This window comes from Pelophylax lessonae, assembly GCF_965119305.1.
Source record: "Pelophylax lessonae genome assembly, chromosome: 4".
Taxonomy (NCBI): Eukaryota; Metazoa; Chordata; class Amphibia; order Anura; family Ranidae; genus Pelophylax; species Pelophylax lessonae.
Window position 1 is genome coordinate 124083515 of NC_138771.1, and position 144179 is coordinate 124227693.

Below are 144179 nucleotides of genomic sequence, written 5' to 3' on the forward strand. Positions count from 1 at the left end.
AAAAAAAAAAAAAAAAAAAATCGCAGGACGCATTACGCCCAAAAAAGTACAAGAGCTTCTTGTGGAGCGTATTGCGTCCCGCGATTTTTTTTGCGTGATGTTACCACGATTCGGCAGGCGGAAATCGTGGCAACATCGCTCAGCGTTTGGGGGGGCTATTGCAAATCAACGGGCAACGCACAGGCGTACCGCGATTTGCAATAATCTCCGGATCGCGGGCGGAACCTCGGCGGGTTCTGCCTGCGATCCATACGCTGACATGTGAATGGAGCCTTACTATTGGCATCTCTTCTCCGCAAGATGTCCCCAGTTAAAAGACAACAACTACAAAAAAAGGGGACTTTATTTACAAATATACAAGCAACTGAAAAAACATTAAAAACTGTATCCAGTCTTCACTCATTCTTCATCTGAACCATCATCAACCAATGGACGAGATCTGGAAAAAAAAAAAAAAAAAAAAAAAAAAAAAAAAACACGACTTTAGAGTGATACACATCACCATAATATAAAAAAGACAAAGGTCTGCACACTCAACTTATGCAAGCTTGAATTTTCAGAGTTAAAATTAGAAAGTTTATGGAAACACCTATCCAAGTTACAAGCCTGAAATTTGTTGTACGGCTTTGTACACTCACCAATTTTACTGTACCACATGTTGATTTAAAAAAAAAAAAAAAAAATAAAAAAAAATTGCTTTAAACTAAGACCAGGTTCAATAAACCTAAGGGTCCTTTCACACGGGCGGTCCGTATTTCATCCCATTTTTTTGTGGATGAAAAAAAACGGATATAATGCATGTCAATGGGATTGCAGATGTCAGCGGACGGTCATCTGCTGACATCCGATTTGCGTCCTTTCCGATCAGTTAAGTTTTTTGGAACGGAAGAGAAACCCATTTTTCTTCCGTTTAAAAAAACGGAACGGATGCAAAAACGGATGTCAGCGGTGTCATCCGCAATCCCATTGACATGCATTATCTCTGTTTGTTATCCGCAAACGGATGGGATGATAAACGGCCATACGGACCGGATGACAAGTGTCAGTGTCCGTAAAAAATAAATAAAGTGCCGAAGCGGATCAAAAATGGTCCACCCCCTGTGAAAGGACCCTTAGGGTGCTTATACACTGCATATGCAGGGCTTCTGGTGTACTCAAAACGCACAACAGAAATCTATAGCAAAAGTGCATGGATACACTGCACTGTGGAAAAGCAGTGTGAAGGCACCCTTCACATGGGGCAAATGCTATAACGCGCATCTGCCTCATGGTCTGCCTGTCAGTTTCAGGTGGACCTGATCAGACCAGCCCGCATGAAACTAGCCTAAAGTTTTATTGCCATCTGGCTAAAACCAAAACTGAACTAAAGTCCGGAACAGTCTCTAAGTTTTGCATTGGTAGACATAATTCTCTTGGCAAAAAGCTTTACCACCATTACCTTCTGTGTACATGGCACAGTGCCTACAATTTACACTTGGGCCTTTTCTTGCCTTGCAAAAATAGAGCTGTGTGTAGGGGCACAAGTATTTTCAGTGGCTATTTAACCACTTACCGCCCGCCGCAGTTTTACGTCGGTCCTTGGATGCTAAATACCAGGCTTATGGCAGCAGATAGCTGCCATAACCCCAGTATTTTTTAAAACAGCAGGCGAACGGCTTTCAGATAAGGGTGGTCCCAGTGTCAAGATTCGCTGTGGGATCACCCTTATGGTGCGACTGAAGAGGAGCCTCCCGGCCGTTTTCCTCACTTACCGGACCTGATAGCAGCGGTGAAAACAATCCGGTCCCGAATCCTCTGAGAGAAGTAGAGTGAAGGCAAGATGGCCCTCACTCGACTATTGTCTTGGAGGACCGGAGCAACGTCAAACGTCGTTGCCTAGCAACCGGTTTAAAAAGGCCAATTTTTCTTCGTTTAGTGTAGTTGTGAGGTCTGAGGTCTTTTTGACCCCAGATTTCACAAAAAAATAAAAAACCCTGGACATCATTGCTGGAGGAGGGTGCAGTATGAGTATGCTATGCATACTTACAGCTCATAGTTGGAGTCCAGCCCACAGACATTAGCTTTTGCTAGTACTGTATAGCCAGTGAACTAAAGAGCTGCTCAGTTGCCCCCACAGCAAGCCCGATTCTGCTTTCCACAACTGGAAGGTCATATTTAGCAACTCAATTTTCTAAACCAGGGCTTTAAAAATGTCAAGTCCTAAGCTACTAGCCAGGCCTTAAGGCCCCTTTCACACTTGTGCAACTCGTCCTGCGATTTGGGACTGCAAAAAAAAAAAAAAAAAAAAAAAAAAAAATCACATGACAAATCGTTAATTTCCAATGAGTACCATTCATATATGTGCAACTTAAGTCGCACCGACTTCAAAGTAGTCCCGGCACTACTTTGGCACGATTCTGATGCCTTTTGAGGACCAAAGACAAGTCCAGTCAAACTCGCATCAAAATCATGCGACTTTAGGCCCCCTTTCACACTTATGTGACTAGAGTTTGTTGCCACCAGTTGCCCCACCCCTAAACCCATCCTTGTAAATTATCTCATTAAATGACCGTTGAATGTTTTATGTAGAATCAAGTTACAAAAAAATATAAATATTAACATAAAGCATCAGTGGCACCCATCAGTGTATGGGGATCCCAAGGAGGAGAGCCAGCTGGATACACAGAATCTCCGCTGGGACACAGCTTGGGTCTGAAATGTCAACCGCTGTCAAAGTCAAGCCTCATATGATAGACAGCAATTCAAAATCCCAGCGTGCTGTCCATGATAGTCCCGCTTCCTGGACCAGCATCTAACAGTGGTAGACATTTCAGATCAAAGCTGGGTCACAGCAGGAGATAGAACGCCGGCCCAGTTCTGTTACCTGACTGATCATTCCTGGCAGAGACAGTGAGACCTTTTCTTCAGTGGGCATGGTGGCCCACTGAAGACTTATTAACCAGCCCTTTGGGAGTACTATACTGATTTTCAATGTAAGTGACTACTATTGTTTGCTGTTGTGCTTTTTACCAGTTTAATAAAAACATTTTTTCCATTTATATACATTGATGGCTATTTGATTGGAGTTATGAGATCTTGGTCCTTATTCTGAGGTGTGCATTGATATCTTGGCGAGCTCCTGCTATTTATGGCGATTGACAATTTATGCTCTGCCTATTCTCATCAGATGCCTGTGTGATTTTATCCATAGGATCTCATTGGACATATCCTTTTACTTTTTATTATCTAGAACATTGGTGGATATTCATTGAGTTCATACATGGACTTTTGATCATGTATTAATATTTGAATTATTGATGAGCGCTGCATTTTTACACGTTTGAGGATTTGGGTGCTTCATATTGCTAGCAGCTTTAGGAGTTTTGCGCTGATCTTTAACACCATTTCTTCCATACTTTTCTAACAGGGAACTAGAGCCGCCTTGGGGGCAATTGCCTCCTTGCCCCCACCTCAGTCTGCCCCTGCTCCACACTTGCCCTCAGCCTATTTCCACTGTCTACTGCTACTTGAATTTGAGGGCTGTTCTAGACTATAAGCAATATAAAATTCATCTTCATCTTTAAGCCAAGAGCAGAAGATTTACTCCCATTAAATATACAAGAACTAGCACATGACATGTAATGTTTTTACAGAAAACCAGAAGCTTAACTGACAACCAAAAATCCCCCCAGCATGCCACTGTTACTGAGTCTGCTCAAGTACACTTACTTCCTTGGTGCTTTACCGACGCCGCTTCCTCCTGCTTCTTCCTCATCATCATCAGAAGGCATGCGGTTCTCTTTTTCTACATTACTAGTAGATGGAGAGCCGAAGAACTCCACTATACCTTTTTGCCATTTTGGAGTAGGTCGGACACAAACCGGATTACCTCCAGCATACTTACTTTCAGCTGTAAGTTTGATAGACAAGGAGAATGGACTCAGTACATATACAAAACTTTAGCTGGAAATTTGCCTAAAGAGAGCTGGTCACAAATGCATGCACAAAAAGCATTAAAAAAAAAAAATTGTCCCCATTGTTAAAAACCAGAAATGAACAAGTTTATTAAAGGACAAGTTCACCTTTTCTTGTATATTATACCCTGAAAATGGGTGCAACATGTTACAGACCAGCCCCCACTCTGACAGCTAGTGGGGGGTTCTTCCTTCTTGTTAGCTGTTACAAAGTGGTCGAGGAGCTTGTAGTTTTCAATGAACTACCAATGGCACTGTGGTGGTTCATGCTCTTCCTTTCAGCATGCATTGGCTTCCTTGTACAAGAAAAACACACTTTTTTTTTAAGTGAACTTATCCTTTAACGTTTTATGGCCAGAGGACTTCAGCAATGCATACTCTTAAAATCATGCATCAATAAAAGGATGGTTCAAACGAGTCCACCTGAAAAACTGACTGGCAGACCCGATCAGTCCCCACTGCTGCAGCCACTACCCTCTCTCCCTTTGACAGCAGTACAGGGAGAAGGTCCCCATACTAGCTGTCACTTTGAAACCAGTAAATCCATGTGGAGCTCCGCCCACACGGCCGTGTCATTCATTCAAAGCTTTGTGTATGAACTAAGAGTCCCGACATCCTTTGCAGCACTGAATGAACTACCACAGGGCTGTTGAGTGCTGTGGTAGTTCAGCACGAAAGTGCAGGAGACACGCATGGCGTCAGCGATCTGCTGATCACTACTGCATTGCTTTCCAGGCTCAAAAAAAAAAAAAATAAATAAAAAACCCCCCACACTTTTTTTTAATTTAAGTTAAAGTAGTCAAAGCTTATTTGCTTGCACTTGCAGATCATAGGAGTGCAGTTCGTTCTACACTCCTGTGACCCATTTTCAGACAGCGAATTGAAGTGCACTGTCAGCTGATGTCACAGAGCCAGTCCAGGCTCGGGCAAGATCACGGCAATTAAGTCAAGATTCGTCCACATGCCTGGACCAGCACCTGGCTCAACGAGCTGCTGGGACCCCGAGCCAGCTGCTCCAGTCCCCTCCACAGCTCAGGGAGGGGAGCTCTGCTGCCTAAAATTCAGGCTAGGGAGCTTTAAGAACCAAGCAATCTGCACTGTTCGATGGCTCAGGTCTCAGCAATAGAAGTCAGGGGATGCAGCATCCACCTAGGCAAGCAGTAAAAAAATAAAATAAAAAATAGAAACTGGCAGGATTACAGGGGACCAAACAGCACAAGCCCTGTGCTGTATATCACGCTTTAAGGAAACTTTTAGGGTAACAAATGCTTTAAAAACAGCTGAATACCAATATTACAAGATCCAACAAACCCCTACATCCTGGAGACCTGTAACTCATTCCGCCCCCCATTGGCAAAACCAATTTTGTAAATAAAAGACAATTACACCATATCTACATAAATCCTTAAATAATTATGTACAGCAGGTCACAACTTACATTTTTTCCCAGTTGGAGAGGTCGAATTGTTGGAGGAAGAAGAAGAGCTTGCACCAAAAGACTTTCGTGGTGCTCTAGCAGCAACAGCTTCCAAAAAAAATAAAAATTTAAGAACATGTTAGTATTTTTTCTTTTACGATATGCTCAACAAGAAATCTGAAGTAGAAAAGTGAAGGAACCCCCCCCCCCCCCTTTCTTTAAACGCAATTATCTAACCCCACAAGTTAACAAAAAGCATTATTCAAGCCAGTTATTACATCATGTTATTTTTGAAAGTAATCCCACAAAGTTATCAGAGCAACACAAAGCTAAGGCTCCATGTACACGGGACGTTGTTAAAGTCCCTTTGAATGCTGGAATTTTTAGGACGTTTGAAACGTCCGTTCAGTCGCGTTTGTACCCGCGTTTAGCGGGCGTTTGCGTTTAGAACCGTTCCTAGAGGTCAAAAAAATTATTCCCCTTTAAAATGGAAAAACGCAAACGCCAAACGCAGGTCATCACGTTCGAACGCAAATAATTGCGTTCTAAAAAAGTTTCTGAACGCAACTGCCTGCAAACGACCTGGTGTACATGGACAGATAAGATAAAATGTAGATGGGTTCAGGGGCTTCAAAAAAAAAAAAAAAAAAAAAAAAAAAAAAAAAAAAACACACCCAACTGCTCCTAAACGGCCATTTCCAGCGTCCCGTGTACATGGAGCCTAAATTGAAGACTTCATGCAATGCAACCCCTTTAACACTAAAAACACAATCTTAACCATATTCAAAATGGCACTTGGGGTTTATACTTCCCAGCTTCTTTTTAGAAGAGAACACTTTAGTCCTCGATCCTCTAGGCTTTATCCCAAACTCCAACTTCCAAAGCCAGCCACCCCACTCCTGCCCCCTCCAGTGAGGGGCAGAGCAGAGAGCCAGTGACTGGCAGGGTTTGACCGCTCGGTTCTGTTTAAGGCAGTGGGAAACAGATGCAACATCGGACCAATGCCACATCCACCTAGGCAAGTATGATTCTGCAAGAATACAAAACATTCCCCACACATTTCTTGTATGCAAATCTCACACCCGAAGAGCACTGTGCAAGCTGGAAATTGCTGCACTAGGTACTGCCACAACAGTGATTGACAATAGCTTCTGGGTCCTATGGAACATGGACATCCAGGTCATGATGTTGACCCCGTGCTTACACAGGAATCACAGCAATTGGAAATCATGAGTGCAGAGAGCACTGGTCATGCACCCGACTCCCAGCAGCTGTGAGTATCTCCTAAATGGTGCCCACTTTGCATATTCACTGTACCTACAGGCAAGCCTTATAACTAGGGATGCACCGAAATGAAATTCTTGGCCGAAGGCCGAATACCGAACGCGGTGTTTTGGCATTTTTTCCATTTATTTTGCCAATTTTTTGTCCTCTCGTGTCACTCTCTCTTGTCCTCTCATGTCTCTCTTGTCCTCTCATGTCTCTCTCCCTAAATGTTACTGTAGGGAATGGGATTCAGTGCACACTGCAGCCTTGTACCATAGGGTTAATGTTAGTGACACTGTAGGGATTGGGAAGGATGCTGGGAATGGAAATCAGGAAGCATGCAGGCAGCCTTGTAAATTTTAATTGCAGATACAGGGCACTGGGCAGGTCAGGGTTAATGTGGTAACATCAATTACTCAGTGACAGTCAGTCAGTGTCAGTGTGGACTCGATCAGATTATACAGTGACAGAGTCTCTCATAGTGGTGGTAGTAGGAGCCTGGAAAGGAGCACAGCCGCATACATACATTACTCACTCGTGCACTGCAGCCCGCCCCACACATTCAGTGAGTCTTACTCTCCTCCCTAGTTTTTTCAATGGCACATTCAGGAAGCCAATCACGCCGTGAGTAGCGGCACAGCGGAACCAATCAGGTGTGCAGGCACGTGTGATTGGTTCGCTGTGCAGCTAATCACGGCGTGATTGGCTTCCTGAATGTGCCATTGAAAAAACTAGGGAGGAGAGTAAGACTCACTGAATGTGTGGGGCGGGCTGCAGTGCACGAGTGAGTAATGTATGTATGCTCACCGCTGAAGTGTCCCGGCTTCCCCTGCCTAACACGGAAGTCTGTGAGTCCTCCTCCGAGTCCCTTCCCCTTGTAAATATCGTGAACTCGGCGATATGAATATCGCCTACGGCCACAGAACGATAGTCGATATATCGACTATCGTTTAGCCCTATTGTTCGGCACAAAATTATTCGGCCTTTTGACTTATTCGGCCGAACACCGAAAGTGCTATTTTTTCTATTTTCGACGCGAATAATGTTCGGCCGCCGAATATTCGGTGCATCCCTACTTATAACCTTAGCTGTACCTACAAGTTAAAGCGGAGTTCCGGCCTGAAAAATAAAATTTAGATAATACCCCCAGGACAGTCAGGGCTAGTGCATTTCAGCAATGGATAGCCTCTGAACTGTCCCCGGGTTCACTTCCCTTTTAGAAGAAATACTCACCTTGAAAATTTCTTGTCCAATGCTGCCATCTCAGGTGTGGGCAGCTGAAGCCAGGGCGTCCTCTTCGGTCCCAGAATGCCCTGCGCCAGCCCCGCTCGTCAGCTCCGGTGCAGGCGCGTCATCCCTGCACAGCTTCTGGGCATGCCCAGAAGCTGTTTAGCAGGGAATGACTCGTCTGCGCCAGAACTGACGAGCGGGGCCGGTGCATTGATTCCTGGGAGCGATGACGGTCAGCTCCCAGGAGTCAACGCAAGGAGGAAGTGACGGTGGCAGCCATGTCCGCAGAGGAAGGAAGAAAGGCAAGTATATTTTCTTTAAAAACAAGGTAAGTGAATAAAAAAATAAATGTAACTATCCAATTGATTGAGACCCCGTTCAGACAGGGGCGACACGACTTGCTGGGGCGACCTGTGAAGTCGCGGTGCACAACGTGCACCGCAACCTCGGCGCGACATGCACAGACTTCATATCATTGAAGTCAATGCAAGTCGCCCCAAAGTGGTACAGGACCCTTTTTCTAAGTCGGAGCGACTTATGTCGCTCCTATTAGAACCGGTCCTGTACTATTCAATAACGAGCAACCCACCGCGACTTGTCAGGTGACCAAGTCACGCTAGTGGGAATGGGGTCTTACAGATAATTTAGAGCAAGCAGACAGTGAAAACAAAATTCTCATGGTGGAACTTGGCTTTAAGGACTTTCACAGCTTTTAATACTTGCATACTCCTATGATAGAACTCAAAGGCAACTTTTACCAGGTTGTTCTTAATACTCTAGTCAGCTATAAAATGATCACCTTTTAAAGCTCAAGTTTAGGTTTCACTTTTTTTTGTGAAACATGCTTGGACTAAAGTATGCATGTTCCATAGGACCCAAAAGCTACTGGCGATCACTGTTGTAGCATTGCCTAGTACAGTAATTTCCAGCTTGCACAGTGCTCTTCGACCCGGTTCACTCTCATGCGAGTGCCGGGTTCGCATGTAATGTCAGAGCGCACTGCTCCGACATTACATGCGATCAGCTGTGCGGTGCGAGTTTAGCCATACAGTTTGTATGGCTAAATTCGCATCGCACCCGGTGCAAACACGCACAGGAGGCATTTTTGCAGCCGCATCAGGATCGGATCGCACAGCGGTTCACACTTGTGCGATCCCATCCCGTGCGAACTGCACGATCGCACTGCGATATGCGATCAAACTGGGGGTGTCGTTAAGATTACATTGACACCCCCAGCGTATCGCATATGGCAGTGTGAACTGCCGGGGGTGCGTGTGCGATGCGGGAAAAGGCTGCGAATTCGCAGCCTTCCCGCATCGCAATAGTGTGACCCGAGCCTTCAGGTATTAGATTTGCATTCACTGTACCTACAGTCAATGAGCACAAACCCAGAAAGACAACCAGGGGAAGATGAAAGCACCCACAGGAGGTGACAGTGCACAAACAGCAGATTCCATTTTAAAGGCAAGTTTGTCATTAATGTGCTAGCATGAGGCACATACCAACACATTATGCCACTAAACTTCAAACCCACCCTTAATATCTTCAATTACTACCACATTTTGGGCAAAAAATAGATTTAAACAACATTGACTGGTCAAGATGGGAAAAAAAAAAAAAAAGTGTAAGGAAAGTAGACAAATAGTATTAATTTAAAAAAAAATAAAAAAAAAAAAAAACTTTAGAGTTGAGCTGCTAACTTAATAAACATGTACTTACCAGTCCAAGAATCCAGCACTATTGGGCGATGGCTGTACAGATCACACACAGAATGGGGGACCCCAGAACAGATGCCAATAAGGGGGTGTTCAGTGGTCTACCCTTGTACAGATCACAGAACAGGAAAGGGAGATCTCCTCATAAGTGACACAGGGAGGGGGAATCCTTGCACAGATTGCAGGGGGGGGGTGGTTTGGGTGGGCACTTACGCAGATCTTCGCACAGATCGGGGGGGGGGGGGGGGGGTAAGGAAGAGGATCACGCATTGATCTCATCTACGCCCAGATATCAGGACTGAAGGACAAACAGATCCCGGTGATCTGTCATTCTTCATCCTGACCTCCCTGATTGGCCAGTGATTGCAGCGTTTACTCTCCCTCAGTTATTCCCAAGTAACCCAAAGTTACATACGAGTGCCACCATTGCCCACAGAAGATGGAGAAGAGCCCAGCACATGAATAATATATAAAACGATGGAGAGGAAGTTCAGGCGGGCCTCAGTATGGCGCCACAGTACAGGCGCAGCCCACCACATAATAAGGAGGGTGTGGGACACAAATGTCATGGCGGTCTATAAAACACATCTTATGTACATTTTTCTTAACAGAGAATACCGCCCGCCTCAATAATAAGCTCGCCCTCACCTTTCCTGTAGCTGCCGGTGGATGTTCCCGCGCTGTCTGCCTTAGTCCGCACCATGATCACCTCACCCGTTCCGTGCCTCAAACCTCTCTGCCCGCCTATTTTCGCCCTCCCGGATTTAAAGATCTCGCTTTTGCCGCTCGAAATTCCTACCCGCCCGCCGTGCAACTATTGGACGGCCGTCTCCTTACTCCACCCATCCTTTCCCGCCTGGCCAGTAGAAGCCAAGAAGCTAGCTCTCTGTCATACAGTCTGTCTGCCTTCCCGCCCGAATGCCGCTATCAAGCTGATGCGGCGGGGGAGGGGCGGTAGTAGTTCTTTACTTTCCCGCTCAGTTTCGAAAGTTGCCTGAGGCGGCATGTTATTACAGTAATGTGAAATTAATAAAAATGAAATGCTGGGGATATAGCCGTCTAATACATAAGAGAGGGAAGGGGGTTATTTTCTGAAAACTACAATAACAGAGGATCATGGGAAATGTCTGAACCTAATAAAGCCTTTATAATGGATTCATATGGTTTATGTCAGTGGTCTCCAAGCTGTATCCAGGGGGCCCTTTTCTTGTCTTTATCTGGCCTTTGGGGCACCATTCTGTCCACTTACTCCTACAGCAGGGCATTATTCTTCCTGCTGACACCAGTGATGGGGCACTATTCCTCCTAATAATACCAAGGATGGGGCACTATTCCTCCTAATAATACCAAGGATGGGGCACTATTCCTCCTAATAATACCAGGGATGGGGCACTATTCCTCCTAATAATACCAAGGATGGGGCACTATTCCTCCTAATAATACCAGGGATGGGGCACTATTCCTCCTAATAATACCAAGGATGGCTCACTATTCCTCCTAATAATACCAATGATGGGGCATTATTCTTCCCGCTGACACCAATGATGGGGCACTATTCCTCCTAATACCAATGATGGGGCATTATTCTTCCCGCTGACACCAATGATGGGGCACTATTCCTCCTAATACCAATGATGGGGCATTATTCTTCCCGCTGACACCAATGATGGGGCACTATTCCTCCTAATACCAATGATGGGGCATTATTCTTCCCGCTGACACCAATGATGGGGCACTATTCCTCCTAATAATACCAAGGATGGGGCACTATTCCTCCTAATAATACCAAGGATTGGGCACTATTGCTCCTAATAATACCAAGGATGGGGCACTATCCCTCCTAATAATACCAAGGATGGGGCACTATTCCTCCTAATAATACCAATGATGGGGCACTATTCCTCCTAATAATACCAATGATGGGGCACTATTCTTCCTAATAATACCAATGATGGGGCACTATTCTTCCTAATAATACCAATGATGGGACACTATTCCTCCTAATAATACCAAGGATGGGGCACTATTCCTCCTATAATACCAAGAATGGGGCACTATTCCTCCTAATAATACCAATGATTGGGCACTATTGCTCCTAATAATACCAAGGATGGGGCACTATTCCTCCTAATAATACCAAGGATGGGGCACTATTCCTCCTAATAATACCAAGGATTGGGCACTATTCCTCCTAATAATACCAAGGATGGGGAATTATTCTTCCCGCTGACACCAATGATGGGGCACTATTCCTCCTAATAATACCAAGGATTGGGCACTATTGCTCCTAATAATACCAAGGATGGAGCACTATTCCTCCTAATAATACCAAGGATTGGGCACTATTGCTCCTAATAATACCAAGTATGGGGCACTATCCCTCCTAATAATACCAAGGATGGGGCACTATTCCTCCTAATAATACCAATGATGGGGCACTATTCCTCCTAATAATACCAAGGATGGGGCACTATTCCTCCTAATAATACCAATGATGGGGCACTATTCCTCCTAATAATACCAATGATGGGGCACTATTCCTCCTAATAATACCAATGATGGGGCACTATTCTTCCTAATAATACCAATGATGGGGCACTATTCTTCCTAATAATACCAATGATGGGACACTATTCCTCCTAATAATACCAAGGATGGGGCACTATTCCTCCTATAATACCAAGAATGGGGCACTATTCCTCCTAATAATACCAATGATTGGGCACTATTGCTCCTAATAATACCAAGGATGGGGCACTATTCCTCCTAATAATACCAAGGATGGGGCACTATTCCTCCTAATAATACCAAGGATTGGGCACTATTCCTCCTAATAATACCAAGGATGGGGAATTATTCTTCCCGCTGACACCAATGATGGGGCACTATTCCTCCTAATAATACCAAGGATTGGGCACTATTGCTCCTAATAATACCAAGGATGGAGCACTATTCCTCCTAATAATACCAAGGATTGGGCACTATTGCTCCTAATAATACCAAGTATGGGGCACTATCCCTCCTAATAATACCAAGGATGGGGCACTATTCCTCCTAATAATACCAATGATGGGGCACTATTCCTCCTAATAATACCAAGGATGGGGCACTATTCCTCCTAATAATACCAATGATGGGGCACTATTCCTCCTAATAATACCAATGATGGGGCACTATTCTTCCTAATAATACCAATGATGGGGCACTATTCTTCCTAATAATACCAATGATGGGGCACTATTCTTCCTAATAATACCAATGATGGGGCACTATTCCTCCTAATAATACCAAGGATTGGGCACTATTACTCCTAATAATACCAAGGATTGGGCACTGTTCCTCCCAATAAAACCAAGGATGGGGGACTATTCCTCCCAATAATACCAATGATAAGGTACTATTCCTCCCACTGACACCTACTATGGGGCGCTATTACTCCCAAAAATTGCAAGGATGGGGCACTATTCCCCCCATGACACCTACTATGGGGCACTATTCGGACATCTTAAGTCTCCTGCAAGTCGCGGGAGTCTCCCGCTTTCCGCCTTGAGCTCATGGACAACCGCAAGCTCAGGGCCATATCCCGGCATTGGCAGAGTGAGAGCAGCTGTCAGTGTCAGTGTGAGTCATCTCCGACTCGGTCTCAGGCCTGCAGTGTCAGAACGAAGCCTCTACTTCCTTTGTAGGTCCAGCTCACAGGCAGAGTGATATCAAATGCACTCCGCCTGTGGGAGGAGCGGCATTGCTCTCTACTTCAGCCGCATGCTTCCACTCCAGGAGCAGTTTGGCGCATGCCATCGGCCACAACACAGACTGCACAGAGACCTCGCCATCTGTATGTTTTATTACTCTGAAACCAACTGTGACGAATTAACCCAGAGGCCAGCACCAGAGAGCAGTGTGACCAATTTACCTCTTTAATAATGATGGACGAACATCGGCTGGGGTGGTTCGCGAACGCCAGCTGCAAATTTTCTCAAAAGTCAGCGAACCGCAAGTTCGCGGCGGGCCCTATTGACTTTAATGGGAGGCGAACTTTAAAAACCTTTAGGTCATATTTGCAGCCAAAAAAGACATACTAGCTGTGCACAAATAGTCCCAGCACATGGACAATGTCATAACAGAAGTATTGCAATTGAAAAAGTTGCCCTAAATTTTTTTTTTTTTTTTACAGCAAAAAAATTTTTTTTTTTCTTTCATAAATCAGCCAGAACTGTCAGGAGCCGGTAAATACATTGTCTAATACATATAGGGTCCATTCACACATCTGTAAAATGGGTCCACATCTATTCCACAATTTGACGGAACCTTTACAGACCCATTGTTTTTTATTTCCAGTCTGAAAAATTAGCCATTCACAGTATAAAGAAGTAAGTGTCGGCCAGTATTGGCCCCAAAAATTAGCCCACATGGGTTTACCTGACAGCTAAGAATGTAGTATTCTGTTGCTGAAGTTACATTAGGCATTCACACAGTATACAGAAGTAAGTGTCGGCCTGTATAGGCTGCAAAAATTAGGTCACATGGGTTGAACTGACAGCAAAGAACTTAGTTTTTGATGGCTAGAGGTACAGTAGGCGTTCACAGTATACAGAAGTAAGTGGCGGCCTGTATAGGCTGCAAAAATTAGCTCACATGGGTTGAACTGACAGCAAAGAACATAGTATACGATGGCTAGAGGTACAGTAGGCGTTCACAGTATACAGAAGTAAGTGGCGGCCTGTATAGGCTGCAAAAATTAGCTCACATGGGTTGAACTGACAGCAAAGAACATAGTATACGATGGCTAGAGGTACAGTAGGCGTTCACAGTATACAGAAGTAAGTGGCAGCATGTATAGGCTCCAAAAATTAGCTCACATGGTTTGAACTGACAGCAAAGGACTTATTTTTTGATGGCTAGAGGTACAGCAGGCGTTCACAGTACACAGAACTGTAAGTGTCGGCCTGTATAGGCTCCAAAAATTAGCTCACATGGTTTTAACTGACAGCAAAGAACTTTGTTTTTGATGGCTAGCGGTTACGGTAGGCATTCACAGTACACAGAACCGTAAGTGTCGGCCTGTATAGGCTCCAAAAATTAGCTCACATGGTTTGAACTGACAGCAAAGAACTTTGTTTTTGATGGATAGAGGTACGGTAGGCATTCACAGTACACAGAACCATAAGTGTCGGCCTGTATAGGCTCCAAAAATTAGCTCACATGGTTTGAACTGACAGCAAAGAACTTCGTTTTTTATGGCTAGAGGTACGGTAGGCATTCACAGTACACAGAACCGTAAATGTCGGCCTGTATAGGCTCCAAAAATTAGCTCACATGGTTTGAACTGACAGCAAATAACTTCGTTTTTGGTGGGTGGAGGTACATTAGGCATTCACAGAAAAAATAATTGTCGGCCCTGAAAGGCCCCAAAAATTTGCCATTCAATGGACATGAAATGCCTTTTATGCCGCTGTATGTAGCGAAGCCAAGGACCAGGAATTGTTGTGGGTGGATGGCGGTCTGGCGGATATTTGTGGCCTGGCATGAGGAATTTCGATGAAACCTGGTCTACTGGTCACATGTGTTGAATTCCTCAGAGATCCATGCCTCATTCATTTTTATAAATGTGAGGTAGTCTACACTGTCATGAGCTAGGCGAGTGCGCTTATCGGTCACGATCCCCCCTGCTGCGCTAAACGTCCTTTCAGACAGGACACTGGACGGGGGGGGGGCAAGCCAATATTTCCATTGCAAATTGTGCAAGCTCTGGCCAGAGGTCAAGCCTGCCCACCCAGTAGTCCAGGGGTTCATTATTCCTCAGAGCGTCCACATCGGCCGTTAACCCGATGTAGTCGGACACCTGTCGGTCTAGACGTTCCCCCATGCTGGATCCGGAGTACAGCTGTCGATGTTCCGGCTGAAAGAAGGATCTCATATCTGAAGTGACCAAGACATCTTCCAAACGCCCTCTTCTTGCATGCGCTGTTGGATTGCTACCTGCAACTGTCTCTCTGTGACCCGTGTATGACCCTTGGCTTGCTCCTTCGGAGTCCTCTACTGCTTGATGAACTGTGTTTGACCCCTTGACTTGACCTTGACCTCGCTCTCGTTGCACGCCTGGATACCTCCTCCAGTCACCTCCAAGCCAACCTGCATTTCAGAACGCACTACGTGTTTACTACCACAGCAGTCACCTTTTCACCGGAGCTTGCCGCAGCTGGCGACCCCTGTTCCTTTGGGCACAGCATTCCCTGTCTCCACCTCCAGGGGTGCCTTGCACTTAGCCACAAGGGAAGCCCTCTCAGCACCTCGGCCTCTGATCAGGTACGTGATAGTAAACACGTAGTGCGTGCTCTAATCTGTGAAAGGAATCGAGGAAGATATTTCTCAGGATGGGACTTCTATTTTTCTATGGATCCCCATTAACTCTATGAGGCAATCTATGTCTGACCCATGTGAGTACGAAAATTGATCCGGTTTACATCAGTGCCATTTGGGAGCTTGCATGTCTCTGATGTGAGGCCATTCATGGCCCCTCTAGGACTAGAAGCTTTGTGCTAAATACCTTGTTTTATTGAAATTATCTGTTTTTAGTGTAATTGCAATAAAATGTTTAGAGACCTGGATTATATCCTAGGTGTATACAATATAACTGGGTACAAATATTTAGAGGTAAAGTTGATCCAGGGAATATCCAAATTTTTCCCCCCTGCTGTAACAAATTGGATCATGCTTTGCTGGGGTTTTTAGCTTTCCTCTGGATCAACTGCGGGTATAGGATTGTGTATATGGGATTGTATGGTTGTGTTTTCTTTACTGTGTTTTGTTTTTTATTGGTTGAGCCAGATGGACTTGTGTCTTTTTTCAACCTAACTATGTAACTATGTATATTTTAGCCAAATTTAGCCTTTTGCGAGGTTGTGTTGTGCCACTAAAGTCCATTTTCTTCGCATTTCTCTACTTTGATACAATATGCTAGAGGAAATGGTCAGAAACTGCAGATATACAAGAGATGGTCAGAGATTCTAGATATATTAACCACTTGCCGACCAGCGACATACCTGTACGCTGCTAGACGTCAAGTGGTTATACCAGGATGATGCCTGCAGCTACAGATTGTCAGAGACTGTGAATGCACGCGTCGGTCCCGCACGCAAGCAAACATTGATCATCTTATACATGTGAGGTATCACTGCGAATGTCATATCATGGGCAGTAATTCTAGCACCAAACCTCCTGTGTAGATCTAAAGTGGTAACCTGTAAAAGCTTTTATAGCATCATCTATGAATAGTAAAATTTACGCCATTTGTCGCCATTGTACAAGTGTGCACAATTTTAAAGCGTGACTGGTTTGCTCTCTATTTACTCAATGTAATACCATCTTTTTTTATTTTACAAAAAAATCGGGTTAGATATTGTGTTTTTTTTTTGCATTCAAATTAAAAAAACGTGTATTTAAAAAAAAATAGTGTTTGAAAAATTGCTGCACAAACACAGCATAACATAAAAAATTGCAACAGCCACCATTTTATTCTCTAGGGCCTCTGCTTTAAAAAATATACAGTATATATGTTTGGGAGTTCTAAGAATATTTCTAGAGAAAATACAGATTGTTACATGTAAACAAAAAGTGTCAGAAAAGTCCTAGAGCTAAACGGTTAAAAGAGATGGTGAGAGACTGTGTACATAATACAGAATATGAGCAGAAGCTGCAGACATGATACAAGCGAGGGTCAGAAACTGTGGAAATAATACTAGAGATGGTAAGAGACTGTGGATATAATACTAGGGATGGTAAGTGTATATAATTCTAGAGATGGTCAGATACTATGAAGAATGGGGACATGCTTCAGTAGGCAGTCATAGACTGGAGACATATTACAAGAGACTGCCAGAAATCGCTGCTACTACAGGACAAACACAGATTAGTATCTGCAGGGGCCCAGAGGGCCATACAGAAAGTGTCAAAGGGCCGCAGGTTGGGTATCAGGGGTTTAAGGCCTTGTTCGCACAGAAGCCAAGGACCATATACTGCAATCAGGCCATTTTTTTTCTAGCTGTGTCCAGGTGATGCATGCAGGCAGCCTACTGAAAGCTAGTAGGGCACTGTCTGTGTTCGCACCTCTGACACATTAGGACAAGCGCCTGAACCAGGAAATCTCTGTGTTCTAAGAGGTTACAATGGCTTGCCTGCACGGAGTACCTAGAGGTTAGCCACTTCAGTTCCAGGAGGATTTGCCCCCTTAATGACCAGGCCATTTTTTGCGACTCAGCACTGCCTTAATTTAACTAATAACTGTGCGGTCGGGCGACGCTGTACCCAAATACAATTGATGTCCTTTTCTTCCCCACAAATAGAGCTTTTTTTGGTGCTATTTGATCACTTTTGCGGTTTTTAGATTTTGCGCTATAAACAAAAAAAAAATGACAATTTTTGAAAAAAACATAATTTTTTACTTTCTGCTGTAAAACAGTCCCAATAAAAAAATGTAAAAATCTAATTTTTTTATCAGTTTAGGCCAATTTGTATTCTGCTACATATTTTTGGTAAAAAAAAATCCCAAAAAGCGTATATTAATTGGTTTGCGCAAAAGTTATAGCGTTTATAAACTACGGGATAGATTTTTGGACTTTTTTTTTTTTTTATTAATAATGGCGGCGATCAGCAATTTTTTGCGGAACTGCGACATTGTGGCAGACAGATCGGACCCCTATCTGACATTTTTGACACCTTTTGGGGTCCAGTGACATTAATACAGTAATCAGTGCTAAATAATATGCACTGTTACTGTATAAATGACACTGGGAGGGAAGGGGTTTATTACTGGGGTGATCAAGGGGTTAAAATGTAAGCCTAAATGTGCTTGCTAACTGTGGGGGCCCTGTAAAACGCACACAGAGATCGGTGTCCACAATCTCAGTGTGCCTTTGTGACAGGAGAGCCGCCTGCTTTGTTTACATAGGCAGGCTGCTCTTCTGTCAGTTTCCCTGAAGATTGTGGGAGGCCGGCTGCGATCGAACCCGCACCTCCCACGGTCTGGCTTCCGCTGTGTCTAATCACAGACCACATGATCTACGTGATTATGCGCAGCTGAGCCGCACTGCCACAGTAAATCTGCGTGGGGCGGTCGGCAAGTGGCTAGAGATGCTGGAAAAATTTGCCTGTTCCCATTATACAGACCTTAACACCTGTGTGAACAAGGCCTAAAGTGACTTTGCAACTAAAATCATTATCATTCCTCCCAACTTTCTGAGATGGGAAAGAAGGACATATTTTAGTATGTAAGCATTAACTATTTTAATCCTCATACTTCTAGCGTTAGTAAATAAATAAGAAGGTGTATTATATTTTAATTTACTTCATTTTTATTTTTTTATTCACATTTATTCAGTTACTTCCTGGTTTTTGGCCTTGGCCAAAATAATGCCCCAGGGCCCCATGCCATGAGCATTCTTTTCTTACATCTGGAGGCGTTGAGGAGAGGCTTTCCCAGCTAAGTACACCATCCTGCATACAAAAAAACGAAAAGATTACAGTATACCTGGAGAAGAAGATGCCCAAGGTACAAAAGTGGTTAGCAAAATGACAAGTCAGACAGGTAATGATGTTAAGGTGCCTAATTTTATTACAAAATATAAAAAAATATAAAAAGCTAATAAATACTGTATCAATGTTGTAGTGAATTGGCTATGGTACAGATCACAGCATCCATATAGGACAATCGGACCATTCCCCAGCGTGAGTCACCACACAAAACAGACAACATGAAAACACAAATTAAACTGTGCACCAATTGGACAAAAAAATGGCACATAAAACAAAAAACAAAAAAGTCACAACATACTCATAATAATGCTGAGATAAATGATGTGATACTTTTCCCATTAGGTGAATAAGGTGTGTGGTAGTTTTCTTGGAGTGGGGCAGACAGAGTCTAATAAAAGGACCTTTACTGAAGACAGAAGAAGAATGTGTATGCCAGGTACATGCAAGTATGTTATTGTAGCCGAGTGCCTATTTACTCAGCATGTTGTTTAACTAAATTTCCCACAACCCCCTGGGTTCCTGGACACCCAGGGAGAAAAGAATACATTCCTTCTTCTTCCACCTTATGAAGAATGGATCTGCGACCAGGTAAGAGGCCCTTCACTGTCAGAACTAATATGTCAGCAGTCAGGCCAGAGCCTAATAGCATGCATCTTCTCCAGAAGACCCAGCTACTGTAGGGAGCACCTCCCTAATTTCTACCAGAATACCTAATATCTAGTGGAGTAGCCCTTTTTTTAGGCATTGGATCCCTCTGGCTCAGGGGCGTAACTACAGGGGTTGCAGGGGTTGCAATTGCAACCGGGCCCCATGCTCCATGGGGCCTGTGTGGCTCCCCTGTACACCTGGATCGGAGGGGCGGCGGGGGCAGCTGCAGCTGCAGCAGGAAAATGGAGGAGATTGGTTCCTCTGTATGCTGCCCCTGCCACTCCTCCTATCCAGTTCACTTGTGTTCTGCTGTCCCTGGGCCCCTGTGTGCTTCCCTGGTCCCCCCCCCCCACTGTGCTGCCCTCCCCCCACTGTGCTCCCTCCCCTCTCCTGCCAGCTGCTGCAGGGTATGTGTCACAACAGAGAACCAGGAATGGGTCGGTAAATATGTAATTTACCAGCTCCTTCCTTTTCTGAATGGACAGAGTCATAGTCAGTGGCATTGTAAAAAAATAAAATAAAATTATAAAAAATAATACAACTAAAACACCAAAAAATAAAAACTACTGACACCAGTGGGTGAACTTCCAGGATCGCAAAGGTCACACTTGCAACCGGGCCCTGGCATTCCACTACAGTGTGGAGGCCCCAAGATTGCAGGAAGGGGCCCACTGCAGAACTTATGAAAGGCTCCATAATAAAGGGCCCCGCAACGAGAGTAGAGGGCCCCCGGATCAGTGAGAAGAGCCCCAGACTTGAAGGGAAGGGCCCCGGCCAGGGGTCCGGGGGGCCCTTCATGGTTTCTTGCACCGGGGCCCTGAAGGTTCTAGTTACGCCTCTGCTCTGGCTGTTCAAATGTATTACCAGAGATACTTAGGACCTCACTATGAAGGCTGCTGTTAATGAAGACAATCTGAAATGGCCGAGTTCTGTACTCTTTTAGGCCCCATTCACACCTGAGCATTTTGTAGAACAAAGCTTGAAGCTCCAACACGCTCAGGGAGCCAAAAAGAAACACGCATCTGTATGGTAGTGGTTCACATTTCCACTTTAAAAGACCTGAAGCCAAATGCCGGAAGCTAAAAAAAGTTTTGGAGCTACTTTTGTAGCTTGATTCAGGCAGATTGGTGCGTTTTGGGTCCCAAAGAATTGCATTGGTACGCGTAATATTCTTGTATGGCCAGCTAAATTCTTTCAATCAAAAACAAAAGATTGTAAATGTTATAAGCACAATCTGTATGCAAAATTAAATTTATTGTATTCAATATAGCATATAGATTATGAATCCCCTAACGAAAGCATAGAGCAGGGACTAGTGATATCATCACACAGACACGCATACATGGAGCAAAACTGTGAGAGATATTACCCAGGCATGTTTCTAAAGCTGATCATTGTTTTGTGCAGCATATGCTCTCTAATACTGTAAGTAAGTTTGGCTTACATTGAAAAAAACAATATTATGCTATGCATTTTTCTGCCCAATTGTAAAGTTATAATACACTCAAAACCAAAAATATTACATAATACAGCTTACCAACTCTTAAATGTGGTAGCTGCATTCGTTTTCTTTTTTTTTTTTTTTTTTTTATTAGACTTTGTTTCCTTTATTTTCATCTTTTCCTTTAACAGACCAAGCTGTCCAGCAAAAGTGGCAGCTAGAGCAGAGGTCTTCAACCCCCTGATAGAAACTGGACTGCACAGCAGGAATTCACACAGGAACAGAGAGTTGCCAGAGCACTTTATGGCTCTGTCAGCTGTCTGTTCCTGGCTGCAGTAGAGAGCAGTGTGGCATGCAATTCAGCGCATCACACAGCTCCCCTTTTTTTGGTTCTGTAGAAACTTGACTTTAAGGCCCCTTTCACACTTGGAGTCCGTCGGCGGACTCCATTTTTCTCAGCGGGGGATCGATCCACCAATCACCTGCTGAGCAGACGGATGGTAGCTCTGTCTCCGCGCTGTGTGCCGAGACAGAGCTGTCAGGTCCCCGCTGTTCTTTATGGGGGAATTGGATGAGAATGGACCGCCTATCTGTTCTCATCCGATCCGATCCGCCAGACGGATGGAAAATAGGGTTTCCATCCGTCCGGATTTGATGGAAAGGATCGGATCGGATGTCAGCGGACATGTCTCCGCTGACATCCGATGCCCCATAGAAATGCATGGGGCATCCGTTCAGATCCGCCTGAAAACTGACAGGCGGATCTGAATGGTCCGCAAGTGTGAAAGGGGCCTAAGTGTACAAAACGTACACTTCATATATGGCAATGTACAGCAGTGGAATGTGCTCTGCTGCTGTACACAGCGACTTGGCTTGTTGCGCTGCAATAAAATACAGAATGTCTGCATGGGACATATAGGAAACAACTGAGGAGGTGCATCGGGCACAGATCGCACATTTGGAAACTCACTGCCAGAGGCGGCTCTAGACTTTTTGAGGCCTTAGGCGAAATTAAAATATGAGGCCCCCCTTGCGCGATAAAACCCCAGGCGCCAGGTCGCTAATTCTAGTCGCCAATGCGACCTGGCGCCCGGGGTTTGTCGAGCCCTGTGTTAATATTAATATATTAACAATATATGAATATATATTATAATAATTAATATAATAAAAATAATATATCCACCATCCTAAAGTCTGTTTCTGATTGTTTAGTCAGACATTCACATCAGTGGCCTGCTGGAGGACATTTTGTATGGCTCTGGCAGTGCTCATCCTGTTCCTCCTTGCATAAAGGAGCAGATACTGGTCCTGCTGAAGGGTTAAGGACCTTCTATGGCTCTGTCCAGCTTTTCTAAAATAACCACCTGTCTCCTGGTATCTCCTCCATGCTCCTGAGACTGTGCTGGGAGACACAGCAAACCTTCTGGCAATGGCACATATTGATGTTCCATCCTGGAGGAGTTGGACTGCCTGTGCAACCTCTAAAGTGTCCAGGTATTGCCTCATACTACCAGTAGTGACACTGACCCGAGCCAAATGCAAAACTAGTGAAAAACAGTCAGAAAAGAGGAGTAGGGGGAAAAAATTCAGTGTCCTCCACCTGTAAAACCATTCCTGTTTTGGAGGTCAACTGTTGCCCATCTAGTGCACCTGTTGTTAATTTCATGAACACCAAAGCAGCTGAAACTGATAAACAACCCCCTCTGCCATTTTACTGACCACTGAGTATTGATTGCTATACTCTGATTAAAAAAGTGTTCCTTTATTTTTTTTTGAACAGTGTATATACGTGCTAACTTTCACACACACCAATCAATCTACACTTATTGGGATTTTTTTCTTATCAAAAACATGTAGCAGAATACATTTTGGCCCAATTTAATGAAGACATTCTATTTTTTTTCATTGGATAGGTTTTACAGCAGAAAGTAACACATTTTTAACACCAAAAGAAAAGCTCTATTAGTGTGATAAATTGTATAGCGCTGCAACTGCAAGAGCTGCAATAGTCAGTTAAAGTAATGCAAAAAATGGCCTGGTCATAAAGGGGGTAACATGTTCTGGAGCTGAAGTGGTTAAAAGAGTTAGTGAATTGTTTATATTTGTAAAAAACAATAAAAAAAGGCTGCAGACTTTAATCCAGTTTGGTGTGTCCAGTATTCTTTGTATATTTGGAGTATATGCCACCTACCATCCCATGTTACATCACATCTGCTTTGAACGCAAAACATGTCGTCACTTTGACACCTGCGATTCATGAAGTGTATCCATATTTTTGACCAAACTCTGTGTATGTTTAAATATATATATATAAAAATAAAATATATCAGACGGGGTTTCTCTTTTCCCCCCTATCTTTTACCGCTTGCTGACCAGCCATCCAAAACATATACTGCAGGTTGGCAGATTCCCGCAAAATGATGTGCCCATATGTCGCTTTGCAGGAGCGCACGCACCCATTTGCTAGAGCAGAGGGGAAGCTGATCTTTGAATAAAATAACTGGAAGGTACCTCACTATGGAGATCTCCTTTTTTATACCCATGGGGGGAGCTATGTAAGAGGCACCGGGACCCAAGGACTCGCAGAACTTCTGCTGAAGATAAGACCGTGGCATAAACATGGCTCTCGAGTCCTTGGGTCACGGTGCCTCTTACATAGCTCCCCCCATGGGTATAAAAAAGGAGATCTCCATAGTGAGGTACCTTCCGGTTATTTTATTCAAACATCAGCTTCCCCTCTGCTCTAGCAAATGGGTGCGTGCGCTCCTGGAAAGCGACATATGGGCACATCATTTTGCGGGAATCTGCCAACCTGCAGTATATGTTTTGGATGGCTGGTCAGCAAGTGGTAAAAGATAGGAAGGGGGGGGGAAATAAATATGGATACACTTCATGAATCGCAGGTGTCAAAGTGACGACATGTTTTGCGTTCAAAGCAGAAGTGATGTAACATGGAACGGTAGGTGGCATATACTCCAAATATAAAAAGAATACTGGACACACCAAACTGGATTAATAACATCTCTGCAGCCATTTTTTTATTGGTTTTTAATATAAACAATTGACAATTCACTAACTCTTTAACCACTTCAGCTCCCGAACATGTTACCCCCTTTATGCAGAAGTGCAGGCAGTCTACACCATTCATCTGGCACCTTATTAAAGCTGTGACAGGTGAGGTGTTATTCCCTTGAATTGTCCGGCGAGTGGGGGATTGAGAGGGGAGCACTGAGTGGATGCACTGCCTGGATATAAAATAAATTGTGAGGAATCTGAGCACAGAGCACTTATATAAACAAACAATACCATTTGGCTGTCATAAGAAGCATGAAGCAGCTGCAGAAGCACTGAGCACTTTATTATTTTTTCATCTCATTTTTTCAATTGAATACAGTGTTTCCCATATTAATTAACAGACTTTTCAATGGTATTACTTAAATATTCAGGACTGAGTCAGTCGTCACACTGCTGGCGGCGGGCTGGCTGCCTCTTGGACAGGACAGACCTTGTTGTTTTGTGGTCAGTCACACTCGCTCTCCTCCAGCTCCAGTCCTTACCTTTCTATCGTCTTCTTGGTCTGCCCTTCTCGTCTTCTCCTCATGGTACCGAAGCCGGGAGAATGCAGGGGAGGGGTTACGTGACATCACGTCGTGGCGTCAGCGCTATCCAGGACTATGATTGGTCGAATGCAGGAGCAAGAGGCGGAGACTCAGTGCAGCATCAGCCAGCAGCCCAGAAGAAACTGATGTGAGTGCCGTGCCCGTGCGTGCGGGGCCTGGCTGGAGTAATGCTATTGCTACAATACAGTCTAGCTAGCGCATAGCGCCGCTGTGTCTGCAATTTTGCGGAATGCGGAGTCCGTCTTGCGGATGCGGCCTGGCGTTTAGTAATCCATGATCTCATCATAAAAAAATAAAAAATTATTGGGAAGGATGCGAGGCCCCTTTAAGTGTGAGGCCTTCGGCGGCCGCCTTACCCGCCTAATTAGAGAGCCGCCTCTGCTCACTGCAACCGCACTGCATGGTACCAAGGGATCCAGTGAGTGCAAATGCACTGCATTTGTGACCTTTGTTTGGGGTGTCATTAACTCAAAGTATAACTAAAGGTAAAACTTTTTTTTTTTTTTTTTTGATAGAGGGGAGAAGGATTAGAACATCTGTCACTTTTAATTGCTGTCTGTGCCCCGTTCACCCTCGGGAGATTCACCCTCTTTACTTGTCCCTATGATAGAAGAAAATTTTTCCAATGGGGAAACTAGTTTTGGTGACCTACGGGTCCCCAAGAAATTCTATTAATGTGCAGAGATTTCCTCTCACTTCCTGTTTAGCTATGGGGCAGGAAGTAAAGGGAAATCTCCCAAATGGGACACAGATGGCAAAAATAAACCTTACAGGGGTTATATTCCTCCCTTACTCTATCCAAAATGAAAAAAAAAGTTTTGCCTATAGTTCTACTTTAACCACTTAAGCCCCGGAAGATTTTACCCCCATTCCGACCAGGGGGTATTTTGCGATTCGGCACTGCGTGAATTTAACGGACAATTGCGCGGTCGTGCGACGCTGTACCTAAACGAATTTGGCGTCCTTTTTTTCCCACAAACAGAGCTTTCTTTTGGTGGTATTTGATCACCTGTGCGATTTTTTGATCACGCGCTATAAACAAAAAAAGAGCGTCAATTTTGCAAAAATAGCAATATTTTTCACATTTTTTTATATGAAATTCCCCAAAAAAAAAATTTAAAAATCAAAATTTTTTTACTTTTTCGGCCAATTTGTTTTATGCTACCTATGTTTGGTAAAAAAAATCGCAAAAAGCGTATTTTGATTGGTTTGCGCAAAAGTTATCGCGTTTACTAACAAAGGGAAAGATTTCTGTCATTTTTGTTGTTTTTTTTTTTAACGCGTAATGGCGGCGATCTGCGATTTTTTTTGCGGTACTGCGACATTGGGGCGGACAGATCGGACCCTTGACTGACATTTTTGACACTTTTGGGGTTACCAGTGACATTTCTACAGTAATCAGTGCTATATATATGCACTGTTACTGTAAAAATACACTGGTAGTGAAGGGGTTAACTTTATTTGGGAGGGAGGGGCTGTGTGTATCCCTAGGGGCGTGCTTTCTACTGTGATTGGCTGGGGCTTGAGCTGTATGGACACTGATCAACGGATCTACATACTAGATCCGAGTGATCAGTATCCTAACAGCAAGGAGAATGACAGGCAGCTTGTTTACACAAGCTGCCTGACATTCTCCCTCTCCCCCGCCGATCGCCGAGTGACCGGCGGACATCGGGTCCACCGGTCACACGCGCGGGGGGGTCCGTGACCACACGGGAGCGGGAGCGCGCCTCCGGGGGCGCTCGCTCGCTCCCTAGACCCTCACAAGCTAGTGACGTAGCCCTACGTCACTTTGCCTGTGAGGGGCTGACTGCCGACGTAGATCGGCGTTAGGCAGTCGGCAAGTGGTTAATATTGACACACGCAGCCAGTCAAATCTGCAGCGTGTTGTAAATGTGCATAGTCTCTCACTGAAGTCCTAATGGCTCTCTCTGGATTGAGGGCTTCTGTTTGCGGCTCTATCCTATATTGCTCTGCCACCCCCCCTCCTCTGTCCCTCTGTAGCTCTGTCCACAGCACTACACAAAGCTCCCATCAGCACAGCCTTTCCTGCAGCAGCCAGATATCTGTGGCTCTTTCTACTCACCCAGCTCTGCACAGCAAACCCAGCCTTCCCTGTTTCCTCAAAGTCCTCCTGGCTCTCTGTCCCAAGTGTGGGCTCTTCTCTCTCCCTGCACCAGTGGGCTGAGTCCTGTGCATGGAATGTGGTCATTTGCCATCTTCCTCTCACCTCCTTCCCTTCTTCCAGCCTCATGAGTCATAATCCTCTTTGGCCATGGGTAAAGCCCCCGGTTCCGACGGTTTACCCCTCGATTTTTATGCGACTTTTTCTAAATCCTTATCCCCGGCGCTCCTTTCCCTTTATACCCATGTTCATGACATTGGCCGTCTGCCAGACTCTATGAGAGAACCCAATATTATTATTCTGCCAAAACCTGGTAAAGACCCTTTATATCCAGAATCCTACCGTCCCATCTCCCTACTACAGGCGGATATTAAAATTTTAGCTAAATTATTGGCGCTTCGCCTAAATAAGGCCATACTTTCCTTGATACACGCTGATCAAAATGGCTTTATGCCAGGCAAAAATACTGCAATGAATATTCGCCGTTTATATATATATCTGCAGGCTGTTCATGATGGGGTGGGTACTAGAGCCTTGGTGGCGCTAGACGTTGCCAAGGCCTTTGACTCAGTTGATTGGAGTTATCTATGGGAATGCCTGCGTGCTTTTGGATTTGGTCCAGAATTTATTAGATGGGTCCAAGTACTATATTATAAACCTGTAGCCAGGATATCGGTCAATGGATGGACATCAGATTCTTTCCTTCTAGGCCGAGGTACCAGACAGGGCTGCCCTTTATCACCCTTGCTTTATGCGTTGACTGTGGAGCCTTTGGCTTCCCAGCTTCGGTGTCACCCTGATGTCCATGGATTGTGTCATTTGGACCTGACTGAAAAGATCGGTCTTTACGCGGACGATATGCTCCTACAGTGGGTACGGAAAGTATTCAGACCCCCTTAAATTTTTCACTCTTTGTTATATTGCAGCCATTTGCTAAAGTAATTTAGGTTCATTCTTCTTCCTCATGAATGTACACATAGCACCCCATACTGACAGAAAAACACAGAATTGTTGACATTGTTGCAGATTTATTAAAAAAGAAAAACTGAAATATCACATGGTCCTAAGTATTCAGACCCTTTGCTGTGACACTCATATATTTAACTCAGGTGCTTTCCATTTATTCTGATCATCCTTGAGATGGTTCTACACCTTCATTTGAGTCCAGCTGTGTTTGATTATACTGATTGGACTTGATTAGGAAAGCCACACACCTCTATATAGGTGTCTATATAAGACCTTCCAGATCACAATGCATGTCAGAGCAAATGAGAATCATGAGGTCAAAGGAACTGCCTGAAGAGCTCAGAGACAGAATTGTGGCAAGGCACAGCTCTGGCCAAGGTTACAAAAAGATTTCTGCTGCACTTAAGGTTCCTAAGAGCACAGTGGCCTCCATAATCCTCAAATGGAAGACGTTTGGGATGACCAGAACCCTTCCTAGAGCTGGCCGTCCGGCCAAACTGAGCTATCGGGGGAGAAGAGCCTTGGTGAGAGAGGTAAAGAAGAACCCAAAGATCACTGTGGCTGAGCTCCAGAGATGCATTCAGGAGATGGGAGAAAGTTGTAGAAAGTCAACCATCACTGCAGCCCTCCACCAGTCGGGGATTTATGGCAGAGTGGCCCAACGGAAGCCTCTCCTCAGTGTAAGACACATGAAAGCCAGCATGGAGTTTGTTAAAAAACACCTGAAGGACTCCAAGATGGTGAGAAATAAGATTCTCTGGTCTGATGAGACCAAAATAGAACTTTTTGGCCTTAATTCTAAGCGGTATGTGTGGAGAAAACCAGGCACTGCTCATCACCTGTCCAATACAGTCCCAACAGTGAAGCATGGTGGTGGCAGCATCATGCTGTGGGGGTGTTTTTCAGCTGCAGGGACAGGACGACTGGTTGCAATCGAGGCAAAGATGAATGCGGCCAAGTACAGGGATATTCTGGACAAAAACCTTCTCCAGAGTGCTCTGGACCTCAGACTGGGCCGAAGGTTTACCTTCCAACAAGACAATGACCCTAAGCACACAGCTAAAATAACGAAGGAGTGGCTTCACAACAACTCCGTGACTGTTCTTGAATGGCCCAGAAGACGGACATGCAGCGTTTTTCTCAGGCGCCTCCCCATGTCAGCACACATGGCTTTGCCTCACAAGACTTCAGGACAACTTCCTTCAGTAGGGTAATAGCCTTCAGGTCCCAACTGCTTGTGTTTCTTTTCTGTCCTGAGACCAATGGAAGAAGTTTCCTATGTAAGAAGTTTCCTATGTTTTCTATGACTGCCAAATTTTTGCTTTCTTACTATATTAGGGAAACTATTTAAGCAGTGCTTCTTTGATCCTTTCCTTGGCTGTTTCTTTCCTCTGAAGAAGGGCTTCTTTATTTCCGGTTTAGACATTAACTTTTCTGCCCCCCTGCCTTGGGGATTCTGTAAGGGCAGATGTGAGATTTGTCACTTGTGCTGCATTTCTGTGCATGTGCCCCCCCCCCCCCCCTTAGTGCTAGGGACAAGGGCAGGCAGAGTGATGTATGGCAGCACCCAGGTTCAAATGGAAAGATCTAAAATCATATCCAGAATAAATAAAGTTGCCAGCAGACTGTATGGTGCAAACATCTATTGACCTAGTCCAACTAGCCTCAAGGCCTGTGTTGCTATTGGTTATGGCAAGGAGGGCTTTGTGGCTTAACGTGGTAGTAAACACAGTATTTTTACCTAAAGGTAAGCTTATAATAAAGCTTACCTGTAAGTTTAACAAATACCTCCTAAACATGCACCGTTTAAGAGATATTCTAGGTAACAGCATACCTGTGCCGCTTCTTCAGAGCCCTGTGCCGTGGCTCCCGCATGTGCGGAAGTGGTGTCATTGCAGCTCAGCCATTCAAGTGGCTGAATAAACCGGCACATAATCGCTCCTTATTATGAAATGTTATTTTGCACTGAAACAGTTACAACATGTTGGAAATTCTAACACGTTTCAGCCTAAGCCTTCGTCATAGCAAGCAAAAAATGTAAAAAAAGCAAGTTTATATAGAGGCACACAACCCCTACTGACAATCTAAACCTAAATTCAAGTGGCTGCAGCCTGCAAACCCAGAAGGAAGACAGGGTGAAGATGGAAGCCTCTGCAGCAGTGACAATGCGTGGGTGGACAGCTTTGTTTCAAGGTAAGTCTTTCACAAGCCTTTACCTTGCAGGGTTTTTTTTTTTTTAAACCTTTACTACCTCTTTTGGTGTTCACTTAGAAGAGTCAATCAAGAGGGATACATGGGGAAAATCAGCCATCAAACCTCAGTGTCAGCGTCATGTGCGGGACCAAGTGATGGGGAGCGCACTGCGAAGGTTGTGAACCCAACGGCAGACTGAGGGTCGATAGTCCAGAGAAGCAGCTACACAGGATTGCAGCCACAGTCCTGGACAGGGAGCTAGAGCATAAGATTCCCCATGGTGCGGAGACTAAGAGCCAGCAGGTTTTCACCAGAGCCTCTGATGGTGAGGATAGACTTGGCTGCAGCTGACTCCAGGTTGTGGCCCCCCAGGGTCTCCAAGCTCACGCTCATGGCTGGCTCTGGTGTAAGAAGAGGAAGCAGTAGTCCAGGGTAACAAGGAACAGTCAGGGGAATAAGCAAAAGTCAATACATAGAGATCAGATGTAGAACACACGGCAAGAAATACTCAGGGAAGCCTTCACATAATTGTTGATCGGGCAAGGCTGGCTTGCAGTGCGCGGGTTATTATAGTGTTTCCTGTTAGAGGCTGGGGTGGAGCCATGCTGAGAGAAGATTACTTAAACACACAGGTGTGAGAGCACGGCCCCTAAAGCTGATACATAGACCAGAATGGTAAGCAGACAGTTGGGCATGAAACATTACTGCAGATTCTTGACACTCAGGTTCAAAGATGTTGTCAGCAATTCCTTCTATATAGAAATTTAGATTTCATAACAGAGAATGCTCAACTACACTGCATAGTACAGGTGCATCATGAGAAATGTAGTCCCAAAACATCTGGGGTGCCAAGGTTTGCCATCACTGCCATAGATCATAGGCTCAAATAGCAGAAAAAATATTGTACAATTATTTCAGAGATGCAGCTGCCTAGTCCACTTCAGTGGACACTGTTGCATTATCTGAGTGTGATCGGTTTCAGATCAAAGTGTTCAAACAGTTGTGAAGGGGAGCTATTTATTGATGATCAGTTAGCTCTCTTCAGTGGACCTTTTGAAAGAAATGATAATTCCAGTGTAGGCCTCTTTTGCCGAAGAGGGGAGGGGGGTTATGAGAAATAACCTTCTCCAAACAGGATAGTGCACTAAACCTGTAGTTGAATAAGAGCCAGAACCTTTACTAAATGGAAGAGTGGGTTTGATAAAAATTTTGGCTGCTCCTCTGCCCAGGACAGGGTCCCTGTGAACAGAGGGGAGTCTGTTCCTGGAACATTAAACAATAATCTAATGTAAGTTATTGTAAGCAGAAGAACTACTGCAGCCAGCATATAACATTAACCACAAGTATATACAGTGGCAAGAAAAAATATGTGAACCTCGTGTCGGTAACTTGTTTTCTGCAGTAAATTGCCTTAAAATGTGATCTGATCCTCATCTATGTCACAACAATAGACAAACACAATGTGCTTAAGCTGATAACACACAAAGGATTCCAATTTCTTCTGTTTTTTATTGAACACACCCATAAACATTCACAATTCTGGAGGAGAAAGTAAGAGAACCCTTGGCTGGTCAAACCTCCTTTGGCAGCATTGACTTTTAGCAATCACTCTCGGTAGCTCTGGATCAGGCCTACACAACATTCAAGAGGAAGTTTTGACCATTCCGCTTTACAAGGGGGCCTGTACTGTGGGGTTTGTGCTAGGGGGCCTGTACTGTGGGGCTTGTGCTTGGGGGGCCTGTACTGTGGGTTTTGTGCTAGGGGGCCTGTACTGTGGGGTTTGTGCTTGAGGGGTTTGTGCGGGGTTTGTGCTGGTGGGGTCTGTACTGTGGGGTTTGTGCTAGGGGCCTGTACTGTGGGGTTTGTGCTAGGGGGTCTGTACTGTGGGGTTTGTGCTAGGGGCCTGTACTGTGGGGTTTGTGCTAGGGGGTCTGTACTGTGGGGTTTGTGCTAGGGGCCTGTACTGTGGGGTTTGTGCTAGGGGGTCTGTACTGTGGGGTTTGTGCTAGGGGGCCTGTACTGTGGGGTTTGTGCCACTCTCAGTCAGTGTATCCCATAATAGGGAACCTGCTCCCTATTCTAGGATATACTAGTACTGAGAGACCCCTTAATATGTGATATATTGGGAGAATTTGTTCACGCAAGCAAAATACAGGGGACAAAATGGGTGAAGTCTATAAGGGGTGGGGCTTCTGAGAAATGGACGGGTCTTGCCCCCCCCCATCTTAAAACTTCACCAGCCAATACTGTTTACAAAACTGCCTCAGCTCAGACACATTTAGGATGTCTGGTGTGAATGCCTCTCTTGAGGTCATTTCACAGCATCTCCATGGGGTTAAGATCTGGGTTCTGACTGGGCCACTCAAAAAGGCACATTTTCTTTTTCTGAAGCCAATCTGTGGTGGATTTAAGCTGGCCCTACATTATACAATTTTCTTATTTGATTTCCTTTAGATTTACCTTCAACTACGTAGTGCAAGGGCCTGCCTGATTGCATAAAAATTGAAAGTGTTTAGGTTAACCTCATATTATGTGGTTTTGGTAAATCTAAAGGAAAATTGTACAAGAAAATTATATAATGTATGACCAGCCTTACTTTTATGCTTAGGGTCATGGTCCTGCTGCATCATCCAACTTCTACTATGCTTCAGCTGGCAGACAACCGACCTGTCATTATCCTGTCGGATATTTTAGCCAACTTAAAAAAGCTTTTACCTCTCAATGATGGCAAGTGCTACAGGCCCTGAGGCAGTGAAGCACGCCAAAATCATGTTTCCTACGCCAAACTTCACTGTTGGGATGATGTTTTGATGTTGGTAAGCTATGCCCTATTTGCGCAATACATAGTGCTGAGTATTCCTGCCGAACAATTTAACTTTTGTTTCATCAGTCCACAAAACATTTTCCCAGTAGTGTCGTGATTTGCCAAGTTACAGTATTCTTGGTCTAACTTCAGGTACGTAGCAATGTATTTTTTAGAGAGCATCGGCTCCCTCCGTTCTGCCATGGACCCATGAACAGGGATGGTTGCCAGTTTCAGTGATGACTTCAAGCCCTAAGCTGTTACACATGGGTTCTTTTTTACCTCATTGTGCCTTGGGATTCATATTGGCTGGGCGCCCACTTCTATGAAGAGTATCCACAGTACTAAACTGTCTCCATTTTTTAGACAATTTGTCTGTCGACTGATGGATGACTCAAAACATTTTGTGATTGCTTTGTATCCCTTTCCAGCCTTATGCAGATCAACTACTCTTTTTTTTAAACAATCTTTTTATTAATTTTTCAACATAAAAGTACAAACATTCGGGAAGTACAATTCCCAATAACATTCAAGTATAACTGTATCTTGCATTCATAACAGTAGTTCCAGAACATTTCAAAAAGCAGTGCAACAACGTTACAGAGATATCATCTCTAGGTACTCATTTTTCCTATTGGTTTAACTAGTGGATACCTATAGCCACATATGGAGCACGAGGACCGAATTGGTTGGGAAAGGTCGCCACCACCACTATATGTCTCCATCATTATTACTTGGGTAAAAGGGAGATTTTAGGCTTATAGTAGGGTTGCACACCACCGACTGCCCGGCACCCCAGACACGGCCACCCCAAATGGGAACCACACTGTGGCCATCTCCGGAGCGCCGGGCCCCAGCAGGGCAAGTCCCAAACCGCTTAAGGAGCTCAGATCTCCCATCACGACTTATTTAACCATGAAATCCACAGATCAACTACTCTTGATCACATGTCTTCAGAGAGCTCCTTTTAATGAGGTGTGGTTAAAATCAGTTGATGCTTCTAATAAATAGCACATTTTAAATGTTTGAGTGTCTTTTATCAATCAAAGTAGCTTTAAACCACACCTCCAAACTAATTGAATTAACTACTTAAGCGCCAGAAGGTTTTACCCTCTTCATGATCGGGGGATTTTTTGCAACTCAGCAATGCACTACTGGTAATTGCAGTCATACAATGCTGTATCCAAATTAGATTTATATTTTTTTTTTCACACAAATAGAGCTTTCTTTTGGTGCCATTTGAGCACCAATTTTTAATTTAAAAAAAAACAATATTTTTTACTTTATGATATAAACATATGCAATAATAATAATAAAAAAAAAAATCTAATTTCTTCATACATTTAGGCTAAAATGTATTCTGCTACATGTGTTTGGTTAAACAATCCCAATAAACATATATTAGTTGGTTTGTGCAAAAGTTATAGAGTCTACAAATGATGGTACTGTATACTGGATTTTTTTTTATATACTAGTAATGGCACTGATCAACGACTTATAGTGGGACTGTGATAAGCAATCTGACACTAATTGACACTTTGTGGGAACTGGCTAACTAACATTAACATCACCAGTGACACTAATGCAGTGATCAGTGCTAATATTATACACTATCACTGTACTGACACTGGCTGGGAAGAGGTTAAGGCCCCTTTTACACTAGTGCGACTTGTCCCGTGATTTTGGACCGCAAAATCGCATGACAAGTCGTTTTCCATTATTTTCAATGAGCCTCATTCATATCAGTGCGTTTTGAAGTCGCACCAACTTCAAAGTAGTTCCTGCATTACTTTGCCACGATTTGATTGCGCTTTGAGCCATAGCCATTGCTTTCAAAATCGCGTCAAAGTCGCGGCGCAAAATCGCGGCAAATCGCGGTAAAATCACGTCGCATAAGTGTGAAAGGGGCCTAACAGTCCTGAACTCCAGGGGAAATATTTACAAAAACTGGTGCACACAGAATCTGGGGCAGCTGTGCATTGTAACCAGCCACAGTAGTTAGCTTCTAACCGCAGTGCAGTTTAAATAAGAGTCCTGTGCAACTTTGAGTCTGGTTCAGGTGCAATTTCAGGTAAAAATTTGCAACTGAACCTGTGAACAGAACCACACCGGACTCCTGCACTTAAAACACAGTTTCTCACTGGCAGTGGTGTGGCACTGGAAACCAGAGTAAGCCTATCTACTCTGCGCTTTAGTCCCCTCCTAGTAGTGAGCCGCAGGCTTTTTACAGCGGGTCCTCATTTGTTTCTATGAAGCTGCAATTATGTTATTGTATCACATTTCTCTGTGGTAAGGATTATGCATGGTCCATGACAGAAATGCAGTACAGAAGAATATTGTAGGAGTTAGCTTACCAAGTATTGAGGGACTGAGGAGAACTATTGAGGGGAGGTGCCTCCAGAGAGCAAATAATGTTTTGGAAGATATTTTGCATCCTGGTAATAGTCTGTAGAAATGGGCTCGGGCATGTTCGAGTTTGCACGTGTCCAATCCGGCCAGAAAGCCGACACTGCACAACGCTAATCACAGGCAGTGAGACATTTCCTCATCTGCAGCTGCACAGATCGGAAAATGTCTCAGTGCCTCTGATTAGTGGACTGCAGTGGCAGGATAGGGCACTTGCGAACTCGAACACGCCTGAGCCTATCTCTAAGTGCCGATTCACATTGGTGCGGTGCGATTCGCACCCGAATTGCAGGAAGTTCACATTGCCATATGCAAACTACTGGGAGTGTCAATACAAAGTTAATGACACCCCTAGATTAGTTTGCATATTGCAGTACGAACTCTCAATTCGGACAGGAATCGGATTGCATGGGTGATTCTGGTGCAGACCAAAAAAAGGGTCCTGCATGACTTCGGTCCAAATGCGATGCAAATTCAGCCATACAATCTGTATGGCTGAATTTGCATTGCAAAGACATTGCATGCGATATGCATAGCAGTGCGGTGCGAATCACATGCAATGTCTTCCATCGCACTAGTGTGAACCGGCTCTAATAGTCTGTATACATTGCTACTTTCTGGTAGACAGTTTAGAAGTATTTGCTCCTGTACCTTAAGTTTGCCGAACAACTTTTTTCCTTGAGCCCTACAGCTCTTGAATGCTGAAAGTATTTTGGAATAAACTGACTGGAGTTATGTATTTATTATGTGTGTTGTTTCCATTAAAGCCTAGTACACATGCAACGAATTTCCGCCGACCGGTCGTCCGTCTTTTGTCCAGAGTGGTGTCTGTTGGTTGGAATGTGCCTAGACTGCACACAAATTTTCCCGCACGACAGAATTCTACTTCAGAAGTGACGTCATGTGTTGGATTGCTTTGTATGTGTTCTTTCTTCTCTAAGCATGCCTAGTCTTGCTCATAAGATTTTTCCCCATTGAAATCTGTACTGACTGCACGAAAATCGGACGTGTTTTGACGGTGGACAAAAATTTTATAGCCTGCACACCAGAATTTTTTCGGCCGAAAAGTCGGAGTCGGTTGTCGAGAGCACCATACTAACAAGCCGAAAATCGGCAGATCGGTCGTCGGACGAAGATTCCCGGCCGAATTTCTACTTGTGTGTACGGGCCTTTAGGGTCCATGCACACTAGGCAGTTGCAAAAATGCTAGAACCTCTATAAAGCCTGTATAAAAAACGTGCGAACTTGAGCACGCCGGAGCCCATCTCTATGGAGACCGGTTGATGACTGTGGACATACTGATGAACAGTGACACCCTGATAACAGAATGATGACATGGTGATGACAGGTGACATCCTGATGACAAGAGACAGATTGATGACAGACTAATGACAGACTGATGACACGCTGATGACTGGTGAAAGACTAATGACAAGTGAAAGATTGATGACAGGTGACAGATTGACGACAGATCAAGGTATATACTCACCAGCACACCATAGATCGATAAATGTCGTCCAAAGCTTTTATTGCTGAAAGATCCCATCACAGAGGACCAAGTGCAATGTTTCCGAGCCGCACAGGATCCCTTCATCAGGTGTGAGATCACATACCTGATGAAAGGATCCTGTGTGGCCCCTAATCTTTGCACATGGTCCTCTGTGATGGGATCTTTCTGCAAAAAAACCTTTGGATGACATGTATCGATCTATGGTATGCTGATGGTCAGTATATACCTTGATCTGTGCTGATTCCAGTTTCCAGCTAGTAGTTGCTGTAGCACTCACTACTGCTGAGTCTATTTCCAGGATTGGAACAATGGGAATATGGATAACACACTGATGGCAGGCAGATGGATGGTGGATTATTTATTCTGTGATTTCTAGTCATGTCGTTGAAGAAACACAGACTGCTCATCACTGGCGGTCCCCTCCTCCCTCCAAGTGTCCGCTTATCATACAGCACTTATTACAGGTCATCTTTCTAGTCCCCCCTCCACATTACATACTGAGTTTCGGGCACATCGTGTTATTGACTGTAAACATCCCCATAGGGAGCCTCTGACAACACACCCCTCCCACCAATCATCATTCCCAAGCAGCCATGTGCGATGTCCCGGCTACTTCCGGTCACATGACGGTGATGTCATCAGACTGCTCCCGAGTGTATGCTGTCACCGGGGTAGAGCAATCTGTCAGAACACCGGCTAGTAGAGGAGTGCGGTGTACGGGATCGGTGTAGTAGGGAAGGAAATGATGGCCGGCGATCTGCTGAGCTGGTGTGTCAGTGAGCTGGAAAGTCGTTTTGGGCTGAGTGTCAGTGAGGACATCGTGCAGTAAGTCTCATACAATGTCCACGTATGTCTGATAGACGAGGACAGCCCCAGATGTGTGCATTGTGCAGGACGTGTTTTACCGTTTCTACCTCTTGGTAATCCCTTTGTGACAAATATTTTATTAGGCTTACGTGCCCAGGCCAAGTTCAGCGTTGTCAATTAGAATAATGACTCTAGGACTGAGTTGTCTGACTGTGGATCTGAGAACTAGGAGCACACAGGGGTGCACAGTATTTTCTCTTTCCTTCAATGACAGACACAGCTCCTGATCTTTTTAACCATTGGGTTATGCTGCCCCCTACAAGAGTAGGATACTAGGCAGAAAAAGGATCTGGCTATCCCTATGGGTAGTCCCAGGGGGTATAGTCCATCTCTCTGCTATAGGCACCCAGCTTTTTTTCTGCCCAGACAGGAGTAGGGACCTAGTTCCTTGCAGGGATCTTTGGTCCTGACCATTTTTCTTTTTTTTTTTGGGATAGATCCCCCCCCCCCCCCCGATTTTACTCCTGTGAAATCTACAGTCAACTGCCGGACTGGGCGACAGGCTGGATAATCTAGATCCAGTGGTCACCCCAGTTTGGCCAGCGAGCGCCAGGTTGGCTGGGACATAGCCCCACTGGACGGGGGCTGGCCTGCAAGTTCAACGCCTCGCGAGGTCGCACACGGCCGGGTCTCGGCCCAAGTTGCAGCGTTCCTCCTGGCCAACAGCCCCCCCTTTTCAAAGGAGAGGAGGTTCTGTCTGGAGCTGTGCCCACCTGGTTCCTGGTATGGTAAGTAACTGTCCCCCCTCTCCCCCTGGAGGGTTTTGGGGTGGACTTGGGGCCCCTCCATAGGACGGTCAGACCCCTGGATTCCCCTCCTTCCTGTTAGGCACCCCCCTCATCGGCCTGGTGGTCCCTGTGGGCCATCTCTCCCCCCCCACTTATGCTGGGGCTGTGGGGTGATCTGGGCCACCTCCTGGGGTGGGGGCAGGATGTGCCGCTGGCATCCAGGCGATCGGGTGTGGGGGGTTTGTACCTGGTTGGGGCTCCTGCCAGGGCCCCTTGCCCTGTGCTGTTTTCTGAGGCCTAGTGATCCCTCCTGGGAGCTACAAGAAAATTGTAGCGGGTGTGCTTGATGCACAGGGGCCATGTTGGTGTAGCCTGGGGGCCATTTTTCAGTGGTTTGCCATTTAAAATAACGGCGGCCATGACAGTTGAGCCCTCTGGACGGTGATTTCAGCGGTGGGAGCTCCTCATCCCTTGGTGCTGACTCCTGGATCATTTAATGCCCTGATCGCCGCACTTGGAGTGCAGATTATCCTGGTGGATTCAGGTGCCTGTTTCTACCGGGTAGTGTGTCTTGTGGGGTCCTCTCTCTCTCTGTTGAGGATGGATTGGTGCTCTTTTACTGGCGACCGGGTGGTGCTGCTGGAGCGGTGGGTGTGTCCCTTAGCAGTGTTTTTACACCTTTTTTTGTGGGGTCCCCTTATTAACTCAAAGTCTTTGGAACATATTTCCCAACCATCCATTGATGCACCGACAGTGTCCTGAAGTCCCTTGTGGTCTATAAGCGATTTGCGATGCGGTACCCTTATGAGAAGTCCCTTCTTAAAAAAGTGGACTATTCCACCCATTTCTAGATTAAACAAGGCAACCATGATTCCTGTTGAAAAGTCTCCGGCCTTTAAGGGCCCGGGTGACAGGAAGGCGGAGGCTGTGGCCCGCAATATGTACCCTGTGGCTGTTTCGGCACTGAGGCCAGTATTCACTATTGCCCTGGTGTTGCAAACGAGCGAGTGGGCTAAGCTTTTAAGCTGTGACCTGGAGGGGGAGCAGTTCCCCCCCCTGCCTTTGCTGAGCTGGTGGACCAGTTGGTCCAGGGGCTGCAGTTTATCTGTGATGCCTCTCTGGATGTGGCTCCCCCTACTTGCTAGGCTATCTCTTTCGGCAGTGGTCCTTAGGCGTATTTTTTGTCCCAAATGCTGGTCTGTGGATCAGATTTTTAACAAGGCCTTAACTGATCTTCCTTTTCAAGGAGATTGCCTGTTTGGAGATACCCTGGATTACATCATTAAGGGTCTCACAGGGGGGAAAGAGTACCTTTTCTTCTGCAGGCTAGTAAGGGCAAGGACCCTTGTTGTAGAGGTGGGCCATCTTTCTCGGCTCATACGTTTTTTTTCGTCCCTCAGGGGCAACTGACACGGGATCAAAACCTTTCAGGGCCTCCTCTGGTGGATCCAAGCGAACTTGGTCTGGCAAGTCGAAAGCGGGCTTCTCCAGATCCACGGACAATGCTCCTTCAGCATGAAGGTGCATCTTCACCCGTATCTGGGGTGGGGGGACGTCTTTGCTGGTTTCCTGGACCCGTGGACTTCCCTGGTACAAGACAAGTGGGTCCACTAAGTCATACGGTTCAGCTACAAGATCGAGTTTTGTTCCTACCCTCCGGAAAGGTTCTTTCCTTCCAACTTGTGCCTGTCCCCAGACTGCTTGCAGGGTCTTTTTTTGGGTCGGTGCAAGACCTGTTACTATAAGGGGTGATTATCCCGGTTTCGGCATCGGAACGTTTTCAGGGGTTTTACTCAAACCTGTTTATTGTTCCCAGGCAGGAAGGCAAGGTGCATCCAATTCTGGACCTCGGCGCTGAACTGCTTTGTGCGGGTGCAGAAGTTTAGAATGGAGTTCATTCGCACAATAGTAGCATCCCTGCATCAGGGGGATTTCTTTTTGTACATCACGGGACACAGAGCCATAAATCATAACATATGGGTTATATGGCCACCTACAGGTGAAGGACGCTGGCAATCAATCAGAAGGGATGTCCCCCCAAATTGCGGAGGCTGTGTCCAGGTTCCCCAGATCAAAATCCCCGGGTTTGGATGTACTCCCTATTGAATTTTATGCACACTTCTCTGAATTCCTCCTTCCGAAGTTACTTGCTCTATTTAGCTCCATGTTCGAGGGCTCCACCCTCTCCTCCTCCTCTCCCTCTCCCTCTCCTCCTCTCCCTCTCCCTCTCCTCCTCTCCCTCTCCCTCTCCTCCTCTCCCTCTCCCTCTCCTCCTCCCTCTCCCTCTCCCTCTCCCTCTCCTTCTCCTCTCCCTCTCCTTCTCCTCTCCTTCTCCTCTCCCTCTCCTTCTCCTCTCCTTCTCCTCTCCTTCTCCTCTCCTTCTCCTCTCCCTCTCCTTCTCCTCTCCTTCTCCTCTCCCTCTCCTTCTCCTCTCCCTCTCCTTCTCCTCTCCCTCTCCTTCTCCTCTCCCTCTCCTTCTCCTCTCCCTCTCAATGGTACTGAGTTTTGTTACAAGCAGTGTCAGAAGAATTACGACACCACAGAGGGCTGGGTGCTGTGTATGTCAATGAACATCAGAGAAATCAGACAGCTCAGACAAGCTTTTTTAAATTCAGAACAAAATTTCTGACTCGCCTTTAGGGTTTGTGTGTCATTATAGTGAAGCCAGAGAAAAACCAAAAGATAAAATGCAGAAAAACCACCAGTAGGGATGGGCTCAGTTATGTTTGGATACTAGTCTGAACCCCTAGCTAGAAAGCTGTCTTAGTACACAGGCAATCATAAGCAGTCACGGAACTTCCCGCTCTGCAGCCAAACGTAAACATACAGCTGTGGGGGATGCCTCAGCTACATTTAATTGGCTTTGTGCAATGACCCCTTCCAGACGGGGTAACTCAGGTGGGTTCAGACTAGGATCCAAACATGCCTGAGCCCTTCCCTAGACAGAGGTGGCAGCCCTTTCATTCATGACAAGTTTCCTTTAAAAGTTTGGTCGCAATGCCCTCTTGTGGGGGATACAAGCTACTAGAGCTGCACGATTATTCCGTAAAAAAAATTTGCGATCTCGATTCGACCACCCTCACGATTTTAATCCAGTATTTCCACGATTTATGCAGTGCAGAGCTGTTGTCTGCTCACTCACAGCTGTCCAAAAAAAAAAGATCTTCCGGCAAATGTTTATCAACATTGCTCAGCACTGGGAAATAACTATAAACAAAGTATCATTTGGTTATTTTAGGCTCTGTTCCCATACTATCTGATCATGGGAAGAATCGCAGGATGCCTGTGCCATTGCCTTGACTTGGAATGGAACCCCAGCGCATGCAGCGCATTTTTGCCACGCTTCTCGCCCGACAAAATTGCAGGAAAATCGCGCAAACAAAATCACGGGGACGTTTGTCACCCCAAAAGAAGTACAAGAACTTCTTATAGGCGACAGGCATCCTGCAATTGTGTTTGCGCAATTTTACCGCGACTTGTTGGGCGACAATCGCGGCAAAAATTGTGCTGCGTTTGGAGTTCCATTGCAAGTCACGGGAATCCTAAACGTCCGTTTATCAGCAGCAGTGTACATATGAGGCATTACATATACCTAGTGAAGTGACTGGCCTTAGATAATACACAGAGATTTAAAAAAAAAAAAAAATCCTCCTACAAAAGTGTTATCTGTTTATCTACAGCCATATTTTCTCTACATCTATTCAAAGTGCAGAATTTACACAGGATCTCTCCGCTCTGAAAAAGTAGGGGGTGGAGAGCTGAAGTTACATCAGTGAGGAGAGCTGATTGGAGGGAAGGGACACACCCCCCTTCCCACAGCACACGGGGACAGAGCAAAGGCTGTCAATCAGCTGGAGCTCCCCGTCACCATTTTTCTCTTGGCGTCAGAAAGTGACTCTGAACATGATGCTGAAAGCAGAGTAACAAGGCAGCTAATAGAAATGACACTTGGATTGAGACAAACACTCACTTCAGGGAAATGCTTTTGTTAAAATTCCATGTCTGAGGTTTACAACCACTTTAGCCTTTAAATACAGTATATTAGCCAGCAAGGCCTGTTAAGGTCAGGATTTTAATATTACGATTCAGCTTTTTACAGTATACTATGATTCAGCTTTTTGATACCTGTTTGTATTTTATTCTTATTTGAAGTGTATACCCTGAGCAATTTCTCTCGAAAATAGTCAACAACGGTTTGTTTCTTTCGTGAAAGTTCATAGCCGCATAGAACACCTTTAACAAAAAGCTTACTAGCATCCACCTCGATGCACATGGGGAATATCTAAAAACCTGGTCCCTGTGTATACAAAGCCTCTCACCCCTCCAACCTTTCCAGCAAGCTATGTCATTTTATAGGTTTTGAAGCCCTAGGTCTCTGGTCTGGGTGTCCCCAACATCCTTCCTCTGTTCTCCTCTTCCTTCTTCTATCCTGTTCCACTTCCTTCCTTCATTCTCTTTGTCATTATGTTTCTTAATCTTTCTCTGTACAGCAAACCCAACTCTCATATTCCAAGCCGAGGAATGTCTCCCAGTTTACAGTTAACGCGTGACCCCCCCCCTTTTTTTAAAAATGTTTTTACTTGATTGTAATGATTGTACTATGTGAATCTTTACTCTAAACCCAGTATGCAACCTGCCATACTGTCTCCAATGACTTACACACTCTTTCATATGTTGGTTCCTTTTACATATTTGGGTAATGCTATTTATCCTGAAAAAAAAAAATCAATACAACTTGTTAAAAGTAAAAATAAATGCTTTCCTACCTATTTTGTTTTATTTTTTATTTTTTTTTACAATTTTGTATTGTTTCCCACAGATACATCCTTTCTATTGACACAGAAGAAGAGATTGAGGAGTATGTCAATGACCTGGTCCAGGGCTCTGAGGAGAGGAAGCAGATATTCATACGTGAGCTTAAACATAGGTGGAAAAGGACCAGACAGCCATCCAGCTCCAACTCTGCTCAAATCTTTAGGAAAGATGGTCAGTTGTACATACAGCCTGTTTCTGTTTCTATTGGATAGTCTTCACACCCAGATGGGAAATGTGTGGTGGGCTCACTAGTTACCGTTACCAATGAACATTTTTGGTCTTGGGTAAACTCCAAGATTGGAACTTTTTCTTCCACCATCACGTTCCATTTGGTCTTCTTTTTGCCAGGCTAATATTCTGCTTTAAATCATGGCTGCCTGTCATTTCTTGGATGCTACCCATCCACCACATTCTGTCTTTCTCGATCTTGTTGCTTTTCACAGTCTTGCATAGCTCCTCGCCAGCTGAGTTTTTTTTTTTGCAAAATGTCCAAAACATTGGCATTTTCTCTTCAATATTGCTTCCAATAAATGTATTTTTGCTTCATTGACTCCATTCACAAAAATCAGCCAGACAAGTGCCAATACAACTGAAATTTAAAAAAAAATTGCAATAATACATCTTTTTCCGTGACAGAAAAATGTCAGACTGGTTATACTGACAGTAGTGCTATTTTTGTAATATGGATCTTTAAGGCACTACTGAGTGATTTAAAGTATACCATGTGTGTATATATAGCCAAGTTTTCTTTTTTGAATAGCATAGGCAAGTGTTAAAACCGCCATCAGCTTACATTTCTTTGCTGTTTTGTGTCCTTTCAATCGCAATCTAACCGTCGGCTGCAGGCAGACAAGGGTAGATTGCGATCATGACCCTGCTTTTTTGATTCTTCCCCTCTGCTTCTACCGCTGACATCTTTACTGCAGAGTACTGGACAGAGGGTGGGAGCTGCCTCAGTTAACCTTTCAAGTTAATCAGCAGGTGATTGGATGCTAAGACACCAGGCGGTCTTAGTAACCAATCACCAGCTTTTTAACATGAAAAGTTCTCGAAGTTAATACACACTGGCTGAATGTCAGGGGACATCGTCCGGTTCAATAAAAAACAGCCTGTGTGTGTACAGCAGCTGGTCTGGCAGAAGCTGGCCCCTGTCAGAACACAATAGAACAGCAGGGGAGATATCTGTACTAGCTGGTGGTGTGTATTGGACTTTACTTTCATGTCTTGTCCTGGTGACAGCTGTCAAATTTTGAATTTCCTTCACATCTTTGTAACAGTGGTCACTAGGAAAAATACAGAGGGTGAAGTCACCTAAAGGGGACATAGCAATGAAAAATTGACTTGGGTTCTATTCTCCCCCCCATCTATTAAAGTAAATCTATAGGCAAAACTTTTTTTTTTTTCTTTTCATTTTGGATAGAGTAAGGGAGTAAACAAACGGGAAGTGAGAGGAAATCCCTACAAATTAAAGGAATGTCTTGGGGACCCCCAGGTCACCAGAATTGGTGTCCTCATTGGAAGATTTTCCCTCCGTTACTTTTCTGATGACAACACAAAATTTGGGATTTTCTTTTACTTTTACTTTTCACTTTCAAGGACAATGATAACAGGACAAATGGAGCATATGAATCTCATAGGTAGACTCCCCACCCTATCCAAAACTAAAAAAAAGTTTTGCCTTTAGTTATTCTTTAACACCTTTTTGGATCCAGAAAGCCAATACACCATCATTGTAGAGCTGGCACAGGCATTATGAGTTTTTTTTTTTTTTTTTTTTTTTTTTTTTTAAATCCATTGATTTCAGCAGTGCAACGTCCTTTTAATTATACGTTGTGCGGTGGGTCAGTTAAGGATATTTTCTTTACCATAATATGTTGATGGGTCTTGGCCTTTATAAAAACAGCCATTTTATAAAATTGATATGTGGATGAGTCTGACCTACCTTAAAGCATATTTTAGAATAGCAGTTCTGATGTAGATTTCCCTTTCTTGCTTAAATCAGGGCTCAACAAATTCTAGGAGCCAGGTCGCCATAGTGACAAGAAATTGCGTCCTAGGACCCGGGGTGTCACTTGAATGCTTCCACACACCCCGCGCGTGCCCTCCTACTATGTATCCTGGACTCCGCTGACCATCTGTGGGCCCGGGACCAGCATAGCTTACCAAGCGGGACCAGCATAGCTTAGCAAGCATTGTTGCTTACCCAGGAGTGACGTGTAGGACGTCACTTTTGGGTCACCGTTAACAGTTTCCCTGGCCATGAAGGCCGGGAAAGAATGGTAATGCAGTGCAATGTGCTTTGCACAAGAGAGACATGCAGGGCCTTATAGACGCCAGGTGTTTCGTTAAAGAGAACCAGTCACCAAAAAAATCCTCACATGGGGGACTTTTTTTAATTGTAACAAATTAAAGTTACACCCAAGCACATAAAATCGCCCCTCCTCCCAAAAAAATGTAGCACGTTCAAATGAAAACACGCATTGGCGCGCCTATGTCTAAAAACCTTAATAGCGACACATCTTGCATATCTGGAAATAGAAAAAACACTCGCGCCAATATATTTTTTGTTTAGAAAAATCGGTTGCTGCTGTGATAAACCCTCTGTGGGTGACAAAGACGTCACGCCTTGATGACGAAACACGTCAAGTTGAACCACACGTAGCCTCGTTTTCATTGTGGTACGTGGAACGCAAGCCGAGTTCAACCCGGAACCCCTGTGCAGAGAGCGGGCGAACCCTCACCGGCGTCCCGCACGGCTTCCCAACACTCAGGTTTTGGCGGTATTCCACTTTGTATTATATACCTGTACCACCAACGCTGTATACTGAACTTTTTTAGCACTCTTTGCACCTTTTTCGTTTTAAAAATAAAAACATTGGAATTTTAATACTACACCACGAGGAGTGCGATTTTTATTTTTTTTTTATTTTTATAACAACGTATAGGATCCAGGACCACCCGGGCACGGACGGCTGGGACCCCGCTGGACACTCACCATAAAAGCTCATTTGACCCACTTGCCGTACAACATTGGGGGTCAACAACATCTGGTGAGTTTGTATTGCCTACCTCATATACACAGGAGCACAAAGGGTGATATTACCAATGCACTTTTGCTTTTGAATTTCAACACCAATACTGAAACCTGAACAGTCATTTTGAACTTTCATCACTTCTTGGAATATATGGACATCACTTTTCTGCACTGAGCACTTTTTTCTTGGTCCCACTGGACCCCCCCCCCCTTTTTTTTATAAGAATTTTTATTCAATCATGAAATGCATATATTATCTTATTTGTAGCAATTGAAATTGGCACAGTTGATGCACTTTATATTGGGATTAGCACAGTTGATGCACTTAATATTGCACAGTTGATGCACTTAATATTGCACAGTTGATGCACTTAATATTGCACAGTTGATGCACTTAATATTGCACAGTTGATGCACTTAATATTGCACAGTTGATGCACTTAATATTGCACAGTTGATGCACTTAATATTGCACAGTTGATGCACTTAATATTGCACAGTTGATGCACTTAATATTGCACAGTTGATGCACTTAATATTGCACAGTTGATGCACTTAATATTGCACAGTTGATGCACTTAATATTGCACAGTTGATGCACTTAATATTGCACAGTTGATGCACTTAATATTGCACAGTTGATGCACTTAATATTGCACAGTTGATGCACTTAATATTGCACAGTTGATGCACTTAATATTGCACAGTTGATGCACTTAATATTGCACAGTTGATGCACTTTATATTTGGTTAAGCATACACACAGGATTTTAATGTGTGTAAGCTTATTGTTTACAACAGATAAGTCATATATTATATTTTAACACAGTATATGCACAATACCTGTATTTATCATAAGTGGTTTTATATACAGCACATGGGAAACATATAGGGGACATAAAACACCCCCTATATCACAGCACATGCTATAGGTAAATATTACCATACTACCTAGTACTATATGTACTTTTTTCAGGGCTACTGGCAATAGCAAATCCCTAAAATTATAGGTAGTTTTTTTGGTGTCAATACCAATATAATTTCATACTTACGCACCACTTAATACAGAAAATTTCCATTTTCCCATACCATCCTGCTACAAGGTATGCTCTTTTGATGTAATATTTTATATTACACATAATTTTAAACCTCTTACATATCGCTGCGCACGCCAGAATGAGAGCAATAATTCTAGCACCAGACCTCCTTCGTAACACTAAACTGAGGACCTATAGGGGGCTTTTCCTATCGAAGATAAAGGGTACTGAAGTTTGTCGCCATTTCACAGGTGCACACAAATTTAAGATTTGACTTGTTGTGTATCTATTTACTCGGTGCCACCTCAGCTTTTTTATTTTGGGTAATTTTATTGAGTTTTTGAGCCCCCTAAAATAGTCTTTTAATTTGTTGTGATTTATTTTTTTTTTTACTAAAAACTTTGCGGTGATATCATGTGACACATACAATTAGAACTACCAGTGCTTTAATTTCTAGGGTGTCTGCTTTCAGAAAATATGTAATGTTTTGAGGGTTTTATATAATCTTCAGGCCTGATGATTTTTTAAAGGTATTCAAACAAAAAAAAAAAATAACGCAAAAACTGTTCTGGCAGCGAAAGGGTTAAAAGATAAGTTAATCTTTGGGAACATGTTACATGTTCCACCCGTAAGCTTTGTTAGTTGAAAAAGAACCTGGCTCCTAACTTTTTTAGCTGGTTCCTAGATTCAAAGCAAGTTTGTTAAAGCCAAGTTCCACCCATTTTCTTTTTTTAAGTCCCTTTATATCAGCTATACTTTCAGAATGCATTTCACAATTGTAGTAAAATTTTTATTTTTTTTAAGGAAAATACCTTTTTTTTTTTTTTTTTTTTTTCTTTTTCTATTTTGGTCTGCCCCTGTAATGGCGGATGCTTCGGCGATGACGTCAATCGGCGATTTGCAAGGGCCCCTGGGATACAACCGTCATGTATCCCATGAATCCTTGCGAATCGCCTAGGGATGAAATATCGCGTTATTTGCAGGCAGGAAATGACGCAAATAGGCGGAGTTGAGCAACAATTTACCTACAGCTGAGATCAGTGACTGACTGTGCATGCGCACTGGGACAGAGCATGCGCACTGGGACGCGGGGGGGGGGGGGGATGCAGCAACAGCTGATGCATTCCGTAATTGCATGGGAGGGAGAACCGCACTGTGATATTACTGTGCAGGCGCGAAATCCGGGTGCATGCTGGGTAGCCAGCTGCACAGAAATCCCGGAAATGAATGCGGGAGGTCTTCAGATGACCACAGCTAGAATGGAACCTGCCTGCTTCTGACATCAGGTAAGTAAAAGCTTATTTTTTAATAAAATAAAACGAAATGTATTATGACTGTTTGTTTGATAATCTTCATGTACTTGATTTGTCAAAGCTACAGGCGTGTTCAACTAAAAATTGTTTAGGGGACTGGAACTCTGCTTTAACCACTTGCCGACTGCCGCACGACTATCTACGTCGCTAGCCTGTGAGGGTCTAGGGAGTGAGCGCGCGCCCCCGGAGGCACGGTCCCGCGCGGTCACGGACCCACCCCCCCCCCGCAACATCGGGTCCGCCGGTCACTCGGCGATCGTCGGTGCAGAGGGAGAAAGGCAGGCGGCTGATGTAAACATCAGCCGCCTGTCATTCTCCCCTGTGTAGAAACAGTGATCATACGGTTCTACTATGTAGGACCGTTGATCACTGTTCCTACACCTCAAGCCACAGCCAATCACAGTTAGAATCAAGCCCCTAGGGACACACATAACCCCTCCCTCTCAAAAAAGTTAACCCCTTCACTGCCAGTGTAATTTTACAGTAACAGTGCATATGTATAGCACTGATTACTGTAGAAATTACACTGGTAACCCCAAAAGTGTCAAAAATGTCAGTCAAGGGTCCCATCTGTCCGCCGCAATGTCGCAGTACCGCACAAAAATCGCAGATCGCCGCCATTACGCGTTAAAAAAAAAAAACAACAAAAATGACAAAAATCTTTCCCTTTTGTTAGTAAAGCAATAACGTTTGAGCAAACCAATCAAAATACGCTTTATGCGATTTTTTTTTTTTTTTTTAACAAACATATGTAGCATAAAACAAATTGGCCGAAAATTTTAAAAAATTTTGATTTTTTTACATTTTTTTGGGGGGAATTTCATATAAAAAAAATGTGAAAAATATTGTTATTTTTTCAAAATTGACGCGCTTTTTTTTGTTTATAGTGCATGATCAAAAAATTGCACAGATGATCAAATACCACCAAAAGAAAGCTCTGTTTGTGGGAAAAAAAGGACGTCAATTTTGTTTAGGTACAGCATCGCACGACCGCGCAATTGTCCGTTAAAGTCACGCAGTGCCGAAATCGCAAAATAGGCCCTGGTCAGGAAGGGGGTAAAATCTTCCGGGGCTTAAGCGGTTAACCCCTGGCTTATAGCCTATCTGTGGTTGAGAAGAAAATCAATTATTTATTTCCACATGGTATTTCAATTGTTTCTAATATACTTCTGTTATTCAGAAAAATCTTGAAGCTTGTAAACCTACTTTTTGAAGATCCCTCACACATTTACTTCCTTGAATTCTGTAAGACGTATTTACTATGTCCTGTGGTTAGGCAATGCTGTGTCCCACATTTCAGAGTCTGCCTTCTGAACCACTGCTGTGCTAAGTGGAGTTTTTGGAGGCAGAATCGGTACAGGAATTACGGTGTTCTATCAGAATACCGCTACCCATCAGAAAATGCAACGGAAGTGACGCTGCAAACAAAATTGCTTACTGTGCATGCGCTATGCGTTGCATCATGCTTTTCAATAGGTTTCCTAATCTGACAGAATACGAAGGTGGCAGCAGGCATCTTCTTACACCCAAGCAAGTTATAAATTTCACACTTAATTTAACAGTTACCTCACCTTATATAGTAAAATATACTATTTCACTATGGAATCGCTTTTGGCTCTGAGCAGCGCGAGGTGTACCAAGATGGCGGTCGCCACTTTCTGCCTGCAGGCTTGTCGCTGAATATACTATAATACTATAAAAATTAAAATGTAATACTAATGGCTACGGTATGGTTCGGTTCAGTACGGTATGCAATTTTTGCCGTTGGCATTGTGAATGGTCCCTAATTCCGAACCGAACCACTTTTTTGGGACCCTTTCGTTGGGGTACCAAGCACATTAGTACCGTACCAACAGGGTGGAGCTACACTCTGCAGAACTTTGATTGGTTGACAGAGAATCGTTGATCACTGCTTTCCGGCTAGACCACGCCTATCATGAAAGGGTACTATTGGCAGTGGAAACGCAAGGTGTACAGTTCCGAACCGTACCATACTGAACCGAACCGTACCGTACCACTCAGTGGAAACGAGGCATAAGTGTCAGGATACAAGGACCATTTACTGCTAAAATAGGTGTTAAATTGAAGAATTGCCTTGGTTTAAGAAGATATTCGTTGATGCCTTCATGTTCTGTCAGATTAGGAAACCTATTGGAACGCATAGCGGCCATGTTGGAATGCATGGCCCATGCGCAGTTAGCATTTCTCTATCGCTCATTGACAGACGTAGTCCTCGGTGATACAGCACATTCGGGTTATGTTGCCTCCACAGGAGCAGGACTAGACAGGAAATTAAAATGCTCTGGCCACACCCTAGGGGCAGTCCCAGAGTGTATATCCTCTCTCTCTCTGCCTCAGCAAATCAGTTATTTTCTGTCTAGTTAGGAGTAAGGACCTAGATACCTTGCTGGGATCTTCGGTCCTGGCAAGATTTTTTTCTTAAAAAGATTTTTTAGACAGCTTTTTTCTCCAGTGTTCCTGTGAGATCTTCAAGCAAGAAAGCTGAACTGGGCGACGGGCTGGATGTTGAGATCCGGTGGTCACCCCAGTTCAGCCTACGAGCGCGTGCAGGCCATAGCTCCGCGCTGGGTCGGCCGCGACAAAGTCCCATTAAGGGACTGACCCCGCGAGTTAAACGTCTCGCTGAAACGCCAAAGACCATGAGTCACGGCGTCCGTATTGGTCGACAGCCCTCCCGCCCCGGTGGAGAGGGGTACTGTCAGGAGTTGGTGCCCGCCTGGTTCCGGTATGGTGAGTAGTATGTTCCCCCTTTTCCCCCTGACGGGTCTTGTGGTGAACGCGGGCCCCTCTCTGTATGGTAAGATAGAGTCCCCCTCTATCCTATAACATGGCACAGATCCCCCTACTTTGAGTGTGATTTTATGTGCAAAAAGCCAGGAGGCTTGGTTTGGGAGCTAACAATCTAATTGTATACATGTTTAAAAGATTGTAATCAGTGGCAGTCTGGGAATCTTACTGTGATAAGAATAAGGTACCTACCAGTCAGAAGCCACGGACATGTAGACTGCCTTCCTAGTCAAATCTCCAGCTATAGCAGGCCTTCCGAACGGCCATGAGGTCCGCCAGGGCCGGTACCGCCAACCACGCCAAAAATCCCCATGCAGAGATAGTGTTGTGTGCCCTGCAGCACACCACTATTCGGTACAGGCCGCCGCCATTTTTTTTTTGCTGGATTGCACAAGCCGCCATTTTGGCGTAGCCTCGTGTCTCCAGCATGGGGGCGGCCATGTTTGAGGTGATCCAAACACCTCGTGGAGCTAGGGGAGGCGCCGGAAGGCGTGCAGAGGGGCGGAGCCGCCTCCTTTCTTCCTGGGCAGCCAGCCAAAAGACTTCCTGTTTGTCAAGACAGCGCTGTAACCTGTTGCAGTTAAACTCTGAGCATCAAGTAGCAGAACACCAGAGGGTGAGAAGGTAGCGTTAGGAAGCTAGGAAATATCCACATAGGATAGACTTAAATTACTGAATCCCCATTAGATTAGATAGTAGGTACAATGCCCGGCGGGTGTGGAGATGCGACTCGGTGTACATCTTGTAATATGTATGCGTTCCTCGGACATGTGATCAAGGGCGAATACAAATGCGCAAAATGTGAGCACGTTGCTTCCCTGGAAGCTCAGGTCCTGAATCTAGGGAAGCAGCTGGCAACACTGAGACGAATGTCCATACCGGAGGAGAGCCAGGATTGTACCAGTCAGGTGCAGGCAGGGGTCTGCACAGAGGTGGGCGGAGTATCGGAGGTGCAGGCATCAGAGCAGTTTAGAGGGGTGACAGTTAGGAGGGGTAGAAGGGAACAAGTCAAGGAGGCTGATCCTGGGCTGGAGCACCCCAATAGATACGCCCCGTTGTGTGATGTTGGGGAAACCAGTCAGGGACCAGCATTGCTGGAGCAGAGCGACGCCCCTAGCTGCCAGGGGAAGAACTCCTCCAGTGAGGCTGGGAGAAAGGGAAAGGAAAGACAGGTGCTGGTGGTAGGGGACTCAATTATTAGAAGGGCAGATAGTGTAATCTGTGACAAAGACCGTGTGCGCCGAACAGTCTGTTGTTTGCCGGGCGCTCGGGTTCAGCACATTGCGGATCGGATGGACAGATTATTGGGTGGGGCTGGGGAAGACCCAGCTGTCATGGTACACGTGGGTACCAATGACATAGGTAGAGGAAGACGGAGAGTCCTAAATGATTTCAGGGACTTAGGCGCTAAGTTGAGGACTAGGACCTCCAAGGTAGTATTTTCCGAAATACTACCTGTACCTCGAGCCACACCAGAGAGGCAGCAGGAGATTAGGGAAGTTAACGAGTGGCTGAGGAGCTGGTGTAGTAAGGAGGGTTTCGGGTTCCTGGAGAACTGGGCCGTCTTCTCAGTCGGTCACCGGCTCTTTGGTAGGGACGGATTGCACCTAAATGGGGTGGGTGCAGCCGTACTGGGTGCGAGGATGGCCAAAAAGTTAGAGGGGCTTTTAAACTAGGGAATGGGGGGGAGGGTACAGATGTAGAATTAGCCAGTGGAAAGAAAGTTTCAGAGGGCAGAAATGGGGGCATTAGCGGTAGGGTGTTCGGAGCTCCTATACCCAGGGTGGGTACGGGGAAAAATCAAGAGAGCAGCCTAAAAACATCAAAATTACGAGGCTTATATACCAATGCCAGAAGCCTGGCCAACAAGATGGGAGAGCTGGAGCTGCTGATGTTTGAGGAGGACTTAGATTTTGTGGGGATAACTGAGACTTGGTTTGACAGCTCCCATGACTGGATGGCGACCATTCAGGGGTATTCCCTTTATCGCAGAGATAGAGAAGGTAAAAAAGGGGGAGGGGTATGTCTGTATATTAAGAACAGCATACAGGTAAATATGAGGGATGATATTAATAATGGAGCTATGGATGAGGCAGCATCCCTATGGGTAGAGCTTCAAAGGAATGGCACGGCGGGGAAGTTAATATTGGGCGTATGCTATAGACCCCCCAACCAGAGGGAGGAGGGTGAGGCGGCCCTCCTTTTACAGATAGGATTGGCAGCAAGGATGGGAAATGTCATTATAATGGGGGACTTTAATTATCCAGATATAGACTGGGCAGAAGGAACCGCGCACTCAGCCAAGGCTAGGCAGTTCCTAAATGTTTTGCAGGACAATTTTATGGGTCAGATGGTGAATGCACCGACAAGAAACAATGCGGTACTTGACCTACTGATTACCAACGATACAGACCTGATCACGGATATAGAAATATGGGACAACTTAGGAAACAGTGACCATAGGTCAATAAGTTTCAGTATTAATTACAGTAATAGGAAGCTGAGGGGTAATATAAGGACACTGAATTTCAAAAGAGCCAATTTCCCAAAGCTGCGCTCGCTGCTAGAAAATATCAATTGGGATAGAACCCTGGAAACAAAGAACACGGAGGAAAAATGGGAGTGCTTCAAGAGCATACTAAACAGGGGGATTGGCCAGTGCATTCCAAAGGGAAATAAATTTAAAAGAGCAAAAATAAACCCTGGATGGCTAAACTCCAACATAAAAATGTATATTAGTGCTAAAGAAAAGGCCTTCAAAAAATACAAGACTGGGGGGTCATTGGCAGCATTTAAGCATTACAAAGAGTGTAATAAGAAATGTAAAGACGAAATCAGGGCGGCTAAAATAGAACACGAGAGACATATAGCGGAGGAGAGTAAAAAGAACCCTAAGAAGTTCTTTAAGTATATAAACAGTAAGAAAGCGAGGCCAGAACACATTGGCCCCGTAAAAGATAATAAGGGAAATATGGCCACTGAGGACAGAGAAAAGGCGGAAGTGTTAAATAATTTCTTCTCTTCAGTCTTCACAAAAGAATCGGGGGGCTACACGAACCCAGATTGTAAGGCCAATAATACACCTCAGAAAGTGCCGCCATGGTTAACAGAAGATAGACTTAGAGCTAAACTAGAGAAACTTAACATAAATAAATCCCCGGGACCGGATGGCTTGCACCCGAGGGTTCTAAATGAGCTCAGCCAGGTGATTGCCAGACCATTATTCTTGATCTTTAAGGATAGTTTACAGACGGGTATGGTGCCAGCTGATTGGAAAAAAGCCAACGTGGTACCAATATTTAAGAAGGGGCCGAGATATATCCCGGGTAACTAAAGGCCGGTCAGCCTAACATCAGTAGTCTGCAAAATTTTGGAGGGGATGTTACGGGACCACATACAAGACTTTAGTAATGAAACTGGTATTATAAGTAGTAATCAGCATGGATTCATGAAAAATCGTTCTTGCCAAACCAATCTATTAACCTTCTACGATGAAGTGAGCAGCCACCTAGATAAAGGTAAGCCTGTGGATGTGGTGTATCTGGACTTTGCAAAGGCCTTTGACACCGTTCCCCACAAACGATTACTGTACAAACTAAGGAAGGTAGGTATGGACCATAAGGTGAGTACCTGGATAGAGAACTGGCTCCAGGGGAGAGTACAGAGGGTGGTGATTAATGGGGAGTACTCGGATTGGGCGGGTGTGGAAAGTGGGGTCCCCCAGGGTTCTGTCCTGGGACCAATCCTGTTTAATTTATTCATAAATGATCTAGAGGAGGGGATATCTAGTACAATCTCAGTATTTGCAGATGATACTAAATTAGGCATGCCAATATCTTCTATGCAGGATGTGGAAACCTTGCAAGCGGACCTGAACAAAATAACGGGGTGGGCAACTACATGGCAGATGAGGTTTAATGTTGAAAAATGTAAAGTAATGCACCTGGGTGCCAGAAACCAGAAAGCAAGCTACTCACTAGGGGGGGAACCTCTGGGTGAGTCTAGGATGGAAAAGGACTTGGGGGTACTGGTAGACAACAAGCTTGGCAGTGGCATGCAATGCCAAGCCGCCGCAAGCAAAGCCAACAGAATACTGGGATGTATAAAAAAGGGGATTCACTCCAGAAATAAAGAGATTATTCTCCCACTCTACAAGACTCTGGTCCGGCCGCATCTGGAGTATGCTGTCCAGTTCTGGGCACCGGTCCTCAGGAAGGATGTGCTGGAACTGGAGAAAGTCCAGAGAAGGGCAACAAAAATAATTAGGGGAATGGAGGACATCAGCTATGAGGAAAGACTACAAGCACTGAACCTTTTCTCTCTGGATATGATGAGGGGGGATATGATATCAATGTACAAATACTGTACTGGTGACCCGAGCATAAGGAACAAACTATTCAGAGAAAGGAGGTACAATAAGACACGTGGCCACTCACTAAAACTAGAGGAAAGGCGGTTTAACCTTAAAGTGCGTAAGGGGTTCTTCACTGTAAGAGCAGTAAGGATGTGGAATTCTCTTCCACAAGCAGTCGTATCAGCAGGGAGCATCGATAGTTTAAAAAAACTAGTAGATGGACACCTTAAAGACCACAACATACAGGGGTATACAATGTACGATTAAAAGCAAACACACACACGCATTCATAGGTTGAACTGGATGCATAGGTTGAACTGGATGGACTGATGTCTTTTTTCAACCTTACTAACTATGTAACTATGTAACTATGTAAGTGGTGAGCCTGGGGGTCTATCTCTCTCTCTCTCTCTCTCTCGATCAATAGGGATCCCTAGCAGGTAACACTAAGGGGCTTTTGTGGCGCTGGGGATCTGTGAAAAAAAAAAAAAAAAAAAGTTTTTTATTTTTGAATTATATTATCTGGGAAGTTACTGGAATAATCATGGACCCTGCCACACAAATTCCCCCACCTGTTTCCCTCGAGGGGGCCACGGGACCCGCCGGTGCACAGTGTGTGTAGAGTGTAGAGGCATTTACAGCAATTTTGGAGTCTATGGTGGCTCGGGTGGAGGCGGCCTGTCAGGGACGAGGGTCAAGGAAGCGACCCCCGCCTACCCCTATATTATCTGACACCTCTGACTCAGATTCAGAGATGGTCACTGCAGTTGCAGGTCCCTCTGCAAGGGCTGTTACCTCAGGTAAAGCTCCCTCAGACAGTGAGGAGGACGTTTCTTCTCCCGATATAATTCAGGAAGAAGCATTGGTGGACGCACTAGTTGTGGCAGTGCAGGAAACCTTAAAACTTGAGGTTTTACCGGCAGAAGCAACTGATACAGAGATTCCTTTTGGTACTAACAAGCCCATCAAAACGGTGAAGGTTTTTCCTGTACCCAAGTGTTTTGGTAATAAGATTAAAAGAGAATGGGAGCATTCTAAACGTACCTTTACTATTTCCAAGCGTATTGCTAGACGCTATCCGTTTGAGGAATCCATCATTAAGAAATGGACGGTACCACCAGTGGTGGATCCACCTATTTCCAGGCTGAATAAAGCCACGGTTATCCCAGTGGAGGACACTTCGTCCTTTAAGGATCCGGTGGATCGAAAGATGGAAGCAGAGTCCCGCACCATCTTCTCTCTGATAGGGTCAGCATTTAGACCAGTAATTGTTATTGGTCTAGTTTCCCAGACACTTACGGAATGGGCGAGATTGGTACGCCAAGACCTTAGGGGAAAAGATATTCCCCAGGAAACATCTGATTTGATGGAACAGATTATACAAGGGCTACAGTTTATCTGTGACGCAGCCTTGGACACTACTCCCCTATTAGGGCATGCATCTATGTCAGCGGTAATCCTCAGACGTGTGCTGTGGTTAAAATGCTGGTCAGCTGACCTAGGTTCCAAAAAGACCTTGACGAATCTCCCCTTTCAGGGGAATCGTCTATTTGGGGCCACCCTAGATGAAATCATTAAGGATGCCACTGGGGGCAAGAGCACTTTTTTGCCACAGGCTGCTAAAGCTAAGGGACCTTGCAACAAGCGAGGACCTTTCTTTACCGCCCATAAAGGGTTCGCACGCCCGGCTGGAACAAGCGGGAAAGGCAAGACTCCTCCAGGAGGGTTCAAGAAAGGCTGGTCGGACAAACAGAGGACCAACTCAGCCAAACCCGAAGCAAAGGAGTACACAGCCTGAAGGTGCGCCCCCACCCGGTTTGATGGTGGGGGGACGTTTTCACCGGTATTCAGGACATTAGATCGAGCATCAACTACTACTACCGGTGCGATTCTTCCCTTCCAACATTTAAGTACTACAGGGAGCGGTAGTCACCGTTCCCTGAATAGATCTTTTCCTTTACCTTTTCCTAAGATTAGTCTCAATTCCCCACAGGAATCGGATCTGGTTGACCAGACAGGCCAAGGAGCCTCTAGCCGGGTGACTTCGGTCCCTGAGGTTCAACCAGAAAAGATCACCCTTCCTGATAGCAATCAGGTATCTGATAAATGTGTGGGAACAGAAAACGACCAGACTTTCTCGGATGGTCGGGGCCAGATAGCTCTAGGGACGCCTGGTTCAGATTCTATCAGCACCAGTGGTCCTAGAAATTTTAGGCTGGCCTCGTCAAGCCGGCCTGGCCGACTTGGACAGGCTAGTCGCAGACGTTCCGTGGGAACTTCGTCTCAGGGAGTGTCTGTGGTCTCAAGGACCAATTTACCATCGTGCTTTACAGTCGCTGGTTTTAATGGCCTGGCCATTGAGACCCAAGTACTGAAGGACAGAGGTTTGTCAGCTTCAGTCATTCCTACCCTTATTAAAGCAAGGAAAGCGACTTCCAGCAAGGTCTATTATCACACATGGAAGACTTATATTGCGTGGTGCGAATCTTTAGGATTTCCTCCACGTACCTATTCGGTGACTCGAATATTGGCTTTTTTGCAACAAGGGGTTGAGCAGAAGCTAGCCTTGAGCACCATCAAGGGTCAAGTTTCAGCATTAGCAATCTTCTTTCAGAAACCTTTAGCTACCAAGTCCTTGGTGCGGAATTTCATCCAGGGGGTGCGGCACCTGGCTCCACCAGTCCGCGCGCCCTTACCGCCCTGGGATCTTAATTTAGTTTTGTCGGTTCTACAGAAACCTCCCTTTGAAAACATCAGGGAGATTCCCTTGTTTACTTGATCCCAGAAGGTGGCCTTCTTGGTGGCTATCACTTCTGCTCGCAGGGTGTCAGAACTGGCTGCATTATCATGCCAGTCCCCATACCTAGTGATTCATAGGGATAAGGTAGTACTTCATCCTAAGCCATCCTTTCTTCCTAAGGTGGTTTCAGATTTTCATCTGAATGAAGATATTGTACTACCTTCCTTGTGTCCTCAGCCCAAGCATCATCGGGAACATGCGTTGCATTCCTTGGATGTGGTTCGGGCAATCAGAGTATACCTGAAAGCTACGGAATCATTCCGTAAGACGGATTCACTTTTTGTGATCACGGATTGCCCCAGAAAGGGTTTGCCTGCATCTGCCGCGACCATTGCCAAATGGATTAGACAGACGGTGGTACAGGCTTATTCTATTAAGGGTCAGAGTCCTCCGTTCCCTGTTAGGGCGCACTCCACTCGAGCGCTCAGTACTTCCTGGGCCTTTCGCCATCAGGCGTCAGTGGTCCAGGTATGTAAGGCGGCCACCTGGTCGTCGGTACATACCTTTACAAAATTCTATAAAATTGATGTGACGGCATCGGCGGATGCCTCATTTGGCCGCAAGGTTTTGCAGGCCGCAATTTGAGGAGACCGGTGGTCCACCTCAAGAGTTTTTTTCTGTTTGAAAAATTTCTTTTTTGTTGAGTCTCATCATTAAGGATGAGCATTGTAAACTTCTAGTTGGCACCGGTTGGGCCTTCTAGATTGGGATTTGATTTCCATTTTCCCACCCCTCATTTGTGATACTGCTCTGGGACGTCCCGAAGGTATCACCGAGGACTACGTCTGTCAATGAGCGATAGAGAAAAATGAATTTTTGTAAAATCTTACCGTAAAATCCTTTTCTCTTAGCTCATTGACAGACTTAGTCCCCGCCCCTCTGTTTTGGAGTTGGGTTGGGTTAAAATTTCTAAAGACTGCTTTTTGACATAACTGATTTGCTGAGGCAGAGAGAGAGAGGATATACCCTCTGGGACTGCCCCTAGGGTGTGGCCAGAGCATTTTAATTTCCTGTCTAGTCCTGCTCCTGTGGAGGCAACATAACCCGAAGGTGCTGTATCACCGAGGACTACGTCTGTCAATGAGCTAAGGGAAAAGGATTTTACGGTAAGATTTTACAAAAATCCATTTTTTTCGCTCAGAACGTCACTGCCGTTACATTTTCTGATGAATAGCGGTATAGTGACAGAACAACGGCTTGCAGACAGCAAGGTACCATGGGATATGTAGTGCTTAAAAATTGAAAATAAACAGAGAAGCTGCAAATCATGCAGGGAATCCAGGAAGTTTAGAAAAGAGATGGGCAGCAGACAGACAGCACTCACAACATGAAAGGAGATTTTTCATGTAAGCTTATATTGGATTGTCATAAATCACTATTTTCAGTATTATAATGCAGTTATAAAATGAAAGTGACCATAGATTTTTTTTTTAAGGTACAGAAGTTTCTGGCCTATCGTTATCAGTAGACCAGTCGAAAAGAGGTAGGCGTAAAGGAAGGAACAAAATGGAGCCGCTGCCGGTGTATGCTTTGGCTGAAACTGCTGTAGAAGAGGTCAAAACTCCTATGGATCTGGCCAAGGTATATATAAATACGATTGTTATTAGAGCTGATTTATACTTTAAGGCCTTATGCACATGGGGCATCTTAAAAAGCCCCTCTGAATGCGAGGGCTGCTGGCATGAAAAAATATAGAAAATGCAGTATATACAATGCTCTAAAAGCTGTGTATTGCATACACATTTATACGCATATAACAGTTGAACGTAAATGCATTCTATTCTAGTCATTGGAATGAATTTACAGGTCTATCGTTTATGTGCAATTATGCACGTTTAGACATGTTTAGGTGCATTCATGCGTTTTTTTTCCTGCTTTTAAGCTCCTCTCAAGAACACACCCTTTGGGGTGTTTATTTTTTATTGTTTGTCTGTAAACACCTATGTGTGCTTAGCCATATAAGGTTACATAGAGATGCTTTTACAGGCTGAAAAAAATATGTTGAATGCCTGTATAAGCAGCAGCGTTGTGTGTTTTTGCACAAGCTTCATGTGCCTGAGGCCTAAATGGCTTTTTGTTGAAATAATTGCAGTTTAGGTAATGTGTTCATTCTCTGAACATATTATATTAGGCCCCTTTCACACTTTTGCGATTCGGCCTGCAAAGTCGCATGAAAGGTCGTATCCCATGGTTTCCAGTGAGTACAATTCATATCTGTGCGACTTCAAAGTAGTACCTGCACTACTTTGGTCCGACTTTGATGCGACTTAAGGGCCATAGACCTCAAGATTATACAGTCATTGCGTCAAGTTTAATCAGTCGCATGGCAAAGTCGCATCAGTCGCATGACTTTCAGGGTGTACAAGTGTGAAAGGAGCCTAAGGGCCATTGCTTTTAGATTAAGGCCCCTTTCACATTGCCTTATAGCAAAATCACGGTAAAAACGCATATGTGTTTTTAACACGATTTTGCTGTGTTTGATTCATTTCCTGTACTTTTCTAGTGCATTTTTGGGCCGCTTGTACCTGTGAAAAATGGACATGACTCAAAAACGCACCAAAAATGCAAATCGCGGGTTCGTTTTTACCTCGATTTTCTCGCAATATCTATTCATTTCAATCGGAAGATGCGTTTTTTTTTTTTTTTTTTTGGTGTGGTTTTCAAAATTGGGCATTTAGCATATCTTAAGTCTTGCAACAATCCATGTCTACTGTAGCCAAAATAGTATGGAGATAATAATCTGCCAGGGAGGGTAGAAAACAAAGCAACAAAAACAAGGCTATGCAAAATGTTTGAACCAGAGATGAGTTTGCATTTCCAGTGCTTCAGTTTATCAGTTCTTTTGGCTACATAATTTAAAGTAAACCTGTCCCAATTAGAAGCAGCTGTTTCTTTTAAAGCGGTAGTATACTCCGCCATTAAACTTTTACCTATAGGTGAGCCTATGATAATAAGGCTTACCTGTAGGTAAAATGAATATCTCCTAAACCTGCAGGGTTTAGTAGATATTTGCCCTGCATGCAGCCGCTGACACCAGTGGCGCATGCGCTCTGAAGATCCGGCGGACCTTCAGAGCTCTTTGCTGGCTGCTTGCCGGAAAGTAAACTCCTGCACGCATGCGCGGGAGTGACGTCATCGCGGCTCTGGCCAGTCACAGCGCCAGAGCCGCCGAACCCAGGAGAGACATCGAGGGAACATGACAGCTCCCTCAGCGGTGTCCGAGCGACCGTGTCGGGCTTCGTTTTTAAGGTATTTCATAATGAGCTAGTATGCGATGCATACTAGCTCATTATGCCTTTCTCCTGCCTGGTTTTTTTTTTTTTTTTTATGAGGATACAACCGCTTTAACAGGGCACTGAAAACAGTCCAGCTGCTGTTCTTCTCCCCCCTACATTTATTTTAAAAAGGTATAATCTGCTATTAATCTAGAATATGTCTGCTGGAACTTGCCTTTATGATTTATTAGCTGCACATTTGTCTCTGGCCAGTCACCTCATTCTTAGCAATATTGAATGGGTGCATTCTTGCCCTGGAGTTACACTAGTGCACTGTGATAACTCACTTTAAAAAATACTAAAAAGATACATTGCTGCAACACCTGTAAATGCAGGGGTATATGTTGTAGCGCACTGCTAATAAATTTGAATGGTACCCCAACACACATACAGTACACAGAAATGCTCAAGCGCTTTAGCATACCACAATGCCAAAAAATTGCTCAAGTACTTTTGCCTTTAACTTTGCATAGTAATGAATTGGCTGCCTTAGGACAACATACTTTTTTTTTTCCCCAGTTATAACTACAGGATGCTAACAACTGACACTTGATAATATTCATTTGACCTCTTCCTACTACACCACCTTTTTTGAAAAATCTTTCTATGTATCAAACTTACAGAAACTTCCCTTTTAAAGAGGAAGTAAACCCTCCTCTGCAACTTTTGCCTATAGGTAAGCCTATGATAAGGCTTGCCTATAGGTACTGTAAATATCTCTTAAAGCGGAGTTCCACCCTAAAATTATACTTGCCTCCATCTTCTTGCTCCGGGTCACCTGAAAAACAAATGGATAATCACACTTTTTTTTTTTTTTTACTTACCTTGTTTAGAAGAAAATATACTCGCCTTACTTCCTCTTCCTCCCCTCGGCGGCCACGGCGATTCGTCACTTCCTGGCTTGCAATGATTCCTGGGAATCAATGCGCCTGCACCGGCCCAACGTCAGTTCCAGAAGCTGTGCAGGGAGGACGCTGCGGCACCGGATGTGACGGCGGGGCCGGTGCAGTGTATTGTGGGACCGAAGAAGACGGAAGAGGACGCAGAAGAGGATCGCGCTGGCTTCAAGCTGCCCACACCTGAGATGGCAGCGCTGGACAATACATTTTCAAGGTAAGTATTTCTTCTAAAAGGTAAGTGCAACCTGGGACAGATCAGAGGCTATCCATTGTGGAATGCACTAGCCCTGACTGTCCCGGGGGTATTTTTATTAAAAAAAACTTTCTCTATCGCTCATTGACAGACGTAGTCTTCTTGATTCTCAAGAGCTGGGTTATGTTGTCTCCGCAGGAGTAGGACTAGGCAGAATGACAAAAACGTTCTGGCTCCACCCTAGGGGGCAGTCCCTGAGGGTATATCCTCCCTCTCTCTGCTACAGGGAATCAGTTTTTTTCTGTCTAGTCAGGAGTAAGGACCTAAGTTCCTTGCTGGGATCTTTTGGTCCTGGCAAGACTTTTTTTCTTTAAGAAAAAGACATTTTTTAGGTAGTTTTCTCCAGTGTTTTTTTCCTGTGAGATCTTCAAGCAAAAATGCCGGACTGGGCGACACTTGTGGTCACCCCAGCCGGCCTACGAGCGCGTGCAGACCAGGCATTGCGCTTGGTCGGCCGCGACATATTCAAGTAAGTATGCGGGGCCGGGCGACGGGCTGGATGTGAATCCAGTGGTCACCCCGGTCTCTGCCTAAAAGCGCGTGCAGACCAGTGCGCTGAGTCGGCCGCGACGGAGTCCCAGTTAAGGGACTGACTTTGCGAGTTAAAAGCTCGCTTGGACGCCAGGACCAGAGAGTCGAGGCGTCCACAAACCCCCACCTCGGTGGAGAGGGTATTATGAAGAGAGGGTGCCTGTCGGTTCGGTATGGTGAGTAAAACGTTCCCTTTTTTCCTCATTTATGAGGCAGTATATATTATGGGCCCCTCCATATATGGTCAGTATATATCTGACACTTACAAGTCCCCCTTGTAATACAGCATGTGTTTGTGGGAAGTGGACTTGGTTCAAGAGCTAGCACTCTACCCAGCAGACTGTAACATTACAGCAAACATAGGAGGTATAATCCTACCTTATGTGCAGTGTATCTCTGTAGATCCATATGTCACCTCTCAGCAGAGTGCAGGTGGATGTGCTGGGAAGACGATATCGGCGGTCCGCCGCCATTTTGCCGTAGACCGAATGCATGTATGTCCTCAGGTCACGCCGGCCGCCATGTTTTTGGAGTCTTATGTCTCTTCTATGGGGGCGGCCATGTTTTGTGAGCCCAGCTTCCTCGTGGAGGGCTGGGAACGCCGGAAGGCGTACACAGGGGGCGGAGCCACGCCTTCTGCCCGGGAAAAAGCAAACAGCTCCTTCCAGTCTGTGTAAGACAGACGCTGGCTGCAGTTTGTTGGAAACTGCTCTGCATCGGTTGGTGAGCCTTGGGGGTCCCTCTCTCTCTCTCTCTGGGATCGAGAAGCAGGTACTCTGAGGGGCGCTATTGCGCTAGGGGGAGACACACAAAAAAAAAAAAAAAAAGAAGTTTTTTGTTTATTGCTGGCAAAAGTGTCCTGTATTAACATGGACCCTGCCACTCATGTATCTCCTCCGGATCCCCTCGAGGGGTCTGCGGGATCCTCCAGCACCCCATTGACAATTGAATCTTTGTCAGCCATTATGGAAACTTTTGTGTCCCGGGTGGAAGTGGCTTGTCAGGGACAGGGCGCAAGAAAGCGACCCCCGCCTAACCCCTTATTATCTGAAACCTCGGATTCAGACTCTGAGCCTATTTCTGCAGTTGCAGGTACTTCATCTGGTATTGGTGTCTCGGGTCCTGTCTCTTCAGACAGTGAGGAGGATGTTTCGGCATCTGCCATAGCCCGAGAGGAAGCGTTGGTAAACGCACTCATTGTATCTGTTCAAGAGACTTTAAGGTTACAGGGTATTCCATCAGAAATAGCTGAAACTGAGATCCCTTTTGGGACTAAAAAGCGCATCAAAGTGGCAAAGGTTTTTCCATTGCCCAAATGTTTTGGCAATCCAATCGATGAAGAATGGCGTCTGCCAAAACGCACTTTTAATATTTCCAAACGCATTGACAGGCGTTATCCGTTTGAGGAAACCCTTATTAAGAAATGGACAGAACCACCTGTGGTGGATTCACCAATTGCTAGATTGAATAAAGCCACGGTTATTCCTTTAGAAGACGCTCCGTCTTTTAAAGATCCAGTGGATCGCAAGATAGAAGCTATGTCTCGCACCATGTTTTCCTTGATTGGATCAGCTTTCAGGCCAATAATTGCTATTGGTCTGGTTTCGCAGGCTGTAACTGAATGGACCAAGTGGTTACGCCGGGACTTAGAAGAAGTCCCTCAGGCGGTATCAGATTTGTTGGAGCAAATGATACAGGGGTTACAGTTTGTATGTGATGCGGCGTTAGACGCCACTCCATTAATGGCGCGAGCATCAGTCTCAGCAGTGGTTCTCAGGCGTACACTGTGGCTAAAAGGTTGGATAGCCGACCAAGGTTCCAAAAAAGCATTGGCTAATATCCCCTTTTCAGGAGAACGTCTATTTGGAGCCAACTTAGATGAGATCATTAAGGATCTCACCGGTGGAAAAAAGCACCTTTTTACCGCAAAATTTTAAAGGTAGAGGAACTCGTCAAAGACGAGGGCCTTCTTTTTCTGCTCACAAGAGGTTTTTTCGTCCAGCGGGTGAAAAAACTAAGTCCTCCAAGCCTCCTGCAGGAGGCATCAGGGGTCGTTGGTCGGGCAAGCAAAAGCCCGCCCCCTCCAGACCTGAAGATAAACCATCCAAAGCCTGAAGGTGCGCCCCCACCCATAACTGGGGTGGGGGGACGTCTTCGCCGGTTCCCGGATCCATGGCTTTCCAGAATCCCGGACAAATGGGTTTGCGAAGTCATAAAGTCAGGGTACAAGATCGAGTTTCGATCTCTCCCACCGGCGCGATTCTTCCCTTCCAATACCCGACTATCTCCGGATCGTCTAGAAGATCTGCGGAGAGCAGTCACAGATCTACTACAACAAGGAGTGGTAGTCCACGTTCCTTGGACAGAACGGTTTCAAGGGTTTTATTCAAACCTGTTTACAATACCCAGGAAAGAGGGCAAAGTGCGTCCAATTCTGGACTTAAGAGCACTCAATTCTTTCGTCAACATAAGAAGATTCAGAATGGAGTCCATTCGCACGGTAGCAGCCTTCCTGCATCCAGGGGATGTCCTAGCGTCCATAGACATCAAGGACGCCTATCTTCACATTCCCATTTTCGCAGGACATCAGCGTTTTCTACGCTTTTCCGTAGAGGAGAACCACTATCAGTTTGTGGCATTACCTTTCGGTCTCGCCACGGCTCCGCGGGTCTTCACAAAAGTGTTGGCCCCAATGTTGGCACTTCTGCGCCAAAGAGGTATATCGATTCTAGGTTACCTAGACGATCTTCTGCTTCATGCAGAGTCTCCTCAGACCTTGCTACAAAACATAGAAATTACTATGATTTCTTTACAGGAATTCGGGTGGCTGGTGAACCAGCAAAAGTCTTTTCTGGTTCCCACCCAGAGGCTCGAATATCTGGGTCTAATTCTAGACACAGTCAGGACAAGAGTGTTTCTTCCGGTAGGGAAACTTCGAAAGATTCAATCAGCAGTCCAGTTGTTACTGTCCAACAACTGGTCTTCCCTTCGGACTTGCATGAGGGTTCTGGGGTTGATGGTGGCTTCCTTCGAAGCAGTCCCATTTGCCCAGTCCCATACCCGAATTCTTCAGCAAGAGATTCTCCTCAGATGGAATCGGAATCCGGAATCCCTGGACAATCAGATACGATTGAGCAAACAGACCAGAGAGTCTCTGGTTTGGTGGCTTCGGTCTCCAATGCTCAGCCAGGGAAAGTCATTTCTGCCAATATATTGGACGATAGTGACCACGGATGCCAGTCTATCCGGATGGGGAGGAATTCTCGGTCAATTATCTGCCCAGGGACTTTGGTCCCCGGAAGAATCCAGATTACCGATAAATGTATTGGAACTGAGAGCGATCAGACTTTGTCTGATTCTCTGGACCGAGCAGCTCCAGGGCAGCCCGGTTCGGATCCAGTCGGACAATGCCACGGCCGTGGCTTATGTCAATCACCAGGGGGGCACCAAGAGTGTCCGAGCGGCCAAGGAAGTGGCTTGCATTCTTCGCTGGGCGGAACGATTTGTTCCAGCAATCTCTGCGGTGTTCATTCCGGGGGTGGAGAATTGGCAGGCAGATTATCTCAGCCGTCAGACCCTGGATCAGGGGGAATGGTCCCTCCATCCAGACGTTTTCCACCAATTGTGCCTACGGTGGGGCACCCCGGATGTGGATCTGTTGGCATCACGATTCAACAGGAAAGTTCAGAGATTCGTGGCTCGCTCCCGCGATCCTCTAGCAGAAACCGCAGACGCACTGATCGCCCCGTGGGGGCAATACCAGCTAATATATGCCTTCCCTCCTCTCGCGTTACTGCCAAGACTTCTTCGCAGGGTAGAGGAGGAAGGAATCCCAGTAATCCTGGTAGCTCCGGACTGGCCTCGTCGAGCTTGGTACGCCGACATGGTCAGACTGGTGGCGGACGTCCCGTGGAGACTTCCTCTCAGAGAGGATCTACTGTCTCAGGGACCGATCTTCCATCCTGCTTTACGATCGCTGGCTTTAACGGCCTGGCTATTGAGACCCAGGTGCTGAAGGACAAAGGTTTGTCAGCTTCAGTTATTCCTACTCTAGTTGAAGCAAGGAAAGCGACTTCCAGAAAGATTTATCATCGCACATGGAAGTCCTACATTGCATGGTGTGAACCTTTGGGGTTCCGTCCTCGGTCTTATTCGATTAGTCGAATATTGGCTTTTCTGCAACAAGGGGTTGAGCAGAAACTGGCCTTGAGTACTATCAAGGGTCAGGTCTCAGCATTAGCCATCTTCTTTCAGAAGCCTTTGGCTACTCATTCCTTGGTGCGGAATTTCATCCAGGGGGTGCGACATCTGGCTCCGCCAGTGCACGCGCCGTTACCCCCCTGGGATCTTAATTTAGTGTTGTCGGTTCTTCAGAAACCTCCCTTTGAAGATATTAGGGAGATTCCTCTACCCACGTTGTCCCAGAAGGTGGCCTTCTTGGTGGCTATTACTTCTGCACGCAGGGTGTCAGAACTGGCCGCATTATCTTGTCGTTCACCATATCTGGTGGTTCATAGAGATAAGGTGGTTCTTCGTCCGAATCCATCCTTCCTACCAAAAGTAGTTTCAGAATTTCATCTGAATGAAGAAATTGTATTACCTTCCCTGTGTCCTAAGCCCAGTCATCCTCGGGAATTTGCTTTGCACTCCTTGGATGTGGTCCGGGCGATCAGGGTATACTTGAAAACGACAGACTCGTTTCGCAAGACGGATTCACTTTTTGTGATCCCAGATGGACCCAAAAAGGGGTTGCCTGCATCTGCCGCGACCATCTCCAGATGGATCAGACAGACGGTAGTACAGGCTTATTCTATTAAGGGTCGGGAGCCCCCGTTCCCTGTTAAGGCGCACTCCACTCGGGCACTTAGTGCGTCATGGGCCTTTCGCCATCAGGCGTCAGTGGTCCAGGTGTGCAAGGCGGCTACCTGGTCGTCGGTGCATACCTTCTCCAAACATTATAAAATTGATGTAATGGCATCGTCTGATGCCTCATTTGGCCGCAAGGTTTTGCAGGCCGCAATTTGAGGAGACCAGTGGTCTTCCTCGAGGGTTTTTTTCCGTTGGAAAATTTTTTCTTTAGTCTCATTCTTTGTTTATAATGAGCCTTTAAAACTTCTAGTTTGGCACCGGTTGGGCCTACTAGATTGGATTTGATTTTGTCAATCCCACCCCTCATTTGTGGCACTGCTTCTGGATGTCCCAGCTCTTGAGAATCAAGAAGACTACGTCTGTCAATGAGCGATAGAGAAAAATGGATTTTTGTAAGAACTTACCGTAAAATCCTTTTCTCTTAAGCTCATTGACAGACGTAGTACCCGCCCCTCTATCATTGAGTTGGGTTGGGTTAATTTCTCTGTACTGCTTTAAACAGAACTGATTCCCTGTAGCAGAGAGAGGGAGGATATACCCTCAGGGACTGCCCCCTAGGGTGGAGCCAGAACGTTTTTGTCATTCTGCCTAGTCCTACTCCTGCGGAGACAACATAACCCAGCTCTTGAGAATCAAGAAGACTACGTCTGTCAATGAGCTTAAGAGAAAAGGATTTTACGGTAAGTTCTTACAAAAATCCATTTTTCCCAGGGTGGAACTCCGCTTTAAACATGTACCGTTTAGGAATCATTTACATTGCATGCAGCCGATGATGTCATTGGCGCATGCGCTCTGAAGGAACGGCCGCCCGTGCCGTTCCTTCAGAGCCCTATGCCGTGAACGGCGGCTCCCGCACGCATGCACGGGAGTTACGTTATCGCGGGTCCGGCCAATCAGATGGCCGGATGCCGTGATCCCGGAAGACGGGCGACTGAATATGTCGCCCGTCATACAGGTAAGCGGGCGGCACGGCGGGGGCTTGTTCTAGGGTCAGTATTTCATAATGAGCTAGTATGCGATGCATACTAGCTCATTATGTGTTTCTCTTTCAGGTTGGGAAAAAAAAAATAATAATTGTATGAGTTTACAACCTCTTTAAAGTGGAACTTCACTCTTCCAATATTGGTTGTTTTTAATCCTCATGCTGATACGATTAGTAAATAGATAGGAAAGTGTATCATATTTGCTTTATCAATGCCAAAAATCAATTGGCGCAATCCCAGGGTCAAAAAATGAATAAAAATGTGCGTATAACCCTAAGTGACTGCTGTCACTGGAACAGTGTTTTCACTTCGCTCAATACTATACATCAAACTCCTATACAGTGCTGCGCCAAAAAATCTATATAATGAAAAAAAAATAAACAATATTAAACAACAATCTGTTATATAATCAAATGTTATCAGAATAAAAATGTGTGATCTGACCACATAAACCCCAAATCCACATGAAACATAAAGTCCATAGATGATGAAAATGTGACTTGATAGACCAAATCGGAAAGATGATCCACCATAAAGTGCAAACAAATATCTGAGTTCTAGTGCTCGCCTCTACCAGTGCAATCTGGGCACTCGCCTCATATTTTGACCCCTGTGTTACCAGTAGGTCAAAATCAGCAGTTCCCCTCTGGGGACTAGGGATTAATCTGGCGTGCTGCTGGTGCTCTATTCCTCTGTCACTCACTCTCCCTCCAGCTGACTCAGTGAACTTTGATACCACTTCACAATATCGGATATAGGGGGAACAAAAAAAATGTTGAATCTAGTGCTCTCCGTTATGCTAAACTTTTTTTGTTCCACATAAAATCAAAGTATAAATTTTGTGGCACTTTAGCAGTGCAAGCTGATCAGTCATGAATCGTTAGTCGCTCTTGGATGCGATGGCCACACCCGTAGTAAAAAAACATTTCATGAATCGTAAAGCCCCGTACACACGTACCGATTGTCGGCCGTAAATATTCGGCCGACGACCGTTCGGCCGATTGTAGGCTTGTTAGTATGATGCTTCCGACAGCCGACAGCGCATTTTCGGCCGAACAGAATCGGGTGTGCAGGCATTAAAAGTTTTGTTGGCCGTCACCAGAATGGCCGATTGTTCGCCAGTCAGTACAGATTTCGGCCGACAGACAGCAGATTAGCAAGACTGGGCATGCTCAGAAACGAAAAAAGACAAGGAAAGTTAACCATCACATGACATCACTTCTGCAGTCGGCTGTTGTTGGCCGACAAAATTCGTGTGCAGTCTTTTGCAGTTTTCAGCAGACACGACAGCCCTGGACAAAAGGCGGCCGATCGTTCGGCCGACGATCAGTACGTGTCTACGGGGCTTTAGTCTCTCTTGGACGGGATGGCCGCACCAGTGGTAAAAAACATTTTATGCCTGATCAGCTTGCACTGTTTAAGTACTACACTTGTGAGTGTTTTATCCTTTTGATTTTATGTGGAACAATACAATTTTAGCATAGCGGAGAGCACTAGATTATGCAATTTTTTTTGTCCCCCCACCCCCCCCCCCCCCATATCTGATTTTGTGGAGTGGTATTAATGAGCCAGCTGGAGGGAGAGTGAGTGACAGAGGAATAGAGCACCAGCGCCACGTCAGATTAATCCCTAGTCCCCAGAGGGGAACTGCTGATTTTGACCCACTGGTAACACAGGGGTCAAAATATGAGGTGAGAGGCCAGATTGCACTGGCAGAGGAGAGCACTAGAACTCAGATATTTGTTTGATATTTGTTTGCACTTTATGGTGGATCATCTTGCCGACCTTTTTTATCTGTGGTTGAATCCCACATTTATTTTATATATATATATATATATATATATATATATATATATATATATATATATATATATATATATATATATATATAACAGATTATTGTTTAATTGTTATTTTCTTTTTCATTATATATATTTTATGGCGCAGCACTGTATGAGTTTGACATATCATATTTACTTGTTTTATAACTTTTTTTTTTTTTTTTTTTTTTTTACATTCCTTCATCTACTTTCTGGTTTCTTACCTAGGCAAATGATGTCATACATCCCAGAAGGCTTCGGGAGGGGAGGAGTCATTTTCCCAGCTAAGCACTCTCCTGCATACAATGGCCCGAGCTGATGTATTCCAGGAAGTAAATGCTATCTGAATCCTCTGCCCTTACTCAAGATGGCCATGGCCAGAAATGCTAGGGGGGTGTTTTTAAAAAATAATCCGGTTTGTGGTAGTCAGATGCAGTAAAGATCTGCTTTAAGTAATATGATGCCTCTATCATGCTTTGTTTGTGTGTACATCATTGTGGTGCCTTGTCTATTTTTATCATGTAATCAATCCTATTTTATCTGTCCTCAGGCTCAGGAAACAGGCTCTCTCTCGTCCTCTAAGAAAAAACAAAAGTATGTCAATTTGTACACCCAAGAAGGACAGGACCGACTGACTGTGCTGATTCCTGGGCGTCATCCATGTGAGTGCCTGGCCCAGAAGCATAAGCTCATCAACAACTGTATGGCATGTGGACGTATCGTATGTGAACAGGAGGGGTCTGGACCTTGTCTGTATTGTGGAAGCTTGGTAAGAGAGTTTCTTATAGAAATGCATGGTGCTCATTATTAAATTCACAGCATTCAAAATCTACTAAAATACTAGGTGGATCACATCAGCAGTTGCTGAATTGAGTAATTAGAACATGCAGGAGACTGATCTTGTAAAACATACAAACACCATCAGCACTCAAAGTAACAAAAGAAACAGTTCCATAATGTTTATGTGATGAATAGGGTACATCAGAAACAGGTGGATGTCAGGCTCTGGTATCTCCTAGTAGATCTGGGAAGGATCCCTCATAAGCATGCAAAGGAAGAGAACAGCAGGGCGCCAGGTTACAAACAGATAAAATTGCCAATTTTAATGTGTAGCACACTTGCATATAAGAACTTTTATAATCGCTTCAATTGCCAGGGCGAAAGATGCATAAAGAACAGGAGGGAACAGCAGTCCGAGTGGACCAATAATCGGCTGCAGGGGCATAGGTCACCCTGCTGCATGTGAGTTCTGTGTACATCTAACTTTCACCAGCCCCATACTTTTTAGCAATCACACAAATTGTACATTTATGACTCGTTCTTATTATTTTCTTGTCTTTCACTTTTGCTACGCTGGGCTTTGTGGTCCGCCGGCGTTTTTTTTTTTTTTTTTTGGGCTGTATGCAAGTTCAGTGTCCTCCATGCTACCAACTGTGCTAACCTCCAGCCTTTTGATTTAACAAAGCCAGCCTTATGGGCAGGCTAGCTTGAAAAAGGAGTTTGGGCCTCAGAACTCCATCATGGCCCTCTCCCTTCACCTGTCATAGCTTCCAGTGCATGCCCAGAGCAAGGGCTAAAGCTGTCGCTGTTCATTCCCATCTTGGCAGGTTGTTCTGCCTATGTCCCTGCAGCCAATCTTTGGTCCATTCTGTTTCTTCCTTTTCCAAAGTCTCTTGTTAAGTGGAAGGAAAATTATAAATTTTCAATTTTTTTTACAAATATCTAAAAAGTGTGGCATGCCTTTTGTATTCAGCCCCCCTTACTCTGATACCCCTAACTAAAATCTAGTAGAACCAATTGCCTTCAGAAATCACCTAATTAGTAAATACTTGTGTGTAATTTAATCTTTGTATAATAAATACAGATGTTCTGTGAAGCCCTCCAAGGTTTGTTAGAGAGCCTTAGTGAACAAACCGCATCATGAAAGCCAAGGAACACATCAGACAGGTCAGGGATAAAGTTGTGGAGAAGTTTAAAACCGGGTTAGGTTATAAACCAATATTCCAAGCTTTGAACCTCTCACGGAGCACTGTTAAATCCATCATTCCAAAATGGAAAGAGTATGGCACAACTGCAACCCTACCAAGACATGGCCATCCACCTAAACTGACAGACCGGGCAAGGAGAGCAATAATCAGAGAAGCAGCCAAGAGGCCCATGGTAACTGAGGAGCTGCAGAGATCCACAGCCCAGGTGGGAGAATCTGTCCACAGGACAACTATTAGTCGTGCACTCCACAAATCTGGCGTTTATTGAAGAGTGACAAGAAGAAAGACATTGTTGAAAGAAAGCCATAAGAAGTCCCGTTTGTAGTTTGCTAGAAGCCATGTGGGGGTCAAAGCAAACGTGGAAGGTGCTCTGGTCAGCTGAGACCAAAATTGAACTTTTTGGCCTGAAAGCAAAATCCTATGTGTGGCAGAAAACCAACACTACACATCACGATGAAACACCCCATCCCCACCGTGAAACATGGTGGTGGCAGCATCATGTTGTGGGGATGCTTTTCTTGAGCACGGACAGGGAAGCTGGTCACAGTTGATGGGAAGATGGATGGAGCCAAATACAGAGCAATCTTAGGAGAAAACCTGTTAGAGTCTGCAAAAGACTTGAGACTGGGGTAGAGGTTCACCTTCCAGCAGGACAACTTCCCTAAACATACAGCCAGAGCTACAATGGAATGGTTTTGATCAAAGCATATTCATATGTTAGAATGGACCGGTCAAAGTCCAGATCTTAATCCAATTGAGAATCTATGGCAAGACTTGAATATTGCTGTTCATAGATACTCTCCATCCAATCTGACAGACCTTGAGCTATTTTTCAAAGAAGAACGGGCAAAAATTGATGTCTCTACATGTGCAAAGCTGGTGTAGACATCCCCCCAAAAAGACTTGTAGCTGTAATTGCAGCGAAAGGTGGTTCTACAAGGTATTGACTCGGGGGCTGAATACAAATGCATGCCACACTTTTCAGATATCTATTTGTAAAAAATTTTGAAAACCATTTATCATTTTCCTTCCACTTCACAATTATGTGCCTTTTTGTGTTGGTCTATGGCTCCTTTCACACGATCGGACCATTGAGGTCCCCCTGTCTTTCAGGCAGACCTGATCGGGCCACCCATTCTACTCTATGGAGGGGCGGATGTCAGCGGAGATGTGTCCGCTGACGCCTGTCTGTCGTCTGACCTGACAAGATCCGCTTAAAACAGACGGATGGCGATATGTTTGCCATCTGTCCAGCGGGTCTGATCGGATAAAAACAGACATGCTGTCCTTTTTCATCCGATCTCGCCATAGAGGAGAGCAGCACTCTGACAGGTCCGTCTCTGCACAGTGACCAGAGACGGACCTGTCATTCGCCTGCTCAGCGGGGATCAACGGAGCGATTCCCTGCTGAGCTAACTGAGTCCTCCGAGTGGATCCACCCTGTGAGAAAGGGGCCGATTACATAAAATACCAATACATTCACGTTTTTGATTGTAACATAACAAAATGTGGAAAATTTCAGATGTATGAATACTTTGTCAAGGCACTGTACTAAAGCTGTACACCCATGGCGGGCTATGTTTACCCACATGGTGATGCATATGTGTTGTGTGCAATTCCATTGATGTGAATTGGGATGTAGCTGCTTCAGGGATAGACCCTATTCCCAATTTGACATTTGCGTGGGTGAACAGTGCAAAACGCTGACAGTGTGTGGTAACCAGTTGTAAAATAGTGCATTACTGCAAACCATGTTAAAGTAATTGTAAAGCTTGAATTTTTTTTCTTTTTATTAAAACAATAAACATATTTGTCGCTCCTGGTTCCTCCGCTTGGGTAAGTGCCCCTTAGAAAGCCGCTGTCATTGGGGGCACTCGTGCGGGTTCGACCCTGAGTTGCCCTGTCTGTGTCTAACTATCTATAGACCCAGAAAGGGTGGCTTGGCCCCGTCCCCCAGTACATCGTTACACTGTTTGATTGCAGCGGGAACTTTCCTGTGCAACGCTGGATTGAGAATGGGCTCTGGTAAAGTGTAACTTCATCCAAAAAGGAAAGTTCTGCTTGTCTACCTCCTCCCCCCTCCTCTTTAAATGTTGGCAGTTTTTCTTTTAAATTTACGTTTTTGTTTTGTGTTCAGAACATAGAGAGGCAGATCGCTGGTTAATGTGGTGAAATGTGAAAGCTCCAATTAGCTGCAATACAGAGCTTTTAAGCTTGTGATTAAAGTAGAACTACAGTTGACTTCTGACCTCTGCACTCCGCATTATAAACTACTGACCTCTGTACTCTGCATTACAATACTAATGACCCTTGTACTCTTGCAGTGCATACTTCTGACTTCTACAGTACGTACTATTGACCTCTGAACTCTGCTTTACTTACTCTTGATCCCTCTGAACTCTGCGTGTCTGTTGACCCCTGAACTTTACGAACTTCACAAAAGAAAAATAATGTGTTGTCAGCGCTCAAATGATCAAATAACAGCAGCGTGCAATCATTGCAAATATACCAACACTATATAAACTACATGAAAAATATATATTGCAGCGCTATAGATGCATACAAAATAAATGTGAAATTGTATAAATGAATCTCTGTTCTAGATTTTAAAATACACAAAAGTGATGAAATGTCCTTAATCACAATTAAGTGTCCTTTGTCACAAATCCAAGTATTAAAAAAAAATATTTTAAAGTGCAAAATTTCCAAGTGCAGAAAATATTCTCAGGTGTCATCAGTGATGTCTTGCCTTCATATAGCTGAAATGCAAACTCACCAGAACCTATTGCTGTCTGTATTCTAGGACATCATTAATGCCTTCAGCTATGAACTTTCAATTACTTAATAGTGACTCAAGAACTCTTCAAAATGTCCTTTTATTTTAATACGGCATTGCTTGTTTACCTTTTTTATTAAAATAAATGAAAAAGGGGGGATATGATATCGATGTACAAATACTGTACTGGCGACCCTAGCATAAGGAACAATTTTTTTAGAGAAGGGAAATACAATAAGACACGTGGCCACTCACTAAGGCTCCGTTCACATCTAGGCGTTTTTGGGGAGTTTTTCTGCTCTAGGATCAGCTCTCAAAATGCCCAACAAGACAAATCCCATTCATTTCAATGGCCCCTGTTCACATCTGAGCGTTTTGACGCTGTAAGCAAAACGCCCAACGCTCAAAAAAGTACATGAGCTTCTTTTTGGGCAGATTACAGGCGTTTTCCATTGGTATCTATTCAATCAAAAAACACCTGCACAAAAAACGCCTGTAAATCGCGGTAAAATCGCACGAAAACGCTACGCTCAGGTATGAATGTAGCCTAAAACTAGAGGAAAAACGTTTTTTCCTTTTTTTTCCTGTAAAATTAGCAGCTCACCTTAAAATCAGACTCCTGAGAGTCAAACACGCTTTTCCTCATATATCTGGAGAGTGTGTGGAGGCGGTGATAGGAAGGAACACCAGGCAGCTGTCATTATCCCAAACGCGTGTTTGACTCTCAGGAGTCTGATTTTAAGGTGAGATGCTAATTATACACCAGGCACTAGGAGCACGTGGAGTGAAGCATGCAGCACTTTTGATCACTTTCACAGATGAAGATTTTGTTTATCATCAAGTCACTTTATATATTCACTGTGAATTGGGACTTTTAATATTATTACCATTAGATGTCACATTTTATTCATTGGTTTTGATATGATTGATGTTTATCTGATTTATTGATTGATTTATGCACTTGGTGCAGCAATATTCTTTATCAGAACTGGATGGACTGATGTCTTTTTTTTCAACCTCACAAACTATGTACTACTAAAAAAAGTCTCACCGCACCTTGGTTACCTTTGATCTCTTCATTGTTGTTCAGATAGATCTCCAACTCTTTAGGGTTGCTTACCCCTCACATACATTTTTCTGTTTATATAGTACAGTGGTCGCCAAACTGCGGCCCGGGGGCCAGATGAGGCCCTTTGCTTGCCCTTATCTGGCCCCTGGGAGTTCAACTCTTTCCACAGTTATGAGGCACTTTTCCTTCAACTAACACCAAAAAATGGGACACTGTTCCTACCACTAAGGCTGGCCATACATGGTGCAAATTTAATTTGCACAATTCCCCCATCAGCACAGTGGGGAAGACAGTGATTATTGCTGGTGGCTATAGCAGCCGCTAATCGTAAGAGAATCTGGCAGGCTGGTTGTTCCGAAGTTGAAGGATTGATTAACTTGGTAAATTCAGCCTGCCCATTAACGGTTTGAATCTTGGCCGGTTCCTGCTGTACTGTGTACGTCCGGCCTAATACCAGAAATGAGGCCCTCTTCCTACCACTAACACCAGAAATGGGGTGCTATTCCTACCACTAACACCAGAAATGGGTCACTATTGTCAAAAATGGGGCACGGTTATCTGCCACTGATGCCAGGGCAATTTCTACTCCCACTGGCTGCAGTCCAGCCCCTGGATAGTAAACTGGCCCTTTGTTTAGAACAAAGTTTGGAGACCCCTGATATAGTATCTAACACAATCTATTGGACTTTGTTCTTTTTAACTCTTATGCCCTCTCCGATCTGGAAAACTGTGTGTGGTCAACATGGCAGAAACTGTCCGACTTCAGCTTTCCCTCTACACTCCAGGCTCAGACAAAGCAAATACAGCCAATTTACAGGGCATTTAAAAGTAAGTCTGCACAAATATAATTTAAAGACCATGTAAACCCTGTCAAAAAAAAATCTCATATAATCTTTAACATTTTAATAAAAAAAAAAAAGAATTCAAAAGAAAAGATACATGGTGATCCTGCTATTAGGGTCCCTCTTGTAATGGGGTGACAGTGCTATGTCTCTTTCTCTGCTTGAGACTATAAGTAGCACTACCAACACTCATAATGCAGGCATGTTCCATTGGTTTCACCCTTAGGAAGACTATCCTGAGCAATGACATGCTTTCAATGCTAAAGTGAGTACATGTAGATGGGTGTGGTGGAAAAGTGCTGGAGGAGATCAGCACCACTGAGATGCAACAAGATGGAAAAATGGGGAAAACCATATTTCCTAAAAAAAAAAAAAAAAAAAAAAAAACACGACCGTTGTTTGAAATGCTGGAAACTAACACATCTGGTTCTCTTGAAGTTCTACATTCCCAGAAAGTACCTATGAAAAATGTTATAAATCAGTCGTGTTACTCCAATTTGGTGTGAGAAACCTTCCATTATAGTTCTATTCATTATATACAGAAAGAGAGGGCTATACATGTGTACTACTTTATACGAATGTTCACATTTTTGTTTTTTGTGCCCCGTGCCTTAGGTTTGCACAAAGGAAGAGCAAGATATTTTAATGAGAGACTCAAACAAGAGCCAGAAATTAAGGAAGAAGCTAATGGGAGGTAAGGTAGACTTTGTTTTGTATAAACTCTAAAGCTTACCATACAGTATGTTAGAATCTTTGAGCATGTCTGGGAGAAGGCCCGCTTTGCGAATCGCAATCCATCCCCTACAAATTCCTCTTACAACTACATGCACAGACCAACCCTTCCTTTCTTGTTAAATGGCAGAGGGACTTACCAGTCACTTTCTCCAATTCTCAATAAGAAAGCATACTCTTTTTTTTTGCACACAGGTCCTCAATATGTAGCAGATACCAGGAAACCACCTACAAAATCCTACAAAATAGTGTCCCATTGGTATAGCACTGTGTCGGTCCTCACCAAGTTATTTCTTCAACAAAGTGATCGCTGCTGAAGGTGTGGTTCATGTGCGAGTACTCTTACACATTTTTTGGGAATGCCCTGTTTTGAGGACATTTTGGAAACTAGCGCTTTAATTGATTCACAAATTCATGGACATTTTCCTACATGACGATACCGCAGTCATTTTGAATAATCTTAGGAAGCGCTACCATAAATCCCTACACAAATGCTGTTTACATTTTATGGCTCTCAGACACAGTAGAGGCTAGCTGTGTTATCTACAGGTTTTTCACCCTGTGTGCGCCAAGATCTCATTCTCTTTTTGCTGGAACATTAGACCAGATGGTTCTACTGGGACCTCTTTTTTTTCTCAAATGAATACACTCACAATGTATGATCTGCTTTGTCCCAATTTCATATTGGGCTACTGGCAGCGTCATGGTATGGTTTCCAGCTTGCTCCACCAGTGGTGCCCTCCCCTTTTTTTTTTTTTTCCTCCCTCTCGTCTATTTCTCTACTCATATAATTTTTGCAAAATTCTATTTTGGTACGCACAGATCCAGGCTGAAGTGGATACACGTGGCATCTGCACACTGCTGCGCTCTGAATTCTAATTAGTGATCATTAATAGATCCTTAGAGGTTTTTTCCAACTGGATATGTCAGCTTACATTGTCTTATTTTGCAGGGTGTAAAATATACTAGCATAATAGGTCCTTTGGACTGATGCAGTTTTTACATGCACACTGATACCTCTTCTGTGTAATTGTCAGATACTATTATTATAACTGCCTTGCATTGAACTGGAATGTGCATTATAGAACTGTATGCAATCAATGTATCATTGTTATCTGGTGCATAAAGTTGAATAAAAAATAAATCTTTGCACAATCAACTTTGGATTTACCATAGTTATGTAAAATGAGGACCTACTTGAACTAACCAATCCATCTTTTCTCAGTCAGGCAGGCCCTTTCATTACACAGTTGACACTCTGCTACTTCTTGAGTGGGGAAATCACTTCCAACAGGACAAGTCAAGTTAAATGTTGTTTACTGATCAAAAAAATGAAGAGATTTCCAGTCACACCTTACCAACCAGCCAGCGACCAACCAAATTGACCTGTCTAACAGTATGCGTTAAAAACAGGGGTTTGGTTGCACACATTTGCAAATACATGCGTAAGCTGCAGGCCCAGACAAGGCACCCTGTGATCTGCAGTCCCTAACTCTACAATTCAAAGAGTCTCTACAATGAGAGCACATGCATTTATTGGGATAGATGGAGGACAGGTGACTGGAGGGAGCCCACCCCTCCTTAAAGGCGCAGGGTCACACTGAACACCCAGCACATCGCACAATGGCGGCAAAGGTGTCAGTGCGTTGCCTGGCTCAATATAGATATCAACGAGAATGCAAAAAGTGGTCACCTCCTCCACCTATAACTGGTCTTAGTGGTAAGGAGCACTGGAAGGGCGGACGTGCGTGTGCTCTCATTGTAGAGACTCTTTAAATTGTAGAGTTAGGGACTGCAGATCACAGGGTGCCTTGTCGGGGGCCTGCAGCTTACGCATGTATTTGCAAATGTGTGCAACCAAACCCCTGTTTTTAACGCATACTGTTAGACAGGTCAATTCAGTTGGTCGCTGGCTGGTTGGTAAGTTGTGACTGGAAATCTCTTCGTTTTTTTGATCTGCGTCCGCCCTTCCAGTGCTCCTTACCACTAAGACCAGTTATAGGTGGAGGCGGTGACCAATTTTGCATAAATGTTGTTTACTACTAGCTCTAGTATGAATATTTTATTTACCATCGGCTAATGTGGTAAACTACAGTCAGTAACAGAAATATCCATCACATATGATCTGCTCTCACATGTAATTCATCATACTTATTTCTCTGGTAATACCTATTCAATGAAAGAAAACTGTGAGTTTAGTTAAATAATAGATGGTTGGGTCTGGGTGAGTGGATAGAATAAAAAGTATATATCTGGGTGGCTCAAAAAAGGGGACACAAAAGTATTGGTGAACCCTTAAAGAGGAAGCTGTGCCCAAAAATAAGGCAGAAGGCAGAGAACGAGTCTGAAGTTTTGCCTGTGATCTCCCTGTTTTAGCTCGTTATTGACTTAACTATTACTTCTGCACCATGTCTTTATGTGCAGACGGCCATCTTTGTACAGGCAGGGCTTTGGTTTTTCATGTCAGAGCTACTAGCAAGGAGAACAGGGTAGTAACCTCACCAAATATTGTTAGTAGTAAGGGTCAACAATGCCTTTTAAATCTTACACTGCAGATGTCCAACTATTAGGTCTAGGGGTACTTTGGAACTCTTGCATACCAGAAAGTGCAGTGCAATTTTTTTGGAGGAATTCCAGATAAAAATGACATTTTACGGTACTGCTTAGGCATAATTAAGTTTTCTAAATGTTCTCCATAACATAGCAAATCACTTTTTGGATTTGTTTTTTCTATTCCAGTTTTTGATGGCTCTGTAAAGAAGGATGGCTCTCCAATGGATCTACTCCCACGTCAAGAAATGCGGATGAAGGAGGGTTTAGAAAGGGCTTTGCAGCATCGTGATAAGCTTCTGGAGTATGACAAGACTAGGTATTTGTTGCTTTTACAAAATTCCTCTAAACAGTAGAAGAAAAAAAAAATCCCAGTTGGCTTTATTTTAATTTAAATTTTTTTTTTGTCTTGCAGTGTACGGCGCACACATGTGATTGATGATGAGTCGGATTACTTCGCCACTGATTCCAACCAGTGGTTGTCCAGGGCAGAAAGGGAAGTCCTTCGTATGAAGGAACAAGAGCTGCTAGAACTGCGTCATGCTTCCCGACTTTCTCGTAAAGTCACTATTGACTTTGCGGGCCGTAAGGTTTTTGAAGAAGGAGACAATCTCACTGAATATCAAAAACGGTAAAGAAAACTAGAATATATTACTGGGTTTTAATGCCAACACCAAATGTTATCAAAGGCCAAAGTGCGTGAGTGAGAGCATTTTATATCAACGTATAATAATAGTTATTCGCCTTTACCTCTAGCTTACATATTGAATTTTTCTGAACAGATTTGATGAGACTGTGCAAGCTGTTAGCTCTGGGACAATAGTGAATCCAAAGAAGAATCCAGGAGAGAATTGGTGTAATTCCAGTCTTCTTAATCCCAAACTGATGCTGCCACCACCTGTGGTAAGCCACTGTATGGTACATTTAAAAGCTATTTCAATTTGCAATTGCATGACACAGGTGTGGAATCTTTAACAGATTTGCTGATAGACAAATCTGGTCTAATATAAAAGTGTTGAGCCCTAGTATGGAAGTATTAGAAAACAAAAGGAAGCAATAGATGCTAGAATACATTGTTCTTTAAAACTATAGTATGCATCCCACTTGAGACAATTTTGCCTGAAAAACATGCTCATGTATCATTTGTTTCAAAGATGTGTTTCACCTAGACCTGACTTTTTTTTCATTTTTGTGTGACTGTTGGAAAGTAATTCACATGCTGTCTTGTATCTCTTGGGGGAACTTCAGAGTCAATACAATCCCATCAGCCTTCCTAGTCCCTGTCCACTGCAGCAGCATTACAAAACAATATGATGTGTAATGTTTTCCTATGGGTCCTTTATAATAAAGTTTCAGCCTATAGCCATTGATCTGGTTGTAAAATTACATTTCAAAATCATGAGAGTCAGAAATATATGCAAAGTTTTTTATTTAATCCCGTCCCTTTCTACCATCAGAAACTATTTGTTGGTCAGTGGTTTCTATCACATTGATGGACTAATAGGAGGGCTTGGGGGGAGGCGGAGGTCACACTTAAATTTTATGGAAGAAGTCAGGATTTGCATATTACTCAGCTGCCTTTATCTCGGGAACTGCTGATTGTTTAACGCTTGGTTTACAGCTAACTTTTACTTTTGTAGTCTTCATATACTCTTTGATTTGCTCAGCTTCTCAACAGATTTACTGTTTTTTTTTTTTTTTTTTTCATCACATGGACATTGCGAGATTGTCTTGGTTTGATGAAACGGAATTCTAGGCAAACAGATTTTAGTAATTAATTTTGTAAAAAAAAAATAAGTTACCGCTTATGATGTGCATCCCACATCCAGAATCAGTGCCCATCCTTGCATATCATTAGCTATAATTTTCGGCTGAATAATAGTGTAGATTTACAAGAATGGTAAGCGATCCTTGATGTGGGAATATACCTCCTTAGCAGTAATTTGTGTTTTTTTTTTTTTTTTAAATAATAACTTAAATCCATGTGCCTATGTTCCTGCTTAAAGTAAAGCAAGCCATAGATTATACTATTTTCTTTCCTTCCACCCCAGAGGCATTCGCCCATACAACACAATCAGTATTGATGGGGGAACCCCTTCCGCTGCGCTGTTGTATACTGCCAGCGGGGCGTGGGGAGCTTTTCTGGCTGGCAGAAAATAACTGTATTTAGAAAAATCTGACAGGCTGGTTGTACCCTAGTTGATCCCATCAGCCTGCCCATACATGGATCGAACTTTGGCCGTTGCCTGCTAAACTGGCCACATTTTTGACCCATGTATGGCTGGCTTAAGAGCTGTTACTATGTTGCCTCACGGCCACGAGATTCAAACTGTCGGTGATAAACTGACAAAGAATAACGCTCTATTGTTAATGGATGCTATGCAGCAACAATGAACTTTTTTTGCATGATAAGGCCTAAATAGGGCTAATGTGCTTGATGCTTGGCTTGTGTAAGGGCAAGTATACAATGGGAATTTAACCATAAGTTTTTTTTTGCACTGAGTGAACCCCTGGAAGGCTGGACACCTAGGCTGGGTTTACACATGTGAATTGGATGCGGATTTCCCCTTATCTAATTTGCATGTCAGGAGACTGTGACTGGCTTTCAATGGAGCTGGTTCATGCAACTCCGGGAGGGCTGCAGAGCAGTTTGCAGAAGAGTTCTGTGCGTCTTCTGGTCTGTTTCAGGTCAAAATCCAGCCAAAAATTCAGGCCTGGTTCGTCCCTGAAATGGAGAACAGGGGCGCACTGGATCCCTGCTGTGAGCCGCTGTGCACAGCTGTGTGAACCCAGCCTCAATGGAGCTGGTTCACACCGCTCTGGTGTGGTGGTGGTCCGCTTTTTAAAAAGGGTCCTTTTGCATCTTTGGTTCTGATTCAGGTCTAAATTCAGGCAAATATTTGGACCTGACTCGCACCTGAATTGGTGTACAGGGACGCACTGGATCCCATGTTGTGAACTGCGACCGCTTCAGTGTGAACCCAGCCTGACAGTCGAAATACACAACCGTAAATCAATACCTATATATATATATATATATATATATATATATATATATATATATATATATATATATATATATACACACAGGTGCGCTTCTTTCAGATGTCCTATAAATAAGTATCTGTGAGTAGTGACCACAATACACTGATTTGTAAATGAATATTAAAAAGAAATAATACAGAAATGGGAAGCAATTTAAATTCTGTGAATGAATATTAAATATGTAGAAAAATGTGAAACACTCAAACAATATAAATATATATATGTATGTATGTGTGTGTGTGTGTGTGTGTGTGTGTGTGTGTGTGTGTGCAAACAAATGCATGTCACACAACGTATGAAAAAGGTGAAATACAAAAATTGAAGTTTGAGGTAGATCCAGAATTTCAAGTGGAGTTCCAGACGTTTCTGTGTTTATTAAAAGTCAGCAGCTACAACAAGTGTAGCTGCCGACTTTTAATAAATACACACTCGCCTGTCCCACGATCCTGCAGTGCCGCTGCCCAAAGCCTTGGTTCTCTCCCTCGGCTCTCCCCGGCGCTGGCATCCCTAGTGTGGGCACCCGGCTGTGACAGCATTTGGCTTCACAGCTAGGTGCGCACTGCGTTAGTCTTGCTACATGTCTTGAATGGCCGGGCAATCTTCTGGGACCAGTGACGTATCCCAGAAGATTGCAGGGAGGGAGGGGAAGAGGAAAACTTCTGCTCGAGTTGCCTGGGGGCGAAGTGGGAGCGGGTACCTGGAAAAACTAGATATCCGCTACCCCCAAAAAAATGACATGCCAAATGTGGCATGTCAGGGGGTCCAGAATCCTTCAAGCCGAATATCATCCACTTTTGGGTGGAACTCCAGTTTAAGACCTAGTGAGCAGGAAGTGCAAATCCAAGCTTCAAGACCCAGTGAGCGGAAAGTGTTTTCTTAAAATAGTTCCTCCACCACACAAAGACTCTTCCTCTTACCAAAAAATGTTAATCTCTAGTTATGGAGATAAAAAAGCGCTGTGTATCCCTATAGGAGCCTCTCCTGCAAGCCAGTACACAGGTTTATTTTAGCAAAGCACAGGCAAACACTTACAGGATGATGAGTACAGAGCAGCACAAGCAAAAACGCTGCCACACTATGCTGAGCACTGCTTAGCCATTCACTGGAAGCTTTATATTCTATTCATAAACACAATGCTTCTTCTGGATGAGTAGGGCAGATGACGTAACAATCTCCATCTCATCAAATTAGAGAAAAGCATTGTATTCATTCATAGAATACAAAGCTTCCTGTGAATGGCTGAACAGTGCTCAGCCTGACCCTGTTTTTGTTTCAGGAGTGGGACAGCAAGTCACGTCCGGTCCCACTACCCGAACACATTGCTGTATACTGTATATAGATGAGGCTACATACAGTTAATACCGTGTGCCCAGCTAGTGTACCTGTTAGTGGAGTAAATAGTTAATTTGGGCCAACTTGGGGACAATAAACATGGACTTAAGCCTAGTACACACTGCTATTTTATTTATTTTTTTCGTTCAACCCAGTAGGTTGAACAAAAAAAGACCTGACAGCTCAGGTCGGAGCCACTGTACTAACAATCCATTGTTGGTACAGCAATCTCCCCTGCTGTTCTATTGTGTTCTGACAGGGGGACGGTCCCCCCAGCCAGAACACTACGGTCAGCGCTCTCGGCCATTGGCAGACCTTTTTGGGTCATGCTCCTTCGACAGAAGTTGGCCTAATGGCCAGCTTTTATTGGACCAGCTGCAGTACACACTGGCAAAATATTGGGCAGCATCGGCCGGTCGAAAAAAAAAAAAACCTGGTCGATGCCATCCGACATTCGACCTGTGTATAGGGCTTTAGGCTATCATTTGGTACAAAAGGGGGCGGTCATTTTCTTAAATATGCTTATTGGTTGTTTCATTTGTTGCACACGGTTCTATCCCCGTTTCTACACATAAATTCTGGCGGGTATGCAAATGGTAATTCCCCTATTCACAATTATTGTAACATACTTGTACTTAAGATGCAAATAATAAACCATCGCTGCTTAGTTCTAGCCAAAATGTATCTCTGTGGTGCACAGAGTCTGTATTTACAATTTATAAGTAATTAAGTATTTCTATAGTGTGTAATGCAGAAGGGATTTCCTTACACATTCTGAATCTTGTACTCTGAAGGAGAGGACATCTGTTCCGAGCAGATGGTCTAGTCTAGGCACAGAGACACTTGAATGTAGACCACAACATTCCGTAGCTTGTTTCTGTTCGGTTCTGCAAGTGGCGTTTACTCAGAAAATGTAGAAATTATGAACACATTCCTGAAGTGTGACAGTACTGTTTACTATGTTTCTCCTTAGCAGCATAAGGAGTATAGAACCCTATTGCTTCTGGATGATAAAATGTAACATGTTGCAGCTTAGGGTTTCTTGAAGTGGTGACTGCATTTTTTTTCCTTTTTCAAATTTTTTATTTATTTTTTATTTTTACCTGGTAATCCTGCAAATAAAATACTTACTGTCCCTGGGAGGCATGTAGTCCCGCACTGTATCTATTGAGGGAGCCATGGTTGTCGCCCTAGGCTGGTCTCCTGATATGGACTGCAGATATATCTGTATCTCTGTCTCCATTAACCACTTTAGCCCTGGGAACCCCCCTTCATGACCAGGACATTTATTTTTGATACAGCAATGCGTTTTTAACTGACAATTACGTGGTCATGCCACGCCGTACCCAAATAAAATTTATGTCCTTTTTTTTTTTTCCCCTAAAAAAAAAAAAAGAGCTTTTTTTTTTTGTTTTTTTTGCTTTATAAAGAAAGAACGACAATTTTGAAAAAAATATATAACTTTCTGCTATTTAACATATCCAATTAAAAATGTAAAAAAATCACATTCTCCATCATTTTAGGCCAATATGTATTCTGCTACATATTTTTGGTAAAAAAAAAATCCCAAAAAGTGTATATTGGTTTGCGCAAAAGTTATAGCATCTACAATCTATAGGATAGATTTATGGAACTTTTAATTTTTACTAGTAATGATGGGGATCAGCTACTAATAGCGGGACTGCGTCTTTGCGGCGGACAAATCAGACACTAAGTGACACTTTTTGGGGACCAGTGACATTATTACAGTGATCAGTGCTAAAAGAAATGCACGGTCACTGTACTAATGACACTGGCAGGGAAGGGGTTAACATCAGAGGTGAACAAAGGGTTAAATGTGTTCCTAGATAGTGCTTCCTAACACTGTGGGTGGTGCTTGTACTGTGGGAAGGCAAAGATCCGTGTTTCTGCTTAGCAGAAACACAAGATCACTGCCTTCACATGTCACAGAATGGCAATTTGCCTTGTTAACATAGCTGTGTCCAATCACAGCGAGACCAGTTCACCGCCGGCATGCGGGGCTGTGCAAATGGTAGTTTACAAAAGATAGCCAGTAAGGAAAATATTCTTCAGTGCAGCCCACAGGAAGTCACAAGGACACCACATTTCTGGCAAAATCAACAGGAATTCTTTGTATTTGCTAAAATCATTCTTTCACACGGCCGCTCCGTATGTCCGTATATCACCCCATCCGTTTGTGGGTGATATACAGGCATAATGCATGTCAATGGGATTGTGGATGTCAGCGGATGACCATCCGCTGACATCCGATTTGTGTCCTTTCATTTCTGTTCCGTTTTTTGGAACAGAACCCTAATTTTCTTCCGTTTAAAATGTCAGCGGTGTCATCCGCTGACATCCGCAATCCCCATAGACTTACATTATGTCCGTATATCATCTGCAAACGGATGGGATGATATGCGGACATACGGAGCGGGTGACACAAGTGTCATCCGTGTCCGTGAAAAAAAAAAAAAAAAAGTGCCGCAGCGGCCGTGTGAAAGAGCAAAAAAACAAAAAAAAAAACAAATGCGACCACCTCATCTAATGACTGTAATGTTTTTGTCCTTAGTTATACTTTAATCATTAGCACCTGTGTATCTAGAGCTACTTCCCTTTTTTTTTTTTTTTTTTAATAAGCCGGTTCCTGATTCCTGTGAACTCATAGTTGTTGTTCTCCATGGAAATCTTTAGTGAAAGACAATTTATTCGATCGTAGAGAAACCAAATTATTAGAGCTACTTCTGAAGTTGGCCATATATTTGTAATTTTTTTTTTTTTTTCATTTAGCCAGTGAACTGAATGAGAAAAACAAACAGATTCCTTAATCCACACAATCGAGGTAGATAGAGGAATTCCTCCCAGGAGCATTGTATCCTGACAGCAGGACCCAACGCTGTCAGAATACACTGATCAGTGGCTGCAGACGCTGATTGTTAACAGTTTTCCAACTTGTCTGTTCGACAAAAGTCATTCTAGCAATTGGCTTCTGTTGAACAGTGACAGCCACACACTGAAATTCAGATGGTCCCTGCTGAACCCGCTAAACTTCAATCCCTTTGTAGCCTACTTAAGGTCGTACTCTTGTTAAATCCAGACATCTCTGTAGAGCAGGGATATGCAAACTGTGGCCCTCCAGATGTTGCAGAACTACAAGTCCCATGAAGCATAGCAAGACTCTGACAGCCACAAGCATGACACCCAGAGTCATGATGGGACTTGTAGTTTTACAACAGCTGGAGGGCCACAGTTTGCATATACCTGCTGTAGAGGATCTTACTACTGTAGCCGCCCATAGACGGTTCGCATCTTGGCAGGTTAAGCAGGGAGATTCGAACCGTTTATGGGCAGGATGCATGTACCCAAGTCGACCCATTCAACAACTTGAGTACAACCAGCACATCACAATTTTGGCATTCAGCTATTGCCAGTGGCTATAGTCGCTAGCACTATTTGCTGTGTTCTCCTGGCAGGGACGGCTTCTCACCCTTTAGTACTACTTTAATATAAAAATTTTATTTCCCCCCCCCTCCACCCTTCATATAGCCTCATGTCTGACTGCCAGTTGAAATATCCTGCATATCCGACTTCTGGGCATATTTTTTTATATGCATACACATGATACAAGATATAATACTTTCACTGTTTCACAGTAGAAATTATAATTACAGTAGCGATATCTGCTGTTTTACTATAAAGGGCTATTTTTTTTTATTTATTTATTTTTATTTATTTTTTTATTTATTTTTTTTGAACCCCCATCATGACAGGTGATTAAAAAAAAAAAAAAAAAGCATTCTGCTGCTACTAAATGTCTTCTGCTGCTCATACATGTATTGGATTTTTGAACAAAAATATTTGCATCTATTTTTGTACAAAAATTATTTGTATATTCGTTGAATGGACGAGTGTTATTTGAAAATTCCACTTGCTTTTAACATTAAATTTTAAAATGAATATAACTTCTGAGCAAAAACCACATACACTATTTGAAAATTCATTTGAGAAGTTTTCCATTCTGCTCCTTCAAATTTTCCTGTCACTGTGGTTGACACCGAACACCGAATGGACCCCACTAATGGTTAGAAAATCGGATGAAAGTTTTTAAAAATTTTCTAAAAAAAAATGTAGTTTGTGTATGGCCAGCATAAGTGACAGCAGGCGCAGGGAGCTTGTATCAAGATACCTGCCTATTAATAAGGGAGTCTATCATGAATATATTATATACCAATCCAGTCTGAAAATTTGCAAAACAGTGTTTTAGGTCTTTTAAAAATATTGATCTCTGAGTCTGATATGTACCACATTTAAACCTCTAATAATACATATATCTGTCTCAGAGTGGATTTAATATGCAACTATATAGCTGGATATTTATATTTACCACTGCATATACATATTCAAGAATATTAACTAAATTATACACCAACTTTTTTTTTTTTTTTTTTGAGGTTTTTATTCGATTAGTCGATTTATCGAAACAATAATCGGCCAACTAAGCGATTATGAAAATAATCATTAGTTGCAGCCCTAATTTGAACCCAGTGCTACACTTGCATGTGCCTTGTATATGTTCTTATGTAAAACTGTGGCTTGTCTATATAGAAACGCAAAGTGGGTCAAGTGCATTTTCAGAACTATCATGCACAGTATACACCTAAAGCAAATGCTAAACTGCAGACTTCCAATTAAACTGCTTTTCATATGGATGCCAGATGCAGAACAAAATCTACATGAGCCTGAAAAGGAAGTTGAAATCATAAAAATATAATGCAAGTAAACAGCCGCTATGAAGGTTGCTGCCTGCATTTTTTTTTTTATATCAGCATAGCTGACTTGTTTTCTGGAGTTCGTTGGCAGTTCATAAATTTATTTTAGCTGTCATTGCTCTTTAATTCAGACATTTTGTCTGATAAAGGGTTATATGAGGGATAAGGATGAATACCTGAATGTTTTGGCTGGTGCATTTGAAAGCAAATACCGGGCACTTGTAGTCTGTGAATGATGTGGGCTGAGCATGGCATCCACTGGTGGATGTGTGGGAGGAAGAAGGAATTTCATATGGTGACATACATAACCATGGAAACTACTTCCTCTTGAATTTACCTAGTCTGCAGTGTACTAAAAGGGTCATGTAAATTGGATGCTTTAACAACATACAGTAAATTTATAGGAAAGTAGCAAATCATTTGTGTATCGGCTTGATTCCTATTTATTCAAGGAAAGTGTAAATTTAAAGTAGAACTAGAGGCTAAACTTCTTTTTTTTTTCTTCATTGTGTATAGGGTAGTGATCGACCGATATTGGTTTTTCATTACCAATATTTTGGCCATTGCATATCGGTATTGGCCGATATTTTCGTACATTTTAAAAAATATATATATATTTTTTATTGTTATCACTTGACAGGTACTCTTGTGGAGGGATATGTGGGTCTAAAAGACCCCAAACCCCTCCTCTGCACTCAAAAGCATTTTTTAATCTGGCGCCGAGTACCCGGAAGTGATGTCATGACATAATCTCTAGGTTTTTACATGGAGACCCGATCAGAGCTGAATGGGGCTTTGATCGGTGCTTCGGTGGTGTGCAGGCTGGTTGCCTGGGTCTCCCGGTTGGACGGGAGACTCGGGCGAGCTGCAGAAGGCGGCGCGGGGGGGGGGGGGGAAATGTCCCCTCACGCGCCTTGTTATGATAGTCGAGCGGCTTCTCAGCCGCATTGGTTGTAATTACAAGACAGCTGACCGTTGGCTATGGACGCCGGTACCGGGGTGATGGCTCTAGCTGCAGGCATTACACCGGTACAAGCACTTTCCTAAAATATCAGCAATATTGGTCACCTTGGTGGCCAATTACGATATATCGGCCCTGGATATATCGGCTTTACTGATAATCGGTTTATCACTAGAATAGGGTAATGGCCCATACACACGATCCAAAAATCAGACGACAGATCATCCCTTTCACTTTGCATGCTAGTCGCATATCGAAAATGAAGGGTTTACTAAAGTTACAAAAATTCTCGTACGACCGATTCAGAAGTGATGTGTCGTAGTGTATTTGCATTGTATTTTCGAACGACAACTGTACTGATTAAACAAAAATTGTACGATTTGGGAACATAGAAGAAATTGTCCACCCAGATAATATCGAATGAAATGTTGTGATCGGCTCTCGAAAGCTATGTACTAACGACCAGATTATTGTACGATCGCTTTGAAAGCTGTATTTTTCATCCACTTTTCGGATTGTGTGTGTACGGGCCATTAGGGACGGTTATAGCCCCTGTCAGATTATTATTATTATTATTATATGAATATATTTTTTTATTTCAGATCACCAGAACTGTCCCAATTAGAAACTTCCCCCTCTATTACTGTTCTGGGGACAGCCCAAAATTAGCGATTTCCTCTTACTCTAAAAAGAGAGTGACTCTCCCGTAGCCAAATCTTTAAAAGTGGATCCTTTTCAAAAATGTTCTAGATTTGCAAATGATCTATTCCCAGCTCTTATATTATAAAGTGTGTGCATAAAGCATATCTAAACTCAAAACCAAAAATTTAATTTTTTGCAACTTACCAGTGCTTGGATGAGGTGACTACATTCGTCTTTTTTCTTTTCAAGCTTCTCTTACTTTGTCACCTGATGATCCTGTGAATAACACAATTCCTGTACCTGGGTAGCTATATCACCCCCTGCAGTGTACATGTGGAAGTAGCCATGTTTGTCACCCTTGGCTGCTTTTCAATATAGACTACAAACATGTCTGCATCTCTTCATCTACATTACATGGGAGGAAGAGCAATTGGTTATATACAGAAGATCACTAGATAGGAAGATAGCCTTGGATGTAGCTCACAGAAAGTGACAAGGGCATTTCTGCAAAGATCAACAGGTATTTTCTGTACTGTTGAAAATGTTCTTTTTAAAAAAAAAAAAAAGTAGAAACTTAATGTAGCCAACACTGTAAGCTGCAATATATGACATTTTTGCAAGTGCAGATATCCTTTAAAGCCGAACTTCAGGCAGATATAAAAAAAAAATGTATACATTTTAAGTATTCATTAATAAATCATAAAACGTATTTATTTTAGATGAAGTCAGTAAAAAGTAGCTACACAGCAGCACACAGCCTGCTGCCCAATCTGTAGTCTGGGAACCACATGAAGCCATTTGGGCACTTTTTGTTAGGCCCTTGGGGCCCATGTAGACACTAATCTGTGTTTCCCTAATGCTTGTTACAGCAATGATGTCTAGTAGTCTCATGTAATATGCCTCCAGCCTACATGTCAAATTTTTACATGCAATTATTGCCAGTGGCTATAGCCGCTAGCAATAAGTCCATATGTTCTCCTGGCAGGGATGGCTTCCCACCCCCCTTGCCGGGAGAACACAATTGCTCCGCGGGAGGAATTCCCCCATCAACAGTCACTGTGTTGATGGAGGAATGGAGCTATTCTCTTTCAGGAAAGAAAATCGCATTATGTATGGGCCCGCCCATCGGTCTGTTGCTGCTATTTTACTGTCGAGTCAGCAGGCTGGGGGGGGGGAGAAACCACTGTATTCCTTGTAGAGTCTATAACAGTAAAGTGGTATCATCCAACAGGATTTGCTGTGTAGCAGGGTTGTGTACATCTTGAGAATGAATAGACAGAAATGCTAATCTTTTGGCAGGTAGAAAATCTTCCATATGTTTATTTAAATTTGTGTATTTAGTGTTTTGCCTGAAGTTCAGCTTTAAAGCAATTAACTTTTTACTTTTTTTCCAGTGGGTAGATCAGGTGAATGCGGGCTCCAACAGAAGACAAACATTTGTAGAAGCTACAGCAGAAAACACTGACCGGAACAGGCTTCGAATACAGGATCGGGAATTGCAGGAGATCAGTGATCAGGGCATGTGTCTAAGCATGCATCAGCCCTGGGCATCTCTTCTTGTTGCAGGCATTAAAAGGTTAGTTGGACTTCATATTTTGTGAAATTAGGCCTTGTTCTAAACAGGGTGTACAAAAACTCCTGGTGCAGGCAGTCTCATTGATGCCTGCTGAACCGGCCGAGATTCAAATCGTGGCCAGCTTAAAGCTGAGTACACACAGACCGAAATTTGTCCAGGTCAGCAAGAACCAGACAAATTTCGATCTGTGTGTAGCCCTCTCTGTGAAGCCGATCATTAAATTTTGCCTCTGTTGAATGGTCCTGCTGAAAAAAACAGCATTGTCAGCTGCTGCAGTGCCAATCAGTCTCTGCCGCTGGAATACAATAGGGGAGTTTCCTGCATTCACATTGCTTGTGTTGATATGGGAATCCTTTTTTTTTTTTTTTTTCCTTTGTGCCCCCTGGTTGAATGAAAAAAAGAAAAAAAAACTTGGAAAGCAGCCATGGCTTGAGTAGAAAAACCTGTCCCCTGCCTGCATACTGCAGAGTAGGTTCTATGTTCTCTGTGTGGAAGCAGTAACCTCGTGCCCAGAAGCTGTTTAGCAGGGAATGACGCGCCTGCACCGGAACTGACAAGCGGGGCCGGTGCAGACGCATTGATTCCTGGGAGCGATGACGTTCATCTCCCAGGAATCGATGCAAGCAGGAAGTGACGGCGCGGGCCGCGGCCGCAGAGGAGGAAGTGGAAGGAAGGTGAGTATATTTTCTTCAATAACAAGGTAAGTAAACAAAAAAAAAAGTCGTGACTATCCATTTCTTTTACAGGTGACACTGAGCAAGCGGATGGCCCAAAGTGCATTTTGTGGCTGGAACTCCGCTTTAAAGTTTGACAGCGCTGAAAACTGAAAAATGGCTTGGACTGGAAGGGGATTAAAATGTCCGGACTTGAGTTGGTTGACTCAGGGCTTTGCAGATTTCAGATTTTTTTTTGTTTTGTTTTTTTCTTATTTAGGCAAGACCACACCTTGATCATAACTTAAAAGGGTTGTAAAGTCAGAAGGTTTTTTTTTTTTTTTTTTTTTTATCTTAACCACTTAAAAAAAAATTGGCCAAAAATGTTAAATTTTGATTTTTACATTTTTTTTTGGGGGGGGAATTTCATATAAAAAAATGTTAAAAATATTGTTATTTTTGCAAAATTGACGCTAAAGATTTTACCCCCTTCCTGACCAGGGCTTTTTTTTATTGCGATTCGGCACTGCGTGACTTTAACGGACAATTGCGCGGTCGTGCGACGCTGTACCTAAACTAATTTGACGTCCTTTTTTTTCCCACAAACAGAGCTTTCTTTTGGTGGTATTTGATCACCTGTGCGATTTTTACTTTTTGCGCTATAAACAAAAAAATAGCATCAATTTTGCAAAAATAACAATATTTTTCACATTTTTTTATATGAAATTCCCCAAAGAAAAATGTAAAAATCAAAATTTTTTAACATTTTTGGCCAATTTGTTTTATGCTACATATGTTTGGTAAAAAAAATCGCAAAAAGCGTATTTTGATTGGTTTGCGCAAAAGTTATTGCGTTTACTAACTAAGGGAAAGTTTTGTCATTTTTTTTTTTTTAACGCGTAATGGCGGCGATCTGCGATTTTTTTTTTTTTTTTTTTTTTTTTTTTTTTTTTTTTTTTTTTTTTTTTTTTTTGCGGTACTGCGACATACCCTTGACTGACATTTTTTGACACTTTTGGGGTTACCAGTGACATTACTGCAGTAATCAGTGCTATACATATGCACTGTTACTGCAAATTGACACTGGCAGGGAAGGGGTTAACTTTATTGGGGAAGGAGGGGTTAAGTGTGTCCCTAGGGGCGTGCTTCTAACTGTGATTGGACATGGCTACTGGTGTAGGAACAGTGATCAACGGTTCTACATAGTAGAACCGTATGATCACCATTCCTACACAGGGGAGAATGACAGGCGGCTTGTTTACATCAGCCGCCTGCCTTTCTCCCTCTGCACCAACGATCGCCGAGTGACCGGCGGACATCGGGTCCGCCGGTCACACGCACGGACTTGCTAGGGAACGAGCCGGGGCGGGAGCTCGCCCGCTATTGGCTCCCAAGCAAGGGACAGGCTAGTGACGTATATATACGTCACTTTGCCTGGCCGCGGCTGACCGCCGTATATAGTCGTGCGGCAGTCGGCAACCGGTTAATGCATTAAGATAAAAAGCCTTCTGTGTGTAGCAGACTCCCTCAGCCCCCATATACTTTTTGAAGTAGTTTGATATGGTTATTATTAAGGGAAAACTCAGATTAATACAGTAATTGTAAAATTTTTCTCCTGATGTAAATTGGTAATTATTTTTGAGGCTAGTCTCTTTCACAGTGTGTCTGTTTTTCTTCTACCTTTTTATTTCTTCTTTGTTTTAGAGCTTCACTTTGTTGGTATTTTGTTTTTGATTGTTCCCTTCCTCCTGAGAGGTTTCCTTTTCTAAAAAACTTACTAATTTTCTGATATCTTGATGGACCCCCTGATGTTGAATATATCTCCTGCGTCTAGATCTGCTTCTTCCTCTTACTTTGGATAGATCAAAGATCTCATTCTTACTCCAATCTTCTAGATCGCATCTACATGTATGTTTAGTTAGGCTTAGATCATGGGTGTCCAACCTTTTGGCTTCTCTGGGCCACATTGAGTATAGAGAAATTTTCTCGGGCCGCATATAAAATATATACTATAGTTAAGGTATATAAGTAATAAAACGCCGCCGCACCCTTCCTGTGCTGACGTGCCCCCCCAGCACTAATTTAACACAACTAGTGGATGATCCTCTCCGAGGCAGCCTCTGTGGCTGTGCCCCCGACTCGACTTCCTTCCTCCCCAGCAAAAAAAAAAAATTGTCAGGGAGCAGTGGGCCGCATTGCCTGCGGTTCCAGGCCGCATGTTGGACATGCCTGGTGTAGATTTTTTTGTATCCTTTTTTAGGAGGTCATTATATTTTATAAAATCTAATTTATCCTTAAAAGGGTCCAGTGCTTTAGTACTTTATTTGATCCGATACTTCGGCTAGTTTTATTTTTTTGTCTTCTACTGTGAGACTCCTACCCTCAATCCCATGTTTAATACATAGAGCTTTCCATTTTTCTTAAAACCTAGAATTGTGAAGATGTTCAGCAGGTATGACTTTCTCTCTTAGACCTCTGGGAATGACTTTATTCTCAATGTATGATTCCAGTGAGCATATGTTCCACTTTCTATTCAAATATTTCACAGTTAATTTTTTGTGATATTTAAATTTACTTTTAATTGATTCCCCGGTATCTTCAGAATTCTGGGTAATTTCCCTAGTGAATGCCAGCTTGTTCTCTGCATTTATATCCTCACCTATTTTATAAGCCATTCAATTTATAGTTTAAAAATGTTCAGTCTTTGGAAGGTATATTTCGACCAAATCTGTGGTTTTATAGATTATTCCCTCATAGATGGGTATTAAAACCCTAGCATGTTTATATTAAAGAAAAAAAAAGGTGAAATTCACCAAGCTTGAGGGGGAACCCACTCACAGACGCACCAGTGTGGTGTGCTATATGCCTAATAGAAATACAAATAAGAGAAGGGAAGACAGCTGTGTAGTACAGACAGAAAGTAGGCAGTAATTTACCATGCAGTGTAGTATGCAAAAAAGTTTATTGAAATGAGTTAAAAAGATGATACAGAATTACATCCACATGGGACAGCCCCAACCTTCCAAAAATTAAACGACAACAAATGCAAACAATATTAGAAAAAAGTGCAGATCGCTGCCCAGTGTACTATAGGTATTCTAAAGAACTGTCTGGAATGGTAACTATCAATCAGGAGTATTTGTGTATTAAAGCATTCAGTGTTGCTGGTATTCCAGCCTGTAAGTAAGGGATTATCAATTCAAATTAAAGAGACACTGGCGGATTATTATACAACATCAAAAAGGATAACAATGGATTGACTAATGTTTAAGATGTGGAGGGAAAAAAATGTTTTCTGTACATTAGCCATCCAATGCTATGGTGTAGAGATAAATATCCTAGGTCATGGCTGTCTGCAGGTAGATATAATCAATGATTAGGATATCTGTGTTTCACAAGATTATTGATCAACCGTTTGCTTACTACTCCTGCCATTCCATAATCTATATAGAGGTTAATTTCCAATTACCAATACTTAGTAAGCATTTAGTAGCATTGTCCTTAATCTTTAGGAACAAGCTGGTAGTGTGCAAAGCATGCATAGATGTAGTGGCAAGGATGTTAGGAATCAAGCAAGCCAGATATAAGCGAAGCTGCGGGATATCACTCTCCCGCTGAGGAGTAATCTACCTGCTGCTTCACCCTCCATGCATAGTTCAGCTTGTCGACACTTCTCAAAGAGCCATTCGGGTTCGCTGATGATAGTGGAAATGAGCCAAGCAACTGCTGCTGATCCTGTAGCGGTCCCTCTGTCCCAGGTGCCTGAATTCTTTCACGCCATAGGGGAAGCCGGCAAGCTATTTTTCCATATTACTGCTGGCTGTGGCTTGGCACGGGGAAACACACGGGCTCCACTTCCAGATGTGATGACACCACTTGGTTGACACGTTTCGTCCACCAATCAGTGGACTTACCTGAGCACCATCTCTATTCAGCGATGTTTACAAGTGCTTCAGCCATCTGGGACTTTTTCTCCTGATTTGGCTGAGACACAGCAGCAGTGCCATTTGCTCCCCCTGCTGTCAATCGAACTCAGTTAGCCAGTCAGGAGAGAGAAGGGGCAGGGCTGAATGGCATTTTTGTGTCTGAATGGATACACAGAGCTGCAGTTTGGCTCGGGTGCCCCCATAGCAAGCTGCTTGCTGTGGAGGCACTCAACAGGAGGGAGGGGCCAGGAGCTCCAGCCAAGGACTCAAGAAGAGGAGGATCTGGGCTGCCCTGTGCAAAACCACTGCACAGAGAAGGTAAGTATAACCTGTTTGTTATTTTAATAGAACAAAAAAAAAACAAGACTTTACAATCACTTTGAAATGTTACTAAACCCAGAACCCTGCATTTATTATATCTGGTCTCCCACAGAACACAGAAAATGGAAATGCATTAGATTTAGTAAATATAAACTGCTAAAAACCTTTTCTCATCAGCAGTATGTAGCAGTCTTGTGACTTCTATCAGCATCTGGTTAAATTAACTCGTAGGAGAAGTTTTCATTTTACTCTTGACTGGCCTATAAGGCTGCAGGATCCCTGACCCTCTGTCTGGACAGTGCTGATTGGCCTTGTGCCCATCACATGCACTCCCAAGAAAAAAAAAAAAAACTCTAGCAATACACACCAAACTAAGCATGTGCAGACTCCAGAGGCTCTGTCTTTATCAGGGAATGGATTGGGAACAATAGAAGAAGGGGAGGATCAGAGAAGACAGAATCCAACAGCCTTTTTCCCCATTGTGGGGGATTATTCCCCCACAGGTTCCACAGTGAGTAATAATGAGTATGCTTTACTGCATATACAGACTGATTTTTACTGTTGTGGGTTTAGTAACACTTTCATTTCAATCTCAAGGTTTTTCTCTGATTTTCAGTACAAATGGGAAAAAATAGGATACTTTTCGTTAATGAAAATATGACATCAAGCCTGTGCATTTGGTATGTTTGGCTGCTTTATGCTGACTCAAGGCAATAGATTTGTCACTCACTCTATGTAGTACTTTTTTGCTTGTGCCTTGGGTGTGCCCTTGGTTTAGGGAAGGCTTTCTATTTCCTTTACTTTTCTTCTTTCATCTGTTCCATACAGAATGGCTTTTCCTGCTGTATCTGACACAAAATGTTTTACACTTTCCGTATAATAGATAATTATACGTTCTCTAATAATAACACGTTGTTGTTGGAAAACAAAAATTGCTATTTTTTTGCAGTTCTATACTGTACTGTAATAAATAAATGACGCAAAGCAACATTAGTTTTGCTTATGTGAAACTAATCAGATGTCATTTCAGTAACTATGTGGAAAGGTTTTCCCTTGAAAGAAAAAATATATTTATGTTCTCAATGTATATTCATTATATGAAGCCATTTCATAAGATATATTATCTATAGCATAGTTTCCTTGATTGGCAGAAACGAAATAATCTTCTGCATACAATCATTGTGTACACAAGCAATTTGCCAGCGGGACCAAGAATGATCTTTGGCTAAGCCGTGCTATCTCTACATCCTTCCCTGCTGACAAACAATGTGATTCCAGTTACTTCATGTTGATTTGTGACTATACAGTTCAGTACTTGTCTGATCAGATTGCTCATTGTGGCTCTCACTTCTGTCTCCTGCAGGGTGGAGGGTAGGACGTGGTACAGTGCTCATCGAGGCCGTCTGTGGATAGCAGCAGCTGCCAAAAGACCTTCCCCGCAGGAGATCTCGGAGATTGAGGTTTCATACCGAGTGCTACTTAACAAAGGTTGAGCTGTCAGACCTTCTTATAGACTCTGAAACAAGGGCATTAACATTGCAACATGAGGAGCTAATATTCAGAATAGCAGCAGTGTATGGGAGATAGTTATGTGACTAAGTGCTGTTGAAAACATGTTTAAGTACTTTTTTTTTTTTTTAGGGTTTTAGGAGATTCTGAAGTAAAAACTGCAAAATCTAAAAAATTTAGGCATGTAGAGAAAGACTGTCATTAACAACCAACACAGGTCATAGATTTGTTGGACCATGCATATTGCAAAAATGTAAATTTCACGAGCCTGTCACAAATTTCTGCTTCGGGGGACTGGCTTCCAAGTTTCATGTGTTTTTTATTCTGGAATTTTTTTCGGTTTTTGTTTTTGTTATCCCTCTAGAAAAACTAGAAAGCAAAAAACTGCTGTAAAAACGCTGGACAAAAAAACAATGTTTCTCTTACGTCCTCCGACAGTCGCCGCCGCCTCTAAGTCATCACTATTGGGTATTGACTTCCGCTCCGCAGGAGTAGCTAGGCATAAAGACTTAGTCAAAAGAACAAAGGCATTTGCATATACACACCTATGGGGGCTGTCCCAACTGGTCAATACCCCCCTGCAGTGACCACTCCCAACTCAGTTTGGTAGAATAGCAGTAGGTAATAAAAAAACAACCCCAAAAGAGGGGCAGGGGCGGCGACTGTCGGCGGACTCAGAGAAAGGAATTTTACAGGTAAGATTTTACAAAAATTCAGTTTTTAGCATTTTTTGCTGGCGTTTAGCATTGTTTAGCCTAGTGTGTAAGCCATAGTTAGTAGCTGCAGCATTAAGGTGCGGGGCCGCCAGCATCCTTTACCAGTGACTAGCTAGTTATTAAGCAGTGAGCCAGGAAGCTGGCCAACGTGTCCTTAACAGTGAATGAGTCATCAGCTGTTGGCATGTTGTCCCCCCCCCAAAATCCAAACCAGACCGGTACCGGAGCATGCAGCCTGGCAGGCCAGGAAAGGGGGGGGGAACTAGCGCTTTGGGCAGGGGGAGCCAAGGGCGGCTCCATCACGACCCTGGACGGTGGTTGTGGGGGTCTGCGGGCAGGGAGCTTATTGGAATCTGGGGCCCGCAGATCCCGCCCCACCATGTGAATGAGTATGGCCTACTCCTTCACAAAAAAAGTGTCAAAAAGAAATAAAAACACACACACAATTTTTGATAATTCCTTTATTAAAAAAAAAAAAACAATGTCCCCCGATGTAGCTCCAGCTAATCACTGGTTTAGGAGAGTTTAGTAGCGTTTAGGAGCTGTCGGCGGTTTTTCTGCTGCTCCAGAACGCGCTGGCTCTGTTTTTTTTTTTTTTATTTTAAAGCTTCTAAACGCCTTTGTCACTAATAGTTTCTAAAAAAAAAAATGACCAAGGACACATAGAATAACACGGAGAGGTGTTTTAAAACTAAAAAAAAAAAGCCTGATGCTGCTAAAAGCAGCAGTAAAAATGCCCTGTGTGCATGAGGCCTTCTTAAACTGCGTCCAGTGGTTGAATTTTGGGTTGACCCATGTGGAAACTGGTGGCTGAAATTTTTTGTTCAGCCTAATCCAATGGGACAGAACTGCACAGAACTATTGGTGTTGAGCTCAACATAATCTCCTTTAAATTAACCTACTTTTTTATATGGTGGTAAAAATTTAAAATCGTGTTTGATTTTTGATAAACCACATATCGGGGTATTTCGGATTTAAAATTTTCAATGATATGAATATCAATGGGATCTGCAGCCTAACTTCACACCTATCAAAGCAGTAGTAAACTCCGCTTTTTGACTTGAACCTACAGGTAAGCCTATAGTAAGGCTTACCTGTAGGTACCGTGAATGCCTACTAAACTTGCAGTGTTTAGGAGATATTACCACTGGAACCAGCTGGTGACATTGCCGCATTATGAGCACCGAACTCTGAATTGGCTGCATGCTGAGTGTGCCGCCCATGCAGAGTGCTGTGCCGCGACCGTGACTCCCTTACTCATGCATGGGAATGACATCATATATAAATAGCCAGAAGTAAAACTGGGTGAAAATAAAAGCAGTAACCGCACACCGCTGGAGGTATTTCATTTAAAGGTAAGTCTGTCAAAATGTGCTAGTATGCAGTACATTAAAAATGTAAAAATGTATTTAAAGTCAGTGTGGTTTATGTTTAACCAATACATTTTGTGCTAATTAAGTGCTAATTGATTAAATAAATAGTTGGTATTGCTGTCTTAGGCTCCATGTACACGGGACGTTGTTAAAAGTCCCTTTGAATGCTGGAATTTTTAGGACGTTTGAAACGTCCGTTCGGTCGCGTTTGTACCCGCGTTTAGCGGGCGTTTAGCAGCGTTTGCGGGCGTTTGCGTTTAGAAGCGTTCCTAGAGGTCAAAAAAAATATTCCCCTTTAAAATGGAAAAACGCTAAACGCGGGTCATCGCGTTCAGACGCGTTCGGACGCGTTTGTGCGTTTGAAACAGTCATAATTGCGTTCTAAAAACAGTCCCTGAACGCAACTGCCTGCAAATGACTGTAAACGACCTGGTGTACATGGACAGATAAGATAAAATGTAGATGGGTTCAGGGGCTTCTGAAAAAAACGCCCAACTGCTCCTAAACGGCCATTTCCAGCGTCCCGTGTACATGGAGCCTAAATTTCTTAATTAATAGCTTAGACTTCTGTGTGTGTTTTGTGTGTGAGGGGAAAAAAAAAAATAAATAAAAAAAAAAAAATATATGTATATATATATATATATAATCTCCATAAATAAAAAATAATCATGATTGATCTGAGACCAGGGTAAATAAATGTTATTTATACATAATTTAGTAATAATGGGCTATAGCACATTATTTTTTTTCTTTTTAATCCTGTACTCACTCTTCAATAAACTGGTTTTACATTTGCAGGTATTGATTTTCCCAAGGATTATCCAACTGGCTGTCTGCTGGGCTGTGTGGAAGTGGTTGACTGCTTGTCACATGAACAGTTTCAAGAACAGGTAAATTGGCCCCATCCTTCTATATGCATATAACAAATCTGGAAGGACAGACACTTTATGCTTCTGGAGGAAGAACAAAATATTTCAACCAATTTTATTTTATTCAGTGAGACCAGCGCTTTTTTATACAAAGTATTCTAAACATACGCCATTGCAAGAAACCTTCACAAGTTCATCTATATGTTGCCCCTCTTGAATAAACCGTATCTTGGCCAAAACCAGCCAAATATTTTGATGGGTGTCTTTATTCAGTTCCCACCCGCCCTATAGTCAAATGACGGCCGGGCAAGACCTCTCCAGTTCTGAGAGGATGGGATATGACGTCCTCCCATTTTTTCCACACATGCACACCTTCGGGGGAGCGTGGCAAGACGATCGGTGGTTAACTTTGTCCGTAGGACACAGGGTATCATCGATCAGGATAAAGAGCCAATGACGGCGGCACTTTATACCACGTGATCTGCTCTGTCAAATCACAGCCGATCACAATATAAACACACTTGCCGGTTATTGCCATAGGCCTGTAACTGGCTTGTGTGGAAGGGGACATCTACACTGATAATCAGGGCACTAATTATCAGTGTCCTGATTATCAGTACAGCTCAAGCAGTGCCCATCAGTGCCACCTCATCGGTGCCCATCAGTGCTGCCTATTAATGCCCATCGGTGCCACCTCATCAGCGCACATCACTGAGGGGGAAAATTACCTGTTTGCAAAATTTTATAACCAAAATTTTAAATCTTTTTTTTTTTTTGGTCTTTTTTTAATTTGTTTAGCAAAAACATAAAAAAAACCCAGTGGTGATTAAGTACCACCCAAACAAAGCTCTATTTGTATGGAAAAAAAAAAAGAAGATAAAAATGTAATGAGTACAGTGCTGCATGACCGCGCAATTGTCATTCAAAGTGCAACAGCGCTGAAAGCTGAAAATTGGCCTGGCGGGAAGGGGGTAAAAAAGGGGGTGTACCAGCAATGAACAACACATTGGACATATTGGAATAGACAATTGTCTGAGGAGTTCCCTTTCTTTGGAGGGATCTTTTCTCATGTCCTGATACTTCTTGAGACAGGAATTTAAGGACAATCTCCCCAATGGGCCACAGAAAGCAAAAGAAAAAATAAACAGTAATTTTAACCATTCTATACTTGATCCAAAACTAAGAAAAAGGGTTTGAGCTTTAGATATACTTTAGTAAAGGTAAAGGCATGATCATACAGTTTAGTATGAAAATCTGAGTATCATGATTAATTTCAGTAAACACTCCTGAACTGTGGAGTAACTGAACATTAAAGTCCTCTCCATCCTAGTTAGGGCTCATTCACCTTGAATGGACAGCTGCTGCACAGTAAAACCACAGCGGTTTTACTGTGTGGCAGCTGTCTGTCCTGGCTGCAGTGAGCTGGCGGTAGGAGGGGTGTGGTGTGCGATGCAGCCCATCACACAGCTCCCTTTTTTTGTACTAACTTCAATAAAACTGCACAAATGGGTCACTTCATTCATTTCCTTGTACAGTGACATGCGATCCTGTTCGGTCCACTGCAGTACCATGCAGCAGATCAGCATTTTATCGTAGATCACTGCGGTTCAGCTTAAGGCTGCATTTCAGTGTGAATAAGACACACAGAAAACCATTGCTTTCTGTGTGTCCTTGTGATAACCTTCTTTTTTCAGTGCAAAAAAACACCAGTCTCCGCATTAGTGTAAATTGGCCTTATGGTGCCACCACTACAGCCCATAGCAACTGTTATTCAGAATAGAACTCTATTATCTATTATATCCTTGATATATCAAAAATGCTGGCTGTACAGCAGTAATGTACAAGGCAAGGCACATGTGCTAGGGGTAAGTTTTGCTGCAAAAAAAAAAAAAGTATTGCTGCAGCTGAAAAACAAAGCCTTCGGGCTCTTTCACATGGTCCGCCTCCGTAGGCGGATCCGTGCTGCTCAGCGGGGATCGATCCACGATCCCCGCTGAGCCGGTGGATGACAGCTCCGTCTCCGCTTGCAGTGCGGAGAGGGAGGTGTCACAGCCCCCCTGCTCTCTATGGGGAATCGGATGACAGCGGACCGCCTGTCCGCTCTCATCCGATTCCATCCCATCCGATCGCCAGGACGGATGGAAAATAGGGTTTCCATCCGTCCGGATTTCACGGACAGGATCGGATGCGGATGGCAGTGGGTGTCAGCGGACATGTCACCGCTGACATCCGCTGCTCCATAGGGCTGAGTGGGGCATCCGATCAGATCCGCCTAAACAACTGACAGGCGGATCTGATCGGACCGCCTGTGTGAAAGAGCCCTTCATTTTCACATTAATGGAAAAAAATGAAAAGGTATTAGACAATTTTATTTTGAAGTAGTATTGTCCCAATGATATAATACTCCAGCCCTGGACTGCATTGTAAACAGGAAATAAAGCAGAACTTTACTTTAAAAATGCAAACATTTTAAATGCAAAAATGACTTACTATATCCTTTTTTGCAATAAAGCTTTTTTTTTTTTTTTTTTACTTGCCTGCTTGCTATATTCTTTAGAATGTTCAATATTAAGCTGTGCATGAACAGTTCAGTGTACATTTTTTGGCATGGCTTAGGCTGGCCATACATGGCTTGAATCTCAGCTGGTTCAGCAGGAACCTGCCGAGATTTGAACCGTTAATGGGCAGGCTGAATGTACCAAGTTGATCAATCGATCAACTTGGGCACAACCAGCCTGCTGGATTCTCTTGCAATTATCGCTAGCGGCTGCTATAGCTGCTAGCGATAATCACTGTCTTCTCCCGGTGGGGAAGGCTTCCCCCGCCAGAATAAAATTGCTGATTCACCTGTCAGCACTGTCTGTGGTGATGAGGGAGTATCATGGTTGCAGGAAAGAAATTTACACCGTGTATGGCCAGCCTTATTGACAGGATGAATTTGCTCCTGCTCATGCATGGGAGGCATTTCATCCCAGGCCTGCCAATCAAGATTACTAAAGATGCCAAAATTTAAAAAAGATTTCGGCATCATCAGTAGTTGAAGGTTGGAGCAACACTGAGAAGTAAGTTTAGTGGGGTTTAACTACATAGTCAGTACAACAAATCTACTTTCACATATTGTCGACGGTTACCTCGCCACCCACTACAGCAGCACATATTTTTTTTCAGTTTATAAACCAGTTAAATGTAATTTATATAAACTATTTCTCTTACAGCTAAACATTTATTACAGGTTGTGCACATAAAGCATGCTAGTTGTCCTATAAAAAAGCCTAACAGTGCATTCATATTTTTGGCAGCTTGGATTGGAAAAGAAGTGTGGGATTAAAAGAAAAAAAAAATTATACTCACCTCTGTAGATGCAGCATTGATCTGTTGCTGCAGCTGTCCTCCACCAACTCTGAGAACTGATCAATGCTCGCTGAAAGCTCAGTTCTCAGGTCCACTCTGCTTTTCCAGTGCTCACTGGAGCATCGGACTGTGGAGGAGACAGGAGCAACTGGCTCGGGCTCTAAGCGATGCACGGAGAGACTGGGCCAGCTGCTGGTCGGGAATCTGGAAAGCAGGGAGACACAGCGGCGCTCATCTGAGTGTAATATGAATGTAGTGAATCGCATAATTGCGTCCTCATCTCAGATTCACTCTGAGCCCTGGAAACCACCAGAGTGGATGAGCCACCAACCAGCGCCCAAACCTGCCAGCTACCAGGATCGTACAAAGAGGCCAACCCATGTTACATGCCTTTATACATTTTACTTCTTGTGAGTTGCCATTTTTTGATTGCATTAAATTATGAACTTTACTAATCATACTACACTCAGGTGAGCGCTGCTGCGTCTCCCTGCTTTCTTGTTCACAGAGCTTCTTCCTCCCTGTCACCTGGCTGCACATACTGAGGGTAGAATCAGCAGACATTTTAACCCTTAGGCCCCTTTCACATTATCCGTCCGGACGGCTTCCGTTTTTCTCAGCGGGGGATCGAGCCGCCGATCCCCCGCTGAGCAGGAGGATAACAGCTGTGTCTCCGCGCTGTGTGCGGAGACACAGCTGTCACTTCCCCATGCATCTCTATGGGGGAAATCGGATGGGAACGGACCGTCGGTCCGTTCTCATCCGATCCCATCCTCTGGACAGATGGAAAATAGGGTTTCCATCCGTCCAGATTTGACGGATCGTATCGGATCGGATGTCAGCGGACATGTCTCCGCTGACATCCGATCCCCCCATAGGGATGCATGGGGGGACCGTTCAGATCCGCCAAAAAAAGACAGGCGGATCTGAACGGTCCGCCTGTGTGAAAGGGGCCTTACTATTAAACTATATACTGACTTTTTCCCCATAAACTTTCTAATCCTTATTGTTTTATTGTTCACTTTGTGTCATTTGTTTCTAATGCGTGAATCATTCATTCTTTTGGCCATTTTTATATCTGGGGTTCCTTTTTTCCCCATTGCCACTGGCCCCCATGTTTTGATCTATCAGAGTTATTTTTTTTTTTTTTAATCTGTAGCCCCAGCTTTTTTCTGCCCACTGCATTTCCCTGTCACTTCCCAAGAGCCACGGCACACCCCTTTGTCTGGTCAGGAATCAGGGTGGATCCCTGCAGGGTCTGGACAGACTCAGCCTGCCATAGGCTGAATCGGGGCTACAGGAGTGCAGAAAAAAGTGCAATCCTGTGACCCACAGGAGAGGTATGGCCAAAAGAGCCTTAAAGCTCCTTTTAATGCACTACTTAAAGTAATTCTAAAGGCTACACTTTTTTACTTTAGTGCATTTATTGCATTAGGGTTACAAAAAAGTCCCAGTACTTACCCCCACTGTCTCCAAACACTTGCCTACTGTCTTTAACACAGCCACTGAATCCAGGCTTCATCAGCACAGCTCCCTGAACTTCTTGGATTCTCAGCAGTCACTGAGGGCAGGCAGTTGGGTGATATTGACCAAATATTCTCACTGCCTAGCACCAAACTAGCACAGGACCCTTCCCTAAAGTCGCATCACAACTACACTACATTGATGAACGGCCACTATTGAAAACAATGTGTTTTTCATTGTCATGCGATTCCGTGTCGCTGAAGCCACATCCAAAATCACACTAGTGTAAACCAGGTCTTGAACAGCATAGAACTTGCATAAGGCTCCACCTGCTGGCTGCAAAAGCTAAAAAATTTAAGACTTCTTATGAAATATTTACCTGATGGTCAAACAAAAAATGCATTTACATGTTTTATTTAGTTTCCTTTTTAATAATATTCACAAAGAGTAAATTGGTTTAGGTATTTTTTCAAGACTTACTGTATTTAGGATAAGTTGGTTACCCATAAGCTTTTACTTTGGAAATGACAGGATAGTAAGAGACTGTGCTGTGCTTTATATATGTATATTCTAACTTTAAATGTTTATTCTTTTTTACTTACAGCATCCTTCTCTTAGACAAGAATCTGCATCACCCTTTGTATTTGTTTGTACCAGCCCTCAAGAACTGCTAATAAAATTTCCCATTAAGGGACAACACAAGATTTGTAAGTAATCAGATTCACTCACCTGATGCATGTCATACAAGGCTATTTAAACGTTTACACTTTATGCTCCTCATTCTAATAGATTATTTCAGAAGAACTTTATATGTACAGAAAAAAAGGTCACATTTAAAACCTCATGGTGCCTAAAGAGATAATGTCACTTTAACAATACTCATGACTGCTGACGGATATGAAGTGCAGTTACCTAGAGGTGTCTGTACATGCCTGTATCATCATCATCATCATTCAGTATCCTTCACCAGGCTATTCTGATTGGGCAAAGCTCTGACACTTGTCACTAAGCCCTGCCCTTCCACATTCAAAATTGCCTGTCACAGTGATGAGCTGCTTTAATGGCCAATAGGAAAATGAGGAAGGGGGGATGGGGTTGGGGCAAGCTTTAGCTTTATAATGAAGCACTGAAGCTTTGCCCCATCAAAACTCCTGGCATTTGAGCGAAGCAGGGGATACTAAAATCTGCTGCTAGTTTTCTGCATGTACCTCTAGGTGCCTGCACTTTGTACCTGTCGGCAGCTGTCAGTATTCTAAAGTGATAGAGGCTCCTTAAGCCACTGCTTTATTACTAATAATCATTAAAGTATTGCTTTTATGCCCAAAAATCAGTTGATTTAAAAATGAAATTGTGAGTCTACCTATATCCAGTAATTCTCTTAGATGTTGATGGCCTGAATTACAAAATAGTATTTCCTGATGACCCTGAGTGTTAGATGTTTCTCGCTGGAGTACCCAGTGCTGTCCGTCCATACTTACACTTCTCCCTTTTGTACAAGAAGTCTCATTTTTTTTTTTTTGCTTCATAAAGAAATATTAATAAATAATCTAAAACCCTTGTAATGGATATAGCAGATAAATAGAATTGGGAACTCCGCTTCACACACGTTGCCTGCAAAGTTTTTAAAAAAGATATAGTTCAACAGTATCCTCTGGCTCTATCCTACAGCCTTTAACTCAAGACTAAAAATCTTTCCCTCTCTGTTGGAATCTTCCCCAACCCTTTAAAACATGCACTAGTCACCCCCATACCTAAAAAGGCCTCACTGGAGCCCAATCTTAAAAACCTAAGATCAATCTCCTTACTCCCTTTTGCCTCCAAACTCCTTGAACATCTATGCAAAAAGTAGTCACTGCCTCCTCCTATAACTGGTCTTAATGGTAAGGAGCACTGGAAGGGCGGACGCAGATAAAAAAAAAAACGAAGAGATTTCCAGTCACAACTTACCAACCAGCCAGCGACCAACCGAATTGACCTGTATAACAGTATGCGTTAAAAACAGAGGTTTGGTTGCACACATTTGCAAATACATGCGAAAGCTGCAGGCCACGGCAAGGCACCCTGATATCTGCAGTCCCCAACTCCAAAATTTAAAGAGTCTCTACAATGAGAGCACATGCATTTAATGGGATAGATGGAGGACAGGTGACTAGAGAGAGCCCACCCCTCCTTAAAGGCACAGGGTCACACTGAACACCCAGCACATCGCACAATGGCGGCAAAGGTGTCAGTGCGTTGCCTGGCTCAATGTAGATATCAACGATAATGCAAAAAGTAGTCACTGCCTCCACCTATAACTGGTCTTAATGGTAAGGAGCACTGGAAGGGCGGACGCAGATCAAATTTCGCCCGCAACACTCCACAGAAACTTCTCTCCTAAAACTCACAAACTACTTAATAACGGCTAAATCCAATGGTTACTATTCCATACTCTTGCTCTTGGACCTCTCTGCTGCCTTTGATACAGTTGACCACCCCCTTCTCAAAAAGCTCTATTCCCTTGGTCTCCATGACTGCACTCTCCATTGGTTCGAATCTTACCTATCTCATCGCACCTTCAGTGTCACTTACAACCCCCAATCCTATTCCTCTTTTCCTTGGGGTCACCCAAGGTTCTGTCCTTGCGACTCTCCTATTCTCAATCTACACCTCCTCCCTTGGTAAGCTGATAGCTTCCTATGACTTTCAGTATAATTTCAATGCTGACAACATCCAAATCTATCTTTCTACCCCTCAGTTCACCCCATCAGTTTCCTCGCGTATCACTGATTGACTAAGAGACCTATTTGACTGGATGTCACACCATTTACTCAAACTCAATCTATCCAAAACCGAGCTCATATTTCCTCCCCCATGTGCCCCTTCCCCTGATTTCTCTGTCAAGATCAATGACCCAACTATTATTCTGTCCCCACATGCAAGGGTGCTAGGGGTAACCCTGGACTCTGAATTATCCTTTCAGGCCCACATCCATTCCCTGTCCAAATCATGCCGCCTTAACCTCCGCAACATCTCCAGAATACGACCCTTTTTAACCAATGGCACCACAAAGCTTCTAATTCACTCCCTGGTTATCTCTCGCCTCAACTACTGCAACTCCCTCCTCATTGGATTACCTTTACATAGACTATCCCCCCTTCAGTCCATCATGAATTCTGCTGCCAGACTCGTCCACCTTACCAACCACTAATTGTCTGCCACCCCTCTCTGCCAATCCCTCCACTGTCTTCCACTCACCCAACAAATAACATTCAAAGTACTAACAACAACTTACAAAGCCATCCGTATCTCTGTCCCCAGCTACATCCCTAATCTCGTTCAAAAGATCAACCAAACCTCTCTTCTTCCTCCCAAGATCTTCTGCTCTCTAGCTCCCTTGTCACCTCACCCATGCGCACCTCCCAGGATTTCTCCTGAGCTTCTCCCATCCTTTGTAACTCCCTACCCAAATCTGTCTATTTCTAAATCTATCAATCTTTAGACAGTCCCTGAAAACCCTTTGTTTTAAAGAATCCTATCCTACTTATAACGAATACAATGTTTTTACTTTCTCCATCAGCTTATCCCCACAGTTATTACCTTTTTTATCACTTGACCCTCCCTCTTTGATTGTAAGCTCTAACAAGCAGGGCCCTCTGATTCCTCTTGTATCAAATTATATTGGAACTGTACTGTCTGCCTTCATTTTGTAAAGTGCTGCGCAAACTGTTGGTGCTATATAAATCCTGTATAATAACAACAACAGTATGGGAGTTGGTATGCTAGTATCTAAAATGGGAAAAAAATGTGAACTCAATGACCTTTTAAAAATCAATAGCTAGGAAAACATGATTAGTTTAATGGAGGCAGTCTTGGATTAAACAGAGAAAAAAAAAGTCCTCCCAATATAAGTAGCTAGCTGAAAATAAATGCACACATTTCTTGCAGTGTCTTGTTTTTATAGACCTTTTTGTATTTTATAGGGTTACTCCATTTGGTTAAAAAAAAAAAAAAAAAAAACGTTTTAACATATACGGTATATAATTGCATTACAATCCATTTTGTGGATTGTAAAGCACAGGGGTTGATTTACTAATGCTGGAGAGTGCAAATTCTGGTAAAACTCAGCATGGAAACCAACCAGCCTCCACGTTTATTGGTCAAAGCTCAATTGAGCAAGCTGAAGTTGGAAGCTGATTGGCTACCATGCACAGCTGCACCAGATTTTGCACACTCCAGTTTTAGTAAATCAACCCCACAGTGTTAAGTCTACTTGCCAAGATAAGGGACATTTCTTCTCACTGACCCACTGAAGAGAAGAACACATTGCAAGGAAGGAACAGACACTTGATTACAGTGTAGTAAGGGGTGGGGGTTTATTAACCAGTTGTGAGACAGCCCGCGGCAGGCAGCCCCTCCTGCACAACAGACGTAGGACTATGTCGGTCGCGCACCTGATACTGGCGAGCACACGCCAGCGGCGGAACGCTCCCGCCCCCACCAGGCAGCAGGGATGCCGATACACGGGGCTGGCAGGCACTGATTGCCGCCGGCCACCCGTGATCACTCTCCGCTGGGAGAGAACAACATTCAGCTGTTGTAAACACAGCCGAATGTTCTTTTCTCTGAAATGATCACAGAGCACCTGTGATCCTTCTATATAGGATCACAGGTCTCTATTGTCATTTCACAAGCCCCCCCCCCCCACTGTTAGTAAACACCCCCCTAAGCTTGCATTTAACCCTTTGATCACCCACTAAGTTAACCCCTTCCTTGCCAGTGTCATTATTACAGTAAGCGTGCATATTTTTAGCACTGATTACTGTAGTAATGTCACTGGTCCCCCCCAAAAGTGTCAAAAAGGTCAGTTAAGGGTCCGATCTGTCCGCCGCAATGTCGCAGTCCCGCTAAAAATTGCAGATCGCCGCCATTGCTAGTAAAATAAAAAAATGACATAAATCTTTCCCCTACAAACGTTTGTAACTTTTGCGCACACCAGTTAAAATATGCTTATTGCAAATTTTATATATATATTTTTTTTTTTTACCAAAAATATGTAGCAGAATACAAATTGGCCTAAAAGGATGGAAAAATTTTTGATTTTTAATTTTTTTTTGGGTTTGTTCTATAGCAGAATGTGAAAAATATTGTTTTGTCTTTTAGAATTTAGAATAGCGCAAAAAATAAAAATTGCACAGGTGATCTAATAACACCAAAAGAAATCTCTATTTATTGGGAAACAAAGGACATTGATTTTATTTTGGTACAGCTTTGCACTACCGCGCAATTTTACGTTAAAGTAACGCAGTGCCGAATCGCAAAAAATGACCTGGTCATTAAGGGGGCAAATCCTTCCAGTCCAGAACTGGTTAACAAAGGTGGACTGCTGGAAGCCATCTATAAACCCCAGCTCTGTGCATGCCTTTTCATGTCCTGCATAGCAAATAAAATATACATAAGTGACATAGGACAGGGAGTTTAAATTGCCTTGGTTATGGGCTTGCTGGATACCTCTGTGCTGAGATAACAAATTGACATTTCCAAGGTATTAATCATAATATCTACTTTACCGAACAGGACATTTCCATCACAAAAACGTTTAGTTCACGAAGGCCCATGTATTATTTAAAGTGGCACAAAACCGTCAAATGCTTTACATCCAAGCAAGCTGCCATCTTAGCCTGTTTGTTTGATCTTCAGTTGTCGGGGCTACACACGTGGTTGGCTATGACATCAGCAATTTGATGCCTTGACAGTTTGGTTTAACCACTTGCCGACCGCTCAAATTGAGCGTACTGCGGCAAAGTGGTTCGTTATCGTCCAGCGACGTAGACCTACGTTGCTGGACTCCTCCCCTTGTGGGCGGCACACTCCCGTTGTATTCAGTCACAGCTGGAGTCGGGCCAGGGGAGGAGCGGCGGTGATCAACGCTGCTCTTCCCCAATCGTCGGGGATCGAGTGTGGAGATCCGCCCGCTTGTGTAAACAAAGCGGGCGGATCTCCTAAGTGACAGGCAGGGACAGATTACAGGATTCAGCATAGCTGAACCTGCAATCTGTGCCTGTGTCACACAGTCCCCTCCCCCCACACACGTCAGTAAGCACCAGGCATACATTAACCCCTTGATCACCAATAAAAGTTAACCCCTTCCCTGCCATTGTCATTTTTTACAGTAACAGTGCATATTTATAGCACTGATTACTGTAGTAATGTCACTGGTACCCCCAAAAGTGTCAAAAATGTCAGTCAAGGGTCCGATCTGTCTGCCGCAATGTCTCAGTCCCGCAAAAAAAAATCGCACATCGCCGCCAGATCGCCGCCATTACTAGTTAAAAAAAAAAACAATAAAAATGACAAATTTCCCGTAGTTAGTAGCTGCGATAACTAATATGTAGCAGAAAACAAATTGGCCTAAAATGTTAAAAAAAATTTGACTTTTACATTTTTTGGGGGGGAATTTCATATAAAAAATGTGAAAAATATTGTTATTTTTTCAAAATTGTCGCTCTTTTTTTGTTTATAGCGCAAAAAGTAAAAATCGCACAGTGATCAAATACCACCAAAAGAAAGCTCTATTTGTGGGGGGAAAAAAGGACATAAATTTAATTTGGGTACAGCATCGCACGACTGCGCAATTGTCCGTTAAAGTAACGCAGAGCCGAATCGCAAAATATGGCCTGGTCAGGAATGGGGTAAAATCTTCCGGTCTTAAAGCGGTTAAAAATACGCTCATTGAGAATTTTTTTGTCAAAGACATGTAGCTTAATACATTTTGGCCTAAATATATGATAAAAATTGAATATACTGGATATTTTTTAACTGTCAAAGTAGAAAAATATTGTTATTTTTTCAAAATTGTCGCTTTTTTATGTTAAAGGGGTTGTAAACTCGCATTTTTTTTTTTTTCACCCTTCAAGAGAAAGACATAATGAGCTAGTATGCATCGCATACTAGCTCATTATGCAATACTTACCTTAGAACGAGCCCCCGCCGTGCCGCTCACTCACCTCTATGACGGGCGACATGTCCAGTCGCCCGTCTTCCGGGATCGCGGCATCCGGCCATCTGATTGGCCGGAGCCGCGGTGACGTCACTCCCGCGCACGCGCGCAAGAGCCGACAGTCACGGCACGGGACTCTGAAGGAACGGCACGAGCGGCCATTCCTTCAGAGCGCATGCGCCAGTGACGTCACTGGCTGCATGCAAGGTAAATATCTCCTAAACGGTACAAGTTTAGGAAATATTTACAGTACCTATAGGTAAGCCTTATCATAGGCTTACCTATAGGTACAAGTTGTAGAGGAGGGTTTACTTCCTCTTTAATATCGCAAAAAATAAAGCGCAGAGGTGATCAAATACCCCCAAAAGAAAGCTCTGTTTGTGGGAAAAAAAAGGACGTAAATTTCGTTTGGGTACGGCGTTGCATGACCGCGCAATTGTCAGTTAAATTCGCACAGTGCCGAATCGCAAAAGGTGGCCTGGACGTAAAGCAGGAAAATCCTCCGGTAGTAAAGTGGTTAAAGCTAACATACGCAACCTAGTAACTGTAACAGTTTTCTCACTTTGAATGTAACTGTTTTGGCAAACCGTTCAATTGATGTTTACTTCTGTCTTGATATTATTTGGGTTATCTTTTTATATTTCGATCTGCAGACAGCTTTGGTTTTCTAAAACTGACAAATTAAAAGGTGGCTTCTTTGTAACCAGGGCACCTGAGGATTTTTGTCCACTCCATAAATATAGAATGCATCACAAATTGACTAGCTAAGACCATAAGCCCTGGTTCAAACTGGTGTGATTTGTCTTGATTTGACCATTCAAAAGGGCATGACAAGTTGCACCCCATTGCCGGCAATGGAATTGTTCAAATCATTGAAACTTTGAAAAAGGTTCCTGCACTACTTTCTTGTGATTTCATTGCGACTTGCATAGACTTCTGTTAAATGAAGTTGCAAGCCGCAATGAAATCTGAGGTTTTTTTGACAAAGAAAAAAAAGAAATCGGAGGTTCAAATCACACTCGTCTGCAGCTTTAAAATCTCACTGAAGTAGCGCGATTTCAAAGCCGCATTGGTTTGAACCAGGGCTTATACAGCACTTGCTCTCTTATGAAAACACTGAGACTGTTCATGCGTCTAGCAGGCAAACCCTTCCATTAGGCACACTGCAAGCAGAAATTAAGTGATATGCTGAAACTAGGAAACATTCACAGGTTTAATTTAAGCCGTAACAGGTAGAAATGGCAAGAAGTTTGCTTGCAATATATATAATTGAGTTCGGAGGGTTTTTTTTCTTAACAAAAATGGATTTTTGTGTTTAAAATAGGACACAAGGAAAGTCATGGATTTACAAGTAGCTGATTTATTTGCAGATGTATTTCCTACTATAGTTTAGAAATACTTACAGAATCGGTTTGTCTTTCTTGATTTATTTTCTATACAGAGGACTATCTGTATCTGGCAAAGGCAGTAAGATTTATTAGCAAAAAATGAAGCCGAGGTGTTTTCGTAGGAAAAAAAAAAATGCAAAAGCATTTGTTTACCTGCTAACCTTTCCTGTTAATTTTGTGTGCTCATTTTATGATAAATTTAATGTTCTACTAATAAATGCTCCTTTTATTCTAGGGAAACTGGATTCTAAAATTCACCAAGGGGCCAAAAAAGGGTTAATGCTCAGAAAAGAGAAGATGGCACAACAATGAAACCAGCAAGTAGGACCAGATGGAAATCTGCAGCCGGATTTTGGATTAATAAATATAGTACACATTGCCATATTTACACATGCTGGACCAAGTGCTTTCTGTAAACCAACAGAAAAAAATATAAACATATTTTATTATATGCATCTTATTGCTGTCCTTATTACTTTTATTTCTGAAACGACCTAACTGTCCTCTCTTAGTTTTCAAATTCTATAGTAAGTGATCTGTGAGTAAGGGGTTCGATAAGGAAGTTACATCACCGTGTTATTGTCTCCTCTTGCCATAGAGAAATACAGATCATGGATGAAGTATTCTACTGTACTGTCATTTTCTCTTTCACTAGCAAAATTTAAATTCTAGAGAAAAAGTGGAATTGTGTCACACCTGTCAACTGCAGAATCACCCATTCAGCAAAATGTAGTTCCCACTGTGCCAAAATGTAGTTCCCATTATGCCAATCAAATCCACTTTTCAGAATGGCCTGAGCTTTGGTCATGACAGGCAGTTTGGGAAGGCTACTGCAAGTATGTGCAGGCACCTTTACCTACTGGTTTGCCCCCTCCCTGCCCTCTGTCACAGAGTCTCTTTAACTTTAGCTGTGTAAATCTTACAAAATGGGGGGGGGATGTTTGTTGCATAAAAGTATAGTCAATCTGGGAATTGGACCTACTGTACTTAAAAGGAAATCGTGGCAGTGCTATTAGCTCCAAGTTGCTCTCTTGAACATATATGGGCCATACACACTATAAGATTTTCTGAAGACTTTTTCCTTTAGACCATATAATATGAGGTCAAACCTAAACACTTTCAATTTGTATGCAATCTGGCAGGCCCTTGCACTACATAGAAAAGGTAAATCTGAAGGAAATCTAACCACAAAAGTTGGATAGTGTGTATCCAGCTTTAGGCTATTAGTATTCCTTTTACTGCACTGACCTGGATAATTGCAGGGCTAGCTTGGGGCAGTTTGTTAGTAAGTACCCAAGGCCTTGCCCTGTAACCTGAGCTGCATTGCACCTACCTTGCATTGCAACATGTCTGATTCTAGACATGAGGAACAATCCCGCTGTACTGAGGTTCTGGTTCCCAATCCACGAAAGGTTTGGGTGCTGCCTGCATTGTACTCCCTAAAACATCTGACCCTGACAGCAGAGGTGTTGCTAGGTAGGAAAAAGACCAGGGGCTTGAGCCCAAAGTTAAATTTGTTCCCACGACTTCCCTTTCCGACATCAGAAGGGGGCGTAAAGATCGGCACCAGGGAGCTTTGCTCGGCGCTGAATTAAAGGTGAGTGTAACCCCAATTAGAGCATTTTGATGGGGCGACACCTCTGGACCCCTTTACATTACACAGTGTGTTGTACGGGGTGCAAGGTTCAGGAGTGCGTTGTACGGTGCGCAAGGTTCAGGAGTGCGTTGTACGGGGTGCAAGGTTCAGGAGTGCCTTGTACGGTGCGCAAGGTTCAGGAGTGCCTTGTACGGTGCGCAAGGTTCAGGAGTGCCTTGTACGGTGCGCAAGGTTCAGGAGTGCCTTGTACGGTGCGCAAGGTTCAGGAGTTGGTTAAACTGCAAAGACACCAGTTAGTTAAACATTGCAAACTTAGCTTAAAATCTTGATTAGCAGTATACAGAAGCAGCGGGAACAATGGCGACATCAGATGCGTGAGTGCAGCCGAGCAGGACATGCAGCAGTGTAACATCTATCCAACACAGCCAGTGATTGGTGGGCAAGCTAGGGGCTGCTACAATGAGTGATTGGAGCTGTCAATTTTAAGCACTGATGTCAGGGATGGGCAGGGCTGATATGTGAGGCTCCGCCCCTTAGTTCCGTGCATAGACAAACAGCCAGCATCGGCGATGCGATCTGTGTACATTGCTGGCCGGGGAGGAAGGTGGCAGGGGATGGGACCAATTGAAACTACTATATGTGTACCCACAGCGGTGTATAATTCAGGTTTATTATACACTGCTGTGGATGCACATACAGCAGTTACAACTGGTCCCGCCCCCTGCCACCTTCTTCCCCGGCCAGCGGCTGTTTATCTATGTATGAAAAGGACAAAGAGGCGGAGTCCCACATATCAGCCCTGCCCATCCCAACATCAGTGCTTCATTTTGACAGCTTCACTCATTGCTGTCCCCCCTGACTTGCCCTCCAATCACAGGATGCAAGATAAATGTTGTATTGCTGAGGTATGTAGCCCCGAGTTCCCAGCCAACCCTAGGCCTTGGGACTCGGGGCTAATAATTTTAAATAAGAAATACGAGACCTGGGGCATTTTGGGAGGCTATAGCCCCAGTCAGCCCCCCCCCCCCCCCCCGACGCCACTGCCTGACAGCGTGGAATTATGTCCTCTGCTTGAGTCTTTGCCATCCTTGGAGCCTTCCATAGCTCTGTCAGACATGGCCTCTTTCTCCCTGGTTCTATCCTGGAAGTATTTTTCTTGAGTCATGCATGACTTTATGGGCCAAATTGCAACTCTGATTGCTGACAGTTACTGCAGAGGCAACAAGCGTACTTCCACAAGCCTTCACCTGCCAAGGTGGGATGTTATAGGATTACAATGGAGGGCAGATGAAGATGTGCAAGAGAACCAGCATGGCAGGGGCAATAATGTACAGTAAGCCCTGTCTAAAAGGATATGCACGTGGGAGGTAAGGGAGAAGTGGCATTCTGATTCCATAGGTGCCCAGTATATTCTTATTGTGATAAAATTACCCTTTTGATCTGTTCCCAGCTAGCACTCCAGTCTTTTACTGCTTGGGGGATATAACCCTGCAGGTCTCTGAGATATCAAGTGGTGGATTGGTTTAAGAAATTTTGTTTTTCTGCAAAACTAATTCAGAAGGTCAAAGTTATACTTGCATATGCAAGCACAGTAGATTTGAGTAATATTTAAGAGAATCCTCTGCGCTACCCGTACTTTGGATACAAAGATTGGAGAAAATCCTAAAGTGAAAAATATTGATTGGTGCTTTCCCACATTACATATCATCTAAAATGCAACACAACCCACAAATTCACAATTGCTTTACACTTCTCTCCTCAAGTGCACATTTGTAAAAAAAAAAAAAAAAAAGCACTCTTAATTCTATAACATCTCAGAAACCCAATAAAAAATGATCACATAATTATTTGTGGTAAAAGGTGCAAGTGATGTTGGGACCGGCGCTACCACATAAATATTGTGTTTGTGCAATTTCATACACTGTGTAATTCATATAAAACATATAAAAGTGCATATAGTGCTTAAACCAAAGTGCTGCGTGCTGTAAACCTTTTATATATTCGCATGGGCTGTGCTCAGTGTACCATATAAACACATGTATACATATAAAGTGCTGAGTGCTATTGATAACCACGTGTGTGATTGCGTGCTAAACAAAGTTTGGCGCCAGTGGGTGTACCACAAATTGCACCGTTGCTTACCGCACTCTTAGGATGGTGGCTCAGCACTCCCTGGTCACTAGAACAGAAAACAAGCCTCCATTGCGTAGTATATCCTTGTTAGGGTAAAACAACGTAGCATCCACTCACATTTAGGGAGTTCACTATCAGCTTGAGGTGTTCGCCGGGTCGCTTCCGCGTTCCACCAGCTCAAACCACCGTTCCCGGAAGTGACGTACTGACGTACGCAAACCACGCCCTACGCGTTTCGTCATACGACGTCATCTGGAGCGTCCATTTGTCCAAATTATTTGTGTCCATTGGGTATTTTCCTTCAAATAAAGTCCAAAATTATACTTGATCTGTGTTCACAGTGTATGTTCTTGTTCCTTCATTTTGTGTTCACCACTTTGTCCTCAACCACCTTTAATACCAAATGTTCACCTGGATAATGGACCTACTGGGCACAATTGCCACTGTGCAAGTCTAAGAATTGATGCTGGTTGGAAGCCAAAGGGTTGTCACACCAAATAATAAATTGATCTGGCTTTTTCTTCTGTTTGCTCACTTTGCATTTTGTAAATTGACAAAAATAAACAGTTAATATATTTTTGAAAGCATTCTTACATTACAGCATTTCTTCACACCTGTGTTAAACTTTTGCACAGTACTGTGTGTGTAGACAGGTCCCTCTCAAAAAATTTGCATATTGTGATAAAGTTCATTATTTTCTGTAATGTACTGATAAACATTAGACTTTCATATATTTTAGATTCATTACACACAACTGAAGTAGTGCAAGCCTTTTATTGTTTTAATATTGATGATTTTGGCATACAGCTCATGAAAACCCAAAATTCCTATCTCAAAAAATTAGCATATTTCATCCGACCAATAAAAGAAGTGTTTTTAATACAAAAAAAGTCAACCTTCAAAAAATTATGTTCAGTTATGCACTCAATACTTGGTAGGGAATCCTTTTGCAGAAATGACTGCTTCCATGCGGCGTGGCATGGAGGCAATCAGCCTGTGGCACTGCTGAGGTGTTATGGAGGCCCAGGATGCTTCGATAGCGGCCTTGAGCTCATCCAGAGTGTTGGGTCTTGCGTCTCAACTTTCTCTTCACAACATCCCACAGATTCTCTATGGGGTTCAGGTCAGGAGAGTTGGCAGGCCAATTGAGCACAGTAATACCATGGTCAATAAACCATTTACCAGTGGTTTTGGCACTGTGAGCAGGTGCCAGGTCGTGCTGAAAAATGAAATCTTCATCTCCATAAAGCTTTTCAGCAGATGGAAGCATGAAGTGCTCCAAAATCTCCTGATAGCTAGCTGCATTGACCCTGCCCTTGATAAAACACAGTGGACCAACACCAGCAGCTGACATGGCACCCCAGACCATCACTAACTGTGGGTACTTGACACTGGACTTCAGGCATTTTGGCATTTCCCTCTCCCCAGTCTTCCTCAGGGTCTGGTCACCTCTTCTCGTTGTGCAGCGTTTTCTGCCACACTTTTTCCTTCCCACTGAGGTGCCTTGATACAGCACTCTGGGAACAGTCAGGTCGGCAGTCTTACCCATGATTGCGGTTTTGAGTAATGAACCAGGCTGGGAGTTTTTAAAAGCCTCAGGAATCTTTTGCAGGTTTTTAGAGTTAATTAGTTGATTCAGATGATTAGGTTAATAGCTCGTTTAGAGAACCTTTTCATGATATGCTAATTTTTTGAGATAGGAATTTTGGGTTTTCATGAGCTGTATGCCAAAATCATCAATATTAAAACAATAAAAGGCTTACACTACTTCAGTTGTGTGTAATGAATCTAAAATATATGAAAGTCTAATGTTTTTCAGTACATTACAGAAAATAATGAACTTTATCACAATATGCTAATTTTTTTGAGAGGGACCTGTATATATCTATATACTGTATATTTTTTTAGTATTCATAATTCAAAGCCAGTCTTAATACTGGCAATGAGCTAAAAGAGAGGGTACACACTCATGAGAGAGTGTGTTTGTAGGCGCAAAGGCAATGTCTCTTAGTAAAAAAGTACAGGCAGCCACATGACAAGTTGCTCAACGCATCGAGGCAATGGGTTAAAAGTACAAACCCTACGGGAGGCTGCATGGATCCATCCACCTTCTGGCGTCCAGGACCTTCACTGATGATGTGCTTGTTTTTATCCTCATCTTGTGAGTAGCTTATTGCAATTTTTTTTTTTTTTTACCAAAAATATGCAGCAGAAAACAAATTGGCCTAAAATGTTAAAAAAAATTTAGATTTTTACATTTTTTTTTTTTGAGAATTTTATATAAAATTATGTGAAAAATATTGTTATTTTTTCAAAATTGTCGCTCTTTTTTTGTTTATAACGCAAAAAATAAAAATGACACAGGTGATCAAATACCACCAAAAGAAAGCTCTGTTTGTGGGGAAAAAAGGACATCAATTTCATTTGGATAAAGTGTCGCACGACTGCGGAATTGTCCGTTAAAATAATGGAGTGCAGAATCGCAAAATAGGCCCTGGTCTTTGAGCAGCCAAATCCTCCGGGGCTTAAGTGGTTAACTGTGTACCACATCAACATATAGGAAATCATCATAAAACTTACAACACAACATGTCAAAGGAGAGGGACTTCTAGTACTAGAAATAATGAAGGTTTGCTGCTATTTGATGTAAAATCATACTAAATAAAAAATGTTAAAATGTTAGAGAGAAGTGACTTCATTTTTAACACCGTATTTATAAAGGTGCTGGGGCTGTGATTATTAACTAAGGACACATAATTGAGGTTTAACAGTAACTAATTGAGCATAATATACAAATCAAAGCACCGTTCTAATACCATGAGAGAGGCTTCTGCTTCTTGGCTCTAGCAGACACCATATGTTAGAATTAACTGCTTACAGGCCTATCCACAATTACACTGTTTTAAAGAGGAAGTAAAGTCTGTTGTTTTTGTTTTTCTTACCCTGGAAAGTAAAGGCACAATGTGCTAGTATGCATCGTATACTAGCACATTATGTGACACCTCCAAACAAAGCCCTCGTTGTCCTCACTGGAGGCCACATCAATTTTCACCTGTCTTCCTTCTGGGTGCGGGGAGTCCGGCTGTGCTACTGGCCAGAGCCACGTGATGTCACTCCTGCGCATGCATGTGGAAGCCGCTGGTCACGGCTTAGGGCTCTGAAGAAACGGCATGGGCAACAGTTCCTTCAGAGCGCATGCGCCGATGACATCATTCATCATTGGCGCAGTATACAGTAAATATCTCCTAAATGGTGAAAGTTTAGGAGATATTTACAGTACCTCAAGGTGAGCCTTATTCTAGGCTTACCTATAGGTACAAACATTAGAGGGGGTTTACAACCACTTTAATGTCTGGTAGTAGATATTTAACAGAGGTATACACTCACTGGCCATTTTATTAGGTACACCTTGCTGGTACCGGGTGGGACCCCCTTTTAGCTTCAGAACTGCCTTTATTCTTCATGGCATAGATTCAAGAAGGTATTGGAAACATTCCTCAGAGATTTTGGTCCATATTGACATGATAGCACCGCGCAGTTGCTGCAGATTTGTTGGCTGCACATCCATGATGCGAATCTCCCATTCCACCACATCCCAAAGGTGCTCTATTGGATTGAGATCTGGTCACTGTGGAGGACATTGGAGTACAGTGACCTCAGTGACCTCATTGTCATGTTTAAGAAACCAGTTTGACATAATTTGATCTTTGTGACATGGTGCATTATCCTGCTGGAAGGAGCCATCAGAAGATGGGTACACTGTATGCGAAAGAGAGAATTTGTCTATGATCTGCCACATAACATGTCTAGTGACCTCCATCCCTGTAATAATACATAAACAATAAAAGCAAGAATGTGGGACTTTAGATGAGGTTGACTAGACTAGGAAGTTTATTACAAAAATATATATACATATAAAGATATTGTTTGCATAAGTACACACAGAGATATAGCAGATAGTAAATAACATAGTACAAATTGATACAATTGAATACAAATAAACTACAATATTTGTCGGATCACATACGGATCTCTCTAAAGTAAATGAGTACAATAAGAAATCATAATCTCTGTGTTCTCACAATCTAAAATATATCGTAATGTATAAAAATATCTGAGTGATCGTAGGCTCGACACGTTTCATGGCCCTCTGTCCATTCATCAGGAGCTTAGATATACGTCTATAAAGTGAGAATATGGATTATATTAGTGTACTGTTTTATACAATTGGATAACTTGGAAAATGTATATAAGAAAAGACACTACCTGAAGTAGTATCAGGATTCATGAGCAATCCAGTCCGGGAATGAGGGACCACAGGAGATCCGGAAAAAGCCTGACCCGGGGCTGAGGCGCGGAATGTAACCAGCAGAGGGACAACATGGGGGGAGAGGACCATAACCAGGACAACTCGAAAAACTCCAGGTGTATTGCTTAAAAATATGATGGTAAGGCACGTTGTAAACCATAAAGCAGGGTCTGTAGAAATGTATAAAAATTCAATAATTATACTATAAGAAAGGATATACTGAGAAAACCATCTCAGGAGCAAAATTGTCAAAAATGTTAGATGCGTATACTAAATTGAATGGACCCAAAGAGTAGTGCCAATAAAAAAGCCACCAAAGAGATAACAAAATGGTATGAAAATAACCAGGGTTAACTGGTAAAGCCCATACGGAAACCAAGATGTGAGGGGAAGTGCCCAGAGAAAGATGACCATGATGACCAAGTATGCTGCTATATGAGCATAAATCAGAGTGATAAATAGTCCAACCATAAAAAGAAACATTATGTAGCAGGAAAGGGAGGTGCCAAAGAGGTAGTGAGGGGTTGTGAGAGGAAACACGGTGCACTGAGGAGCCCAATGTGACAAAAGTGTGCTTAATAAAGGAACATGTGACAAAGTGGTGGGTGAATTGGAGCTGTGTAAAAAAAGAGATTTACCCAAAGCTTGCATCAAGTAAAGTATGCCTGTGAGAGTAAAGGTTAGTCCAGTCCAAGCCATGTGTCCATGATTGCCGGTATGATACCACGCCAGCGCCATGATGGCGTCAGTCTATATAGGCGGCCAAAGAGCCTCCCACATCCAGTTGGACAGACCGGATGTCAGTAGGAACGGCCCGCCACTGACGCAAGGGAAGATGGAAGGTAACCCTGGCAACGGGACGCCAGATGGCGGTCACGCACCAGGTATACAAGGCATGGCGCCGATGGGGGGCGTGACGCCCCACCCCCAGCCCAGATGCTAACGCAGAGACAGGCACAGGGGGGAGGCGGCCGGCCACCCATCGCAGCCTCGGACCAGGGAATCCGGATCGACCGAATCCCCCGAACTGGATAGAGACAAGCTCAGGAATCACTGTAGTAAGAAAGGATGGACATGGTCAGCAACAATACTCAGGGAGGCCGTGACGTTTAAATGATGATCAATTGGTACTAAGAGGCCCAAAGTGTGCCAAGAAAATATCCTCCACACCATTACACAACCACCATCCGGAACCATTGATACAAGGCAGGATGGATCCATGCATTCATGTTGTTTACACCAAATTCTGACCCTACCATCTGAATGTCGCAGCTGAAAGCGAGACTCTCTAGATCAGGCAACGTTTTTCCAATTTTCTAGTGTCCAATTTTGGTGACCCTGTGCAAATTGTTGCCTCAGTTTCCTGTTCTTAGCTGACAGGAGTGGCACCCTGTGTGGCCTTCTGCTGCTGTAGACCATGTGCTTCAAGGTTCAATGTGTTGTGCATTCAGAGATGGTATTCTACATACCTTGGTTGTAACAAGTGTTTTTTTTTTAGTTACTTTTGCCTTTCTATCATCTAGAACCACTCTGCTCATTCTCCTCTGACATCAACAAGGCATTTTCCTCTACACAACTGCTGCTCATTGGATATTTTTTTTTTTTTCAGGCCATTTTCCCTAGAGATGGTTATGCATGAAAATCCCAGTGGATCAGCAGTTTTTGAAAAACTCAGACCAGTCCGTCTGGCACCAACAACCATGCCATGTTCAAAGTCACTTAAATCCACTTTCTTTCCCATTCTAAAGCTCGGCTTGAAATTCAGAAAACCGTCTTCACCACGTCTAGATGCCTAAATGCATTGAGTTGCTGCCATGTAATTGGCTGATAAGCAATTTGTGTTACCTAATAAAGTGGCCGATGAGTGTATATCCACACTGTATATATATTTGTAACTGATATAAGTGACACTTTCTTTTTCTCACTTCAGATAATCATGTGTCCATTAAAAAGTAAATAGTATTGTATGCGTATAAGAAGATTAATTTCAGCTTTTAATTTATTAATTTCAAGCTTTTAAAAAACCATACAGCTCCAGTTTGTAAATGTTGAACACAAATCCTAATGGGAGTGCTGGCTGTCACTTTAAACAAGCCACTGGCAGGCTTCAGCACTACTAAAAGCTTGTTGAAAGCCTGCCGAAGCCTGCTAGCAGCTTGTTTAAAGTGGCAATCTGCACTCTCATTGAGATCTGTGTAAAACATTTTCCAGAAAGGAGCTGAAGGGTGCTTTAAACTAGGGATGCACCGAAATGAAAATTCTGGGCCGAAACCGAAAATGCAGGATGCCCTTGGCCGAAAATCGAAACCAAAAATGACTTTTTCCCCCAAATAATTTTAAAATAGATAGAGAAGGGGCATACACCAAAAACAGGCAGCGACGTACACCTGTCGCTGCCACCCTGTCACAGTATATGTACTGTGACAGGTTGGCAAGAGGTTAATTTAATTACCAATGGTATTTGTATTATGAAGCATGGGGGGGTTAAGGTATTGCCACTGGTGGTCACTGATCCATTAGTGACCGACCAGTGGCAGTTAATTAACCCCTTTGTGCTGCATTAGTGCAACCAGTGTTAATTAACACTGATACTGGTTGCACTAATGCAGCACAAAGGGGTTAATTAACTGCCACTGGTCGGTCACTAATGCATCAGTGACCAGCAGTGGCAATACATTAACCCTCTAATGCTGCATAATACTAATACCAATGGTAAGCTCGCCTCAGCTGACCCCCCCCCCCCCCCGCCTCAGCGTCCTTACTGTCAGACACTCTGCTCCTCCGGTGTCCTTCATTCAAAAGACGCGCCTCTGGCCGGCGGCCCGCCTTCCGGTTATGTCACTACTACTACAATCTGTCCATGAATGAACTAACACACCGGGCGGGAGAGCTTCCGCTAATAGCTATAACTATGTGAGCGCTTCACTTCCCTGTCAGAGGAGATACATGCCTGACAGGGAAGTGAAGCGCTCACATAGTTATAGCTATTAGCGGCCGTTCGCCCTCCCTGCCGCCCGGTGTGTCAGTTCATTCATACACATCGTAGTAGTAGTGACATCACAGGGAGGCAGGCAGCTGGCCAGAGGCGGGACTATTCAAACCTGCGCTGCGTCCTCCTCCTTCCTCACAGCGGCCATTAATTTCGGCATGTTTAACCCATTTTCGGCCGAAATGGGATAGGGCCATTTTCGGCCGAAAATTTCGGTGGCTGAAATTTCGGTGCATCCCTACTTTAAATGCTTCAGCCCTGGAAGGTTTTACCCCCTTAATGACCAGGCCATTTTTTTGCGATACAGCACTGAGTTAATTTAACAGACAATTGCCTGGATGTGCAAGGTTGTACCCAAGTAAAATGTATGTCCTTTTTTTTCCCCACAAATAGAGCTTTCTTTTGGTGGTATTTGATCACCTCTGGTTTTTATTTTTTTGCGCTATAAACAAAAAAAATCCGGGTGAGCATTGACATGGCATGGATGTTGCATGGATGAGCACTGATGTGGCATGGATGTGGCACGAATGAGCACTGCCGTGGCATGGATGGGGCACGGATGAGCACTGACGTGGCATGGATGTGGCACGAATGAGCACTGACGTGGCATGGATGTGGCACGCATGAGCACTGACGTGGCATGGATGTGGCACGCATGAGCACTGACGTGGCATGGATGTGGCACGAATGAGCACTGACGTGGCATGGATGTGGCACGGATGATCACTGATATGGCATGGATGTGGCACAGATAAGCACTGATGTGACACGGATAAAGCACAAATGAGCACTGATGTTGCATGGGTGAGCACAGATGAGGCACAGATTGGCATTAATGAGGCATGATTGAGGCACGGATGAGGCACAGATGGTCATGATTGAGGCACAGATTGGCATGAATGAGACACAGATTGGCATTATTAAGGCACAGATGGGCATGAATGAGGCATGATTGAGGCACGGACAAGGCACAGATGGGCATGATTGATGCAAAGATGAGGCACCAATGAGCAGTGCTGCAGTCTCCCTGAACCAGACATGCGCTGGGTTTGTTGACAACTAATTGCTCCGTCATTGGATGGAGTGATCACTTGGTAAGGGGCCGCTGTCATTGGCCCTTTACCAGGATCTGTGATGCACCGGCGAGCACAGACACTTCTGTGTGCGCGCCCCAGGGGGCACGTGGGAAGTGTGATTCTGGGAGGACGTCATTGTACGCCTTTCCAGAATAAGCTGACTGCGCTGTAGCCTTCATTCGGCTATGGCCCGGTCATCAAGTGGTTAAATTGTAATGAAATGTGTAGAGCGCTCCTCTGGGGGGAGAACGATTTGCACTGTATCTGAGTTTACGGCACTTTGGCACCTTGTTTGCACAGTGGAATGTTATTTCCAGATATAAAGATTTAATATTATGGACTTTATAAGAATTATGTTGAATTGTAGTTTATGTATTTTATTGCTGAGTAATAACAAATAATTGGTTTACATAGTTCAGTCTCAGAGTAGCGCTCTACACGCTACTAACGATGAATCTGTCAGGGGTGGCACTTTTTCCAGATGGCAAGGAAATGTATGTGGCTAGCATCTCCTGATCCATAAGGGGAGCTGTCAGGGATTCTGCAGTTTTCAGATCTAGTACCATAAGACCAGATGATGTTATATGGGCAAGCAGCTTGGCTTGCCAATCCAGCCCAGAGGGGGTATTGTTAAGGTTTGGGAAACATTTGTAGAGTTCTGTGTAATATCTTTGGAATGAGTCAGCAATTTGCCCTGAGCTATGGAAAATTTTGTGGTGTTGGCAGGAACAATCTGAGATAAAGGTTCAGGATTACTTGGCCTGAATTGAGCACTAAATGTTTACCACATTTATTACTGTACTTGTTTATAGTACAAAGTACGCAATCATTATAAAGAAGGTGGGATTGGTCTATAAGTTTCTACAATTTGATACTCTACTAGTTATCATTATCCTTAGTGCATTTATGAGTAGTTTCTAATGTGTGAAGCTCAGTCAATAATTTGCAAATGAAGGTTAAATCTCCTCTTGGAGGTAAATACCATGGGCTATTAGGATGCCACCAGAGGTGCATTTTAACCACTTGCCGACTGCCTAACGAGGATTTACGTCGGCAGTCAGCCCATCACAGGCAAAGCGACGTAGGTCTACGTCGCTAGCCTGTGAGGCTCTAGGGAGCGAGCGAGCGCGCGCCGCTGGAGGCGTGCTCCCGCTCGCTCACGGACCCCCCCACGCGTGTGCCTGGCGGACCCGATGTCCGCCGGGCACTCGCGATCGTCCGTTACAGCGGGAGAAAAGCAGGCGGCTAATGTAAACACAGCCGCCTGTCATTCTCCCCTGTGTAAGAATAGTGATCATACGGTTCCGCTATGTAGGACCGTTGATCTCTGTTCTTACACCTCAAGCCACATCCAATCACAGTTAGAAGCACGCCCCTAGGGACACACTTAACCCCTCCTTCTCAAATAAAGTTAACTCCTTCCCTGCCAGTGCCATTTTTAACAGTAACAGTGCATATGTATAGCACTGATTACTGTAGTAATGTCACTGGTAACCCCAAAAGTGTCAAAAATGTCAGTCAAGGGTCCGATCTGTCCGCCACAATGTCACAGTCCCGCAAAAAAAAAAAAAAAAAAACCCAGATCGCCGCCATTACTCGTTAAAAAGAAAAAAAAAACAACAAAAATGACAAAAATCTTTCCCTTCCTTAGTAAACGCAATAACTTTTGCGCAAACCAATCAAAATACACTTTTTGCGGGTTTTTTTTTTTTTTTTTACCAAACATATGTAGCATAAAACAAATTGGCCTAAAATGTTAAAAAATTTTGATTTTTACATTTTTCTTTGGGGAATTTCATATAAAAAAAATTTGAAAAATATTGTTATTTTTGCAAAATTGACGCTCTTTTTTTGTTTATAGCGCATGATCAAAAAATCGCACACAGGTGATCAAATACCACCAAAAGAAAGCTCTATTTGTGGGGAAAAAAGGACGTCAATTTCATTTGGGTACAGCGTCGCACGACCGCGCAATTGTCCGTTAAAATCACTCAGTGCCGAATCGCAAAATAGGCCTTGGTCAGGAAGGGGGTAAAATCTTCCGGGGCTTAAGTGGTTAAGGCCTTCCATCTTAGTTGGGGTGAAGTGGTGATACATGATTTGACACAAAATGAGAAAGTGCAGTAGCAATTGCCTCCTGAGTATTATTGTCTTGTAGGTGTGTTTCTTTAAAGCTCTAGGTTAGAAAGGATTTGCCTGTGTGGGGGCATTGTCTTTGCTTAATTCGCTGCAGTGGAGGGCAGTATAGATTTATTTGAAAAATCTTCTTTCATGTTGTGAGTGCTGCCTATCTGCTGGCCATCTTTTTTCCATAACTTTCTGCATTCCCAACATGTATGGCAACTTCTCCTCTGGTTTACGTTCAATTTCTAAGGACTACATATCCAATGGTACCATGCTGCCTGCAATCATGGATTTCTGTACTGCCTCCCGAAACTCCTTTCAGCACCTCTGTAGTTCAGAAGGGAGACTCTGTGAAATGTGTGACACAGCAGTACCTGCACACACGGCATATTAAATATGTGTTGCAAAATTCAAGGAAGTAAATTGTGGGGATCTTCTCTAAGTAAGTTCATCATCTTCAAGATCACGCAGGTCAAGAGGAGTTAGCTAGAAATAAAATTTGTAAATGAATGTCATCTTTACATTTTGACCATATACACTCACTGGACATTTGTTTATGTGCACCTTGCTAGTACCGGGTTGGGCCCGCTTTTGCCTTTAGAACTGCCTTAATTCTTCATGGAATAGATTCAACAAGCTGTTGGAAATTTAGAGATTTTGGTCCATATTATCCCCTTCAAACCCTGCTCCTGAAGGTGTTTACAGTCTTGTTTTCCCACCACAGTAACACATAAGAAGTTAGTGCTTGGTGGTGCTGCTCCAGGCTAAGGTGTAGGGCCCCGTTGGCACTTAGGATAGTAGGGAATGCCAGTGTAAGAAAAACTCATCCAGTGAGCAGGGACCATTTGGGCAGAAGACTGCCGCTCACTATAACAAGATCCTGATATGGATGCAGGCATGTGAAAGCCCATGAGACCCCTACGTTGACCCCCCTAGAGGGCAAGGCAAGACATGTTAGGGGGCATGGCCCAAGAAGCGGCATTGACTGAGGCTTTCACATGTATACATCCATATCAGGATTGGCTATGGTGAGCGGAGGTCTTGAGAGTAACACAGGCACACACATAGGCCATCAAACAGAAAATCCTACAAGTACGTTTTAAGGCATATATGTGTTTTTTAAACAGCTGCATTGATTTCAATTGAGCCTTTCACGCAGGTGTATAAACATGAGCTGCTTTCAGATCCATAACACAGAATCCAAAAATCTATGTCTAAGAACATGCGCTTTAATGCGTTTACGCATATCAACGCATGTATACACATTTGTTTGTGCATAAATGAAAGTGGTTGTAAACCTTTACAGATACCCATATAGATGAAACAAATCCCTCTACATAGGTTGTACCTGTTTATCTGCAGTATTCTCTTGATCCATTCAAAGTCCAGAATGTAAAAGCTTGTCTAAGAATTCAGAAAAAAGAAGTCTGAGAAGAGAGCTGATTGGAGGGAAAAGACACACTCCCTCACACAGCAACAGAGCTGAGGCTGTCAATCTGCTGTAGGTCCCTCCCCGTCACCTTTTTTTTCATAGTGTCAGGAAAAATTGTCAGATATGATTTATGTTCATAGCAGAGGGACAAAATAACAGATAGAAATGACACTTAGTGCTCCTAACTGAGACAAATACACACTATAGAGGGATGTTCTTTGTTCATATTTCATGTCTGAGGTTTACAACCACTTTAAGTCCCGGTTCACACTGAGGCGACCTGTGAGGCGACCTGGTCGCCTCACAGGTCGCCTCCCATAGGGAAGCTGCGGACCCGTTCTAATAGGAGCGACACAAGTCGCTCCGACTTAGAAAAAGGGCCCGGAGCTTCTTTGGGGCGACCAGGAGGCGACCGCCATAGACTTCAATGTTATGAAGTCCGTGGCGGCCGCTCCGAAGTCGCGGCGCGCTGCTCGCACCGCGACCTCGGAGGTCGCCACCCGAAGTAGCGTCGCTCGTATGTGAACGGCACTCAGTCTAAACAAAGAAGAGAAATAAAGTATCATAAAAAAAAATTATGTATGCATATACGTCTTTATGCATTTAAACCCAAGTATTTTACTGATCATGACGCAGGAACTTTTCTCCTAGAAAACACGTGCAATAACATCAGTAACATTTTTATGGCCGTGTGAATGTAGCCTAAAGCCTAATACACATGGGCCGTATGTCAGCCAATTCAAAAGAAACCGGTCTGACATTCAGCCCGTGTGTACTGCAGCCAGTCCAACAGAAGCCAGCAGTTTATCCATTGAGAAGGCATGACCGAAAAAGGTCTGCCGACCACCTCCCGATCAGCACTGAACTGAAAGTTTTCTGGGGGGGGGGGGGGGTTACCCTCCTTGTAAGAACACAATAATCCAGAAGGGGAGATCGCTGGGTAGAACAAAAAAAAAAAAAAAAACTAGCAATGTGTACCAGGTTTAAAGCGGTAGTAAACCACCCGTGATTTTTTTTTTTTAACCACTTTACCACCGGAGGATTTTGCTTTCTTACGTCCAGGCCACTTTTTGCGATTCGGCACTGTGCGAATTTAACTGACAATTGCGTCTTCATGCAACGCCGTACCCAAACGAAATTTACGTCCTTTTTTTCCCACAAACAGAGCTTTCTTTTGGTGGTATTTGATCACCTATACGATTTTTACTTTTTGCGCTATAAAAAAAAAAGAGCGAACATTTTGAAAAAATAACAATATTTTTCACATTTTTTATATATGAAATTCCCCCCAAAAAAATGTAAAAATCAAATTTTTTTATCATTTTTGGCCAATTTGTTTTCTGCTACATATTTTTGGTAAAAAAAATCGCAATAAGCGTATTTTGATTTGTTTGCGCAAAAGTTATTGCGTTTACTAACTAAGGGAAAGATTTATGTCATTTTTGGTGGGTTTTTTTTAACGAGTAATGGCGGCGATCTGCGATTTTTTTTGCGGGACTGCGACATTGTGGCAGACAGATCGGACCCTTGACTGACATTTTTGACACTTTTGAGGGTTCCAGTGACATTACTACAGTAATCAGTGCTATAAATATGCACTGTTACTGTAAAAATGACACTGGCAGGGAAGGGGTTAATTTTATTGAAGAGGGAGGGGTTAATGTATGCCTGGTGCTTACTGGCATGTGTGGGGGGAGGTGACTGAGTGACACAAGGACAGATCCAGGGTTCAGCTATGCTGAATCCTGCGAACTGACCCTGCCTGTCACTTAGGAGCGACAAGCGGGCGGATCTCCAGACTCGATTCCCCGATGATCGGGGAAGAGCGGCGGCGATCGCCGCTGCTCCTCCCCTGGCCCGACTCCCGCTGTGACTGAATACAGCGGGAGCAAGCATCTGGCGGCGCGTGCGCGCCGCCCACAAGGGGAAGAGTCCAGCGACGTAGGTCTACGTCGCTGGACAATAACGATCCACATTGCCGCAGTAGCAGCAATGTGAGCGGTCGTTATGTGGTTAACCTGCAAGGCAAAGTTATAATGTGCTAGTATGCATGACCATTTACGGCACAGGACTCTGAAGGAATGGCCAGGGTGGCCGTCCCTTTAGAGCGTATGCGCCATGGAGGACACCGGCTGCATTTAGGCTTCTTTCACACGGTCCGCCTCCGTAGGCGGATCCGTGTTGCTCAGCGGGGATCGATCTGCGATCCCCGCTGAGCCGGCGGATGACAGCTCCGTCTCCGCTTGCAGAGCGGAGAGGGAGGTGTCTCAGCACCCGCTGCCCTCTATGGGGGATCGGATGAGAGCGGACCGCTTGTCCGCTCTCATCAGATCCGCTCCGCTCCAATTACTGAACGGATGGAAAAATAGGGTTTCCATCCGTCCAGATTTCAGCACAGGATCGGATGCGGATGGCAGCGGGTGTCAGCGGAGGTGTCTCCGCTGACACCCGCTGCCCCATAGAGCTGCATGGAGGATCCGATCAGATCCGCCTAAAAAACTGACAGGCGGATCTGATCGGACCGCCCGTGTGAAAGAGCCCTTACAGTAAATACTGTATCTCCAAAACGGTGTGTGTTTAGGAAATATTTACATTACCTTATTATAAGCTCACCTATAGGTAAAAGTCATGCATGGGGGTTTAATCCCACTTTAACATTGTAAGAAAAAATGGGAGAATCTGAAGGAATCCCACACAAACCGTATGCAAAAAATAAACTTAGTAGAAATCACACCCTAGAACTCACTGCTTATGCATTTTTTTCCATCTCTGCCCAGACAGAAATATTTAGGTTTGTTATGGGTTTACTTTAAAGGGTAACTCCAATTTGGTGGGGAAAAAAATTGCAAATAAAGAATAAACAATATAGCGTATACAATTGTGACACAATCATTATGTAATTAAATGTTATTAAAAATGACCTTTCAATCTGCAGGCGCTGTAATTTTCTGAAAATGCAATGCAATATGGCTACCTGGAATTGTTCTGTACACAGAATGTGTATAGAACATCCCCCAGAAACTTCATTTTCTGCCTGTGTGATTGGCTCACCAATTTTCCCCAAGATACAAGTCAGATTTCTGGCATCCCCTGCAACAAAAATATCATTTTTGGTGAGATACTCCCAATAGGAACACGTCTAAAGGGGCGCAGGCCCAGAAACTTTTTTTCATTACTATCCTGCAGCTGCACAGCTGAATGATAATTATGAAACCACTCCCATTAGACTCACTTAGTACAGGAGCACAGAGGAAAACTGTAATTTCTTTAGATTAACAAAAGGTAGAAACCTGAAACAAAGTTTGTTATAATCCTTGCAATGTACAGTCAGGTCCATAAATATTGGGACATCGACACAATTATAATCTTTTTGGCTATATACACCACCACAATGGATTTGAAATGAAAGATGTGCTTTAACTGCAGACTTTCAGCTTTAATTTGAGGGTATTTACATCCAAATCAGGTGAACGGTGTAGGAATTACATCAGTTTGTATATGTGCCTCACACTTTTTAGGGACCAAAAGTAATGGGACAGATTAACAATCATAAATCAAACTTTCACTTTTTAATACTTGGTTGCAAATCCTTTGCAGTCAATTACAGCCTGAAGCAGTGGTGTATATAGGTTTTGTGCTGCCCTAGGCCAGACTGCATTTGTGCACCCCCTAATTTAACTACGACCCACCCTTTCCTTTCAAGGCCACACCCCTACCTGTTTCAGTCCCGCCCCGTCATCTGTAAACCACTCTCCTTCCTCTTTAGGCTTCACCTTTTCCTCTTAGAGCTCCACCTCTTTCTCTTTGTACATTAAAGGTGGGTACAAAGTGCCCACTTGTATATTTGTACATTGTATTGTATTATATTATATTGTGGCGGACAGATCAGACCCCTGACTGACATTTATGACACTTTTGGGGGGGACCAGTGACATTACTACAGTAATCAGTGCTAAAAATATGCACTGTTACTGTAATAATGACACTGGCAGGGAAGAGGTTAACACAGTGGGTGATCAAGGTGTTAAATGTAAGCCTAGGGGAGTGTTTACTAACTGTGGTGGGAGGGGCTTTTGAAATGATCATAGAGACCTGTGATCCTATATCGAAGGATCACAGGCGCTCTGTGATCATTTCAGAGAGAAGCACGGTCAGCTGTGTTTACAGCATCCGACCGTTCTTCTCTCTCAGCGGGGAGCAATTGTGGCCACCGGCCCCATGCATCGGAGTCTCCGCTGCCTAGTGGGGGCGGTCCCCTAGAACCATGCGCGCGACCACCGCCTACCGCAGAATTACTGCGGCAAGCTGGCTCAGCTGTGCGAACCGATGTAGTACTACGTCGGTCGCGCGCGTGGTTCTAGGGGGCCGCCCCCACTAGGCAGCGGAGACTCCGATGCATGGGGCCGGTGGCCACAATTTCTCCCAGCTGAGAGAGAAGAACGGTCAGATGTTGTAAACACAGCAGACCATTCTTCTCTCTGAAATGATCACAGAGCGCCTGTGATCCTCTTATTTAGGAACACAGGTCTCTATGGTCATTTCACAAGTCCCTCCCCGATACAGTTAGAAAACACCCCCTAGGCTCACACTTAACCCTTTGATCGCCCCTGGGTTAACCCCTTCCCTGCCAGTGTCATTATTACAGTAACAGTGCATATTTTTAGCACTGATTACTGTAGTAATGTAACTGGTCCCCCCAAAAGTGTCAGTTAGGGGTCTCCCCAAAAGTGTCAGTTACCACCAAAAAAAGCTATTTGTGGGAAAAAAAGGACATACATCTTTTTAGGGTACAGTGTCGCACTACCGTACAATTGTCCGTTAAAGTAATGCAGTCCTGAATTGCAAAAAATGGCCTGGTCATTAAGGGGGAAAATCTTCCAGTAAAGAAGTGGTTAAAGCTTGGAGCAGTTTGCAGTAAAATACATGAACTTTCACTGCATTAGAACTGTTAAATGAGTTTGCATTGATTTCAGCATGTATGGAGTACTTTGCACATGCTGAAACCAATGCAAACTCATTTAACAGTTCTCATGCAGTGAAAGTTCATGTATTGTACTGCAAACTGCTCCATACTTGTTGAACACATATTTTCTGCAAAAATGAAATGTTATTATTTATTGCAATTGCCAATATAGCAGTGGTGGTGGTAACCTAAAATCGTTCCTACCTGCTGTCTGGTCATCCTGGCCTGGCTGGGGGTTCCCTTGTCCTCCTCGCTCTCCTCCTCGACATAGACCACGCCTGCCGCAGGGGGAAGCTAGTATCCCACAGGCCGCACGGAGGAGGGTAGGCGGAGCATTAACCTCCGCCCCCACCCACTGATTGAAGTGCAGCAGGTTTGGCCACTCACTGCGGCTCTATGGGGGCGCGAGTTCCTCCCTCCCTGGCAAGTACGCCCCTACTAAAAGCCGGACTGTGTGTGTGGGAGGCGGCAGGAGGCAGGCAAGGACCAGGTGAGTGACAGGAGCAGACAAGGCGGCGCAACTCGCACACAAGATGACCGGACTCCTGGAGCACTGCAGACATGTCTCAGTTCGGGTTTTTTTATGCGGGGGTCAAAGTGCCGCCCTAGGCCTAGGCCTTGTCGGCCTAGGCCAAAATACAGCAGTGGCCTGAAGTCTGGAACGCATAGACATCACCAGACGCTGGGTTGCATCCCTGGTGATGCTCTGCCAGGCCTCTAATGCAACTGTCTTAAGTTCCTGTTTGTTCTTGGGGCATTTTCCCTTCAGTTTTATCTTCAGCAAGTGAAATGCATGCTCAATCGGATTCAGGTCAGGTGATTGACTTGGCCATTGCATAACATTCCACTTCTTTCTCTTAAAAAACTCTTTGGTTGCTTTCGCAGTATTCTTCGGGTCATTGTCCATCTGCACTGTGAAGCGCCATCCAATGAGTTCTGAAGCATTTGGCTGAATATGAGCAGATAATATTGCCCGAAACACTTCAGAATTTATCCTGCTGCTTTTGTCAGCAGTCACATCATTAATAAATACAAGAGAACCAGTTCCATTGGCAGCCATACATGCCCACGCCATGACACCACCACCATGCTTCACTGATGAGGTGGTATGCTTTGGATCATGAGCAGTTCCTTTCCTTCTCCATACTCTTCTCTTCCCATCACTCTGGTACAAGTTGATCTTGGTCTCATCTGTCCATAGGATGTTGTTCCAGAACTGTGAAGGCTTTTTTAGATGGTGTTTTGCAAACTCTAATCTGGCCTTCCTGTTTTTGAGGCTCACCAATGGTTTACATCTTGTGGTGAACCCTCTAAATTCACTCTGGTGAAGTCTTCTCTTGATTGTTGACTTTGACACACATACACCTACCTCCTGGAGAGTGTTCTTGATCTGGCCAACTGTTGTGAAGGGTGTTTTCTTCACCAGGGAAAGAATTCTTCGGTCATCCACCACAGTTGTTTTCCGTGGTCTTTTGGTGTTGATGAGCTCACCGGTGCGTTATTTCTTTTTAAGGATGTTCCAAGCAGTTGATTTGGCCACGCCCAATGTTTTTGCTATCTCTCTGATGGGTTTGTTATGTGTTTTTCAGCCTAATGATGGCTTGCTCTACTGATAGTGACAGCTTTCACCTGATTTGAATGTAAATACCCTCAATTTAAAGCTGAAAGTCTGCAGTTACAGCACATCATGTTTGTTTTACTTCACATCCATTGTGGTGGTGTATAGAGCCAAAAAGATTAGAATTGTGTTGATGTCCCAATATTTATGGTCCTGACTGTACATAGGTCACCCAGGGGGAAATGTTTTTTTCATGACAAAAGTGGAGTTACATTTTAAAGTAAATCTAAACCTTGACAGGAAGACAGTTTGCTAAAGCACCATGTTGTTTTTTTTCCTTATTTACAAAAATAATGTTTCCATTTTTTTTTCCATCTTAGTGCGTCTGATTACTTCAAGCCTCAGTGCAGCCACATCCTGTTTACATGCACTCGCTTCAGCAGTAGTGGCATTTCATTACTCGGAGAGGGCTTCCAGATAGTGGCAGCGGCAGACCATAACTGTGCAATGAGTATTTGGATAGTCACTACTATGATTCTACTATGACTGACAATGGCAGAGAGCACCCAGGGGACAGAGACAAAATGTTGCCACTCTATAACAGGAAGTTCAACAAGGACATTCATTGTAATATCACTAGATATTATTTTAAAGAGGCCTGCAGGTTAAAAGATGAAAGTTACTTTTAAAATGAAAAATATTTTAGATCATATAAGGTTTACATGATTAGGTTTAAACATACTATCAAGCTATATTAAAAATCTGGTGGGAAAGATAGTGTGTAATAAATAGACTGGAAACGCTTTGCTATATCCTTTTTAATAAAATGTATTTTTGGTGAGCTTTGTAAATTATTTATGCAGCCTTACATATTGCAGAGGCCATGGCACACAGCGTTTGGTACATGAGCGCATGCCATAGACCAGCCTTTTTCATCCAGGGTTGCCCAGGCACCCTAGGGTGCCTTGAGGTTTCTTCAGTGGTGCTTTGGCAAAATGCCTAAAAATTGTTCAAAACTTGTATACAAGCCAGCAGATGGATCAAGCCTGCCCTTTAGTTACACAAAGCCACAGGTTTTCATTATGCATTATCATTACGATCAGACACTGACATCCTAACAGCCAAAGGCATCATCAGTTGTTAAGAATGTTGTCTGTTGCCTCCACAGCATCCTTGTTTGACCCTCCACTACTTCTCTCCCTCGTCACTGGGGTCACATTAGCTCACTGATGGAGAGAAATTGAGGGAAAAGAGAAACATTGGAATACTAGTCAGTACCAGGGAGCAAAAGTGTATTTGCTTTGGAAGAATAAATCACCTCTAACATTGAGTGTCCTACTTGTGGATGTGGCTGCATTATGTAAAACTATTAAAATAGTTTTTACATTTTAGAAAGGGGGGCCTTAGAACTGTCCAGTTTTTTTAAAGGGCCTTGACTGAAAAAAGGTTGAGAAACATTGACATAGACCTTGTAACTGCTGTCAGTCGTATTTGCGTGGGTTCAGCTGAGATATTCAGCCAAGGGTGACAACCTTGCTCCTGCAAAGAGAAACTACAAGGGCAGGGTTGTGTCCTTATGACAGGAAGAATCCTTCCATACAAAATAATTTTGTAAAAATTCAAAAAAAGAAAACCAACAACATTGAACGCAGTGCTTATACATGGAAGTAAGCTACCATATGTATACAGTGCCTTGCAAAAGTATTCGGCCCCCTTGAACTTTGAAGCCTGAAATGCGGCAAAAGGTCGCAAACATAAAGATATAAAACTGTATTTTTTTGTGAAGGATCAACAAGTGGGACACAATCATGAAGTGCAACGAAATTTATTGGATATTTCAAACTTTGTTAACAAATAAAAAAACTGAAAAATTGGGCGTGCAAAATTATCTAGCCCCTTTACTTTCAGTGCAGCAAACTCTCTCCAGAAGTTCAGTGAGGATCTCTGAATGATCCAATGTTGACCTAAATGACTGATGATAAATAGAATCCACCTGTGTGTAATCAAGTCTACATATAAATGCACCTGCACTGTGATAGTCTCAGAGGTCTGTTTAAAGCGCAGAGAGCATCATGAAGAACAAGGAACACACCAGGCAGGTCCGAGATACTGTTGTGGAGAAGTTTAAAGCCAGATTTGGATACAAAAAGATTTCCCAAGCTTTAAACATCCCAAGGAGCACTGTGCAAGCGATAATATTGAAATGGAAGGAGTATCAGACCACTGCAAATCTACGAAGACCTGGCCGTCCCCTTTCAGCTCATACAAGGAGAAGACTAATCAGAGATGCAGCCAAGAGGCCCATTATCACTCTGGATGAACTGCAGAGATCTACAGCTGAGGTGGGAGACTCTGTCCATAGGACAACAATCAGTCGTATACTGCACAAATCTGGCCTTTATGGAAGAGTGGCAAGAAGAAAGCCATTTATTAAAGATATCCATAAAAAGTGTCCTTTAAAGTTTGCCACAAGCCACCTGGGAGACACACCAAACATGTGGAAGAAGGTGCTCTGGTCAAATGAAACCAAAATCAAAACTTTTTGGCAACAATGCAAAACGTTATGTTTGGCGTAAAAGCAACACAGCTCATCACCCTGAACACACCATCCCCACTGTCAAACATGGTGGTGGCAGCATCATGGTTTGGGCCTGCTTTTCTTCAGCAGGGACAGGGAAGATGGTTAAAATTGATGGGAAGATGGATGTAGCCAAATACAGGACCATTCTGGAAAAAAACCTGATGGAGTCTGCAAAAGACCTGAGACTGGGACGGAGATTTGTCTTCCAACAAGACAATGATCCAAAACATAAAGCAAAATCTACCATGGAATGGTTCAGAAATAAACATATCCAGGTGTTAGAATGGCCAAGTCAAAGTCCAGACCTGAATCCAATCGAGAATCTGTGGAAAGAACTGAAAACTGCTGTTCACAAACGCTATCCATTCAACCTCATTGAGCTCGAGCTGTTTTGCAAGGAGGAATGGGCAAAAATGTCAGTCGCTTGATGTGCAAAACTGATAGAGACATACCCCAAGCGACTTACAGCTGTACAGCTGTAATTGCAGCAAAAAGGTGGCGCTACAAAGTATTAACTTAAGGGGGCTGAATAATTTTGCACGCCTAATTTTTCACTTTTTTATTTGTTAAAAAAGTTTGAAATATCCAATAAATTTCGTTCCACTTCATGATTGTGTCCCACTTGTTGTTGATTCTTCACAAAAAATACATACAGTTTTATATCTTTATGTTTGAAGCCTGAAATGTGGCAAAAGGTCGCAAAGTTCAAGGGGGCCGAATACTTTCGCAAGGCACTGTATATGGCTGAAATTTTTTTTTAGTTATGGGTAAAGTGGGGAAGGATTAAAACCCCCTTTTACGTTTTTATTGCAGCTTGTATCCCACTGAAGAGATTTTCTTTTGTTGGTTGTTGTCCTTTAAATAGAAAAGGAGTGAAGACCCAATATTTTATAGTTGTACCCAGAACAGGAACAGCAGGGAAATCTTCCAATGAGCACAACTGTCTAAGAGGACAGCTCCCCTTACTTTGTAGAAGTTTTCACTCCTAGTTTTTGGTGTCACTTTCACCGGCTATTGTGACCAGGGAAGAAGCTAATGGAGTATGATTTTTCTTCAGTGGGGTGAAGGGGAGGCATCAGAAATCTAATACACCTGATGTTTCATTAACTTTTTCTAGAACTGTGAATAACCACCTGCCGGCTAACTGGGAAAATACGTCAATTAACATTTAATACCAGAGTTATGGCTGCAGCTAGATGCCATAACCCTGGTTTCTGATAAAAGTGGTCCAAGCAGCGGATGTGCTGCTGGATCACTTTTAGAAGCGGTGGGTGGTTCCTGGGCAATTAGTAGCTCTGGGAACCAATTTTGCATTTGGGCACAGAGAGGAGCAAAGGAAAGCTGACCTCTGCTCATCTCTATGGCCTAGGAGGACAATCATCACACTAAATGTACATTTTTTTGCAGAAGAAAAATGTACTTCTATTATTTTTTTCATGCAGGAGCCTGGAAAGCATTGCACCTGTGACCACTGGCCCAAGGTTGCAATGTGGGCCTTCTACAGAAAAGTCCTCCATACAAGCTGTCTGGAAGCTGCAGGGCTTGAGAGTGAACTACAAGGGTGCTCAGCAGCGACTTTGAAGTTTATTCTGAACTAAAAGCTGTCAGCCGTGATGACTGACAATACTTGTAGTTAACTCAGTCACAGGAAACCTGCGGCTGAGGACTCCTCTCCTTTGTATCCTCACCTGCCTGCCACTATTAAACTCACAGCAGGGCAGGAGATACAGAAGGTCTACACAGGGAGCAGAAGCTGCCCAACCTTTCAAACTAACAAGTGGGTAATGGGTTGCTAAGATGCGAGGCGGTCCTAGCAACTAATCACTTGCTTGTTAACAAGAAGAGTTGGGCAGCTCCCACCCTCAGGGCAGACCCTCTGTAACTCTTGCATAGAGGAGAGGAATCCTCCCTGCTGTGACGTGAGGGGCCCTAAGCGATTCCTCCTAACCACTTAAAGCTGCAGGGCTTTACTCTCCCAAACAACATTGATTATTTTTAATCCTTATGCTGCTAGCATCAGTAAATAGATTAGAAAGTATATCATATTTTCTTGTTTTAGGCTTTTTATTTTACATTTCTTCAGTTACTTACTGGTTTCTTGTCTAGGCAAATGATGTCATACAAACCAGGAGTCTTCAGGAGGGTCAAAAGCTAGATTATTTTTTAGGTAACCCAGGAATTGTCAGGAGAGGAGGAGGGGTTTTCTCAGCTAAGCACACTCTACTGCATGCATGAGCTAAGGACAGATGGATTCTGGGAAGTAAATTCTACATGAATAATTTGCCTTCACTCAAGATGGCCACTTCCAGAAATGCTAGGGGATTGTTTTTCAAAGTGATTTCCCAACAAAATAAAGCATTGAGGCATGAATAGATTGGGGGGGGGGGGGGGGTTTGCTTTGAATATTAAAAATGAATTAAATAGTGATTTTGGTTTGTGGTGCTCAGATGCAGTAAATATCCTGTTTAAAGACAAAGCCTTTTCTGGCACTTTTTGTTTACAAGTTGAAATCAGTATTTTTACTACAAAACATGTCAGGCTTGAAAATTGCACATGCTTGTTCAATGGCGCCAAACTTCAGAACTTCAAAATCTCCTTGGGTGACACTTTAACCACCTCAATACAGGGCACTTAAACCCCCTTCCTTCCCAGACCAATTTTCAGCTTTTAGCGCTGTTGCAATTTGAATGACAATTGCGCGGTCATGCAACGCTGTACCTAAACCAAATTTGTGTCATTTTTTCCCCACAAATAGAGCTTTCTTTTGGTGGTATTTGATCACCGTCAGGTTTTTTCTTTTTTGGTGCACAAATAAAAAAAGACTGAAAAGTTTGAAAAAAAAAAAAGTTTTTTTGTTTAGGTTATAAAATTTTGTAAATAGATATGTTTTTTCCTGCACTGATGAGCACTGATGATGCCGCACTGACAGGCACTGATGAGGAGACACTGATGGGGTGGCACTGATATGCAGCACTGATAGGTAGCACTGATATGCAGCACTGATGGGCACTGATAGATAGCACTGATATGCAGCATTGGTGGGCACTGATAGGCAGCGCTGATGGGCACCGATAGGCAGCACTGATGGGCACTGATTGGCGGCACTGATGGGCACTGATAGTGGCACTGTTGGGCAGCAATGATCGGCACTGATGGGTGGCACTGATGGGGGGCACTGATCGGCACTGATAGGCAGCACTGGTGGGCAATAATGGGCACTGGTGGGCAGCACTGATAGATGGCAATAACGGCACTGGTGGGCAGCACTGATAGATGCCATTGGTGGGCAACACTGATAGGGAGGGCACTGGGGGGCTCTCTGAGCCCTGCTTGCCATCCCTGGTGGCCATAGTGGGCATCCCTGGTGGTCATGGGT

The 144179-nt window shown here is 43.6% G+C and overlaps 2 protein-coding genes across 2 annotated transcripts; one reads left to right on the forward strand and one right to left on the reverse strand.

Moving 5' to 3' along the window:
• Positions 1-399: 399 nt before the first annotated feature.
• On the reverse strand, positions 400-10338 carry PCLAF (PCNA clamp associated factor; the record flags this gene model as incomplete). The annotated part of the gene is made up of 4 exons (XM_082255897.1): positions 10230-10338; positions 5392-5478; positions 3709-3889; positions 400-439 (listed from the first exon to the last, which is right to left on the reverse strand). The coding sequence occupies exons 1-4, from the start codon at positions 10282-10284 to the stop codon at positions 400-402; spliced, it is 363 nt and encodes a 120-aa protein (XP_082112023.1). The 5' UTR covers positions 10285-10338.
• A 27164-nt stretch (positions 10339-37502) lies between these two features.
• TRIP4 (thyroid hormone receptor interactor 4) lies at positions 37503-116385 on the forward strand. Its single transcript, XM_082256188.1, has 13 exons — positions 37503-37649; positions 43239-43405; positions 60016-60161; positions 71761-71979; positions 78501-78579; positions 81357-81486; positions 81583-81798; positions 81950-82070; positions 93311-93492; positions 99756-99880; positions 102789-102880; positions 108279-108381; positions 116277-116385. Exons 1-13 carry the CDS (start codon positions 37567-37569, stop codon positions 116351-116353), a joined length of 1740 nt encoding a protein of 579 aa, XP_082112314.1. The 5' UTR covers positions 37503-37566; the 3' UTR covers positions 116354-116385.
• The last annotated feature ends 27794 nt before the right edge of the window (positions 116386-144179 follow it).

What these genes read in the sequence shown, in the direction of transcription:
- TRIP4 (XM_082256188.1), top strand. Translation starts at nt 37,567, where the DNA reads ATGATGGCCGGCGATCTGCTGAGCTGGTGTGTCAGTGAGCTGGAAAGT. An exon ending in TGATGCTGCCACCACCTGTG is followed by an intron (nt 82,071 to 93,310) that starts GTAAGCCACTGT and finishes CTTTTTTTCCAG; the next exon opens with TGGGTAGATCAGGTGAATGC. An exon ending in TAAGGGACAACACAAGATTT is followed by an intron (nt 108,382 to 116,276) that starts GTAAGTAATCAG and finishes CTTTTATTCTAG; the next exon opens with GGAAACTGGATTCTAAAATT.